We start from the raw sequence: 130,865 nt of genomic DNA on the forward strand, positions 1-130,865 counted from the left end.
CATGCATGCTTCTCATTCCTTTTCGGTTTGACAACAGTTGGTCAACTATGCTCTGTCAGGCTCTGCCAGACCTGTTGCTAGGTCCTGGTAGGCCCTGACTTCTGTCCCCAAGGGAGTCACAGTGGAACACAGACCCTCCAAGCAGCCCTGCACGGCAAATGCCCTACAGGCAGAATGAAAGACAGATTTCCCTCCTTCTTCTCACTCTAGCAGCAGAGGCCAGACCTCAGGCCTTGACCTCAAGGCCAGACTTCCCGGAACACAGAAAGACCTCACCCATCATCAAGGGGCAGGAGAAGTGTGCGCCACTGGTCTGCACTCAGCACAGGCCTTCCCGTGCTACAAAGGAGGATGCTGTAGCAATTCTCAGAAGGAAGCAGCCAGCAGCTGGCCCTGAGCCCTGGCAGTCAGTCACCAAGACTCCGAGGTGGCATCTTTTTGGCAGGTCCCTGTTGCTCAAGGGCTGTGTGGCAAAAGGTCCAGTTTCTAGGATGTTCTGGCCTACCTGTGCAAAGATAGGGTGAGTCCAGGCCTTCAGCACTGACACCATCAGTGAGCCACCTCCATGGACCCTCCTGGGGGTCTCTGCATCCCTGTTTCACAGCTGGGGCTGGAGGCTCAGTCAGGGAAGGGCTTGGCCTGAATGCAGTTTTAGTCCCACAGAAACCAAGGTCAGGCTGGCTCAGCTTGATGTGAACATCCATGTTTCTTTCCACTCAACTGTCCAGGGTTCTCAGGGCATGGATATCAAAGGAAAGTAGACTCAAAGTGACATTTCCCCCGAGCCTCAGAAACAGCCAATGCATAGGCTGTTAGGTGGACTGACAGGAAAACACGATGGGGTCAGCAGCAGCTCCCTCCCCGCCTGCTCAGAGTGGACTCAGGCCAGGTAAGATCATGAGCAGGCACCGGCAGCACCCAGTAGGCGTTCCTAAAGGTCCTGGGCTTCACCAACTGCACACTTGTGAAAATGCACCTGCAGTCGAGGACAGGAAGCTGGAGGCAGTTCCTGAACTGTACAAACCATCACAGAAAGTGCCTACTTGGCTTGGTCTTGCCACAGGGGTCGCTCCCAGGCACAGTCCACATCCCCTCCTCTCTAGAGCCCAGCTCTCAGAAGACACTCAACCACAATGAAAACTAACCTGCTGCACTGGGAACATGAATGCAGTTTCACCTGTCTCTCTTGGGACATTCTTTACAAAGACAAAACGCAATGTACATTTGCATTAGCATAAAAAATAACAAAACAAAGCCTCTCAGGGAGGTGGCAGTGAACCCAAGTTTCAGAAGTGCTTGTTGCAATAGAGGCAGCTTCTTACAGGTAAAGGAGTAATGGGGGGCTGCTTCCCAGCAGCTAGTCCATGCTCCAGTTCTAGGAAAGCTGACCTGTTTGGGACTCCCTCCACAGAAGACTTCCACACCTCAGCCACTCTAGTTTGCATTCAAATAACGAGGAGTTGCAGACCCAGCCAGGCAGGCTGTAGCTGAAGTCACACTTCAGAGGAAACACACATATCTGCTCTGTGGCTCCCAGGCCACTTGCCATGTGGCAAGGTTACCATGGTGTCAGCAGAGCCCCTGGATATCCACAGTGGCCAAGCAGGCTGGCTCTACTGGGTTCTTCTCCACTACTGGAGAGAAGCCAGGCCAGCAGGCAGGCCCTTGGCAAGGGCACTAAATGAGGAGTTCAAAGGCCTGAGTTCAAGACTGGTTAGGCAGAGGCTCACTGGCTGTGTGACGGTGGGCAAGTCGCCTTGACTCTCTGGCTTAAGAGTTTGGGCACTAAAATAAGAATAATTTTGTGCTTCTAGGTTGTCCCCCCCGCCACCCCAATGGAATGAGCATTGAACTAAAATTATGGAAAATCAATCTCTTTGGGTTCACTCTAGGACTATTTAATAAGTGCCAGATACCTGTATGACTGGATTCTATGGCCATCCATTTAATTATGCCAGGAGGCATGGATGAAGAAAAATCACCCCTAGAATTTGAACCTCAAGAACTGAAAGGAATAAAACCAATAATCCAATTAATAAATAGGCAGATGAATTACACAGACATTTCTTAAAAGAAAAAGTACAAATGGCTAACAAATACATGAAAAAATGTTCAACATCCTTAGCAATCAGGGAAATGCAAACTACACTGAGATTTCACCTCACTCTGGTCAGAATGGCAGCCTTCAAGAAAACAAGCAATCATAAATGCTGGAGAGCACGTAGGGGGAAAGCAACACTCATACATTATTGGTGGGACTGCAAATCAGCACAATTGCTTTGGAAAGCACTACAGAGGTTCCTGAAAGACTAGGAAAGGACCCCCATATGACCCAGCTATGCCACTCTTTGGTATTTATCCAAAAGATCAAGAGTCAGCACACTATAGCAATATGTGCATTCTACCACTTATAGAAGTGAGAGTTGCAGAGCCAAGTTATGGAACCAACCTAGTGTCTGTCAGCAAACAAATGGATGAAGAAAATGTGGTATATACAAGCAATTGAGTTTATTCAGCCCTAATGAATGAAATTCTGTCATTTGAGGTAAATGAATGGAACTAGAAACCATCTTACTAAGTGAAATAAGCCAGACTCAGAAAGTCAAGGGACTTTCTAGAAGCTAGAGAGAAAGGAATAAAAAAGGGATCTCATGAAAATAAAGGGAGACCAAGAGAAAAGAGAAAGGGGATCAAGAGGGAAGGAGGAGTTCTGAAGAACATCTGCCAAATTACGCTATGTCCCTTTATGAACACGCCATTAATGAATCCTGCTATGAGTATAATTATAAACACTGACTTAAAACATAATGATAGAAGAGAGACGGTAGAGGGATCAGGAAGAGGGAGGAGGGGAGGAAAAGGGAAAGTACAGGGAGCGAGAGGGATCAGATTGCTGTGAGCATGTACAGACATGGTTTCATGAGTCCCACTGTCATGTATAATGATAATGCACCAATAAAAATAATGTAAAAAGAAATGGCATCATACATTTGTAATGATACTTGGATATGAAAGAATAAAAGGGGGAGAACTGAGAGGGGTGGAAGTCTTTGGCTCTTCCACCTCCAGTTTTTCCCCAGTGAGAGCAAATGTGTGTCTTCTCACGCACCAACTCTGACTGATCTGGAGTGGTTGCTAAGGAAGATGCTGAGGCTGGGGGTGTAGCTCGGTGGTAGAGCGCTTGTCCAGAAAGAACACGGCTCTAGAGTTGATACCAACACTGCAGAAAAGAAAAAAAAAGAGGTCCAGACTTCGTCTAGGCTCAAAGGGAAAAACAGTATCATGATTGATTAATGTCTGCCATGAATACAGGTTATAAAAGGGGTTTATATTTCAATTCAGCCACATGTTTTAATTTAATCACATATTTTAATTTGGAAAGAGAATGGAAAAGCAGGCTCAGCAAAACTCCAGAAGAATGGGAATAGAACCAAAGGTATTCATTCAGCAATTGTGTTAGCTCGCCAAGTGCTAGGCACGGAAATAACTCCAAGTCACAGAATGTGATGGTTTCTGTGAGTCTGAGAGTGTCAGGAAAGGCTTTCCAGGTGAAATGACCACTAAGCTAATCCTTAAGCATATGTGGAACCCAGTCAGGTAAAAGGCAAGTGGTGACTAAGTGCACCAGACAGAAGGACTGACATGGCGAGAGCTCTGGCGACAACAGCACAGTGCCATTGTGAGGCATTAGGCAGCCACTGAGGCTTCTAGGCAGGGAGTGACAAGACCAAATGGCATCTACGTCTCCCCGCCTCTGTCCTCCAAGTGTTAACGCTCTACAACGGCTGCATAATTGACCTAAAAAATGAGAAAGCTTGCCTCACGGAAGTCAGTCTTGCAAACTGATCAGTTAGGTGAGATCCGATTACTGGGTCAAGATAGAAGATGGACAAATGGTTAGCCTCTATGAATGTAGTAAAACTTGTACAACTCAAGAGATTCACCAGAGATACGGAGGAAGGACAAACCCAAGATAACAATGCTCTAAATGAGAGAAGCAGAAGGTTGATCTGCAGCCCACACCCACTGAAGCAGAAAGAATTAGTACTCATCAAGCCCAGGCAATTGTGTCGTAAACTGTACCTGGCAAAGACTGAAGTAATGTGGCTGCTCTAACAGGTTAAAAGCCTTCACATTCTTGGACCCAGAAATTTCACTTCTACAAGTGAGAAATAGGGCTGGGGCTGGGGCTCAGTGGAAGAGCACTTGCCTAGCACATGTGAGGCACTGGGTTTGATCCTCAGCACACATAAAAATAAATAAATATACATAAAGGGATTGTGTCCACCTGCATATATAAAAGATGAGAAACACCCAAAAAATGTGGAAAAAGGAAAAAAAAAACACCTTATTTCAGAAGGTTATGAGCGGATTAACAAATCAATAAATGACATCATTTGTTTGTGCTCAGTTTTCCTTCAATTAACAGATATGCCTTGCATAATTGAATACTTTCAAAAATGGTTTTTGAGCCCTCTGCCATTTTACTTCTGTATCTAAAGCAATAGTTCTCAATCCAGGGGGGATTCTGGCTCCGTCAAGATAGCTTTTGGTAGTCACAACTTCAGGCAGAGGTCTGGAAGGCTGCTCAACAATCTCACAATGAACTTAACAACCCCCCTCCACCACAAAGAATAATCTGACCCCAAAGTCGGCAGGGACATCATGGAGACACCCCGATGGGAAGAGACCAAATTGCAAGTGTTTTTTCAGACCCCTGGCATCCACCGTTCCAGACCCGCTCCCAATCAAGAGAGATATGGGCCACTCAAATCATTCAAGTGGCCAGATGCTCCCTGGATCTAGACAAAGCCCTGCATTAGGGTTGACAGCAGATCTTTAAAAAAAACAAAAACAAAAAACACTGAGCCCTGGCTAAAAGCCACTAGGGGAAGAACCCTCCTAAAAACCTGTGTCTTAAACCCACAGGAGGAAGTTGTTCCCCAGAAGCAGCATAATGGTTCAAAGTGGATTAGCACCGTTTCTTCTTCAAGAGCACCAAGAATTATCCTGGGTGACAGTGAACAGCTCTGGGGGGCACAGTGCCTTGTGGTGGTTAACGCTTTGTGGGCAAACCCCACTGACGCTTTTGTCTAATGATGCTTCTGTCCATAGCTGTGACACCCCGCAGCAGAATCAGAGCAAAGACCAACAGCCCTTTGAGACCAGGGAAAGGGAGGCAGAGATGCTCCTCTGTCCTGGCTCCAGCTGCCACCTGCACCATTCCTTCCAAACTAACCAGATAATTGTAATCCAAAAAAAGGTGCCCAAAAAGCAGAACCCACCCTGTGCAACCTTGTTGAAGAAAAGGGAGGAACAGGATGCCGAGCAACCTGGGTCTCTCCACCTCACCATTGCTGACATTTAGGGCTGGATCATTCCTTGTGGTGGGAACTGTTCTGTGCACTGTAGGAGGTTTTAACAGTGCCCCTGGAGCACCCCATAGCATCCAGTAACATCCCTGAGTTATGACAAACAAAATGTTTCCAGGCCTTGCCAGATGTCCCTAAGGGCAAAATCACCCTCAAATCTGGCTTAAACAGATTCTGAATCCTCCAGGGTAAGCTAGCTCTGACCTGCAAATATTCAGAGAACCAAAGAGGAAACAAACAAAACACAACTGTCACAAAAATAAACAAACTCCCTCAATGCTAAAACCAGTTAGATCCCAGGCCCCTGCCTGGAGATGCAGTGTTACCTCAAGCAGAGATACAGATAATAAGAACGTTTCGACCATACAACAGTCTTGACTGAGCACCTATTATGTACCAGGCAATGTCCTGGGCACCGGGCACCAGCAGTGGATGTAAAAGACCCTGCTCAAGTGCTTACCCAGATCAGAATGCAAATAAACCAGGCAAGTGCACTGGCTCCAACATTGATTAATTACCTGCTGTGGGAAGGAACCAAAATTACTTCCAGGAACTTATCGATAGCGATCACTCCTCACACAAGCAAACATGTATCTGGCACTTATGGCCTCTGTGCTTTAACACACACCCTTACTTACTCCTCATGGCTAACCTAGAAGATCCGCATCCTCATTTCACAGATGGGGGACACTGAGGCTCGAGAGGTTAGGAGGAAACCTGGGATACAAATTGGCATAACTACAACCACCCCTATGGGAAGTACCACCCATGATAAGCCCTGATCACCCACAGGGAAAGGTAAGAGGCTGCCCTGGGTGCCAAATCTCTCCAGTCCAAATCAGTCTGAAGGTTTTGCCTGCTTGTGGATTTCAGATGGACTCTGCCCCGGAGGCTGGTATCTTCCTGTCAAGCTACCGAGTGAAGCAGCAGGGCAGGGCACTGGGAGAGTTCCCATGGAAGAGAAGAAAGCAGAGGCTCAGGTTGCACCCTTTACTGGGAACGAAAGGCAAAAGGCAGAAGCATGATGCTATTGGCTGCTAGTTTCCCATTTCCATCCAGGCCTGAACTGGGGGAAGGGAAGGAAGGAATGAGGGTCTGCATCTGGCTTAGGGACCACTTTCTCAGTGTTCCCATGACCACCTTCATCATGATATAAGGAAGAGGTTCTTCCCCTTTAGAGCCCAAAATGAGGAAGGGATTTGTACCAAGCACCCTGAGTCTGACATTACTGTCCCAGCCCTGTCCTGAGTGGAGGAAAAACTTTAGGTGCTTTCCCCTAGAAAAAGCCCGAGAGTTTTGAAACTCCATCTTCAAATTTCCCTCTCCCTGCCCTGCCCCACCTTTGGAGGTGGGGTGGAGGGTCTCTGATCTGGCATGGGGGGATTCTGAGGAATTCCAACTTCACAGGTCCCAGGAGGGGGAGGCTGGAAGAGAAGGCTTATTCGTTTTAAAGGGAGGGCTTCGGAACCATTCTAAAAGGGAAGAAATATGGGGCGAGAGACAAGGACTTTGGGGCTGAAAGAGTAGGATGTTTGGGGGCAGATGGAGGAGGGGGCCTACATAACAGAGACGCCAGAGTAAGGGGTACTTGGGAACGACAGTCGGTTGAGGAGCTCGAGTGAAGGACTGGCATGCATTTGAGGGACAGGGAAGAATGTCGGCCGTCTGTGGGGATGGAGGGCTTGGGGGTGTGTGGGATGAGATGGAGGCTGTGACATGTTAGGAGAGATGATTTGGGAGTAGTCTGGGGGTCGGGGGAAGAATCTGGGATGCTTGGAAGGAAAGGGATGGAGGAAGTAGGAAACAGGACTCGGGGTGTCTAGGGGAGGGGTGGTTTGGGGATGCTCGGGGGAAGGATTCGGGTGCGTCTGGAACAGGGCTGCCGACCAGCTCCCACCTTCCCCCCAGCTCACCGAAGAAGGGCGGCAGGTGGGACACCGCCTCCAGGAAGGGCCCGGTCTCTATCTGCTTGTCCGCCGGCAGCGGCTTCAGCAGGTGCTCCGCCAGCAGCGCCATTTCGGGGTCGAGGCCCGCGGTGATGCCCCAGCCGGCGCCGCGGGCGTCCACGCCGCCCCCCGGGCCGCCGCCGTCAGCGCCGGGGCCGTCACTGCCGCCTGCCGCAGGCTCCGGGGACGCCAGCGTCGCCACTTCCGCCCGCGCCGCGCCCTCGTAGCCGAGCGCTCAGCGCCGCCCGCCGGCCGAGCGCCTAAGCGGCCGGGCGCGCCGCCCCGCCCCTCCCACCAACGCCCAATCCGCGCCCGCCGCCGCTCCCGCCCGTCCAATCAGCGCCCGCCTCCGAGGAACTCCGCGCCTCCATTGGCCGGGGGGCGAGGCGGCATGGAAGCGCGCGACTCGTGGGTCCTGGTCCGCCCAGGTGAGCCACTCCCAGGTGAGACCTTCCCAGGTGTGCCTCCCGCTAGGCCCCTCAATCCCCGCGGGCCGGCTCGGGCCGGGTCCTCGCTCGCAATCCACCCACTTTCCAGGCCACATTCCAACCCACAACTAGCGCCCCTCAGGACCTCCTGCTTCTCCCAAAATAGAGCCCGTTCTCCAAACAGTGGCTGATGACCTTGTTGGCTGCTGCTGGGGTTATATGGTTCTTTTAGTTATAATCAGCGGATACCCTTGACTGCTGGATTTTTCACCTTCAATGACTTTATACCTGTTGGACGATGCTAAAGTCACAAGCCACCTCGGCCCCTTCCCGACAGATTCCTGTTTCCCCAAATCCGGAGTTCAGTCTGATCTCAAAAGTCTGATGTTACCTATTGGACTCAGCCTAGTTTATAACCCAACTCCACCAGCACCTAACTAGGTGCTTTTCCCCAAAAAATTAACATTGATCATCCAAAAGCCCAGGGTTTATGCTTCTTAGAACCCGGGTCAGAAATTATCTCAACCACAATCCACTAAGATGTGCATGTCCTAAGACTCAATGCACATCTTATCCAAGAATCCAACACACAGTTGTTGGATGAATTTATTCATTCCAGAATAAATATCATTGCAGCCCCAACTATGTGTACGATAGAGCAAAATCCCAGCTGGCATTCTAGTTGGGACACGATACAATTCAACATGCAAATAAATAAGACAATTTCAGACACCCATGAGTACAAGTGAAGAAAATAAAACAGAGTGGAATACCAATGACTAAAGACTACAGGCTAGGATGGGATGTAGGGCTTTAAGGGCAGTAGCTCTGAAGAGGTGACATTTGAGCTGAGACTTGAAGGAGAAGTAGGAAGTAGCCAGGCCAAACACCAGGATGACAAAAGATCTTGGTGTGTACAATGGATCAGAGAAGTCAGGGGAAGGAAGAGGAGAGGAGTAAGCAAGAAATGAGTAAGTGATAGGAGCTGAGGTCAGGGAGGTGCATAGGGGCTCAGGAGTGGTGAAGAGTTTGCATGTTATGATAAGGGCCACAAGAAATCACTAGTGCCAGAAAAAATATCTGTCAAACCTTATTAAATATTTTTAATTTTGTCGTTGGGGGGCGGGGGCAGATGAGAGAAGAGATTGTTCCAAACCATGGGTATGACCCAGGTAGGCGAGACGAAACCATCATCATCTCTTGCACATAACTCAGGCCTCCACATGTCCCATCAAGTCAGATCTTCCATTGATAGGAGCCCAAGCCACCAACTTTGGCTTGTTCCCACCCCACCCCAACTTCACCACATTGGGCATCCTGTGATACTATCTCCTCAAAGCCTCATCAGCCTGCCCAGCACCCCAACTCAGTGCCAGAACCCCACCCATCTTTCAGACGCCTCCATCAATTCCACAGGGACATTACAACCTACGTAGGGACCTCTGGCATCCGACAACATCCTGATTTCTCAACTTCTCCATCCAGCCAAGCCATTGAGAAATGATGGCCAATACAAGAAGCATCTTGACGTAGGCCATGGGCCTGATGTAGTGAGATAGTTTCTTGCTCTGAGTTAGTGGTGTAGTTTGGAAGTTTAGCCATTTCCCTATTTATCCACCCAACACTTTTTCTTTTTCTTTTTTTTGGTGGGGGGGGTACCGGGAATTGAACTCAAGGGCTGAGCCACATCCCCAGCCCTATTTTGTATTTCATTTAGAGACAGGGTCTCACTGAGTTGCTTAGTGCCTCGCTGTTGCTGAGGCTGGCTTTGAACTCTGGATCCTCCTGTCTCAGCCTCCCGAGCTGCTGGGTTTACAGGCGCGTGCCACCGCACCCAGCTCCAACACGTTTTAAGTGCCTGCTCTGGAATGGAGTTTTGCCTTCCCATACTTATTCCAGATATTGTGCTAGTACCAGGGACCATGCTGTTAACATAAATGGATGCTGTGGACTGGGTTGTGACACACTAAGGATAAGGGGACTTTGGAGAAGTGAAGGTCCCACAACCCATATAAAAGGAACTATTAGACTATTCACTCTACCAGTCATCATCTTGGGTTGTTAGCTTTTGAAATTCCTCAAGTCTGAAACCTAGATTTGTAGGTAAAAATCACATTGATTTTTTTAAATGTTGGCAACAAAATCGAAACTTAAAAAAAACGCTAAGTAAGCCACATAAAACAATTATTTCCTTTTTCTTTTGCCATAATCTCAAGCTTGCAGGAAAGTTGTGAGTACCATATAAATAACTTTATCTCCTTGAACCAGGTTGTATACCAACACCACCATATGCATTTCCTTCAAACAAGGACACTCTCTTGCAGTGTTACAACCTGTCTATCAATGTGGGAAATTAACACTGATATGTTAGTACCATCTAATCTTCAGGCCTTATTCAAAGTTTGCCATTTGTCCCAATAGTGTCCTTTATAGCATACAACCCAATTCAGGATCACATGTTACTGCAGTTGTCCCATCTCTTGAGTCCCCTTCACATCTGGAACCTTCTTCAGTCTTTCCTAGACTCCAGTGACCTTGACACTTTTGAACAGGACAGGGCAATTAGTCTGTATAATGTCTTTTAGTTTGGACTTGTCTGATGTTTCCTCATAATTAGATTCAGGTTGTGTATCTTAGGTGAGCTGCAGACTGTGGATTCTGTGCCTCACAGAATAGCACAGGAGGGAGGGTGTGTCTTTCCTGCATCATAAAAGAAGACACATAATCTCAATATTGAAGATCTTATATTGGCCACTTGAATAAGGTGGTGTCTTCCATATTTCTCCACTCTAAAACTGTCCTCTTTCTTTTCTTTTTTAAAACTGGGGATTGAACTCAGGGATGCTTTACCACTGGGCCACATCCCAGTCCTTTTAATTTTTATTTTGAGATAGGGTCTCACTAAGTTTCCAGGCTGGCCTCGAGCTTGTGATCCTCCTGCCTCAGCCTCCTCAGTCACTGGGATGATAGGTGTGTACCACTGTACCAGGCAAGCTACTCTCTTCCTTTGTGAAATCAGTAAGTATTTCATAGGGAGGTACTGTGAGATTTGCTAAGTATTTTGTCCTTTATGAATCTTTACATTCATTTATTTATGTTGGTATAGACTTATGATTCCAGGATCATAATTCATTACTGATATGATTATTTGAGTGCTCAAATTATACCAGGTTGGGCTGTGAAAATCCCTTCAGGCTGGCTTCTGAGTCCATTCAACATGTCCCCATAAGTTCTTAAGTACTTCCTTATTCTCTGGCACAAGGTATCCAACCTCGTGATTTTCCCCCCAATAAACCTGAAAGCAGTCGATTGCTCCAACAAGGCCTGGCTCCTTTCAGTGGCACATGGCATTTAGAACCAAGATTTACGTGTGCTTATTGGTGCTGGGATATTGTTGCTCCTGTTCCTTTCAGTGGTCAGAGTTACACACACAACACACACCACGCAGCGCGCGCGCACGTGTGCACATGCACATTTAATCTCTATTTATCTGTATTTGTCTCTGTGGTCATCCATCCACATCAAAACCGTGTTTTTTCACTCTGATAGATCCGTGTTCCAATCCAACTCCACAGGGTAATTCTGGTTTTTCTCCCTTTCCCTTGTTGTCGATCCCTCTCCAACAGTGAGAACTCAGCGTTCTCATTGTTCCTCATATGTTCAATTATTGACCAACCCTGATGTAACAATTTCCTATCATTGCTGCTGCCCTACTCCCCCAACAAGGATCCCTTTAAGCCCCAGGGAAGCCCTGACGCTGGGTGGGCTCCTGCCGCCCAGCCTCCTGCCGCCCACCTTTTCTCAATCAGTCTCTGAACTCTCTTTGGATCAGCATTACCCCTTTCTCCACTCTCATTGCCGATGCTTACCTTTCTTGGACCCACATACTAGCTTTGGTTTGAACTGCTTCTATTAAGAGGAGAGAAAGGGAAATGGGGGTGGGGAGGAAAGAGCCACATACCTTTTAGCAAGTTGGCTTTAGCCACAGCTATCAGTTCCTACCATCCGGCTTACTGGAATAGGATGGCCATTCACCCTCTGAAACAAAGAAAACAGAGGATTAAATTAAAAACAAACAAAACAAAACACTATAAAGTGTTCTGGGGAAGGTACCACCAGACATCGAGGAGACCCTTCATCTTGCTGGATTATTGGGCCATGATACTTCTCCATGAATTGCAAACTCCCTCTCAAGTTGATGGCAGGACCAGCTGGACCCGTGAAGCTCATTCCAGGAGTGAGTTATTCAACCTACAAAGTTGCATCACTTTCCCAAGCCAGCTCCACCCAGCATTAATAGCCTCTTCCCAAACTGAATCATCAAATCCTGTCTCTCCCCAGCAGCATCTGGTGGGATGGATGCAGTAGGCCAAGTTCAAGTTCACAATCTATTTGACATTTCATCCTAAAGCCGAGCCTCTCTGTGTGCAGTATAGTAGTAATAACAGCAGCAGGCAACAGTTATAAATAGTTACTCTGTTAAAGTCCAACACGTCATTTTCTACCATGTGGTCTTGAGCAAGTCATTTCCTGTGTATTTCCTATGGCTGCTGTAACAATGATTACCACTTAGTCAAAAACAACCAACATTTATTATCTCACAGTTCTTGGGGTCAAAAGTTCAAAATCAGTATCACTGGGACAAAATCAAGGTGTACTAGACCACCCTCTCTTAGAGGAGTCTGGAGAAGAATGTTCCATTCCCTCCTCTGACGTCTAGTGGCTGTAGGTGTCCCTTGGCTTGCAGCTACCTCGCTCCCATCTCTGCCTCCATCTTTCCTCAGTTCTCTTCTTGTGTACATCTGAAGTCTCCCTCTCTCCTCTGTCATAAGGACTCTTGTGATGGTGTGTTAGACCAGCTTTCTGTCATTATGACAATAACAGAGATAATCGATTTATAAAGAGAAAAGTTTAGCCAGGCCTGGTGGCACACACATGTATTCCCAGATACTTGGGAGGTGGAGGCAGGAGGCTCCTAAATTCAAGGCCAGGTGGGGTCATTTAGTGAGACCCTGTCTCAAAATGAAATCTAAAAAGGGTTGTGGACATAGCACGGGGTTGAGGTAGATAGCTTGCCTAGTACATGCAAGGCCCCGGGTTCAATTCTCAGTACTGCAAAAAACAGAGAGAAAGAGAAAAGGTTTGTTTGGGCTTATAATCTTGGAGGTCCAGTCCAGTGATTGCTTGTTCCTGTTGCTTTGGGCCCGTGGTGGTGCATCATGGTGAGAACGAAGCCCGGACACTTGCATGGTCTTGCCACTTACTTCATGGCCAGAAGTGAAAGAGAGAGGGAGAAAAGGAACCAGGGTCCCAAAATTCCTTTCAAGGACTGGCCTCAGTGACTGGAGACCTCCTACTAGACCCCCACCTCCAAAAGGCTCCACCACCTCCCAATAGTGCTACAGGCTGGGGACCAAGCCTTTAAGCACACGGGCCATTGGGGGACATTCCAGATCAACTGTAGCAGATGGCAGTTAGGGCCACCCAGGTAATCCAGGACCATCTCTCTGTATCAAGATCCTTAACTGAAGTCACAACTTGCACCAAGGCCTCTTTTGCAAATAAGGTGACATTTAGAGGTTCCATCGATTTGGAGCTGATGCCTTCGGGAGCTATTCATCAGCCTGCAGCACTTCCTTCTGTGAGCCTCAGTTGGTCACCTGTAAGATGCCGATGGTACTCAGAGTGAGGGACGCTTTCATGGGTAAATCAGGCAGTTGGCACACCGGCAGCCAGGCAGCCCTGGATGAATGGTGTGGTTATTATGAATCGATTTCTTGAGTTATTTCTACCCCGGACTGGCAATGGCGGGGATAATTGATTCCAGTGATATCACCTCTCTGACTGCCAGGTTTTCAGCAGATTAAATGTGCAAATGGGCTTTGTTGAGCCAACTCCTCTGGGTGTGAAGAGCCACTGTGCCAAGCCGCCTGGCTGTTCTGCGGGCCCGTCTGCCGCCTCTCCCTAATTAACACCAAGGCGACACCAGCCAACAGGGCTTGCTGCCATCCTGGGAAGCAGTGCGACACACCACGGCCAAATATTTGAACATTTTTTTTTTTCAGTTTCTAGATGAAAATAGTATTTTGGTCACTTAAAAGGCACAGGGTAGGGGAGAAGGGGACATGCCACCTCCTCCTCGTACCTGCCTGGGCAGTCCTAGGGATTATTACATTGCTTCATCCTGGTGGGCGGGCCAGGGTGAGGTGTCCGAGCTGTAACCAGGTGTACCTCTCATGGGGAACTTCTTTCTACTGTCTAATGCCCTTGTGGCTCTTGTCTGACCTGTGTCCAGTTTATTGTTTGCCCAGGTTATTCCGACTGTGTCCTGTTTGTATCTCCTAGATAGCTGCTCTCTAGGACAGCCCTGCCTGGGAGGACAGGCATGTTTGGTTGTGCCTCCAGATAAGACACAGAGGGGACAGTGCAACCAAACACATGAAAAAGTAGAAGCAGCTTTTGTTAGTTAAGGGTGCCAGAGAGGAGTGGGCATCAGGACCCATAGGGCAATGGGAAGGTGCGCCCCAGGATCTCTGTGCTTAATCAGTGAGGTCAGAGAAAGAACCAGAGGGAACCTGGGGGTCACCACTTGTACTGGAGCCCAGGGCTTTCTGAGGGCAGTTCTAATCGGTGGGTTTAGAGCAAGCAGACGTGCCTTCCAAGAGGTCACACCAGAGAGGTGGGGACTTTGGCATTATCTGTGCAGCCTGTGCCGGAGAAGGGGTCTGCGGGGCTAGACAAGTAGATTGTATCCGGCTGTCCCTAGGGAACCGGGCACCAGGAGGTGGTGGTATCAAGCAAAGACTGGAGTTGGCCACCTGGAGGGATCGGCAGGAGGAGGAGAGCCGGAAACTGTGCCAAGAGTGACCAAGTGCGAGAGTCCCACTTAGATTCCCAGTGGAGGCCTAGCAACAAAATAAGAATCCAAAAAGTGCGCAGGCCTGCCCGGAGACGGGGACGCACACGCACACTCCGCACCGCGTCCGCCGCCTGAATCCGTCCAGGCTGCGAGGTGAAGCTGGGGAGGAGGAGATGGAGGCCGGGCCGCTGGGGCCGGTGCGCGCCCGGGTGAACTCGCGCGAGCCCTCCAGGTCTTCTGCAACCGCAGCCCGCGCGTCGTGCCGCCTGGGTGGCTCAACTTCGATGGCGAGCCGCAGCCCTACCCGACGGTGCCACCGGGCAGGGGCCGCCGCATCCACAGCTCCGAGGTCACCTGCGGTTCTTCAGAGATGCGGGTGCATCCGATGGGCTGCTGGTTAACCAATCTGAACCGCTCGCGCTCTCTCTCAATGTGGACCATTTTTTGCCAACGCCGCTCTGCCAGTGTGTACCCTGAAAGAGCGATTCCCGCAGGTTGTCCGAAGCCTCGTCGAGCCCGAGAACTACAGGAGACTGGACACCCGCAGGTCCCTCCTTGAAGATCTGGAAGACCACCCGAATGTGCCGAAGGACCCGGAGCGGTGAACACAGGAGCGCATTGAAAAACCAATGATTGGAAGAGGAGGCTGAAGAATTTAATTGAAGTTAGCTTGCCTGCATCTCCGCTTTTGATCTCACTGGGGAGGCTTGATCTAGTTACAGGACTGGTCTCTTACTCTGGGTTTCAAAATATCTCATCCTGGGAGTAAAATAAGCTCCCATTGCCTAAAAGCTCAATGATTGACTTCACGAGGCGCCCCGATGCTTAGGGGTGCATGTTCAGCAAGTGTACTTAATACCAGATCTTTCGAGAAGTACTCACCAGGAGAAAATACTTGCATTTTTTGCTATGGCTGAGGCTGGCTTGGAACCCAAGATCCTCCTGCCTTAGCCTCCTCAGCTGCTGGGATTATGGGTGTGCGCCACCGCGCGCGGACCAATGCCCTTTAAATGTCACCTAATCTTAGTCCCCTCTTTCAACTTCCAACAAATAAATGGACTTTTGTTTTTTTTGCATGTTGTAGTAGTTTTCATTCAGTGGCATACCTCTAATGTTTAATTTTGTGTTGAGATGTGGGTGAGGAAACAAACGTGAAGGGGGAGGTTCCCCGTGCAGCTGTGGGCGGAGCCGAGTGGGACCTAGTGGAGTGAAGGAAGTCCCCTGGTGCGCCAGTAGCTCAGGGTTGGTTTGTTGTATTCTTTTAAACCTGTCTTTGTGTCAAAATGAGATTCACATTCCCCTCCTGAAAACACACAGGTTGAGTACTGTATTTTTTGTGTTGTCCAAGGAAGAGTGAAAACCTGTAGCATGAGTGATATATGTTTTTCATTTAGAATCCTGTGAATGTACCAAATGTATTTACTTGTTCTTGAATCCACAGCACTTCCCCCTGATGAAATGGTGTATGTCACTCAAGAATTACACTTTGAGAGGGTTCCGCGACATTGTGAAGGGAATTGATTGCCACTGAGTTGTATACTTAAAAGTGATTAAAGGTGAATTGTGTGGTGTGTGTGTGTGTGTGTGTGTGTGTGTGTGTGTGTGTGTGTGTTTTAGCCAAGAAAAATCATTTTAAAAGAATTACACTTTGAGTATTACTGTTCTAGAAAAGTTTACCAATGCGAATGCTTCCTGGTGATTCAAAAATGATTTAAACAGGTTTGGGGCATGGTGGTGCACACCTGTAATTCTAGCCACTGAGGAGGCTGAGGCTGGAGGATTGCAATTTCAAGGTGAGCCTCAGCATCTTGGTGAGACTCTGTCTCAAGGTAAATAATATAAAGGGCTGGGGATGTGGCTCAGTGGTAAATGACCCTGCGTTCAATCCCCAGTAATCCCCACAAAAGATTGAGCAATAAGATCCTTTATTTTAGCATAAAAAGGAATACCAAGCTCTGGGCTGAGGGCCTTTGGGGTGAGTTAACTCTGACATCACTTCAAGTGCTGAATTCTTCCTCTTTCTGCTCTGCAAACAGCTACGCCAGATGGCGTCCTCCTGGTGAAATGGCAGCTGTAGCAGGACCATAGGTCTCCCGCAGATGTGACAACATCCAGCTCAAACATCTCCTCAGCAGATGTCCCCTCTGACATCCCTGAGTGGAAACCCACTCCAAGCCCACACCCATCCTGTCACTCAGAAGGGCGCATGGGTCTACCACAGCCAGCTTAGACAAATCAGGATTTACCCTTGAACCGTGTAGAGAAGGGCAGACGCCCCGCCCCAACTGGGGTGCAGCTAGGGCAGGGAGGTCGATGGAACTGCTATTAGCTAAGCAGCAGGGTGAGCAAGTAACTCATGATTTCCAGGCTCCTTTCTTTAGCAGGCAGTTATCACGCCAGCAGCTGTCATGACCACGTGCAGCTCCTGTGCCTGGCACTGCGCTAAGACAGCTGTTAACTAATGAGTATTGTTATCCCCATTTTGTAGATGAGGAAGCTGAAGTTCAGTGCTCGGAAACAATCTGGAGCTAATCAGACACTCCTTTCTTCCCATATAGCTGACCTCAAAAAATAATGTGTACACCAAGAAATGTTAGATTATATCACTCATTTTAATAATAAACATATTTCAGCAGATGGAGGCAGGTGGAGTTACATGTAGGCTCCACATAGAAGGTTCTGGAATGGAATTCCATGTCTAGCCTCTTCCTATGCAGACAGAAGCAAACCTGTTAGAACCAATTCTGATGAGCTCATCCGACTTCCAGCTGAAGTGTCGCCTGGGCAGTACTGGGCACAGACCTGAAGATCTCCAGGTTTTCCTGCACAGTTGCTTTCAGGGTGACGTTTCCACGTCGGGGAGGGGAGGGGCAGAGTGCTGTGGGCTGGGAACCTGTGACCTGTTCCCTGAGAGCTTTCTCTGCCCCTTGTCACTCTGGATGCCATAGGGAGCATGTGAGCCAGCATTCGGGTGAGAAACACAATACATCGGAGAGACCCGAACCCGAAGGGAGCCACGACCCAGCTGGAATAGTGACCTCCAAAGCCGTCTGCCTCCTGATCCCCAGAACGCACACCCATGTTGCCTTACGTGACCGAAGGGACTTTGCAGATATGACAAATGTTAAGAACCTTGAGATGCGGGGGGGGGAAGCCGGAATGATCTCAGTGGGTACGGAAATCCTTGAAAGCGGAGAAGTGTTCCCAGCGGTGTTCAAAGGAGCCCTGCTACTGAAGAAGAGCCAGGGGACACGTCCCTTCCTACTTGAAGATAAAGTGGCCACACCCTGAGCCACAGAGGAGTCAGGAAAGGCTGGGCCTCTTTTCTCTTGGATCCTTCAGCAAAGAATGCAGCTCTGCCAACTCCTTGATCTCATTAAGTTGCCCAAGGCTGGCCTTGAACTTGAGATCCTCCTGCCTCAGCTTCCTGAGCAGCTGGGATGACAGGCTGTGCCACCTCACCCAGCTTGCTGGTCTTTTACTTCTAAAAACAAAACAAGGGGCTGGAGTTGTGGCTCAGTGGCAGAGTGCTTATGTAGCATGCATAAGGCACTGGGTTCAATTCTCAGCACCCCATATAAATAAATGAATAAAATAAAGGTCTATCAACGTCTTTAAAAAAAAAAAAATAAAAACAAAACAAAAAACAAAAACTGCACAAGTAACAGTGACCATGTAAAACTAAACACCCAGAGAGAAATAAAAACAAAAATCACCCCTAATCCTGCTTCTGTCGCTACCCACTCTTCAGCAAGTGTCCTCTTATACTTTTTCCATAGGAGATCTACATTTATCATTATTTTGGTTATTATTATTATCATCAAAACACGAAGCCGAGGTTCTGAGAGGCAGCCCTAGGGCCAGTCCTTGAGCCCAGTTGCTTCTGCATCTTGGTCTTCAGGGAAGGCAGAGCCAGGCGGTGCCCTGGGGTGAAGAGATAAGCAGGTGGCAGATGTTGAAATGCTAACACCCAACATACAAGAACACGCCTTGGCAGTGCCACCTGCTAATTAAGTGAGGCCTCCAGTGCTGTCACATTTCAGCTGATGGAGGGCCACTTCCATGTCATTACCTCCTTCCCCTCTTTTCCCTCCCCTGGTAGGACAGTCGGAGTAGCCTCTGCCAGCCGTCTATGGGCCGTAGTCATATTTAATATTGCTGACCTCCTTAGATGGTCCAGCTCCTTCACATCTGCAGGACTCTTTTAAGAGGTTTCGAATTTGAAGTTTAAGTTTGAATTCTGAAGAGTCGCAAGTTGCAAGACACACAAACTCCCGGGGAAAACTGACTGACGAGGGAGTCACGAGCTCCGCTGGTTGGGTGTTAATCTTGCCTTTCATGGTCCTTGCTGTGTGAACTGAAGAGAGTTGCTTCACCTCTCAGAGCCTCAGTGTCTTCATCTATAAAATGGGGGCAGGAACTTCTGCCTCCCAAGTAGGAGGGAGGCTTAAACAAGGTAATATACCTAAAAGCATCCTGCGCAGTGTAGGTAGTAGTCAAGATATCCTAGTTCCTGTTCTTTCTTTTGAATCACTTTAATACATTTCCTTTTTTATTTTGGAGAAGGGGGAAAGGAGCTCAAAGATGGGGATCTACTCATTTTTCCATTCTCGACACATACTTTTTGAGTGCCTATTATGTACCACACATCGGAGATACAGAAGGGAGTAATGGAGAGGGCCCAAACTCTGGAAACAGAGGAGCTGGGTTCAAATCCTGACTCGGTGACCTTTCAGCTGTGGTTCTCAGACAAGTGATGGCTCCTCGCTGAGGCTCAGTTGAGGCTAAAATGGGTACAATAGAATATCTCACAGTATGTGTGTGAGGAACAAAGGAAAAGGTACTTGTAAAGGTACTCACAAGCTTCAGGCTGCAGCAATATAATCTTGAGGCTGTGGGGTGGCCAGTGAGGATGTCCACCCAGCAGAAGAGGTCCAGAAGACCATGACCTGGAGCCTTCAGGGTCAGCCTGCTTGGGAATGGCTGCCCTCTGTCAGGCCAATCAAGCCCTAGGCCCTTGAGTTCCACTTAGGGGAGCTTACCCTGTCCTTTAAGCAATTGTACAGATGAGGAAACTGAGTTCCTGAGAGGGGAGGGGATTGGCCCAAGAGACACAAAATCAGGACCTGAAGCCAGGTCTCCCCTGATCCCATTCACCTATTTCTGAAGTTCCTGCCCTACTCCCCGGGGTCTGGCAACAGATGCATGTTGTGCTCCTTCCTGGGCAGATCACAGTGGGCATCTGCCTCCTCTGTGCATTGGGAATACAACATGTGAGAATGACCATGTGCTTGGCCAAGGGGCAGGGCAACCTTGAGGATTCTTGTGCACAGAGCAGGGCAGCTCCTGAGGAAATCTTTGCCAACTAGAGGGAGGTGTGACCGGGGCTCCTGTTTGTGTGCCCGTTAGTCTGATCCTGTGAGTGCTCCGCTTTAATCTTCGCTTACTCCTCCCGGGGCTACCCAGAAAGCAGCAAGATTGCTATTCTCATCCCAGAGACAGGGAAGCTGAGGATAGAGAGAATGAGGACTGTCCAAGACCATACGACTAGCAAGGTGTGAGTTGGAACCTGGGCATTCTGACTGTGAGGCCCTGATGTTAAATAGGGTGTTATACTTCCTCTAGGAAAAACAGAAATGAATAAAGGAATGGAGGATGAGGGCAAGAAGAAAAAAGAAAATGAGAAACTGAAAGAAAAAGGAAAGTGAATATTTTTCTTCTTATTTTTTGGTGTTGGGGATTGAACTCAGGACCTTGAGCATGATAAGCCCGTGTTCTACCACTGAGCTACACCCCCAGCCCTACTTTCTTTCTTTTTAATGGAATAGTTGCTACCTAAAATAACCCATGGGAGTTATAAAACAAAGGAAGCATATGAATAGAATGAAAACTCCCGAACCTACCACCAGTCTAAGGCTACAATAGAAAGTTACCAATAACTTGTAACTTTTAGGCTGGCAGTTCTTCATTCTAGTTGCATATTGAATACACCTGGGGAACTCTGAACAACACCGACATCCTCAGAGAGCCTGATGGGATTTGCTCGGGCGTTTGGATTTTTAAAAAAGGCATGTGGATTTTTAGACGCTCCCTGGGCAGCCATATTTAAGGACCACTGTCAAACTTACTTTTTTTCAGTACTGGGGACTGAATCCAGGGCTGCTCTACCACTGAGCTACACCTTCTGCCCTTTTTATTTTTTATTTTGAGACAGGGGAGTCTCTAAACTGTGGAGGCTGGCCTTGAACTTGTGATCCTCTTGCCTCAGCCTCACTGGTCGCTGGGAGGTGTACTGACGTGCCCCACCACACCTAGCATTGAGGACCGCTGCCATATTCTCCTCTGCTATCTTGTCACCTTGAATTCTGCATGCTCCCCTTCACTTTCATCCCACCCAGGTATACACTACGCTGGATTTTGTGAAATGAGACCGGCTTGGAGGACTAACGAGGTTTGCTGTTTATCTCCCGCCCACCACGAAGAGGCGCCAGAAGAAAAACCCAGAGTCTCCTTTTTCTTCGCGCGTCCAATACCGCGCGGAGGTGGCTTGGCCCTCGTGGCGTTCCGTTGTCCAGTCCGTTACCCAGGCAACGAGCCGGGAAACGGCCGGCATTGCTGCAGCGCGGGCTGGGAAGGAAGCCTCGGAACTGGCCGGGCCTCGTCGGGGCATGTGGGAGCTCGGGCCGGGTGACTCTTCGGAAACTTTGGGGCACAGGAAAACGTGAGTCGGGAGGCTGGGCTGGTCCCGGGGAGCCCGCTTTAGGGCCGGGGCCCGCAGGACCCTCCGCGGGCGGCCCCGCGCGGGCGGGAACCAGGGCGGGAATCTGGACGCGAGCCCCGGGTGCCTGGAGGCCGGTCCTCACTGCTGCTGGCGCGCTGGGCCTGACGCTTTGCTCTGTAACTCCTTTTGTTAGATATGGATGTTGGAGGCGCAGAGAGGGATGCGGCTTGTTAAGGGGAGCAGCCCGGCTTGGTGGCCTGGAATCTTAAGCTTTTGACTCCTGGTGCAAAGGTTTATCCGCAGGCGGCTTTACAGGACAAAGAAAAAAGTATGTGAAACCTGCCCCCGTCTCGGGACAGGCCACACGCGGGTAGCCTGCAGGCCACCTTTGACCCATAAGCGAAGATTATGTGCCCCTAACACCTGGAGGACGTGAATCTAGGCCTCCGCACAATTCGCCCCTTCCTGTCCAAGCTCTGCGTAGACCCTGCATGTGAGGACAGCTCTTGGGTCAGGAGGAATGGTGACTAGAGACTACCCTTTGCTTTTAAGGCTCCAGCATTGGTGCCAGGCAACTGGATTCCTCCATGCATCTCGGTTTCTTCCTCTGTCCCACTTAGTACCCCAAAATACTCGCAGGTGCCACACCCAGGTCGGCTCTTCCTGGGCTCTACCAGAGCTGAGGCACGCTGGTCCCTGTGCAGCTGGCTCATTTTCTTGCCATTGCTGTTCCCCACAGATGGCGCTCCCCACGCTGCCCTCCTACTGGTGCAGCCGGAGGCTTCTGGGTCAGCAGGCAGCACGACAGCGACAAAGAGAGCAAGAAGCCCGGCTTCGGCAGCAGTGGGACCAGAACAGCCATTACTTCCGGATGTCTGACATCTGCAGCTCTAAACAGGCGGAATGGAGCTCCGAAGCCTCCTACCTGCGGAGGTAATCGTTCCTGTGACTGAAGTTGGATGGAGATGGGGGTGGCACTTAATGGTCAGGGGATGTAACCTGAAGGGCCAGGGGAGTATGGTTTGATGGCATGTTCTCTTGAGGTTTGCCAGACAGCATGGATTGATTACCCATGTGGTAATGTTTTTCAAGCTGGAAACTGGGAAAAAAAAGATTGGCAGTGAGGTAATGCAATTGCACTGAAAAAGATAAGATGATCTAGAAATGGATATGGTAGAATCTGGAATTCTCCTTGTAACCCACATCCCCAGAGAGAACCATAGTCAACAGTCTGATACATATCTTTCCATATTTTTTCCCCTTTTGTGTTTAAGTACATACACAGACACACAGCCCATTTTTATAGAATACATGTAAAAACATGGAGGTTGAAAGCATAGGATTTAGAGTCAGACCTCAGAAAGCCACTGTGTCATCTTTGCATGAGTGTGCTTCAGTTTCCTCATCAGCATTTTATTTAGTTATTTGGAGACAGGATCTTACTAATTTGCCCAGGCTGGCCTCAAATTTGAGATCCTCCTGCTTCAACTTTCCAAGCGGCTAGGATTATAGGTGTATTCCTCCATGCCTGGCTAGTTATCATTAAAGTAAGATCCAAACCAAACCTACTTCGTAGGACTCAAGTGATAAGTGATATAAAACTAACCATGTGTATAATACCGGGAACATAGTAATTAATCAAAAAATTAGCTACTACTACTACCACATGGCCATGACGTTTCCTTTTTGCAAAAACAAAACTTTCTGATATGCATGCTGTCCTGTGAGCTACTCTCTTCCCCTTGGCTGGGAACACCTCCTGTGTCATGGCTGTGTGTGCCTCAGTCTCTCATCCCATGGTGGAGCAGAGCATGCCACCTGTGGCTGTAGCACAACTGATGTGGCATGGGCTCCTTACCCAGCATGCACGCCTACCAGCAAGAGAGGATGAAGGAGGAGAAGAGGAAGAGTCTGGAAGCTCGTCGGGAGAGACTCAGGCAGCTTATGCTGGAGGAACAGGACCTGTTGGCCAGGGAACTGCAGGAGCTGAGGCTGAGCATGAACTTGCGGGAACGAAGAATCCGGGAGCAGCATGGGAGTCTGAAATCTGCCCGAGAGGAGCAAAGGAAACTGGTAACTGTCATCGCCTTTAGGAGGCTGCACGATAGGAGCATTCCCACCTCTCGGTGTAGTGACACGGGGTCACTCCTGGGAGCTCCAGAGCCAGCCTGGAAGAGTGCTTCCTCAGCCCTTGTGCAGGCCCTTAAATGTTGACAGCTGATGCCGTTTCCTTATTCCAGTTCTGGGTTCCACAAAGGTCTGGGATGGGCGTATTTTATCTTCCAAAGCAGCTGTGGACTGGTGAGCCACAGTCTGTCTCTAGCCTGTGGGAGCATCAGATTCTGGCCCCCTTCATCACCGTCATCAGTGTCCTCTGTCATTGCCATCCCCTCTGCTTAGGGACCTGGCTCCCAGCGCTGCGGGTGCAAGGCGGGTGGATTTGAATGATGGGTGCCGTAACAACATACAAGTGGGGCGACATCTTGGTCGGAGCCGACTTTCACTATGTGTCATTTGAAATGTGAATGGATTTGAAAAGCGTCATCAGGCTTCCCCTTTTGTGTTCTCTTAATAGATCGCCGAACAGCTTTTGTATGAACACTGGAAAAAGAACAACCCAAAACTTCGAGAGGTAATCCATTGATTTCTCTGAGTAGATACAATCATGATTCCAGATTTTTCAATTTTTTTACCATGCATCTTTTGCTGGGTTGAAACAGGGAATGTCCAGCTACCTAAAAGGAGCACCAGGCAGAAAACCTGGTGCAGATAAGCAGTTTACTCCATACTCCATAGTTTTTTTTTTTTTTTTTTTTTTTTTTTTCCTGCGGTGCTGGGGATCGAACCCAGGGCATGCAAGGCAAGTGCTCTACCGACTGAGCTATCTCCCCAGCCCCACTCTGTAGTTTTAACACGCATTTATTAAGCACTGCTGGGTGATCTGCTGCTTGGGGTGTGGTCCTTGCTCTTAAGGAGCTTGCCAACCAGTGGGGGAACCATTGGGCAGCTTGTTCAGTGCAGGCTGCAGGGAACTGGGCAGGTGGGTGTGGACTGCCCCCAGTTCAGGGGTTGAGGTGTCATCCTAGAGGAGTTAGTGGGGGGAGGGTTCCAACTCGACAGTAGAGATGTGAGGCAAGGACCTTCCAGTAGAGGTGATGGCCGGACTCAGGCCTGAGTCATGAGAACAGGGAGTCCAGGGAGCTTTAGGAGGCTGGGACATCACGTGAGGAGGGGGAGCCCCAAGAGATGAGGCTGGAGAGGCAGACAGAGCCAGGCCTTGGAAGGCATTGTGTACCTTCCCCTGGAGGCCCTGGGGGACAGCCAGCCTGCTTTGCCAAGGCAGTAACCTGGAGGCGGGCCAGAGGAGGTAGTGTCAGTGAAGGGGCCGTGGCAGCAGCCCAGCTGGGAGATGGCATGAGACAGGTGGGTCAGTCTGCAGGACCGGATCTCAGGGAGAAGGGGTGGTGTCTTGGCTTGGTGGCATCATCCAGCTGAGACTGACTGAAGGAAGTTAATCCCAGTGATAAACTATATCATTCATTTACTTCAACCTAATGGTTTTGTACACATTTGGTCCTGTTTCCTCATTTGTAGTTACACTAGCAGTTGTCAGTTGCAAAGTGATGGAGCATCTAAGTGCTTTTGAGTATTGTGTGGTCAGCATTAACCTGTAGGAGGACTTCTCTCCCTGGCCATCTGTCAGCTTGGGTGGGTGATCAGAGTCATTTACTTGGAAAAGTTATTGGCAACATTCAAGTTAATCACAAATGTTCACAATGTTGGTGGGGGGAAAATTTAAATATTATAAATAATTTTCCAAACAAAAGCTTTTGGCCAGAGTATCACAATTCCTTTTCTAATCCAGAAGATTCTGTAAGCCCATATCTCCTACTGATAATCCTAGACTTGCTGGAAGTGCTTGTTACATCATTTGACATCAGGAGCGCATGTTTTCACCGCTACTTCTTTGCAGAGGAAGTTTTGGGGGAGCCAAGCTCACGGTTGGCTCCTAAGGTCTGTCCCTGTCCAGCTGTCTCTCAGGAAAATTTAGCCACCAACCAGTGGTGGCTTTTGAAATTGTATTTCCACTTCAGCGTTTGCTGGCTTGCTTCCTTCTCTGTCCTACTGACAAAAGTTTCTGTTACTTTGTTCCGATGCTGGAGTTTGGTTTAGAAGCACCTGGTCCTTTGGGTTTCTACTTGACTAGCATTCAGCCTTTTTCAGAGTCACCTTGCACCCTCTACTGAGCCACTCCAGGCCTCATAGACGGAAGTCATGATCATGTTCCAGTGGGTATCATTGAAGGTAGCACAAATGTTCCCAGCTGTGGTATGTGCCACATGAGCCAATGAAGAAAGTAATATTGTCCCCTTCTTGTCTTCAGATTGAGTTGGAACTTCACAAGAAGCATGTGATAAACTCTTGGGAAACGCAGAAAGAAGAAAAAAAACAGGTATGTATGTGACTCTGGAAATAGTCACTTATGTGGCGATTGAGACTGTCTTCATATCTCTGGATTTCTTTCCTCTTTTTGATTATTTTTGGGTTTTTTGGCGGGGGGGGGGGGATTACTGGGAATTTTACCCGGGGGCATTTAACCACTGAGCCACATCCCCAGCCCTTTTTCATATTTTATTTAGAAATAGGGCCTCACTAAGTTGCTGAGGCTGGCTTTGAACTTACAATCCTCCTGCCTCAGCCTCCCTAGCCCCTGGGATTACAGGTGTGCGCCACCTCACCCAGCTATCTTCCATGTTGTTGACTCCAGTCAGGGTGCAGTCTCCCTCTCAGGTCACATCACAGGTTACAACTGAATGTCTGCTCTTACACATCCTAGGATCTTAGGCGGTCATTTGGGACATGGTAAGGCCACGTGATCAGGACCAATGGGTGGTAGGTGGCACATGTGTCTTTAAAGACATTTTTTATTGCTGTTGCTGGAGTTTGTTTTGATAAAATTTACATGGTACAGCCCCAAGGGGCTGGGTCTTTGCTGACTGAAGGTCACAAATGTTGACTCTCAGGTTCACATGGCTTCTTACAGCAAGAAGCCACCAAAGAGCAAGAGAAGAGACGATACGAAAATGAATACGAAACAGCTCGAAGGGAAGCGATGGAGCGGATGAAAGCCGAAGAGGAGCGAAGGCATCTGGAGGACAAGCTGCAGGCCGAGGCGCTGCTGCAGCAGATGGAGGAGCTGAAGCTGAAGGAGATGGAGGTGAGTGCGTCTCCTGGCTCCAGGGGCCTCTGCACTGCTTGTGAGCCTACAGTGGGCCTGTGAACCTGCCTCGCGAGATGGCTCGGGTGGCGACTCCAGGCAGCGCCCCCACAGGTGGTTCTCCCTCCCGTGCACTCCCATCCGTGGTTCTCCATGATGAGGTCGCCTGCCTAGATTCTAGAACATTAACCATCCAGAGATAATGCCTGTCCTCTTGGGGGTGTGTAGCAATCTGAGATTCTCAGAATGTGGATTTTCCATTGTACTTTGCAGACGAGACTTTGTTGGATGATCTAGCACCCATCTTTCCACTGGTAGGCTTTGAGTTTCAGGGATTTGTGGTCCAGGACACTGACCTTTCTTTTTCGGTAATGGGGATTAAACTCAGGGCCTTGTGCTTATGAGGCAAGCACTCTACCAGCTAAGCTATCTCCCCAGCCCAGGAGGCTGACTTTTGAAGATACTGTGCTTAGATTCCCTGCGAGGGCTGGATCTTCCCATTCAGACGCAGGGAGGCCCCACCTCCTTTGACCTCCTGTCCTCTTCGTTTTCCCTGCCTGAATGTTTTAATAACTAGATTCCTAGTGCCCACCATGAATTCTGGATGCCAGAGCAGAGCCTGAGTGGCTGGATGTGGCTCAGTGGTAAAGTGTGCCTGGTCAATTCTCAATACCAAAAATAAAAATATAAATAAATAAATAATTATATTTCAGTAAAATGTACTTAAAACAACAGCATCAAAAAATTCAAGGTCTCCGCTCCTGGCCTCCCACGGCTGCTGTGTCAGGTGGGAAGACAGCTGTTAAGGTACAGAGAGTGTGAACCAGCACAGGAAGTTCAAGGGGCCAGGGAAGACCCTCACAGGAAGTGACTCAGTTGAGATGGAACCAACGAACAAGTTAAGCTGAGAAAAGGGGCTTAGCCTCCGAGAAGGAGGGATGGGGAGCAGCAGGGCAGCCGCCATGCTTGTGTAGTTCCTGCCAGAAATGGAGATGAGGACTTGGGGAAGACCTGCCTGCCATGACTTCCCTGGGTTTACCCTTAACACTGCAGGCAACCAAACTGAAGAAGGAGCAGGAGAATCTTTTGAAGCAGCGGTGGGAGCTGGAGAGACTGGAGGAAGAGAGGAAGCAGATGGCAGCCTTCCGGCGGAAGGCAGAGCTGGGGTGTGTGTGGGGAAGTCCCACTCTGTCCAGGGGGCAGATTGCATGGGGTCCCTGGAGCCCATCCTCCCCATCCGCTAGAGACTGTCGCCTGGAGGAGCAGTTGTCTCTTCTCCATTTAATTCTTTGCAAGGTCCTAAAGGCAGCCCGTGGTTTGCTCCATTTCAGGCGTTTTTTGAGACATCAGTATAATGCACAGCTCAATAGACGCACCCAGCAGATCAAAGAGGAACTGGTGAGTCTGAATGGGCGTCTTGGCATTTTTTCCATCTTCTTTTGAAAAAATGTTTTCCACTGCTCAGTAGACACTTGCATTCTCATAAGAATTTTTAAAAAAAGGGCTGGGGAGTGGGGAGATTCTGGTCAAGGGTATGTACTTCCGGTTTAGTTTTTTTTTCCTTTCTGCAGTACTGGGGGTTGAACCCAGCGGTGCTCTACCATTGAGCTATAGCCCCAGTCCTTTATTTATTTATTTTTTTTGGAGACAGGGTTTTGCCCAGACTGGTTTCAAATGTGATCCTCCTGCCTCAGCCTCCCAAGTCTCCTGAGATTAGGTGCGTGTGCCAGCATGCCTGACTCTACTTATAAAATAAGTCTGGGGATCTAATGTACAGTTTGGGAATTAGAGCTAATAATACTGTGGTATGTATTTGAAATGTGAGGGCCAGTGAGTAGCTCAGAGGTAGGGCACATGTTGACATGCATGAAGCCCTACATTCAGTTCCTAGGACCACCAAGAAAAAAAATTTGCTAAGAAAGTAGCCTTCTCACCAGAGGAAAAGGTAATTGTGAGGTTAGGTGTGTTAATTAGCTTATTGTAGTAATTATTTAACAACATACATATGTATCAAAACAAATTGTATTTCAAGGACTGTGCTTGGTGGCACACACCTGTAATCCCAGCTACTCAGGAGGCTGAGGCAGGAGGCTCACAAGTTTGAGACCAGCCGCAACAACTTAGGGAGCCCTATCTCCAAATGGAAAATTAAAAAGGGTTGGGGATGTGGCTCAGTGGTAAAGTGTGCCTGGTCAATTCTCAATACCAAAAATAAAAATATAAATAAATAAATAATTATATTTCAGTAAAATGTACTTAAAACAACAGCATCAAAAATTCAAGCAGCGTAAAGACTCCTCCTTGCTCTTCCCCTCCCCTGAGACGTCTGTTTTGGAGCATATTTGTCTAGATATATTTACGTGCACACACCTATAAAGAGGTGGGTGTTTTTTCCTTTGGCTCTTTTGCAGCAATTGAAGCTGCAGCCTTTAGCAGTTTCCATAGTACTTACTATCAGCATGTGTAGATGGAGCTTGGCTTTTTCTTGAGCTGCTCAGTGTTGCCGTTGGGTTCTTTACCAAGCCCCCTCATGAGCAGGGCGTAAACCCTTGCTCTGGGCCCGCCTGCCCACTCTGGCCGATTGTTGGACGCAGGCCCCTGTGGCCCTGGCGCTCTTCATCCCCATTCGCATCTCCTGCGCGGCTTCCCTTTGCTGGGTCTGGTCCTTCCTGGCTCTTCCCTCCCACACTAATGCTGCGGGAGTGATGCAGCCACACTTCTTGGTGTTCCTGTCCCTGTTGTCTAATTTTAAAAGTAGAATTGCTGCCAAACTCTGTTCTGAAAAGCTGTGACGTCATACGTCCGAGGCTTGTCGTGGCCCAGGGTGGCGGGGAGGGTCTCTCCCTTAGGCAGCAGTCCCACTTCTGAGAACATGAACTGCAGTGGCAGATGCACAAAGTATGGGCGCAGGGCTCTGCAGCTCTGAGGTAAGAGCAGAACCAGGAAGGACCCGCAGGCCCTGGGAGGATGACCTGTTGTGCACAGCTGCTCAGGGAGCCACGCAGGATCTGAGCCATCCCTGCCTGAGCATCCCTGACCTCTTCTGGAAACAGCCCACCGTCGTCCCTCCTCCATCTTGAGAATGTGGAGGTCCAGGCTGCTCATGGCAGCCTGTGCAAAGGGGCGGGTGGGTGGCTCCCCTGTAGGGCAGAGCTCACGTGGCTGCACGGGGCTCTGGCCGGCCGCCCATCGGCTGCACCCTGCTTCCTAGGAGGCAGACAAGCGGATCCTGCAGGCACTCCTGGAAGAGGAGGATGCGGCCCAGCGCGTGCACCTGGCCAGGCGGGAGCAGGCCTTGGCGGACGTTGCCTGGATGAAGCAGGTCATCGAAGAGCAGCTGCAGCTGGAGAGGGCACGTGAGGCAGAGCTGCAGGCGCTGTTGAGGTGAGAGGTGGTGCCTGCCAGGGTTTGATGCTCCTGCTCTCTGCTCTGGTACCTTGAAATGTCCCTTAGGTCACCAAAGAGGCCACCTTTGTTTGCTTGTTTTTAATTTTTTTTAGTTATAGATGGACACAATGCCTTTCTTTATTTTATGTGGTGCTGAGGATCCAATCCAATGCCTCACAAGTGCTAGGCAAGCGCTACCACTGAGCTACAGCCCAGCCCCGCCACCTCTGCGCCATGTGTGTGACTGGGGATGAACCCCGGTGCTGTACCGCCGAGCTGCACTCCTGGCCCTTTTCACTTTTTATTTTGCAATGCGCTTGTTAAGTTGCCCAGGCTGGCCTCCAACTTGTGATGCTCCCGCTTCTGCCTCCTGAATTGCTGGCATTTCAGGGGTGTGTGCGCCATTGTGCGCCTGCCTCCCCCTTCTTCACTGAAACATTTGCCCATGTTAACTTGGCCATTCTCAGGGAGCGTGTCTTTGCTAAGGGACTTGACATGTGGACATGTTTTTTCTTGAGCTTTTCAAGGTGGAAATTACTATGATTTAGAGCAATGATGTGTTCATTTTAAATCTTAGCAACTTGAAAGGAAATTTTTACAAATTATGGAAAAGTGGAATGCTTCTTGGGTCTATCAAAATGGGCCTGTGGCTTGTGTGTGTGTATGTATGTATAATGCATAATATGTGCTACATGTGTGTCATTTATGTAGATGTATGTACATATATACATGTGAATACACCTGTACACACACCTGTCTTGAGATGAGGTCTTGCTGTGTTGCCTAGATTCGTTTCTAACTACTGGGTTCAAGCAGTCCTCCTTTTTCAGCCTCCCAATAGCTGGGACTATAGGTGTACACTCACATACCTGGCTTTGAAGCCTAAAAATTAAGCTAGTAAATTGAAATATTTAATAATATGCAACCTACATTGAGCACTTCCTGGGTGCCAGATGCTGTGCTAGGTGCTTTATAGTCCTCCTGTTATTGGATCCTAACATCTAGCTAAGTTGTAAGTGTATGGGACACAGAGACTAGAGGAGGTCATTTGCCTGCCTCAGGATGAGCCAGCCGTGACCCCAGGTGGAGTGTCCAGGGCTTGGGCAAAGTGGTGCTGTCCCCATCTCTGTGTCCTGATGATTTGTTCATCTGTTCAGTGGCTGCAGTGCAGGTTGGCACTAGTGCTTTCTGTAAGGACGTGCGGTATAGAAAGGAGACTTAAAGCCAGGCGCACTGGAGCACAGCTGAATTCCCAGCTCCTGGGGAGGTTGAGGCAGGAGGATCACAAATTCAAGCAACTTTCGAGGCCCTGTCTCAGAAAGGATTGGGGATATAGCTCAGTGATAAATAAAGAAAAATAAAAAGGTCCTCTAAGATACGCATTCTAATAGTTCTTCCTGTGAGTCTGTCCTCACTTGTAGTCCTTCAGGAGCTTGTGAGGATGAGTTCACTTGAAAGTTGGCCCCGCAGGCGAGGTGTGCTTTGTGGCCCTGTCTGTCCTCTCCTTCACCCCTGCATCAGCACTGGTGTGAAGCTTCTGTCGTCCGCTTGTGTTTGCCCAGGGAGGAGGCCAAAGAGATGTGGGAAAAGAGGGAAGCAGAGTGGGCCCGAGAGCGGAGCGCGCGGGACAGACTGATGAACGAGGTAATCCCAGGCGTGAGGGGCGCCGCCGGCCGCCGGTCCTGGCAGATGTCTGGAGTAGGCGTCATGTAATGCTCCTGCCACAGGGAACAGTCTCTGGTTATTTTAAGTGGCCTTTAAAAATCATTGTAAAAGTAATACAAGCTTATGAGAAATCCAGAAGGACAGAAAAGCAAGAGTGAGAAGTCTGGGCAGAGCCCCAGCTCCCAGCCACAGCAGCCTGACCACTCTACGCTTCTGTTTCTGTGCACGGCGTCTTTCAGACAGACTTTTTTTTTTAACTACTGTGCAATTTGATTTCCAGCTTTTTCTTTTTTGTACTGGGGTTTGAACTCAGGGGCACTTGACCCCTGAGCCACATCCCCAGCCCTATTTTGCCTTTTATTTAGAGACAGGGTCTCACCGAGTTGCTGAGCACCTCACTGTTGCTGAGGCTGGCTTTGAACTCGTGATCCTCCTGCCTCAGCCTCCCGAGCTGCTGGAATTATAGGTGTGCACCACTGCGCTGGCTGATGTCCAGCATGTTGACACACTAGCCCATCTTGGTAAACACCATGTTCGTGGTGTCACCATGAGTTTCCATGGTTGGCTTTTCCATCCCCTCTTGTGGGCGGTCTGACTGCAGGAAGGGCTCCACTGACTCCTTTGAATGTCTTTGGCACCAAGCTGCCCCTCCATAATGTGCAGCCTGCATAGGGTGTTGGGAGAGAGTGGGAAATGCCCCCTGTACCTGGCAAACACGGCCAGGATGGGTCGGACTGACTCGTGGGCTGGGCTGCCTCCTGCTGTGTACAGGCCTGAGTCTGAGGATCAGCCTGTGCAGGGCTTGAGGACAGGTGTGTAGGTCCGAATCCTCCTTTTCCTCTCCTGAGCTAGGTTCTGACGGGGAGGCAACAGCAGATACAAGAAAAGATTGAACAAAACCGACGGGCACAAGAGGAATCCCTAAGACACAGGGAGCAGCTCATTCAGAATCTCGAGGAGGCAAGGGAGTCGGCTCGCCGTGCCAAAGAGGAGAGTGAAGAACTGAAGTCAGCCAGGAAGCAGGAGTTGGCAGCCCAGGTGGGGCCGAGTTTGAGGGCATGGCAGCCTCTGCGAGGGAGACAGGAGCCTGGAGACAGCAGGCCCTGCCCGGGTGCTGACATCCCTGGGATGGAATTTAGAGACCCTGGACTCAGTCCCTTGCCCGCTCACTGAGAGCGAGTGCCGTGCGTCCTGTTCAGTTCCAGCAGGAGCCTGGCAGTCTGTGGTTCAGACTCCACTCCAGGTCCTCATCTCTGGTGGGTGCCAGGTGACCTCCCTGTTTCTTTATGCCGTGTGCATCTGGAAGCAGCTGGTTTAATGGCTACAGGTCTCTGCTCAGCACTGATGTGTGACACAGAACGTTCTCCCGAACGCATGGCCACATGCAGCACTTTTTACCAGGTCCATGGCACCACACGACGGCTCTTTCCAGCCCCCTAAGTCCCACTCCCTTTTACTGGCATTTGCCATCACCGTCCTTTGGCTCTGATCTGCAGTGGGTGGACCACAGGCCTCTCCCACTCAGGCAGGGGAGACCCATGGGCCTTTCCTCCAATGACTTTGTTCTTGGTGTCCAGGTGGCAGAGCGCCAGCTGCAGGCATGGGAAGCGGACCAGCAGGCAGAGGAGGAAGAGGAGGGGGCCAGGCAGGCAGAGCAGCTCTCGGACGCTCTGTTGCAGCAGGAGGCGAAGATCATGGCTGAGCAGGGCTACCGGCCCAAGGTAGGAGCTCCGGATGATGGCCCCGAGCCCTGGGCTTGGCCCTGCTCTGCCCCGTCCCTGGGTCTTCCTATCTCTCCTTGTTTGTTTCTTGACTGGCTGGTTGGCAGACTGGTGGTCTGTTTCAGCCCTTGGTTGGGCCTCCAGCAGTCCTCCAGCATCAGGAGTTTGCTTTGGCTCCTGATGCTACAGCCCAACAGGGTCTTAACTGGGAGCCGTGTGCTTGTCCACCCTGTTTGAGGACAAAACACAAGTCTAAAGAGCTGTGGCCACAGCTGGTGAGAGGTGGCAGTGTGGCCAAGTTGCACTTGCTCAGTGGAGCCAGGTGACCAAGAGCCGCTTGCTGGCCTCTTCCCTCTGGCTGATCCTCTCCCCTCCCTCCCGTGCATCTTTCTTTCCCATCTCTTGCGGTACTTGAGTGACTCCTGTGGAGGGCACCCCGAGAAGCACCTGCTTTGTGGGAGCTAAGGGAGGGCACTGCCCACCTTTACGAGGGCCACCCAGGCCCCTGGTGCTCTAAGGTGCACCGCCCTGGACACGTGCTGTAAAGGAAGAAGGCTGTCTGCTTCATGGGCAAACTAGAACTGAGTGTGACAGAGTTGGAGCAGGCCCTAGGTTAGCGCCCTGGTCTGCAGAGAGCTCGGAGGTGCAGGAAGGAGCGTGGGTCAGTGAGGACTAGGGTTCCACAGAGCCCAGGAATGGGAACACGTTGCTTAGGGTAAGTTAAAAAGGGCCCTCTTTAAGGGTTAGTGCCAGGCTTTTTCAGATGTAAACAAAAACCAGCTCTTGATTAAAATGAAGCTAATACCTGTTTTCCAGTGACTGCCGATCTGATCAGTCTCATGCCGGCTTTCTTTCCTCAGCCTTATGGACATCCCAGAATTGCTTGGGACTAACTTCGCTGGTACCATAAGCACGGAGAAGAGTGGTGCCGAGTTCATTGACTCGCAGCTGCCAGACAGTGTCACGGTATTTGGCCCTGCTCAGTGGCAGGGCACCACCGGGCAGTTCAGCTCTGCATGTTCAGGTGCATGATCAAGGGCAGCTGGAGGACCTGGCAGCTCACAGGGCGTGGATGTGCAGAACCTGGTGAGAGGCTCTCTCCTGCCTTTCTCTTCCAAGAGGTCTCTTACAGCTCATGTTTACAATACTCTTGTAACATATTCATAAATAGTTTAAGATTCCAGATCAATACTAAGAGACACAAGTTGTATTTTCATGACAGGCAATGTGGTTTCTTGTCTCACCCTTGTCAGCCTCCAGTGAAGCCTACCCAGAGACAGGGAAGGCTTTCTTTTTTTCTTTGTTTGCAATGCTGGGGATGGAACCAGGGCACTGCACGTGCTAGGCACGCACTCCGCCAATGGCTACATCTCCAACCTCATATTTTAATTTCGTAAATGGTTGTTTTATTGAAAACAAACTTGCAGGGCTTGGTGCAGTTTATAAGGTTTATTAATTTAGTGTCCCAAAGGAGCACTTCTTTTATATTTGGGAAGAAAAGAACTATGAATAGTTAGGACCTTTCAACAGTCTGATGGTCTCTGAACGCTTTCTGGAAAGGTGGTGAGAAATGAGTCTTTCCTGCTTCAGGAAGCGTTTAGTTAGAATTTCTGCAGAGCATTGTACACAGGGCAGTGATCACAACAGGAATGTCGCTGAGCCTCAAAAAGGACCCCAAAAGGTCACCTGACTGACTAGTCTTTTAAAGGCAGGACCCTGACCCTCAGGGCTGCTGGGGTCTTGGGAAGGTTTTAGTTTCTTGCAGCCTTCTGGGATTTTTGTTCCCAGAGGAAGGGGCTGAACCTGAAGAAACCAACCAGACAGGGAACCATGTATCAGCCCCACGTGTCCCCACTGTCATATCAATGTGACATCGTTGCAGATTTGCCTCTGTAAACAGCTGCAGTTCCTTGCAGTAATAACCATATTTTTATGACTGATATTTATCCACACTCTTCTTCTGAGGTTTTAGTTTTCATGGCATTTATTCAAGTTGCCGTATCTCAGTAAATTATAGCTACATATAGGGTATTTTTCTATGGTTATCAAAAACCAGAGTTTATTGAAATATTTTTGAGGGCCTGAGTTGTAGCTCAGTGGTAGAGCACTTGCCTAGCACATGTGAGGCATTCGGTTTGATTCTCAGCACTGCATATTAATTAATTAACTAATTAATTAACTAATGTTAATTAATTAACATATTAATTAATTAATTAAAGGTCCATTGACAACTAAAAAAAAATTTAAATATTTTCGAGTCTCAGGGCTGCATTACCTTTTTCTTCCATTATGTTGTAAAAACAATTTGAGCTGCAGACCGCATCCTGAGTCTGTTTCGTTTTCTAGTCTTGGAGTTCTCCAGACTAGAACGTGCATGCACTGCACCGCTTGCGTCTTGCTTGCTCATCTTTGTTCCCCTTCCAGATGCTCATTAATTGTGAAATGAAGCACTACTTTGACAGCATCCCTTCCAGGCTTTGTCACTGTTGCTCTTATTTATTGAGCACTGTTGCTGCAGTGGGGGTTGCTGGTGATGGCTTTTTACAGATTTAACCCACATCTCCTACAGGTTTGGATATTTTCTGTGACTGATCATTTTATAGGTCATGTTCATTTTTCTTGTCAGAGTGGTGCGTTCTCCCCTTATTTCCTTGGGAATTACAGAAAATTACGAGCAATCATACGCTCAGTTCCAGTACAGAACTGATAAGGACAGGATACCTGGCAAACAGGTGTTCAGATATTTGCTGAATAAATTTTTATTTTTGAAGCCTGGAAGTAATCTTCCTCATTATCATTAAAATTCTGGCACACTGGTTCTTCCTAATATATTTAAATATTTCCTCACTAAAGTGGACTGAAATATTTATTTTGTAAATTGGACTTCCCACTGTCATCTCCTGTGCTCTTATGGCACACGTGTTTTGATTGTGATTATAGCTATCTGTAGTCAGGTGCCACCTGGTGACAGGGATGCAATTTCACTGCTGGCCAAGAGCACTCACCCATACTAAGATGGCAGAGTGCTACACGCCTCGGCTCCTGCGTTGCCTGGAGTATGCATTCTATTGACTGAAACATCATTATGTGATGCAAGACTGTATATTGGTTTTATTGTTTCAAAGTACCTTTTTCTACTTAAAATCAATGATATTCTAGGACTGAGGATGTAGCTCAATGGTGGAGTGCTTACCTCTCATACCGGAGGCCTTGGCTTTGATCCCTAACACTGCTAAATAAAGAAAGAAAGAAGTAAAGACTTTTAGGTTATTTTTCAAATTCTGCTGAAGGTTGATTCCTTTTATACAGGTGGTGCTGAGGCCATTAGTGATATGAAACAATTCTTGCAGCACTTTTCAAACAGTGGCCTTTTGCTCTGCTCCTCATTCAGCACATTCTCTCTGGGGATGGTTGAGTGCTAGGTCTGGGCAGGTTACAAAGCTGAGCAAGAACGCTGACAGACGCTGGAATGGGACACAGGGATGAGCAGACATCGCTGGCAGGCAGAGAGCCAGCTGCAACTCATGGGGCCGAGGAGATCATTTGTGCAATAAGTATACCCAGTACCATCAAATTCTCAATGGATAGAGTGAATTTTTACCACCTGGGTTTTTAGGTAGTTGTCAGTGAAAACTGTATTTAGAAAATATAGAGCATCATTTTATTTTTTTTTTAAGCAAGTGCTGGGGTTGAACCTAGGGCCTCACACATGCTAAGCTAGTACCCCACTACTGAGCTGCACTCAGCCCAGGGCATCATCTTGAAGACCATTGTAATGCCTGTAAAACCAGGGCATCGGCACTTGCCAGTGATCTCGACTAATTCAGCCATGAAGCCACAGGGAGTCTGACATTGCAGTGTCTTCATTTTAGAGAGGAATCCACTTTATGACCTGATGTTTTCATCAACCTCGAAAAGTGTACCTACTTCAAAGGATACATGCATGCGATTTTTTTAAACATGTAGCTGCAGTTTTTACATTTCACTTCTATATGTAGTCAATTGAGTAAATACACTTTCTTTATTCTCTCTTTTTTCTATTAAAAACTTTCTGGGCTGAGGTTGTGGCTCAGCGGTAGAGCACTTGCCTAGCACATGTGTGGCACAGGGTTTGATCCTCAGCACCACATTAGAAAATTAAAATTATGTTAGTTGTAACTTAAAAAATATTAAAAAGGTTTTTAATATTAAAAAAAAAAAAAAAAACTTTTCTAAACCTTTGCACATAATTTCTAGTGCCGGGTGATCTTGAGAGCTAGGAATGAACCTCTTCCAACATTATAGCGGTTCTGGAAATGAAGAGTCTTGATTTCGGATGTAAGACTGCCTTCATGTTGCTTTAGTAATTTTTCCTCATCTTATTATGATTAGCCCAGCTCCAAGACTCCAGCTCCGGTTTGTTTATTTTTCCTAAACAACAGTCCTCCTTTTCTGTATAGAAACATTCATCGTGGAATAGGGTTGGCAAGAGATGGCCTGAGCTGTGTGGCACTGTGGGTCATGCTGCTGACTCGGGGCCTCTGGGATAAACGGAGCACCTAAGTGGCTGCCCACTGACTCTGGTTTCCAGTTCACACAGATGTTTCTTGATCCTTCTGGTCGTTGATACAAGTGGGGTCCTTTTGCAGTTATCTGAACCTCTGTCACTTGTAATCCAAGGAGTGACAGCCTTTTAGCCCCAGGCCTCCTCACCTCCTAGCCCTTCCAGGTGATGCGAGGCAGCCCCTGGCTTTAGCACCTCTCCAGGTCAGTAAACTCCTGCAGCACCACCAACTGGCACTGCCTGCTGTGTCCCAGGCGTGCCTCCACTCACAGCACTCATCATGAGCCCAGACTCCCACTACTAGAACCCGCACCCGGGGCCCTTCTCCCCTGTATTCTCAGATAAGTAACACTGTCCTGCCAGCTGCACAAGCCATAGACCTAGGGCTCCGAGTTATGCTCCTGACCTGGAGTCTGAGTCCATCTTCGCTCCCTCTAGTCACCGTCTTCTGTGGCTACCACTGACTTCTCTTTACCCCATCTCTTCTTCATTCTGCAATCAGAGATCTTTTACAAACATACCTGAAATGAAAGTTGTTCACCTTCTTCAGGGCCCTCCCATGATACTTACAGCCAGTACCCAATCCTACAAGGCCCACAGGGACTGGCTGTCCAGAGGCCTGTGTGGAGCCACACCCAAGAAACAGGAGAAACAGACTGGTACAAAGACGTTGCTCACGGCATTGGTTTGGGTTGCAGACCCGATGTCCCAGAGAGGACGCTGTCCGGGTTTGGGATGCTGTGCACACCTTAAAACGGGACAGAAAGTTTCCACATCCAAGATCTGGAGGCATGTTCCTGCTGGGCTAGGTTAAAAAGCTGTTCAAAGGTAGTATTTGCATAATTCCAGTTATACGGAAACAGTGCTAACGTGGTTATTTCTCACAGTATAAATGGAATTTTTCTATATTTGGGATGCTTTTCTGTATTTTTCCAGAGAACATCTATAGCTTTTGAACTCAGGGGAAATGTTATTTTTTAAAATAAAGTGGGGCCTGGGGCGGTAGCCCAGGAGTAGACCACTTGCCTGGCATGCATAAGGTCCCGGGTCCCCTCTGCAGCGCACATGGAGGCACGTATGAGTGTGCACACACACACAGACACACACACACAGATCTAAGGCCTGTGGTTGTACCGGTGTTGATTATTTTGTGTTACAGTCAGATAAGAGGATGCCATTGTGGGAAACTGAGTGAGAGCACAGGGTCCTATTTTTTCAAAGTGCAGGGAAGGTTTCTTAAGGCACAAAGAGCACCAAGTATCATGGGAAAGATTGGTAAATTTGACTATGTTGAAAAGGTTTGGGCTGGGGTCATGGCTCAGTGGTAGAGTGCTTGCTTAGCTTGCATGAGGCCCTGGGTTCGATCCTCAGCACCACATAAAAATAAAATAAAGAATTTGTGTTCACCTACAACTAATACATACATAAATTAATAAAGTAGAACCTAAGAGGAAGAAAACTGACCTCAGAGTAGGAAGGATATTTGTAACACAGAAAGCCACAAAAGAGTTTGTGAGGGCTGGGGATGTAGCTCAGTTGGTAGAGTGTTTGCCTCGCAAGCACAAGGCCCTGGGTTCAATCCCCAGTACTGCAAAAAAAAAAAAAAAAAGAATATGTGAAATGTTTAGAACATTTAAAAACTCCTATGAGTAGTCTTTTTCATTAAAGAACCTAATGGAAGAGTGGGTGTACACCCCAACAGGTACTTTACCAAAGAGGAAATCCAGAGGTCATAAACACGGAAAGCAGGCAACCCTGTATCAACCGAGAATGCAGGTTAAGCCTGCAGCAAGGGCCCAGGGTGCAGCACTGGCCGAGCTTGCACACGGTCCCGGGTTCAATCCCCAGAACTGCAACAAAACAAAACTGCAAGGAGACACACCAGTGAACCCACTGTGTTAGCAAAACAAAAGTGGCCGACGACACCAGTGCTGCTGAAGATGAAGATCGTCGGGGATTCTAAGTTCTGCTGGGCCAACATTTTGAAAAGCTGTGAAAACTGCCACAGCTCTGGAGATGCACGTACCCTAACCCCGAGGCCCAGTGCACACCCTGCAGAAATGTGTGCACATCCACCGAGAGGTTTCCCCACAGGTTTGCTCCTCAGAGTCACAGAACTGGTGTTCTCATTCAGTGAACTGGTGTCCTGGCTGAATGTCCCAACACTGGGGCAGAGAGAATCTACCCCAGGGATGGTCCACTTACATTTGAAAAACAGGCAGAACTCCACTTGTACTTGGGGATGCACACAACGGTTTCACCCAGCTGCACAGAAGTCCAGGGGAAGGAGGGCCCATGGGTCTTCTGTTTCCTTACCTGGTAGTGGGCACACTGGCCACTCCCTAATTCTGCAGACACGTCCGACGATCAGTAAGGGATGTGTAAGCATGTGAGCCAAAGAGAAGCTGGGGAAAGGACAACCTGTGGCCCCTCCACCTGGGTTCCATCCTGAGGCCCACATGTAGCAGCCTAGAGACCCCTCTCTGGGCCCAGTTCTTCATCTGTGAATTGATGGAGATGTGAGGATGTGAGGAAGATCCCTACTACTCCTGCCAAGAGGATGTTTCCCTGCAGGAAGTGGTGGAGTTGATCGTGTCTGCTGTTGGACTTGGGCAGGACGTTCACTGTCTTAATCAGAGGCAGGTCAGACTCCAGCTACACACCTCATTCTCCAGTACTGAGTCAGAGGCTCCCTCTACTCTGGGGATAGTGTCCTGGAGGAAGTCCTCCTGCTTCCGGCAGCAGGCACAGGGCTGCTCCATCAGTCACTGCTATGGAAATCTGTGAGGTCCTTTAATCATTCCTACCCTTGAACTGGGCAACCCCCACAGAAAGATCAGGGTCTAACTGAACAATGATTACCAAATATCTGGATTCAAAACAAACAGAAAAGACAAGAAATATTTGTGTAAAAATAGAAAAAACAGACCTGACCACCCAAGCTTATTCCTTTAAGCCTCCTTCTAAAGCAAGTGGAGACACCGCAGCCAGCAACAATCTCCCCAGGGGACGCGGGGTCAGAGACTGGCATCTTAGTTTGGTTAAGCAATGTGGAGGAGATAGGAACCACAGTCTCTGCTCCATCCCTCCTTCCCGCTGTACCTCTGCCTACGTTCCTCACCCCTCTTCTGGTTCCAGGAGGTCTGCCATCCTCATCCGGGACTCCACTTGTGCCTGTAGAGCCCTGAGGTTCAGAGCACAGGCTCTGAGTTCTCACCTCCATTACCACCTGGCTCTCATGGCTGAGCTTCAGCTTCCTCACCTGCAAACTACCAAATAGGTCCTGGGTAAGGGCTGGCTTGAAGAGGGGAATAGATAGCACAACAATCCAAGGGGAGAGAGGCCATTGTGAGGTCTGACAGGTGCGCGCTGCAAGACCGAGTTAGATTTAAAACCTCCCCGTCTGTGAGGTGTTGTGGGCCAGCGACGGGGCTTACAGGACCATGCCTAGAGAAGAGGCCAAGGCCAGGTGAGTGGTAATTATCTGGGCTTCCAAATGGGAAGGGTAGTGGCAAGCAGGCCAAGGTGGGGCTGAGAGACCCAGAGGGGAAGGTGTTGGGAACCAGGGAGGAGAGGGATTTTAGAGGAAGAGGCACCAGGGTCCTTGGAGAGAAGCTGCATTTGGGAGAGAAATGGGGCCAGTTTGGGGACCCAGGCAGCTAGGAATGTGGTGTGCCCAGTAGGGGCCTGGGGCAGAGAGGGAAGTTGCAGGGGGCGAGATGAGATTCCACGGTGGCTCTTATCTCCAGTGGCCCTTCCTTTGCAGACCTAGTTTGTGGTTTGGTCCGTGCACCTGTAAAGCAGCTGGCCAGCCTGTATCTGGGCTAAAGGGTGGCTCTGGCTTCTGGCTGAGGAGCCAAAACTTGGCAGCAGTGGGGACCCTCAAGAGAGTAACTCCTGGACAATCTCATGCACCCTGCCTGCTGGGTAGCAAGCAGGTCCCTCCTTGATGGTCACCAGGCTGTCTCATGGATGCAGGATACTTCTGTCAGTGTCTTGAGCAGGTGGACAGAGGAGTTTGGTCTATACTTGTGGTTGGCCACTTGATTCTGGAGATGTCCAGGTGCCAGCAATTCAGGGATGTGGCCTCTTGCTGGAGGGTCGCCAGGATTTGGACTCAAGCTGACAGGGCCTCTCGGCCTCGGGAGGGTTAGAAATGCCTGTTCCCAGGCCCAGACTGGGAGGCGGGGCTAGGGATCCTTCACTGGGAGGCCCACCCTCCTGGGGAGCCCCGCCCCTGCGGTTCTGGGCCCTCAAAGTGAAGAGCTCCACCTCTCTCAGACTGCTTCCTTGGCAGAGGTGCCCACGATGGTAGGTCCTTCCTCCTTTGGTCTAGAAGGAGAGTTCCAAGTCACCTGTTCAGAGGACAACTGTGGGTGGCTTGGATGAACCCAGGTGCAAGTATATGCTAGATGTAAGGTATACCAGTCCCCATATGAACCTACACATGGCCTTTCTCTGAAAATGAAAGCACACTGGTGGCCTTAAGAGACGAACTAATTCCACCATCTATCACCTGTTAGGAAAAGGAGAGGGCATCCATGCTGGGCTGGCTTTGGTGGACCTAAAAGTTAGAAATTTTGAGGAGGAAATACATCATGAAAGATTCTTGGAACTAGGACCCCCCGCCCCATCCATAGACAGAAGTTCATTTAGGAAAACCAATACATATTCAAAGGGGAACAGGGAGAGTCTCAAAAAGAGGACTTTGGGGTGTAGCAAGGAACACATATTCAAGGGAGAATGGTCTCTCCAGAGGGAGAGACAGCCTGGAACTAGTATCTTGATGCCTGTAGTCCTGGCTACTCTGGAGGCTGAGGCAGGAGGATGATTTGAGCCAGGAGTTTGAGGCCAACTGAGCATCATAGCAAGACACTGTCTCAACAACCCCCACCCCACAACGAAAATGGAGCAAGGGAGAGACCAAGAAAACTAATGCAGGATATCTTTTACTTTTGTGGTACTGGGGATTGAACCTAGGGTCTCACGCATGTTAGGCAAGTGCAGTACCACTTAGCTACACCCCCAGCCCTTTTTATTTTGAGACAGGGTCTTGCTAAGTCACCCAGGCTAGCCTAGATCTTGTGATCCTCCTGCCTCGCCCTCATGAGTTGCTGGTATTATAGGTGTGTGTCACTGTGCCTGGCTAAAATTTCTTTTAAGAAAACTATTTGCTGGGTTGGGGTCATAGCTCAGTGGTAGAGCACTTGCCTGGCATGTGTGAGGCACTGGATTTAATTCTCAGCATCGCATATAAATAAATAAATAATAAAATAAAGGTCCATTGACAACTAAGAAAAACAAAAAAAGAAGGCTATTTGCTAATAAGAACAGAGGAAGAAAAATATGGTCATTATTGTAAAATTGATAGCGCCCCAAGGGACGGAGCAAAGTTAAACACTGTCATTAAAGATGGCATTATGTGAGAACTCTCCACACTTCTATGCATATCTGGAAATACCACCTAACTGGTGGGAAGCACAGTATGACCACAAAGACATTTACAGAGCCTGTTTATTGCATAACTAGCAGGCACAAATTCCCAACAGTTTTACAACGTGTGAAGAGTACAATAATTACAGGAATAGGAGGTACAGTAAAAATGAGAAGTAAGCACAGAGTCATGTCATGAGTGACAGAGAGAAAACACATTTGAATAAAAGGCATTTCATTCTTTTCCTATGCAGCATTTTCTTTGTAAGAATGAGGGTTAGCTTCGACCAGGACAAAGAGGAAAAGAAAATTCTACCCTTGGGAAGCTCATGGGTGCTGTCGAGGATAAAAACATGCTCGTTTCACTCTCAGTTCTGCAGCTGAAGTCGCTTGGGGAAATGGGTAGCAGCTCCCAAGTTGTGCGCTTCTAGTTCCAACTTCATGAAATGCTGTCCTTGATCTTTGGGCCCAATTTGTTCTTTGGCAAATAAGAACCATCTGCATTCTGAGCTGGAAGATGATTTCAGTGCAAGGCACTGCTTCCTTTTGCTCAGCACAAGTGCTTGTTCATAAAGTGCAACTCTGTCTTGTTGGCTTTTGGGAAGTGGGGTGCACATGCCTGGAGGGCGAGCTTAGAATACAGGGCGAAAACACTGCAAGATGCACACATGACTCGGGCAAGGCTATGGAATCCATGTGCAAAAAATGGCCAGAACAAGTGTGCAGACATGGTGCAGTTTGCCACAGGAACAGAGGACTCTGACACCAGGTCTCAGACAAGGGAACGTAACAAGAGGACGCCTTATGGCTCTCCTTATGGCCTGTCACTGCATCTGGAGACGGCTGTCTGAGGCCTGGCACTGTGGGCTCACTGAGCCCACTCTCCACGGGGTTCCCCACAGCTGGAAGTGCTTCGTTGTCCCCACAGTCCTCGACTCTGGGGCATAAAGAACTGCTGCAGGTCCGAGTGTTCAAGGGAAGTCACCACTTCACCTATTGCAGACGAATTTTCCCACAAGTCTTTTTGAAGACCTGACCTCCCTGGGAGCCAGACAGCAGCAGCAGGTGTTTGCAAGGAAGAGGTGGGAGAGCTGAGTCCATGAAGCACACACAGGGCATCAGATGGCACTGGAGCGGAGACAGGAGGGCCCCTTCTAGAAGGCTTCTCTGAGCATCCAGCACTTGTGGCACTTAGGGCTGTGCAGACAGTAAGTGAAAGAAGTCTTCTGGACTTCTTTTCCTGTGCTATTCACAGTGCAGCAAACCAAAAGTGTCCACACACCATGACGTAGCGAGCCCAAAAGCACCGCAGTGGCACTGCTTTCACGACAGCATAGGTCAAGTGGTAAAAGCGTTTGAGGTGGTTCTGTGAAAACAGCCTCGGTCAGCACACAAGGGGACTTGTACTATAATCACTGTGGCACAGAATGTACAGGTACAAAGAAGGCAGACAGCAACGTCAGAGGTGGGACCGATGCCTTCCAGGTCAGGCTCAGGCTCAGGCTCAGGCTGGGGAAAGCCAGGCGCTCGGCTTCAGGTTTACAGCCAGCCATGGGCAGAGGCTGAGCGCAGCCAAGAGCCCACAGCTCACCTGCACAGATCCTGCGAATGTCTGGACTGGCTGTCGACATTTCTAATTGGAAAAATGGCACTAAAAAATCCAGATTTCTGGTGCCTCTTGGGGCGGGGAGCTCTGGCAACCCCAGGCCACTTTTCTACTGGTGACAGTGCTGCAGGGGAGCTGCTGTCCCTGGCTGGGTGACCAGGGGTTCCCCACTGTCCCCCTTCAGGGCCTGCTGTACTCTGGCTTACTGCACTCACGTGTACTTCCTGTTTCATCAGGTCAGGTCGCTGAGCTACACCCACAGGAACTGCTGCTCAGAGCAGGGACAGGAACAGGCTTTTCAGTCACAGCATGTTCTACACTTCAACCTCTACTTCCCTAGCTTTGAGAGACCTGCAGTCAGCTGAAGCATGCTAAGGAAGTCCTTTTCTTTTTTCCTGTTTTTTGTGGTGCTGGGGATAAAACCCAGGGTCTTGAGCATGCTAGGCAAGTCCTCCACCACTAAGCCCCAGCCCAGCCCAGGAACTCTTGAGAAGTGTGGCTTAATTTCTAAGTACCAGTGAGGCAAAGGGGGAGACGCTAACTCAGGTGACTGTTCACCTTACCTTAGATGAGGTCTTGACAGAGGATGGGACATGTGAAGCAATCCATGTGAGGAAGCTGTCAGAAGTGACAGGAGAACCAAGGTTTGGATGAAAGGGATAATGCAATGTCAGTTTGTGGCAGTGACATCTGAATAGGTGGTATAAAGTTAGTTATGGCTTGTTAAACTGATGCTTCTCTTTGCCACACAATCTGAATGCACTGTGTGGCTTGGGGTAAGGCAGAGTACTTGATGATGGGAGACAGAATGGGTAGTGTTCCTTCCCTGAACTCAGCCAAATGGGACACGATGTGGAAGGTGCATGCTTTATCTGACTGTAGGGAGACTTCAGAATGGTGGTAAAATATAAAGAGGTTGAAAATAAAGATAAAACATTAAATAATAGAATATTTGGACATGATAAAACAGACGGGGCAATTCCTTGTTTCCTCCTATGAGAGGCTGTTAACACTAATTTTAGAATGTGGCAAAGTCCTTTCTCTACATACATGCTTGGAGATACCCCAAATTCAAGAGATTTTGAAGTAGGTTGGAAAATCCACTTATTGCACGATGCTTAATAGGGAAACAGTCGGTGTTCACTTTTTTTTTATCCACTCTCTCAAGAAAATGTTTTACTAAAAATCCCACTTATAATTTTACCGATAGGTAGGAAGTTTAAGAGATGAAAAAGTTTTGACAAACTTTGAACAATGAAACTACTTTTGGATGTGTATGACCATGATCTCAACAGTCACTGACAACACAATGGGACACCAGAAACTAAACAGGCAAAGAGGCACAAAATAAGGCAAGTGGGTTAAATTAATAGTTGAAAATTTGTTAGAAAACATGCAAAAATAATACTGAGTTTTCTTTTAAAAAGTTTTAAATTGTCATTAAATGTTTGTTTTTGTAAAAATCTGGAGTTCCATGTTTAAATTTGAATTGGACTTTAAAAAGTCTAGAAAATAGAAAGGACAGCCCTCCACTGTTCAGTTGTTGTTCTCTTTGGTGGTGATGGTGACCAACTGCTTGGCGGCCTTGGCGATGTCGTAGGCACACTGGATGACCTGCTGCGTGACCAGCTGGACGTCTGTGGGTGAACCTGAGTCCCCAGGGAGGGCCTTCTTGCACTCTGACTGGAGCCGGTAGGCACTGGATGTCAGCAAGCGAAGGGAAGTTCTCACCAGGTCAGATTTGGGTTTCTAAACAGAAAAACACAGCTGTTCACACGGACGGCACGCTGTGCGCCACCAGCAAGGAACAAACATGCCTGAAAGCCTCAAGCTGCTCCACATGGTCAGAGGTGCTTTGGTGTCCACTTCTTCAATAGGCTTCTCTAAACGCTGCAAACCTTGTGGAACCGCTCTGACGCCAAGGCAGAAGTGCATGTGGGGTGATTTCAGTAGAGTGGGCTATTTTGAGGTAGTTTTAAAAATATTAACCCATGCAGTGACAGATTTCAGATAAAATTTTATTCTGTTAATGATTTGCCTTGATGTGACTTGTATATCCTAGTCTTATTAAAATCAGTATTGGGGTAGAATGAAAATCATTCAAAACCCAATGAGACTGTTTACATGTTTAAAAATTCTACATGCTACAAAATGGTTAATATGATATAAAGTTCATGAAGAAATTTCTTGTAGTTCAATTAAAAGGATCTAAAGCAAGTGAGTAGAAAGGGACTTACTTTGGGGAATAATGCTGCCATTTCTGTAACAGCTACGTGTATCCTCTCTGAGCAGGGAACATAACTGCAAAATAGAAGAGGTGAGTCAAAGACTGTCAAAATGATCTGGAGGCAGACGCGTATCAGGGACCTGAAATGTTTCCATCTACATTCCTTTAATGAAGTGGGGACAGTGGCCCACCTGCTGTGCATCCTCCACAACAGAAGGCAGAAGGTTATAAAGGTTATAAAGTGGGGTCCCTGTCCTCTGGTGAAAGTTCAGTCAATCTGTAAAAACAATCTCCAGTTGTGAAATGCGGCAACATATACTGCTGGCCAAGAGAAGGCAAAAAATAGGATCAAAGCCTCAAGTCCATCATTGCATTCTTAAATGTTTCCTTGAATAATTTCCATGCCTAAATCTACAAAGATTAAAAATAAAGGACTGAGAAAAACTCCTTAAAATTACAATTAGAGCTTATACTTTAATATCCATGGGCCATTTAGCCAACGGACCCTTCTAACTTCCTTTCACTTAAATCCATCTGAATTGTTAGGGACATAAATCTTTACTTTGAATAAAGAGAAAACACCGAGGTCTGCCTCATATACTCATTCAGACACCTACTTTGTCATGAAGTCACCATGTGCTCGTCTGTGATAAAATGCTATTAGCACTGTCAGCACTTTCTCGTATTTTGATGAGCGCTAAGAAAACAGCACACACTGAATCCTATCCTCACCCTTTCTTCCATGCTGCCTGACCTCCTAGGGCTGGAGACTCATTTGACGTTCCCTGTGGCCTTCTAAGATTGGAATTTTATAACCGCAGAGAGGAAGACATGTCCTGGCCTCACAGAGGTAAGAGGAGTACTGATTTCAGACCTGGTGGCCACAGATTCTCACCGTTCCTTATGGCAAGCCTCTTTCCACTCATGAATAGTAATCTGACTTCTTGTGATGAGAAAGGAAAGAATTAAGCCTGCTTTTATCAGGATTCTTTTTAGTATTCTGACAAGCAACAGATGAGGCCAATTTCCTGCATCTCAAAAAATGTTCAGTTTGCATGGTGAGTGTGTACAGTAGCCTACCACTGTAGTATGCAGAAGGCCAAAACCAACTGTGGGGAGCTCAGCAGCAGGGGCACGAGCTCAGCACGAACAGGACCTAGGTTTAATCCCAGCACCAAAGAAAAAAGAAGCAAAACCAAATTGATGAGGTTAAGTGGCTATTCTTGGGACAACACTGCCATCAAGTCTGGGCTTTGTGTCTCCAAGGACTAACTCACAGTGCTGGATGGATGCTGGACGTGAGCAAAGTACTTTGGGAGCAATTTTTAGTATGTGAAGAGACACTGCCACCCATGGGTATGTTTTGGCCTAACGAGAACCCATGAAGTTGGGTTTTGAATAAAGATGATCATAAGCAATCTCTACTTCTCCTCTGTAAGACATTTAGTATCAAAACTATTTTAATTAAGACTGCCTACACTGGGCACGATGGTGCATGCCTGTAATCTCAATGGTTTAAGGAGGCTGAGGTAGGAGGATCCTGAATTCAAAGCAAACCTCAGCAACTTAGCAAGACCCTAATCAACTCAGCAAGACCTAGCTCTAAATAAAGTATTTTAAAAAGGGCTGTGGATGTGGCTCAGTGGTTAATGCCCCCAAGTTCAATCTCCATACCAAACAAACAAATAAAAACCCCCAAATACTATTTTAATTAAGCCAAGAGAAGAATGGTTTATATTATTTAAAAATGCCTTCAAATGGAAAATCCTTATTTTTTTTCCTTCTGGAACTGGTATTGAACTGTGGGGCACTTTACCCCTGAGCCACATCCCCAGCCATTTTTTACATTTTTTATTTCGAGACAGGGTCTCATAAGTTGGTTAAGGCCTCACGCAGTTGCTGAGACTGGCTTAAACTTGCAAACCTCTAGCCCAGCCTCCCGAGTCACTAGGATTACAGGTGTGTGCCACCATACCCTTTTACTTTTACTTTGGTGAGCAATTAGAACCATATATGATGTACTAACAAAAATGCCAATGAATATGGAGTTAACTAGCAAATGTGAAGGGACAACAGCCTACCTGGTCCTACAGAAAGAGCCATGTCCACAGCAATCATTTGTGTCATTCATGAATGTTCCCAATAATATCCCCACAGCTAAGAACCATGCCTAAGAGTTTTATGCTCTACTGGTTAGGGCTTAATTTTGAGAAACACAATTCATCCTTGGACATCCCTGACGAGCCACACACATGAAAAGGGGCAGAGACGCATGAGATGGTACTTCTCCTGTGTCTGAGGGAGTTTATGTTTGCAAGGTCAGACTGGTTTCTTTCAAAAAGAAAATAAAAAAACACTCTGTGCATCATCAGTTGTAATCCCTGAGTATATGCACACATGTGTGTGTGAAAGACAGAAGAGGAGCAGAAAGGGGAGTGGGACTTGTAGGCCCAGGAGACAGGAACAGGCTGCAGGAAGGCAGGGTCTGAGGGGAGTTTGCTGGGCCCAGGGAACCAGGCCTCAAAGTGGTATAAGGCCTACAGGACTCCTTGAGATGAGGTGAGCAACAGATTGACAAAAGGAGAAAACCATCAAGAAAGGACTGGGTTTCATTAGTACAGCACCAGACTACAAATGAAAGCATCTTGGATATATAAGTAGCCAGAAACTCTAATAGAACACTGACCGTTTATAAAGTGTAAACTCTTTAGACCAATTCCAGTGTAAACCCAAAGCATAAGCTAATGATTAAAATCTCTGCATCATTTTCTCATGGTCCTAAAATAAAAGAGATCAGATCATGAAATGTGTTGAACGGATCTGTACATCTTAACAAAGAGAACCAAGCCCCGTATTGCAATCTCTGAAGCCAGAAATGGCCTCAGGGCAGATATTTATATTTTTGACAACTGCTAAAGAGAGCAAAATGATGTAAGCACATTTTTAGTTAGAAATACCAGCACAGCATTTCTGAATTGGAGGAAATGAAAAGTGGAGCACACTGATAAATGGGGGTTGAGGGGACTGGGGACAGAGTCATTCGTGTGTCATGATTACTTTAAACACTGTCAAGACTGTGCTGCGGAAAGCTGCAGGACACTCCACTCTATGGAATAAGAGCTACTCAGTGCCAAGGCTGTGGCCCTAAGGGGCTGTGTGCTTGTAACACGGAAGTGTCAAGCACCTGGGAAAGCAGGAAGACAGACAACTACACGATTCTGCAAAAGGAGCTGAGGAACTGTGCAGGCTCCTCTTTTTCTCTGGGAGTTTCAAGCTGTCCATCCATAAAGAACAGCTCCCATCTTTCAATAAACACACACTACTCCTCTCTTCTCCAGGGGGAAATAGTGCTACTGGGAGAAGTGTGAGCTGCACAGAAAAGGAAAAAGAGAAGGGGGAGGTGGCACAGCAGTGTCAGGGGCCCAGGGAAGAGTCACAGGCAGGCTGCATCTTTATGAGGAAGCAGAGGAAGGGGCGGTGCTGTTCCTTGCAGGGGTCAGGAGGACTTCCCTGCAGTGCTCGGCTTTGCTGACCATTAGACTGTTCTTGGGATTAAAGAAATTCTGCTCTTCTCTCAAACCTGATGGGTTGCTGTTATACAATTTTTGATGAGTGTTCTAATCCAGCCTGCTGAGGGAAACTAGGACATTATGCACAACAGTTCCTAACTACCAAAATTCTCAGAGAACAAAAGGATCAGTTACTAAGTAGAAGCCAATCCCTTCCTTCTGGAAAGAAATGACTGCAGGCTGTGCTTCTGTTCCCAGGAAGCAGAGTCTTCCTTCACGGGCAGAAAATCTTAGAAGCTACTCACATGCATATGCACGGGAACACACAGGAAGACAGATAGAGAAGATATCAGGTCCCTCCCAGGATACTGCCCGCCGGGGGTAACTTTTTCTGTTCCGTTTTCAACCACCTTGAAGTCAGCAGGTCAGAAACCATCCCCGCTCAGGGCATCCCTTTGGGAGCATGCGCAGGACTCCGGCCCACTCACCTGTCGTGTTTATTTTCCTGGGCTGCTCGTAGGAGCTCCTGTATGTTTTTGGTGATCTGTTCAGTCCTCCGGATAACATCCTCGGTGCTGGGGAGCGTGGGGCTGGGGGCAGTGTGGGGCTCTGTTGGGTCTGGCACTGAGCACTCGCCTGGCCACACCATGCTCCTTTGCCTTCCCTTTCGGCTTGACCTGCGAACAGTAAGGAAGTGGCTAACTGGGACAGGTGCATATTGCTGCTTCAGTTTCTAGGAACCACTCTTCTGCATCAGCTGAACACATACACAGGCTGACTTGTGGTTTCCTTATCCTGTTCGAAGCAGCAGGGAAGGCTCTGCTTCACCCACGGGTAGCGCTAGCCTAGAGGCCATTTCCTTCTGCCCTCCGGCTGGAAGTCAGAACCCAGTAGACAGGGTGAGGCGGGGGAAGGAGGGAATGGCGGCAGTGGGGAGGGGGTGGCATTAGAACCTCTGCCGAGGTACAGTGAAGAACCAGCCTAGTGTCCACTTAACACTGAAGTGAAGTACTGACTGTAAGCACAGACACCCAGACACGCCCAACCAGCTGGTAAAAGGGCAAAAAGCCCCTGTGGCAATAATGTGGATCAAGACATGTAGACTGTGAATCTGCGCCTGAATATTTTAAGACCTAGGTTTGAAAACAGGGACAAGGGATGCAGATGGCCAAGGCCTGTCAGGTCACTGATCCTTGAGTGCCCCCCGCACTCTTTCCATAGATATACCCCGTCTCGTCTGGCTCCGTGTCATTGGGAGTGTTGTCATAGTCACTCTCAGGGGTGCTGTTCTGCTTCTCCAGCCTGGAAGCCTACAGGAAAGAACAGGAGACCCCCATTAGTGCAGAACACAGGGCACTTCAGAGTCTTCCCAGGGAAGTAATTACCGTGAGGCTACATGGCCTTCACACCCAGACCTCATCTGGGACAGGAGCCAACCCTTTACTGAAATTTAGTAAAAATGAACAGTGGATTCAGAAATAATTTCTTTCCTTCTTTGCACCATTTTCTTCTTAGTTCAGTGGCTACTCCACAAACAGCTCCACAAACTAAACTGACGCAGTCAGGTAAGACTGTCTCATTTTGTTCTCAAGGTGGAAGAAACTCACAACAGAACAAGATGCAGTCAATAAGCAAACATGCCAGCACTTATGGATCACAGACCTTCAGTGCTGGAAGTTGTCTGCAGGTTATCTTATGGTTTAACACCAGAAGAGAAAATGAAGGGCCAAAAATATGGCTGACCGACCCAAGGACAAGAGGCTCTAGAAAAAAAAAGGACCCAGAGCCCAGGCCCCTGTATCCTGCTACAGGTATTTCCAACATTCCATGCCTGGGGCTCGGGTGACTGCTGCTGCTCAAAACCTCTGGCTCTCCAAGGTTGCCTTCAAAGATGGTTTTTATGAGCCACCTGAGAAAACTGGCATTATTAGTTTATAGCCATATGTTGTTTGTGAACCAAAATGGATATCCCAGTTGACTTTTGGTTTTAAACCACTTTTGTTTCTAAAAGTACCTGCCCTTTAAAATATAGAGACTTGGTATACTGTAGAGATTAAAAAATGGAACGTAGATTTAAAGGAGGAATTTTGAAAATGTTCTAAGAAAATAACAGCACCACTAAATACAGTGCATCCCAGGGTAACGAAATGTGAAGGGGCCTGGATCACATGCCTTTGAAGGGGACCATGTTAGTTATAGGATGTTGAATGAAAACTATTTTCCCGTGGAATGCATTTATTCATAAAATTTAAGAATTTCTTTATCTAACAGAAATTGATGCAAGCTGATTCAAACCTTAAACTGATTACCTTGCAAAATGCAAGTATAAGCTATTTCCAAATCTATCTCCTGAATTTCATCCAAGTTAATCAAAACATATGACTGAGAAATTTTATATTGATGCTGCAATAAAATGTGACTATAAGCTTTGGTTAAATACATGCAGGCTTGTACCTTCATCTAAAGAATAACTACTTTAGAGTAAGTCAAGCCAGGCACAGTAATGCACGCTTACAATTCCAGCTAAGCAGGAGGCCCAGATAGCAGGATCACAAGTTTAAGGCCCTCCTGGGCAACGTAGTAAGACCCCATCTTGAAATTAAAAAAAAAAAAAGGCTGGAGATGTAGCTCAGTGGTAGAGTTCTTGCCTAACATGTATGAGGCCTTGGATTCAATCCCCAGTATAGGAATGAAAAAAAAAAAAAAAAAGAAAGAAAAGAAAAAGAAAAAGAGTAAATTGGTTCATAGAAGTCTAAATAAGGTCTAATAATTTGCTCATTACTAATAGTTCTGTTTGGCCCTCTGAAGGCCTTGTGGGTACTGGCCAGTCCCAGGGTGAGGGTCCCTCCTCAGTCACACCACATTTTGCTTCCTGTCCCTACGGTCTCCCTCTTTTTCTCTCCCAGACAAGTGTTCTCTGCTGAGATCTTACAATTTCCGCAAGATGCTCTACGTGGTCCCTACCCACTCTAATAGAAGATACTTGCTTTGGGCTCCTGAAGTTTACCATAAACTTTTACTCTAGTCACTCAAATTCATTTAGCAAAAAATTAAAAGCATATAAGCCACATAAGGAGTCTATAAAACTAAGTTTTATAAAATCTGCTAGAAGTTTTAAGATCCCTTTGTTTATATCTCCTACTGGTAAGTAGTCCTGCTTCACCTGTAGTACATTTTGATCTGGTTTTAAGAAATGCGTCAGAGGAGCTGGGTGTGGTGACGCACGCCTGTAATCCCAGTGGCTCAGGAGGCTGAGGCAGGAGGATTGAAAGTTCAAAGCCAGACTCAGCAAAAGCAAGGACCTAAGCAACTCAGTGAGACCCTGTCTCTAAATAAAATACAAAATAGGGCTTGGGATGTGGCTCAGTGGGGTCAAGTGCCCCTGAATTCAATCCCCGGTACCTGCCCCCTGCCAAAAAACAAACAAACAACCCCCGCCCCCAAAACCCAAAAACCAGAAATGAATCAGTGAATTACTGGTTACCAGAAGTTGGGATGGAAGACAAAAGGTAGGCACCATATCCAGTGCAGGGAAGAGTGACACCAGGGTCTTCCAGACGTGAACTCAGAAAACCAAAAAACTCTCCAAACTCTTCTTGCCTTTGCAGGGAACGTCTGACTAATCTTTAAATTTATTTTCATTTAGTGTGTGTGTATACAAACACAAAACTGGTAAAAACTTCAAAAGTTACACTTAAAATAATTATACTGGAAAGTTCATCCAGAGCTGCTCTAGTGAAAAAAATTAAACTCAGAAAATTCCACTTTTTATAACGGATCATTTTGACTTCCTTGATGTAAATTTGATAGTTACAGATCTAATGCTTTACCCACAATGATCAAAAGTATAAAGTTTCTTTTAAACATTATAGAGGAGTAACAATTCACAAACCCACCCAAAGTACTCAGGTAATGTTCCTCAAGTATAGAAACAATTACCTGGGAAGTCAGTTACTTACGCATTAAGTCCTTCATCGTTGTCAACAAAAGCAAACAGGTTTCAATGTAGCCAGCATTTAATTTTATGAGAATTATTGTGAACATGCAGAGCCAAGAGCCATTGGTTAAAAGTGTTGCTCTCTCAAAGCTGTTAATAGAAAAGTTACCTTATAGCTGGTGCTGGTTCAGTTTATTTAATAGATTTGCAGTTTTCTCTGAATATAGACATGTCATAAATATCTAAACCCAGGATGAAGTCATCATGAACAACTAAGGTGATCAGTTTAAAAGACTTCACTGTTAATTTTGTATAAAACTGTCTCTCAGTAAGCAGTCTTTGCAATGATTTTTGAAGCTACCAAAAAAAAAAAAAACCCACAAAACTTTTTTTAAACCCACAAAATTTCATAGTGGACAGAAGAGGTTTACTTGACTCACTGACACAATTTCAAATGAGATATTTCATTCCTATTTGGCTGTCCTTTAGTTTTACTAGAACAACAACATTACAAATAAATTTTAGGACTGCTTGGAAGACTGTGTGATGTATCAAGAATTCTTTTTAATAGATAACTTCAAAAGTGCAATAATGAATTTCAAAAGGGCCTAAGCTAGTTCCATGCCACTGACAGTGGACAGAGGATTCTCCGTGGTTCCTGGTTCTGGGGACTGGACGAAGGCTCAGTGTGAATTCCCCCTGGTCTGTAAAGGTGGTCCCCGGCTCACTGCCGCCTTCCTTCCTTTCACCTTTGCTATAATATCCTTTATTGAAAAAAAGCCTGAGATAGAATCTGAATACAGGTCTTCAAACTTGGGCTGTTTGCATGGCTTCCCCAGCATGGAGAGGACATGCTGCAGTCATATCCTCAGTGCATGATAAAAAAAAAAAAAAAAAAAAAAAAAAAATTTTTTTAAATGACAGTGCCTTTGGAAACAGGGACTATGTTGCTTATAACTGACTTACCAAAAGGCTGGGTATAAAGAGATGCTTAATACCTGTTGCCTGGCTATACTAAAAGGAGCTTACCTGGATCATGTGTTGCTCTCGGGAATATAAATTACACACCAGCAGGCTGGGTCTGACTAACCAACGCAGGTGAACGGCTAGCTCTCTGCTAACAGCTACCTGTATCCTCCATCAATGAATGCTAAGTGTTATAATTCTGATTTAGGATGCAGAGTCTGTAAAACCTTGGTTTGGAAAGTATGGTGCTGACATAAAATATGTCAGCAGTTTAAAGTTTTCATGCCAGTCCAAATGGAACAGTTTTAATCTGTTAAGAGCAGCTCTGAATAAATTGGACAGATGTGCCCTATTACAATATTTAACCAGCAGCCAGCTAATTTTGTAATTATTTTAAAAAGACAGTATGCTCAGAATAAATGCTATAGGGTGATTTGCGAACTGTTAAACACAATGTGAAAATGAGCAATGTGGAGTTAGATAAGGGGGAGGCCGCCTTTCCACAGCATACGTGCGTGTGCGTGTATGCACGAGTGTGCGTGCCCGCTGCACTTTGGGAAACCAGGACGGAAGCCAGCACCACCTCATGCAGGACAGAGGGCAGTTAGCAGGGGACAGGGACAGGAGGGCCAGCGCCCAAGCACAAAGCGCCCAGGAGCACTGTCCCTCCTCCAGAGCAGACCATTCAGAGTGTACTTAACCCTTCGGGTGCTTTCGTCCCTCGACCAGGAAAGTGTGGAGGGGAAGGAAGGCAGAGATGAAGAGGAGGTCACAAGCGCACTCCTCCCGATCTGGAAGGGGAAAGAGAAACACACTCGGGAAAACACAAAACAAACACGAGCCCGGCCACCTACCCTGGCTTCAGGAAGAGAATCCAGAAGGCAGCATCCCATGTCGGGGGAGTCCTGAACTCTCAGTGACAGCCCAAGACCCGGCCCCAGGGGCCTGGAATCCCCGGGAAATCACTCTGAATTTAAAAGACTCCTTTTTTCCATATGGGAAAAGAAGACCTAGTAGATGGGTCACGTTTGCTAACAGTGATTTCCAATGAAGAGTCTAAACTGAACTCGTTTTTTCAATCAGGACTAATATGAGAGACTGTGTGCAAGATTACACATGGTACACGCCACCACTCTAACCTGCAGCACTGCAATTACAGAACTTCTGCAATAATATCACTTCCCTACATTCTCAACTCTTCTAAATACAAAGTACACTGTAAAAGCTAACAAAGGTTGCTCTTCCCGATTTTTTTTAGTCATACAAAAATAAGTTTAACAGCATTCCTTTACACTAAATGTATCAAATCAATTGCCTTCGAGTTTTAACCCAAACAACTTCAAACTGAAATAATGGACTCAATTACTTGTAACAACATTGCAGTTTTACCACTGTGCAATTTAACACAATTAAACTAGGGTTTAATATACTAGATTGTATCCTTTGCTTTGCATTTACTCTGAGAATTTGGAACTCATAAACAATTTGAAGAAATTATAACTCAATGTTCAAAATGGTAAACATTAGACTCTGAAGAAGCAATGTGTAACGTTTGAAATGTCTGTAACTTTTTTTAAATACAGAATTTTTTTGTGTGTGTGTGGCAATTCTGGGGATTAATCCAAGGTCCTCACACATGCCAGGCAAACACTCTACCACTGAGTCACATCCCCAGGCCCCAAACTTAGATTTTTTAAAAATAAATTTATCCAAAACACATATTTGAAAACCTCAGAACACAATACTTATCTCATTGCAAAATGAGATTGTTAGAACGCTGGTATAGAATAGTCTACATCAGTTTTAAGCACAACAGTTTTAAGGTGGATGTAGAGTTCTAACAATTCATTCTGAAGAGAAGACAAGGCCACACTTCCTGCGGGAAGGGGAGGAGGAGGATGCAAAGGCTCACAGCATGGGTGCTGGGAGCCTGGGAGCCTGTGTCAGGCTGCAGAGCCTGGGTCTTCTAGACTTGGCTGGTGTACTGGCCACAAGTGCCACCTGCTCATGAGGGAGGAGCCAAAAGGTATCTTTTCTCCTAAGGGCTCCAGGGCCTAAAGAGGCACAACCCTGTCTACCTCAAAGAGGACACTTCTGCTAGTAACCTTTACCATTTGCTTTTGTTTTTGCAAATGGGGAAGGAAGGAAGCTTTACACAAAATGTTCCATCAGGAAATGGCTGGGAAATATATCAGGGAAATGAGGAGGAAAGGGGACTGGGAATTGAGCAAGAGCCAGAATCTCCAGCTTGACCAGAAAACATTCAGCCCACGGCCTGTGTGCTGTCGGAACACCACAAACACCCGTGAACACATTAACACAGCAAAAACAAGGCCGACTCTCAGAGCCCAGGTTGGCAAAGCAGACGCACAGGGATCTTGGGTTCAGAAGGAGGGAGAGAGCAGTCGGGCTACATAGTGAGCAGTGGAAGCACCAGGAGTGTTACTTACGTGCGCAGGGAAGGGCTGGAGTCTCGTCCTGCTCTCCTCAGGGTGGTTTGCTTCTCCCATTGGGAGATATGGTTTCTGACCTGATCCCGTCTCGTACATGGACATGGGCCTACTGCCCCGGGCAGATGGACGTCGCTTTAAGGAAGAGTGGCTGGAAGTCTCTGGGTACTCAGAACCAGTTTGCACCTGGTACACATTGGTTGTGGCCTGTTTCCTGAGGTTCGAGTTTTCACTCTGAAGTGTTTGAAGCTGAAAAAAATGTTTGGCAGTGGGACTGTGTTTTCCATAGCAAGCAGACAAAGCAAACACCAAGTAAACCAACACAACTACCAGCTTTACACAATAAGAACAAAAAGGCCCAGCTGGGTTCAAAGTCAAAGGCAACTACAAACAAGGACTTCTTCCAAATTGAGTGAAATGCAATCAACTTACTTCATCATGCAGCCAATTGGATGGTTTAATTTCTGAATGTGGGGAAGTTGCAGTCTGGGCTTTTTTAAAACTAAACATCTAACTAGTTAAAATTTGTTACAGCAGGCTGAGAAATGTTCACAGGCAAGCTGTATTTTGAATTTTTTTAAGGCTGGTTCAGGCAAGAGCTTGAGACCATTAGTAGTACATCACTGAGGTAACTTGCTGTTCAAGTGAGCCCTGAGCAATTTGCAAATGCCAAAAATGACAGCAGACACCATGGAAGCAGCACAAAGGTAACTAGAGTTGCTCTGCAAAGCGAGGAAGACAGCAAGGCTCAGCTGATGGAGAATCAGATCAGCTACTGCTTTCCAAGGAGCCAACAAGAAAGATTAGGATCAGTAAATTGGTATTATATCAGACTCTTGATATTCCAAACAATTCAGCACTTTTTTAGAAAAGTAAGAGGGAATTGGATCATGGTTAAGTTTGCCACGTTAACACATCACAAAGAAAACCGAAAACCTAGGGGACCCTCAGTGTCTTCACATGAAGGACTGCTCCACGCGGCACACTCGCTGCCTCTTGGTGACCGTCATCATCTGGCTGGGGCTGGAGTACCTGGCCTCCCTCCTTTGACTTTGTTGCCCAACAAACACGAGATTTGTGGGGCTGGCTTTGAACACACTAAGCTGCCTGGCACCAACCCATTCTAGTCAGACACTGTCACTGGAGACCTTGAATGCTCTCTTTGCTCCTCACACACAGGCTGCTTCATGGTTATGGGATCAGCAAGGAACCCTGGGGCTCTTTAGTATCTGGCAGTTTAAACACAAATAACTGTGGCCATCCTGCACAAGGTCCTTCCCCTCCGGTGTGCCTTCATCCTCCACGACACTTTATAAGCAGGGTGTGGTATGAATTCAGCTGTCTACCCTTTGACAGAGACTGTAAAATTTGACCAAATTCCCTTCCAGTGCCAGGGTTAAAGTCCATAAGCAACTGTGTCTGCATCAGAAGATCCTTACTCTTCTGATAGCAACCCATGCAGAGCTAGGAGTTACTTTCAATTTCTACTTAGAAAGCATCCATCTGGGAAAAACACATCAACAGTGGCTGCTCCTCTTCATTTATTAGCATCCTTTCCAAGCAACTGTTAAATGTGGAAGAGCAAATAAAAATCACGCTACTTTGTCAACTCAATAAAGAAAAAATTTTCGCCCAGATTTAAAATCAAATAGATTCCACACCTTGGTATTAGTAATGCCAAACCTCTGTGATAACGTGGCTTCCTGCCACAGGAGGGCCATTCCTTCTCAGTCTCCTTGAAGCGCAAGCCATGGAGTGACAGACTGCTTCTACACCACAAAGGCTTGAGGGTCTAACTTGTACTTGTAATCTGCTTTCCAACCAGAGACAGCTGCAAAGTGACAAGCAGCCATGTAGGGAAATCCCTACATTCCAGGACACACATAGGCGTGAGGTGCCTGTCAAAACTATTTATTGAGGAACCTGTGACCTAAGTGAAATGGTCAAGGTTCCAAAGAATGAGGAACATAAGTGACCCATGTCCCAAACATGACTTCCAGTGTTTGCCTGTGTGAAAAGCCTCTGTTAAGAGTTTCCAGACAAGGCCTTGAAATCAGAAAATTTATCTAACACTGTTCAAGCCTGTGAAACATCCAGCCTAGATTTTGCTGGAATGTGTTCTGAGATGAACACAAGTTTCTGGTTTTAATTTTAAAAATTTTAGTGCTTTGTATTTACAGAGATGTCCTTGGATAACTTTTAATGAAGTTTATCTTAGTAAGAACCAGGCTATGTTTTTGTTTGGAATAAGTATGGCAGGAAATAAAAAGTTACAGATAATTAACTAGTTTCAGAAATTAAAAGCATTTCTAAGAATTGAAGAGATAATCAGTGAGCAATAGCAAGTAATTCCACTCTGCATTTCTTAAAGAAGCTCAAGACATTTGCTCTCACAGATAACAAAGTTATCTTTGGTGAGTTCAACATATACTAAAGGAACATTATAGAATGAAAAAAAAAGGTGATGCTTGGAAGACTGAATTATAATGGTAATGTTAGGAATGTTTTAGAAAAAATAATCTCAAGAAAATTATTAGTCTGATTAATGGGACAAACTATAACCTAATAAACAAATCTTATTTCAGAAAGGGCAAGATGTGCAAGTCCTGCATGTTACGGCCAAGGGGCTCTTGGTCAGTCTCAGTCACAGCTGCTTGGCAGCTGGCACTGGGTTGGGAGGTGCAGAACAGGGTCTGTGTGTTTAAAGGAAACTGATCTGCAGAGGTTCTCACTCCCTGCACGGTAGCTATCAGAGCCACTGATTTCAAAAGTTCTCAAAAAATGTCCCAAACCCTGATCAAACCCCAGAGAAGGTGCACAGCTTACTTCCCTAGCGAGGACTGAGTCCTAGGCTTTCCATTAGGAAGCAGCACTGAAAAGCACAGGCCAAAATGAAATGCACCTTGTGACCAGGTCTTGAAGATGAATCTGAAACATTATTCCTTGATGACAGTAAAAAGACACAGATAATAGTCTGCTTTGTTTCTGTTTATGGGAAGCATAAAAATCTCATTTTTGAAGAGAAATGGATGACATGAGCAATACCCAGGAAGTCTTGGGCAAAATGGAACTTTCCCTTTCCTTCTCTTGGCCTTCTCATAAAGAATCACACAGGTGATTCCTCTTCACTGTATGCTTTAGAGATTAGTGTATTCATGCAGTTTTGATTCTCTCAAAAGGTAATGAATGAGAAAATTCTGAACTGATGGCATCATGTCTTTCTAGTACACAGTTCTTCTCAGTACGATGGAGTGTGTGTTCTCTTATTTCATGAGAAGCTACTCTGAGATGGGCCCTCCTCTGGGTTCTGAGGACACCATAAGTAAGTGGTAAGTACTGGTGACAAATAAGGTAGGGACCTGGGGGAGGACTGCCAGGCTGGGGGTGGGTAAGGACTCAGGAACAGGGAGAGCATCCCGCAAGGTGTGGGCTGGGACTAACATGCAGATAAACACACACCTCTGTCCAGGACTTTGGCCTGCTCCATCTCCACGGTGTGATTACTCTTGAGGACCAGCAATAGAAAGAACCACACCCATGCAGAGGCATCCAGATTCCCAAGAAGCACAGACTAGGTATTAGGTTTCTCCTACTTGGGGAATTTACTCTGGATATACTCCTAATTAGAGCTATTTCATTTCAAATATCCAAACACATCCTGCTTCCAAAATGACAGCTTGGCCCCATGATTTCTAGGTCTGTTACAGTAACTGTTTTCCTTCCCTCTGATCACAAGCATGGTGCCTAGGATTCTTCCTTATACTATGGGATTAAAGAGTCAACCGTCCTGGCATTTATTGACATGTTACCTTTTTCTGCATAATTCTCAGCTCGTCACTCAAGTTGTTATTCACCTTCATTAGCTGTTGTATCTTGGCCTCAGAAACCACTAGAGCGTTTTTGACCTCCATAAATTCCTGTACAGTGATTGGTCCATCTGATAAATCTGAATCTAGGCTCTAAAAATAAATTGGGGAAAATGTTCACAATCTGAGATGATGATAACATTAAAGACTAACAGCTAAAGAATGTCCAATTCTGGGCATGCCAGCTGAATTTCAAAATTAAACCAAATCAAGGCTTGTGAGATAAATGTAAAATTGAAACATAAAAGTAGGGTCACTATAATTAATACTTAAAAAATTTTCAAGTCAGTACTTTCTAATGGAGCAGTCAAATCTGCTGACATTGTCTGAGGAGGTTTGTCCTGTCTTGCATGTTTTTCTTGCTCAGTCATTTCCTTTTTTATCCATTCTTTCATTAATTCATTCATTCCAACATTTTTTATTGAACATTAAGCAATTCCTAGGGGCTTGGGATGTATCAGAAAAGAAAACAAGACAAAGATTCCTGCTTCCATGGTGTTTATATCCCAGCCACATGACAGAGGGAAAAATAAAAATAAGCAAATATACAGTATGATTGAAGGTGATTAGTGCTGTGGAAACAGACAAATGGAGCAGGGCAGGGGCTGCAGGAGCTGAAGAAGGGGTGCAGGTGGGCTGCACATTAGGGAGCTGAGGTAGCCTTTGGATAGAGCCTGAGCAGTGAGGGAATCAGTCAGATGGTGTCTGGAGGAGGCGCTTCCAGCTGACAGCAGAGCTCAGCTAGAGGAAGCAGGTGTGGGAGGCGGAGGGGTAGGAACTGGCTGGTCAACAGAGAGCCCATCCAGGAGGGTCCCATGGTGGCCTTGGCTTTCACTGAGGGAACCAGCAGCTTTTGGACAGTGTGGGCAGAGGTGTCCCCTCCATCTGCCAATGGCACAATTCTCAGTCGTGTAAGACGGGAGAGTCCAGACACATCTTCTGTAAGTCTATCTTCCCAGACCCTTCTGTCTACTTTCCTGTTCATGCGTTCTCTGTGCCTGCAGACCATCTGAGGGCCAGTCCTGGGGATTCCCCATGGGTGGTCCACTAAGATCCTGGGGCCCTCTCCTGCAGCTCACACCCTGGTGCCTCAGTATCTCCCATTGGGATCCTCCTAGCTGAGGCATCTCACATCAGCCCATCTAGACTTCTTCAGGAGCATCCTAGCTGGGTTCTCTCCCTCTGCCCTCTGACATTTGCCCTCCTCCATGCCTAACGTCCCCCAGGCTCTGAAGTGCCCTCTAGGCCTTGGCTCCCAGGCTGGTGTCACATTTCTCCTGTAGCAGCTCTGAGTCCCACTCCTTTGGACTGTCTCTTCTCATGCCCAGAGACCTGAGCTTCACTTTCTCTTTGCTCGGCCATGCTGTCCTGCCTCCCTCGTGTGCACCCTCGAAGGCCCATCCTGAGAGCAGCCACGTACCAAGCCTTCTCAGTGCTCCTCAGTTCCGGGATCTCACCTCTTGCTCCTGCTTGGCCTAACACTGTTGCTCTCTCATTTTACTACAGCGATCACTCCTCCCAGGCAGCACCATCCTCTTGGGAAAGGAACTAGGCCTTGTTTGGGAGATTTATGATCCCGAGAAGGCACTTGGTAAACCGTCCCTTCTCACAAGCTTCACGAAGTCATGACAGTGGCAAGGCCCTCAACACTTGGCTCAGGGAGGAAGGACTCCATTCTACAGCCATTTACCTTTGTCACCTTTCCTTGGCCTGAGCTAGGAGTGAACCTGACTTTGAAAAAGCTCTACAGCACCTCTGGCAGGGCTAGCCCTCGCCTGACAATGTAGGCAATTCTGCAGGAGGAAGATGTTGTTTAAAGAAACCTATCCGCCCTTCTGTACCAGGTGTGTCCTCTCACCTTCTGCCGGTTTGCCTTGCTTGCTGTGGTTTCCAGATCTGTGTCTTCATCGGATGCTACACTGTCATAGTCTGGCTGGTCGTTGTCTTGACTCTCAATACTGTGCTGGTTATTGAGTGTTTTCAGTATGAGCTCCACATTGTCTGTCAAGAGAAGCAAACAATTTACTTCAGGCTCAACACATCTTTTCCCTTCCAAAAAAAATTTACTGGAATGACTTTTTGGTTTAGTCATTTAAAGGTCTGAAAGAAAATAACAAATAGTAATGTTATGTTCACATCAACAGTGGGATAGCAGAGAAAATGATCCACCTTATGGGCAGATGTATGGAGGGACTCAAGCAACCATCTGATCCAGCTGCCCAAAGTGGGCAATTAAGGAGATGGCTTAGGAAGGAGCTGCCTGGAATGAGGGGTGGATTCCCAGGTATGTATACACATGGTGTTGCCCCAGATCATAAAGCCGTAAGATAACATAATATGATTTGATTACACTTGTAACATGTTCACAAGGTAATGTCAAGTCAAAACTGAAAGTAAACTGTTAAACTGGAACCTAGAAACTAGGTGCTCAAGAACACTGGCAGTTAGTCACCTGAATCCGAGGAAGGAACAGGGAGGGAATGGATCCAGTGGACACGCATGTATGCATTATTAGGAGTGTCAATTCCATGGGGAGGGGCGGGGATGATTTAGAGGCTTTGACACATTTTGAATAAAAAATTTCATTTCACAGACTACCCAAGTCTTTCCCGTTTCCCTGAGGTGCCTCAAGCTCACCTGGGACTTCTAATGTTGTTTTCCAGATATCCTGATGGTGCTATCTGGGTGATGAATTACAGTTTGTTAAGAGGACTACGTTCAATTTTAATTTTGTTTAAAAACGCATGAATATATGTGATTACAGAAGTAATAAAGATTAAACATAGGAGCCAGGTGTGGCGGTGTACCCTATAATCCCAGCAACTTAGGAGGCTGATACAGGAAGATCAGAAATTCAAGGCTAGCCACAGCAACTTAGGGAGGCCCTAAGCAACTTAGTGAGACTCTGTCTCAAAGTAAATAAATAAAGTTAGCTAGTAAAGGGAACTGCTGGGGATGTAGCTGTGTTAAAGCACCCCTGGGTTCAATCCCCCAGTACAAAAGAAAAAAGAAAAAAAAAAAAAGAAAGATTCAATATAGAGAATTGGAAACCAGTGAGCAAGGAAGACAGAAATTACCTATGGTCAATGTTATGTGCTGATTTCTTTCTTTCTTGTCTTTTCTTTACATGTACACACAGACAATTATTGTTAGTTTCAGTAGTTATGTTCTAAAAAGCTGCTGGGACTACTGAGTGAGCCAATACCAAAACACAGCTCCCAGGAGAAATACAGGGTTAGGCTCCTGTGAGCCTCTGGGCACATTCTCACCAACTGATCAACACACAGTCTTGTTTTGTGTGTTTTTCTTTTTAAAGACACCTTATTTAATACACATGGTTGAGTCATTAACGTCGAATCTCTGACCATCAGCACTATAAGTCATTCAAGAACAATATTCGTTGAACATACATTTTATCTGTAAGGCACATCTCAGCTTCTTCTTTTTTTCAGTTTTTTCTGGAGATAGAAACCAGGGTCTCATACGTGGCAGGCAAGTGCTTCACCTCAGAGCTACATTCCCAGCCCCAAGCACCGAAGCCTCCTTGCCCTTAGAACACTAGATAGCACCCTTGGCATGCTTAGGGCTACTTTTTTTTGATACTAGGGATTGAAACCAGAGGGTGCCTAACCACTGAACCACATCCCCAGCCATTTTTATTTTTTTGAGACAGGGTCTCAGTAAGTTGCTTAGAGCCTCGCTAAGTTGCTGAGGCTGGCTTTGAACTCATGATCTTCCTGTCTTAGCCTCCATAGCTGCTGGGATTATAGGCACCTGGCACTTAGGGCTACTTTTAAAAGGCAAAATCATCAGCAAGAAGCACAACAGTGTGAAAACTATGGCAGGAAACAGGAGGCAAGGATGCCTTGCTCCACGTCAGTCAGGAGTGTACATTAGGTGCCTGCAAGTTTTTGGCACTCAGCATACATTTGAGAATGACCTCAAAAGTACATCAAGTATTGAATTTGGGGGTTACAGATAAAGATGAATTTGCAACTATGGAGTCTGCAGATGAAGATCAAGTGTGTGCACATATTAACATGTGGTACACACTTGTATATATGTATGTATATAAATGTTTTCCTTACAAAATTGGGATTATAGTAACCTTTAAAATTTATTTCTTTATTCCATATTCTCTAGAAAAAAAGATGTTTGTATACCACTTAAATATGTAACTAGTCACTCCTCTACTAATGATTGCTTAGTCTAGTTTTTGGTGTCATACATAACATGCCTGTAACATTTCTGATTATTTCCCTTCAATTAAGTGGAGGCACTTTTTCAGACTTCGAATTTAAGCAACCCTTGGCACCGCACCTTCCCCAAAATGAAAACACCTTCCAGAACTTCTTTATTCCTGGCTGACCTGATACAATCAAATGCTTGAATAAGCAAGAGGAAAGAACACACTGTTGTCAGGTAACGATTCCTATCTTGTGGGAAAAGTGATACTTACTAGAAACTTAATTTTTATGGTACATTACTTTATGTTTAAATGCCTTAAATAAAAAAGTATAATTTCTATAATGACAACAATAACAGTCACACAGTAATGGGCTGGAGAGGAAGCAGTTCTTAAGCACAGAGACAATCCCTGGGCTACTGAGCAAGACCCAACAGGGCACTTCTGATACGGATGCTCAGAGTCCCCTTCACAGTTTTGAGCCACAGACTTCTCACTGCAGACATTTAAAACTGACAGGAACAAAGTTTAATTATTTAGAACTCAGTTTTGGAGATAAGCAGTAGTAGATGAGATGCAATTTCAATTAGAAGAATTTCATTTCTTATGTCCTTAGTAAGATTTAAGTGGAACTTTTGGGTTAATTTCAGGGTGCCTTTTTATTGGTAATGTAAATAACTCCAAAAGAAAAAAAATCATACCTAAGATAAATCTGAAATGGTTAATAATTTCAAATACTGTTAATTCCCCAGGACTGAACTTCTCATCACAATGTATTACCAATAAAACTTATAAGACTGCAACCTATCATGTCAATGACTACTTTTACAATGTAAAATTCAGCACTTGTGTCTTAGAAGGCCCCAAAAGCACACAGTTAGAGGTAAGACGCTTACCTTTTGAACCAGAGAGAGGACTGCCCTGCTGTCTCCTCTTGGCGTCACTGAGAATGTCGATGACCAGTGTGGCAAACTCATGGGCATTAAACCGAGCTAATTTCTGTCTACCCTAAGGGTGAGAAGATAATTGGAAATATTCTCACTGTAAAAATACAGACACCAACAGTTTGCCCTAACTAGTTAGACTACTGAGAAGTTTCTGCAAAGATATTCCAGCCCAATCAAAGTATAATCAGTCACAGCTATAATCAAATCAAAACATTATTTTCCATGAGACGAGGTTAAGACCATTTATATCAAAAACTCTTAACATTTAAATTCTCCCAATCTGTATTTGTTTTTGTGAACAAGAATACAATGGATTTAGCTGGGGATCCAGCTCAGTAGTACAGCACTTGCTTAGCATGCCCGAAGCCCTGGGTTTAGTCCCCAGCACCACTTGCCTGCCTACCTATCTAAATAAATAAAATGGTTCTACTTAATGTTTTTCTTCCATTAATGATTTACTTTTGAATTAGACACAGTAGTGGAAAATTAGTTTGAATGAAAATTTCTAAATTTCAAGATAAAGCTGTAGTCCAGATGTGGGGACTCCGTCTTTATTTATAGCCTAGCTAATAATAAAAAACTGAAGCACTTTCCTTGTTTACTCACTGCTTCTCTTGGAAGCTGAGATGATTTTTAATGCACTACTTTTATATATAGTGCTTTGATAAAAATCACTGTATAAATATATTTTAATTTTATTACAACATTTTCCCAAAGAAGAACTCCTCTGTAAAAGGATATGCTTAATTTTGAGGCTTCTCAAAAACTGGTTAACAAACTGCTTATATCTAAAATCTACAGCAATCTGAAATTTCATCTGTAGCACAACAAAGCCCATCACATTGCCAATTCAGAGTATCCTTCCTTATATATTTGGCTAATTTGCCTCTCGCCTACTTGCTTCAATTACAGTGCTTCACAAGCCATTTCTACTTCTTCTGTGAATTGTTTTGTATTCTTTCCTCGTTGACTATTTACATCTATTGCTTTTCTTTCTTTTGTCCAGGGCTGCTCTGCCACTGAGCTATATTCCCAGCTCTTTTTGAGACAGGGTCTTGCTAAGTTGCTGAGGTTGGCTTTGAACTTGTGATCCTCCTGCCTCAGCCTCTGGAATTGCTGGGATTGCAGAAGTGCACCACAGCACCCAGCTCTTATCGCATTCCTTATCACTTTGTGAATTTTTTTATGCATATAAAGGACATTAAATTATAATCACTCAAAACACTTAAGATACTCATCCTGGAAATATCAAACACCATGACATCAGCCATTCCCCAAATAATACCACTAGTTATTTTTCAAACTGAGCTACTTGCCTGGTTTCGTGTTGATGAGTACTCGGGATTGACCGGAAGAAAGGGGACGACGGTTGTCTCGGTTACCAAGGTGCTGTGGTTTTGCGTGGCAAGCCAGACTAGCCAGAGGAAAGAGCCAGAGACAGAATCTGGTCACACCTGGGGTGCCACTGCTCTGCTGGGAGGCACGGCTCACGCATTACTAGGGAGACTTGGGGAAGCACACTCTGAAGCCAACACACGCAAAGGTACACGTCGACACACGAGTTACCAGGACGGTAGAAATTGGGCAAGTGAAACACAGGCTGGCAGCTGTCACCGCCCACTGACAACAGAAGCTTAGCAGATAAAGGCACATGTTAAGTCACCTGCATCAGTCTCTCGCCTGTCAACTTCATCGTACACATCCATGGCAAGTTCTTCAAACAAATGATTACTTAGCTGAAAGTAAAAAATATCAGGAACACAAGGGACAACGATTAACACCAGGAGGACAAGAGGGGACTGTGACTTATTCACCCTTTTATCTCCAATGCCCTATTCAAAGCCAGTACCCAGAACCCTGCACAGACAACACTGCACCACCGTGCAGATGCCCTAGAAGGTCTGCCTCCACAGCGGCCTCACTCTCTGTGACACAAGGCAGAGTGCTGCTATGAGGAGGGCAGAGGCGGCTGAGCTGCACACTGAGGTGGATTCAGTCCCTCCTCTCCCTGGGACAGCATTTGTCAGCTCTCCAAAATGTAAGGGCTCCTAACCCCTGAGAGGTGAGAGGTGGAAACAGGCCCTTTGACAGGATCAACTGCTCCACGGCACAAAAGCAGGCAGCAGACCTGGGGAGGCCTCTTCACTATCTTGCTGGCAGCAGGCCTTGAACCCCAGCACAGAGGGTCCCTAACAAAGCATGACCTGACTCATCAGTAATCTGAGCTGTTGTCAGCTCACAACACAATCACCACAGGCTGAGGTGCCGAACTGGCAAAGTCAGGGACAGGGACAGGGGGACAATCAAGGTCTTTCAACTGAGATGAGGTTAGACCCCTGGCAGGTGGCACTGGCTCTCTCCATACTTTCTACTTCATGAAACTCACTCTGGCACTGGTGACTCTGCCTCCCTGCTCTGTGAGGGCAGATGCTCAGTCTGCTAAATTGCCAGCTGTGTTCCTCACATCCTAAAACAGACCTGGCACTCGGCAGGGGCTCAAGGATCAGCCACTCTCTACCCGATTAGAAGGTCTTTGTGCAGCAATTTAAAACGCCTCCCACAGAGACTTCTAGGGAGGAGTAAGTGAAATGTCTGTAATATATTGTTGAGTGAAAAAAGCAGGATACAAAACTGTGACACACATTAAATAAGAACTGAAAGAAGCACAGCAAGACGCTGAGCCCGAGTCCACTTAGAGTACAGTGACCGAGGATGATTCCCCCTGCTCTATTCTCAATACCTCTAGTGTGCTCCATTACATCTGAGTTAAAAATAAACCCTGAAAGCTTATTGCTGGATAAGACAATGAAGGGTCAGGAGCTTGGACTTGCTTGATTAATACCCAGTTTCTTCTGCTAGAGGACTACAAGCATGATCGTTGTGGTTACCACTAACATGACAGCACTGGTCAACGCTGACTGAGGGCACACATTCCAGGCACTGTGCTAACAGCATCCTACATAATACTTAGACACCTCCATGTGGACAGAGTTTACTATTGTCCCATTACACAAACAAAGAAACTGAGGCATGGAAGTCAGTGGTTTCCTAAAGTCAAAAGCTATTCAGTGCTAGACCTGAGATTCAGGTTTAAGTCTCTCAAAATGTTAACATTTACTAAGTCAGGAAATATACTGGTCTTTGATTTTCACTAGGGAGGGAGGAATGAATAGGGGAAGGAAAGAAAGAAGAGAGGAAGACAGGAAAATGAAGGAAGGGAAGAAGGAAGGGGAGAGAAGGAAGAAATAAGGAGAGAGGGAGGAGAGGAGAGAGGAACAAATGGCAACCTGGCCCTGGCAAGAGCAGCCCCTGTGGAGGAGCCAGCAGGTGAGAGAAGCAGCTGACCTTCCTGAGCAGCTGGGATCTGCAGCTCTGCTGCAGCACCACCTCCCTCTTCTCGGGGGGACACCAAGGCGCTGGGAGACTCAGGCACTTTGCCTTACAGAGAAGTGAACCTGACCCATCCGACTCACAGCACAAGTTCATGAGACCTGTGCTATGTTCCATCCAAGGTATTTATTTAAGGCCTGTGCATGCAGGATATTGGACATAACTTTAGCTTTCATGCACCTTCTAGCCTGGCAAATGCAAGAAAGTCAAAGGGAATCTGGGGTTTATCTAGCTTTAAATTAGTTTGAATGAAAAATTTGCTTATATATCATGAATAATTAAAAGGAAAGCACAAAATATTTTGTGCTGACTTCCAAGCATACATCTTAATACATGGTCTCTAATTTAAGAAAGGCAATAAAACAAACAGACACACAAAATCGTACATAGAGAACACAGAGACGCCAAACATTGCATAAAACACATTTATTTCATAATACAGTTAAGTACTAGTAAGGATAAGTTCATTTTCTGTAATATTCAATACTTAATATTATATTAGGTTCTAGGAAAGGACCTTATCTGAAAAGGGGAATGAAGAGAAAGTCACCAATGAGGGAAGCTGTGGTTTCAGAGTTGGGCTTTGGGAAGGCTGCTGCCTGCACTGTGAGGTGGTCAGACTCCAGCTCCTTGACCGAGAAAGGCAGGGAAGTTGCGCACAGCAGACACGCAGGCACAGAGGGTTCTCAGAGGAGGACGTGCGTGCAGCAGTTCTCTGTCTCAGAATGTGAAAACACACACACACACACACACAGGACTAGATGGAAGCAGGTCAAGGTCCCAAAGCTAAGCTGGAAGATGACCTTCAAGGTTATGAAAAGAAGCTCAGAATCTGATTCAGAGAGCAATGAGAAGAGGTCAAGAGTGTAATCTGGGGTTAAAATGGCTGGGGGGCTTCTCTTGAGGAGACTGGACCAGGGGAAATGGTTCCCAGAGAAATCAGTTTCCAGGGCCCCTGACCATGGCTGGGTGGGCCAGCTGCAAACACACAAGGATCACAGTGAGGCTGTGACCTGGGGGCCTCCACAAGCTGCCAGTACACACGTGTCTGGACCACCAGCTTGTGAAAGCAGGAATCTGAAAAGCTCTGGTGGACGGCACAGGATGGGCAAGAGAGTCATAGCCGAACTCCCCGCCATGCCAGCACCAGCTTTTATCATTACCTGGCATCCTGCACAGCTAGAAACAAGCTTCAGGAAGGGCACCCACTTCTCATTCACAGAGAACTAGGCAACTTTCACAAGGAGAAACAACTTCCTAATGTCACAGGCCCTGTGACATTTAACATGTTTACTTTTAACATGACAGCAAAATGGGAACATGTGCAGCAAAGCCTATGAATTAGATACACCAAATAACGCTTTCAATCTTCATTGCTACATACTCAATGGTCTGCTTCTAATTTGTCACCTGAAAGTATGAAACAAAGTAATCTGATACAACAGGTAACTTGGACCGAGAACAGGCACTGGCAGGACACACTGATTCCCAAACTGGGGTTCACAGTAAAGAGATACTCACAGACTGAAGTTTCTTCTTAGCAGCTTTTGCCAATTCAGACAAATCCAGGCTGCTAAGAAAATGTACAAAACTAATAAGCAAATAAACAGAACCATATTTTTGAGCTCTATAGAAGATTAAGATACCCAAAGGATAAAAACTTAAGTTACAGTTCATGGACACACTGTCTGAGTCAACCATCCTATGGCCCAAAAGTCAGTGAGGAAACTGAAACAATATGGTCAGAGTGACTCATTTCAGAAGTACAGCAGTCATATAATATATGACAAAGAGAAAATCACCCACCAACTAAATGATGAAAGCCTCTGTCAGGTTAATCTCTAGGTCCTTATTATGTGAGGAGTCACGATTATTATTATTATTATTATTATTATTATTTTTGGTACTAGGGATTGAACCTGGGGGGCAACTTAACCACTGAGCCACATTCCCAGCCCTTTTTATTTTTATTTTGAGACAGGGTCGCACACAGTTGCTTAGGGCCTGGCTAAGTTGCTCAGGCTGGCCTCAAACTTTCAATTCTCCTGCCCCAATGTCCTGTGTCACTGGGGTTAGAGGCATGCAACACCACGCCCAGCTATAATATTTGAAGTATTAAAAAAAAAAAAAAGAAGAAGAAAGAAAAGGCAAGATAGAAAAAATACAAAAAGGGAAAATACAAAAAAACAGAATGGCAAGATTACATATGAAATAGCAGTTAATCATTTCATAAACTCTTGACAACATCTGTGCAAAAGTAACTGGCTAAATAGAGTTTAGCCAGGTTTGTCCCTGTAAGCAACCTATTTATCCCATCTTACAAATCAGGGGTTGGCAAATTATGGCCTTCTTTTTGCTCAGCCCATGAGTTAAGACTGGGTTTTTATATTTTTAAATGATTGGGGGATTAAACAAAAAGGAAAAGTAACATTTCATAAGATATGAAAATTATATGAAATTCAAATTCCAGGGTCCAGAAAAGAATTTTTATTGGAACACACATGGCCATTCATTTAGTGTCCCCAGATGTTTTCAACTAAAATGGCAGAGTTGAGGGGTTGCCACAGAAGCTGCAAGGTCCATAAAGCCTAAATCATTATCTGGCCCTTGATAATCAAGTTTGCTGACCCCAGTTATAGGAAAAGAATATAATCTCTTATGGTACAGAAATGTTTTGGGAATATGATCTGTTGAACAATGTATGATCACAACTGGCTAAAACAGTGACAATATCACTGACTCCAATTTCCTCATCAGTAAATTTGTTACTTGTGCTCTTTCAAACTTAAGTTTGATATGGTGGTTTACTTACAGCCGTCTTATTTCCAAATTGTATAGCCATAAAAGAGAAAAATGTATGGGCTTTGTTAAACACAAAGAGTATAATATATTTAAACACTATACAACCAAGGAAATACTGGGGGCAGATAAAATTGATTGATATTTTGAGGGTCTTACCTGTCTGCCATTTGAGGTATTATAAAGTGCTGTCCATTTTTGTGATCTGAAACAGAAACCAAAGTTGTGTTCATATAACTATGGAAGGATCTATAAAGGAATACTACCATTATTTTCTCAATGTGAGTTTCACCATCAGCATTTTTTCATAATTATGAATAATGTGAGGAAAAGAAGTTGCTGGGTTGGCTACAAATTCCTGAGGACATGGGTGGGATCAAGGACCATATCCTCATTTTCCTCGGTAGGCAGGCAGGTCTGGACACCCAGCAAAAAAACATGCTCACTGCAAACCTTAGGGCTAGTTCACACCTGGGGCGAGTGATGACCCTGAGCTGGGGAGGAAAGCTGAGGGAGTGGAAGCAGCTCACACAGGCTTCGATCAGCTCACTGGGTGAGACCTAGCACTTCACTGAGCTTTGGTGGCTTCTTCAAATTAATCAATTAACTGAAGATGGGGCTGGGGCAGGTGGTCTTTGCAAAGTCAGAAATTTTATCTCCCAGGATATTGACAGACTTGGTCCTATTCCAGCTTTGGAGGACACTGGTCCACATTCCAACAAATACAGCTGTTATAAACATCTACACAGGCTTTTGTGTAAGCATGTTGTATTTCTCTTGGGTAGATACCTAGGAAGGGGCTGCTAGGTTATACGGTAAATGTATGTTTAACAGCGTGAGAAGCCACTGGACTTCTGCTCAGAGGTGCTCTTTTATTGTGTGTGTGGTGAGGGGGATTGAATCCAGGGCCACTCTACTACTGAGCTACATCCCCAGCCCTTTTTAAAATTCGATTAATTTGGGCCAGGTACTCACTAAGATACCCAGGCTGATCTTGAACTTGTGATCATCCTGCCTCAGTCTCCTGAGTTGCTGGGACTGCAGGCATATGCCACCACACCTGGTTAGCTCTATCATTTTGCATTCCAAACAGCAACCTACGAGACTTACAGTTATGCTATTGTCAGTTTAAGGTTTATTTTATTTTTAAAATTTTAGTCATTCTAATAAGTATGCTTTGGGATCACACTGTGTTTTTTTTTTTTTTTTTATTGTAAACAAATGGGATACATGTTGTTTCTCTGTTTGTACATGGCGTAAAGGCATACCATTTGTGTAATCATAAATTTACATAGAGCAATGTTGTTTGATTCATTCTGTTATTTTTTTCCCTTCCCCCCACCCCTCCCACCCCTCTTTACCCTCTATACAGTAGTTCCTTCCTCCATACTTGCCCCCCTCCCTAACCCTAACTCTAACCCTTCCCTCCCCCCCATTATGTGTCAACCTCCACTTATTAGCGATATCATTCGTCCTTTGGCTTTTTGAGATTGGCTTATCTCACTTAGCATGATATTCTCCAATTTCATCCATTTGCCTGCAAATGTCATAATTTTATCATTCTTTATGGCTGAGTAATATTCCATAGTATATATATACCACAGTTTCTTTATCCACTCATCAATTGAAGGGCATCTAGGTTGGTTCCACAGTCTGGCTATTGTGAATTGAGCAGCTATGAACATTGATGTGGCTGTATTTCTGTAGTATGCAGATTTTAAGTCCTTTGGGTATAGGCCAAGGAGTGGGATAGCTGGGTCAAATGGTGGTTCCATTCCAAGTTTTCTAAGGAATCTCCACACTGCTTTCCATAGTGGCTGCACTAATTTGCAGCCCCACCAGCAGTGTATGAGTGTACCTTTCTCCCCACATCCTCGCCAACACCTGTTGTTGCTCGTATTCTTGATAATCGCCATTCTAATTGGGGTGAGATGGAACCTTAGGGTGGTTTTGATTTGCATTACACTGTGGTTTTAATTTGCATTTCCCTAATGGCTAATGATGCTAAGCTTGTCTTCATATGCTCATTTTTTTTTGCCACCTATTCCATTATGATCAATGATTATACTTCATAGAATTTTAAATCTTTTAGATTTGCTAAGGTTTATTTTATGACCTAGGATATGGTTTCCCTTCTTAAATGTTCAATGTGTACTTGGGAAGTACGGATATTCTGATGTTGGATAGAGAATTCTAAGAATGTCAATTAGATTGAGTTGGTCTTTCATTTGGTTTAGTTCTATATCCTTACTGATTTTCTGCCCACTCATTCTTCTTATTGCTAAGAGGAGTGTTAAGTCTCTAACAATATTGTGGATCTGCCCTTTTCTTTCAGTTCTGTTGAGGTCTGCTTCACGTAACTGGAAGCTCTGTTGCTGGTTATGTACACATTTAGACTTATGTCTTGGTGTGTGACACTGTGCATCCTTTATGTTCCTCTATCTCTCTCTGCTAATTTTCCTTGCTCTGAGGTCTACTTTTCTGCTATGAATACATTCTCTCTAGCTTTCTTTTACTTAGGGTTTGTATGGAATGTCTTTGTACACCTTTTGGCATTTAACTTACCTTCATCATTATATTTAGAGCGGGTTTCTTGTACACAGTATATAGTTCAATCTTTTTCTTTAATTGGAATTTTTAGAATATAAACGTTTAATGTAATTATTGATATATCTGGTTTTAGGCCTGTCATTTTATTATTTATTTTGCTTGATTCTCAGATTTGTTTTCCCCTTTTTTCTCTTTTCTTTTTTAGATTTTTTTGAGATGGTGGGTGGGTCTTGCTATGTGCGTTGTCCAAACTAGTCTTGAACTTCTAGGCTTAAGCAATGCTCCCAGCTCATCCATGTAGCTGAGGCTCTAATAGCCATATGCCACCATGCCTGGCTTGAGTATTGTCGATCAAAATACCTTTGATTATCTGAATAATTTGTAACATTCCATCTTAATTTATCTCTATAGTTTTTGACAACTCTTCTAAGTGGCTGTGCTAGGGATTAGAATACATTTACTTAATGTCTTATATATTTTTCACAAGTTACTAAGAAATAATATTTTACCACTTTAAGTACAATACAGAAATATTACCATATCTCTTTATTCTGTCCCCTTCCTTGCAGCTTTCACATGCCTGATACTGACATGCTGTAAACCCACCTGGTGACCACTTCTGCTTTCAACTCTCACGTGTACCTTATAGAACCATAAGGGGAAACAATCAATTTTATCACCCCAGTACTTATTTCTGCTGTTCTTTTTCATTCCTGAAGTTCCAAGATGCTCTTTGGTATCATTTCCACCCAAAAATATTCTCTAGAATTTCTCTTAGAATAATGAATTCTTAGTTTACTTCATCTTAGAATGTCTTTATTTTGGTTTCAAAAGGTTATTTGCACTGGATATGGAATTCTGGATCGACAGTGCTTTTCTTTTTCTTTTTGGTACTGAGGACTGAACCCAGGGGTGCTGAACCATTGAGCTGCATCCCCAGTCCTTTTTATTTTTGAGAAAGGGTCTCACTATGTTGCTAAAGCCAGCCTTAAACTTGTGATCCTTCTGCCTCAGCCTCCCAAGTTGCTGGGATTACAGGTGGGCACTATCGCATGCTGCAATAGTTCCTTTCTTTCAGTGTTTTAATAGTATTGGATTTCCTTCTCATCTTCATGGTTTCTGATGAGAATCAGGATGATGCTCAAAAAATTTGGTGTTGCGGGACAATTTGAATTAGGGATACTTAATTGTGAAATATAAGCAAATATTCACAAATCGAAAAGCCTCCAAAATAAAAAAAACATTTCTGTCCTAGGCACATTGGATGAGGGATGCTCAACCTTTAGAATGTGTTGGATTTTTTTTCCTGGCTGCTATCAAGATGCTTCCTTTAAATCTTAGCTTTCAACAGTTTGGTTCTCATGTTCCAAACGTGGATTTCTTTGAGTTCATCATCTTTGGGGTTTGCTGAAGTTCTTGAACCTTTAAGTTTGTCTTTGACAAATTTAGAGTTTTTGGCCAATATTCCATCAAACATTTTTTTTTTTTTTTTTTTAAATGCAACATACAAACTTTATTTAACAAAAGTAACAGGTAATGTCAAACAGGCACTTATATTAAGAGAAAAACTGACTAGAAGAAATTTTATCTTAAACACCTTACAATAACCTACTTGCAGTTGCATTTAACTGAGCTCTGTTGCTGTGAAGAATACAGCTCATGCACAGGTATGGATGAATGATTTGTACATTTTTCAAGTATTCACTGAATACTACCTTATATACACATATACATTAAATTTGCGAAAGATTTAATTGATGATCCCAGATATACTTCATTTTTGTTGCTCTTTTGGAAGAGGTCGTCTAAAGAGAAGAATATGGGGTTCTGGCTCATGAATCATGTAATGAACCCAGCCTAGACTCTGTTGGACACCAAGTCTCCTCCATTCCTCTTCAGACATTAGATGAGTTTTGGGTACTTGTTTGGAAAGTTCTCTGGGTAACATGACATGCCGGTACTCATAGTGCTCGTCGAAGTACTTGTCTGAGTAGTAGATCTGCTTGTGGGCCATACTGCCGGCGCACAACAGAGCGGAAACCGAAGACTGCAAGAACAAGCGAAGCGGAACGCCCGTCCGTTTCTACCCAGGGCAACGACTCGACTAACTCCTCCATCAAACATTTTTTTGAACAACACTCTTTCTCCTCTCTTTCTAGGAGTCCAATGGTACCCACGTCAGATCTTCTAGTATTTTTTTATGTCTCTGTTCAGGTTTTTTTTCCTTCCCACTCCTTTTTCTGTTGCTCAAATTGGATAATTTCTAGTGACCTATTTCAAGTTTGCTGACTTGTTTTTCATATCTCTCAGGTGCTATTTAGCCTACTCAGTGATTTTAAAATTCTAGAATTTTGTATTCTTCAGTTCTAACATTCTTATTTGGTTCTTCTCTGTACCTTCTATTTCCCTGAGACTGAGACTGTTTCTGTTTCTTTCAAGAATGCTTATTTTTACTTTTTTAGAGCATGGTCTTATTAGCTGCTTTAAAATCTGATAATTTCAATATCTATGTCACCTTGGGGTTGATTTCTATTGAATGCTCTCCTGAGATCTGGTTCTTCATCTATTGAGTCACTACACACGGTGTCTGGACATTTTGAATATTATGTTGTGAGGCTCTGGGCCTTCTTTAAACTCTATGGAGAGTGTAAATATTTTGTTTTAGCAGGCAGAGCAGATTGGGTTCTGCCTGCTAGTCAGGGTGAGCGAATGGGGGGAAAAACAAGAGCAATCCACACTACCTCATGCCTCTGATCAGACAATTTAGGCAACTGTGTAGCCACAGACTTGCTCTTGGGATGGAAGCTAACAGAAAAAGAAAGAAGGAAAAAACCCCAGGGGAATCCCCTGCTCTCTGTCTTGCAGGGCCCCATTCACTGCTCCTAGGACTCGAGAGGGCTTCTTTGCCCTCGTTATGCAGTTTCAGGTCTCAGGTTGCCACTCGACTCCTATCAGAAGTACAATAAACAGGACCCTTGATACTGGCTTGATGGTACTTCAGGTTCCCTAATTCACCACTTGGATTTACTCTTCAGAGTCCTCAGAGAGCTACCTTGAGCATTTGGCCCAGGGTTTTTAGTGCCATTCATCAGGAGACAGGATGGGTGTGCCTACTCATCTTACTCGGCAGTGAAACTGCACCAGGGGCTCTTAACTCTACTGCACAAACAGGGTGGAGAACCACCATGTACATGTATGTGGACATTATGATCAGGGGTGGCAAACTTTGTCCAGTGTTGAACAGTAAATATTTTAAGCTTTGTGGTCATGTCTTACAACAATTCAATTGATTCAACTCTGCCACTATTGTGTGAAAGCGGCCACACACACGACGTTAAGTGAGGTGGTCTGGCTAGTTTGCAATTAAACTTTAATAAAACAGGTGACAGGCTGGATTTGGTTCACAGACCATGGTTTGCTGATCCCTGCTCCCTATCACAAATAAGATGACTAGATAAAGGTGAAATCACTTTTGGACTTTTTTGTATCTTTAGCAGAATTCTTCAAATAAGTACAAAAGCTGTTCCTTTGCTCTTCCATTGCTAGTTTCATGACATTCAAGAACTACAGAGCACATTCAACACTGGCATGATTATGCTCTGATTCTTGAAACAGCCACTTCTCCAGATCTAAAACAAAAGTTTTAAAAACTAAAAGTTCAAGGAGATTTGACTAACTTTGTGTCTTCTACATAGAGCTGAGAATTTGACCATCATCTTTTCATATAAAAACCCTTATTCACAGTTTTTTCAAGGATATGTTAAAACAGAGGAGGTCATAAAAATAGTGTCCTGTCTTGTTTTTCCAGAACCTTCCAGGGTGGAGGTGTGTGAGGCTGTTATCCTTTCACTCACCAGGTTTCCTGCCACAGAGATAGAAGGCCAGTCTGTCGGTCAGCTCGTACTGTATTTCCACAAGGCGTTCTGCCAGCTCGTGGTGCCCTCCTTGCCTACCAAAAAGAAAACAAAGTACCATTGATATCGCTCACGATTCACTGGCTAGAGAGCAGGAAAGCACAAAGATGTCCCCTGAGACACCTGAGCAGCTTAGCAAACATGACTTTTTAGAATAATTGACCTTTTCTGTGTGAGGTAGATTGTTAAGACCTACTTTGAGTCCCACTTTTATAAATTGTTTTCACCATCTGAACCACTCATTTCCTTTATTAATGCACAAAACAGAATACTTAATGAGAAATTCAAAGACTTATGAGAGGTATAAAGAGTAACTTCGTGTAATGAAGTGAGAAAATAAAATTAATACATGGTTAAGGGTAGAGGTTCCAAAAAATTGACTAGAGTGTTTCCAGAAACAGAATGTCCAGACCTCGCCCCTGGAAACTCCGAATCATAAGGCTGGGATGGGCCTAAGCATCAATATTTTGAAGAAGGCCCTTCCTTCAGATGATTCTGGGCAGCCAGTCTGCCTCTGGATGAGTCTACAAACCACTTACAGAGCTTTAATTTAGGGAGAGACACACTGACCAAATGCAGAGCTCATATCTGAGCTACTTTCGTATCTTCTTCAATTTCCATAATAGAAAATGTTTGCCTTTCTTCATTCATGAAATAAATATTGAAGCCGATTGGAATCCTTTTGGTAACAACACTTATAAGTAAATTATTAGATTGAAAGACTATTACATGCAAGGTTTGTATGATGAAATTCCAAGTAAATGATAAAGTATTTACTGCAGGCTCACTTACTCTTTAAAGGTCAAATCTAGTTTCAGTTAGTTTCTTTTCCTATTATTCAAGACACTACAAAATACCCTCTTACTTACCATTTTTAACATATGCATTTTTGTTTTGTTCTTTTTAGATATACATGACTGTAGAGTGTACTTTGACATATTATATATACATGGAATGTAACTTATTCTAATTCAGATGCCATTCTTGTGGTTGTATGGGGGATGTGGAGTTTCACTGGTCATGTATTCATATACGAACACAAAAAAGTTATGCCCCATTCATTCTACTGTCTTTCCTATTCCCTTCCTCACTCCCTTCCCTTCATTTCCCTTTGTCTAATTCAATGACCTTCTATTCCCCCACCCACGTTATTGTGCTAGCTAGCATCTGCATATCAGAGAGAACACTTGGTCTTTGATTTTTTGGGGGATTGACTGATTTCACTTAGCATGATGGTCTCCAGATCCATTCATTTGCCAGCAAATGCCATAATTTCATTCTTCTTTATGACAGAGTAATATTCCATTGTATATACCACATTTTCTTATCCATTCATCTGTTGAAGGGCACCTAACATACATGTGTTTCTTTCTCATTTTTTTTTTGTGGTGCTGGGGATTTGAACCCAGGGCCTTGTGCTTGCGAGGCAAGCACTCTACCAACTGAGCTATATCCCCAGCCCTCTTTCTCATTTTTGAAAATCTGTGGAATCACAAAACACTCTATAACTGATGGTATGTGATAATTTAACTGGCAGAACTTTTTTCTTTTGTGGTGCCATAAGAAATAATGATGCACTGTATAGTCAATGTAGTCTCAGGTCTGATGAAATACTGTATTGCTGTATTGTCATTCCCACATATTCATGGATCCCTTCAGTAGGGTCTCCTGCCATGCTGCATGTGCCTGTCTCCCCACTTTCAAATCTCGATTCTGCCTTTCACTTACCTGGAACACTGCAGCTCCTCATTTGCATGCCCCAATACAACCCAGTCTTCAAAACCAACTAAAGCAATTTCCTAGTCTTTTAGGCCGCAATGAAGAAAACTTACATATGCTTTTTAAGACCTATTGTCCATTTTGCCAATGAATCACGTTTTATCTTGCCTCAATGAACTCTTTTAGACCCTTATAAATCATCTCTTCCAAGAGACAGTAAATTCTAGGAGGACAGAGGTTAGTTGATTCACCATTTTATCCTCTATGCAGCAGAGAGAGCATGGTGCTTTGAGTTAATAAAAGAAATTTGGAAAAAGAAGGAAAGATGATTGATCTTCTATCATTTAAATGATATTCAAAATGGATTACTTATTTTCCAGCATTTAAAGTTTTTGAATAAAGAAAAATTACAAGGATTTTACAGTGAGCACTCAGATGTTCATGACCTAAAACTTACAACTAACATTTTACTACACTTTTTAAATTATATATCTATCCATAGATTCGCTTTTAAGTTCAAGCAATTACTAAGAATATTAAAAAACTGAGACAGCTCTGGTGGTACCTCAGCTACTTGGGAGGCTGAGGCAGAAGGATCCTAAGTTTGAGGTCAGTCTCAACTTAACAAGATCCTATATTAAAATGAAATAGAAAAAGGGTTGGGGGATATAGCTCAGTGACAGTGACCCTGGATTTAATCCCTAGTACTGCGAAATAAAACAAAAAGTAGGCCTATAATTCATGATACCTGATTTGCACTAACTATGTCTCAAACAGCAGGCATGATAAAGGATCAAGTTAAAGATTGGAAGCAAAACATACAGGTTTTATGATTCTATGCTTCCCCGACTAAGCTTGTACGTGTTTGAAATATTTTCATCTGCAAAATAATAGAATGCAAATCTTGTTTTCAGTACTGGGGATTGAACTCAGGGGCACTTGACCACTAAGCCACATCCCCAGCCCTATTTTGTATTTTATTTAGAGACAGGGTCTCACTGAGTTCCTTAGTGCCTCGCTTTTGCTGAGGCTGGCTTTGAACTTGAGATCTTCCTGCCTCAGCTTCCCCAGATGCTGGGAATACAGGTGTGCATCACTGCGCCTGGCTAGAATGTAAATCTTTAAAGGGGCTAAACATTAATCATCTACATCTTAGCTACCAAGCAAGGAATAATACCCAACACAGAGAAGTGGCAAGAATCTCAGTTTCCTACCTTGCATAATCAACAGGAGTTTTCCCACTAGAATCTTGCGTGCCTGGGTCTGCTCCATATACTGCCAATAATTCAGCCTGTAAAATCTGCCCTGCTTTGGAGGCGACATGGAGTGGTGTATTTCCTTTTTCCTAAGAGTAATTAATAAAAAGTTGTTAGGAAAGCAAATTAGACAAACTGAAGGTTACTTGAATATAACTCAGTTTCAATTTAATATCTGAAGCAATTCGTGATTTCTTACAGGATGAAAGAAGTTGGCTTGGGCTCCTAAAGATAACAGTCTCAGACAGGTTTCAAGATTCCCAGTTCTCACACTTGAATGGAGTTGCTGAAAAACACACAGACAAAGAAAGAATTTTTAAAAGCACCAGGAATAATGTAGTAGAGCAGCTGGCATACTATTTTAACATATGATGCATTAATAACACATAATCTTTATTTGGCTTAGTATGGTGGATGGAACAGTCTTTCCTTTGCTGGTCACAACCACTTCTGGGTTGTAGGGTGGATCAGGCTGACCTGCCCAAATGCAGGACTCTTTCAATCAAGTGGCAAAATCAGAACCTGAGTGAGAGACAATATGAGGAGGTTGGTTGCATGTGGCTCTGAAGTCTGAGGGACCTGAATTTCAAGTTCTAGCCCTTTCGACCTGTATGATTTTGAGAAAGTTCTTTAAGTAAGCTGACCCTCAGTTTCCTCATCTCTAACATGGTGATAGCAGTCAGGTGTGGTACTGCATGCCTGTAATTCCAGAGGCTTGGGAGGCTGAGGAAGGAGGACTGAGGGTTTCAAGTCAGCCTTAGCAACTTAGTGAGGCTGTAAGAAACCAAGTGAGAACCTGCTTCTAAATAAAAAATAAAATGGGCTGGGGATGTGGCTTAGTGGTTAAGCACCCTTGGGTTCAATCCCTGGTACTCTCCCTCCACAAGAAAAAGAAATAAAAAAGGTGATAATAATGCTACCTATTGACAAGGTAAGGATCCAATGATAAAGTGCTTAGCACTGAACCCAGCATACAGAAAATGCTTAATAATAAATAATAATGATTAACTGATGTCATTGTCATTGACCTAGCACATTGACTTCTACACTGTGCAAACTACAGGATTCTGCCTTACACTGTGCCCTCTCCACACACTATTCCTGGCCATACATAGTGATTTCCTGAAGTGTGTCAGGGTGGGAAACAGGCCTGTGGCATGCCAAATTCTGTGCTATTGCAGAAAAGTTCTTAAACAGTAAGAAGATGAGCTGACTTCCTTAAAGTCTCCAAGATTCAATAACCCTCATCATAGCTATGGAACAATATATTCTTGCACTCCATTAAATACGTATGTTTTTTTTTTTTGAAAATTTGGTTAAAAGAAAATAAAACTGAGTCTTATTAACTAGTGGAAGTAAAATTTACATTTCTATGCAAAATTTAATATTTTGAACTGTGATTGCCCATGCTCCATGTTAGTGAGCATTTGTCAAAAAGTGTTCTGAAAGTAAAGATGTGCATTTCTTATGATATCCCTCAAAAACGTGCTAAAGCCACATAAAGAAAATCATCCACTCATTTCACAAGTATAATAAAACATTCTGTGTACGACAGCTTTGAGTCACAACCTACTTTCTGAAGCTCCTTCTTACTGCGCAACCTGGAAACCTGAAGGAGTTAGCCCTTTCTTTACTATGTTTTTCTAGTACTTATTAGAAACAACGGTTCAAAGATTTTTCAGTCCTTCTACAAACAAATTTTGAGATGGCTCCTATTTCAAAAGTAAACAAAAATTTATCAAAAAACAATCTAAAAATGATGCTGAAAAAACACAGCTTTCTATGTACTTATTTCTCCTCTGCCCTTGTACCCCCATTACAAAAAATGGCTTCCATTTGAATTAAGATTATAGATGAAGCCAGGCATGGGGCATGCCTATAAACTCAGTAGCTCTAGAGGTGGGAGGATCACAAGTTCAAAGTCAGCCTCAGCAACTTAGCAAGGCCCTAAGCAACTTACAGAGACCCTAATCGGTCTGGAGATGTGGCCCTGGATTTAATCCCCAGTACCAAAAAAAAAAAAAAAAAAAAAAAAAAAGATTAGAGATGAAACTGACTATAAAAAAAAAAGCTGTTACTGATTTACTGATTATTTACTGTACAAAAATGAGTTTTTTTCTTTTTTCCCTTTTGACACCTTCCCACCCCAAATAAAAAAATATGCTATCTTATCCAGATCTTTTAGGGACTTTAAAAAGGTATGACCCACCTTACTAAGATCTTTGGCAGTCACACTGTCGTCATCCCGGCAGGGCAAGCGGTGGACAAACGCTAACATCTGATACTTGGCTCTGATGAATTCCGCTTTATTGGGACTGGTTCAAAAACAAAAAAGAAAACAGTTCACTTGCAGTTCAGATACAACATTCCCCATTCTTTGTACTGTAAAAAGAAGAGGAAGTGGCCCACATCCCCCACTAAGTGAACAATGCTGAAATAAGTTTCAGCAGCAAGACCTGAAGTCTGAAAACATACATTAGTCATTGTAATGACTAGAACTGCAGAATACCTGCTTTTTATAGCCGTTCTCTTCTCTGTGTAATTTTCTGGATTGACTACAACCCTGGGAGGAAGTGGCGTTTAGTGTCACCTTATAGGTAACTGGTGCCGAGAGTCTAGATTTCTGGTCTGATTGCCTCTTGCTTGAGTACCTAGGTTTAAATCTGATCATATCTACAACCTTCAAGTTGAGGTCTCCAGTTGGAGAAATCATTAACTCCTGTCCAGTAACCATGCAAAAAAGATGGTCCCCACCTGCCTCATTCTGAGTTTCCACCAGCAGAGAGCCTACGCGCAACTGGGGTAACCACCTCCTGCACTGCCCTGGTGGAGGCTGATCAAAAATAGCTGTACTCCTTTTAGTGGGCCCCATTTGTTATGAAGAAGTAGAAGTATTTATAAACATTCCACTCACTGTACTTTATCCTGTGGATTAGCTTTACGTCTTCCACTCATAATAGAGGCAGGGTCCAGTAAAGAATGCTCCCATATAGAATTTGCACCATTGTTATATAAGGTTTCAACCATCTAAAATCAAGCAGTATAAAATCATATTTTAATTTTACACAAATATTAGAAGAGAATCAGTGACAAGTGGGAAACAAAGCCCCACTACGTATACTAAGATTGTTTGGGTTATTACTCATGTCATTGTTTTCTGATTTTAGAATGAGAAAGATGAGCCTGTATTCAGGATCAGCTTTGACCAGTATGGCAGTTAAAACTTTAAATGGATTTGATTGTGCTACAGTCATATATTGAAGAAGAGGAACATTTTAGAGCAGTGTTTCCCAAGGCTGAACAAATACTATTTCACCCAGGTATTAGAAGCTACACTAGTTGTTTTTAATTTTATACATTTTTCTTTAAATCCACTCATTTTCAAAACATTAACATTGTTATGATGTGCTCATTACAGTTTTCTTATATATGTTAACACAACTATTATAATAAATACGTGAGTATTATCTATACCTGTCTTGAGTATCACTCATGGCTATGTTTCATATTTTGGGAATTACTGCTTTAAGATCAACCCCGGCATTTTAATTAAACTGCTCATTTCTGAACTTAATTCAAATTCTATAATAGAGTCTGGCTTCGTAAACACAGACCTGAGAGCAGCATACAACCCCTTTCACATGAGAATAGGCTACTTGAGACTTCTAAGCAAAAATTATTAATAATCTACATCTCTCAATTTCATTTCAAAGCAAACACCTAAATGTTCCCATCTGCTTTTTATATTCATGGAGATATCACAGATCCAACCTGCTTGTTTGCGCTTCTTGGTTCATGCAGGCAAGTTTAAGGGACAAGCTATGCAGCTGCCACAGACTTAGTGATGTGTACTCAAGACAAATGGAGGCAAAATGCACACTTAAACCTGAGTTCCAGGAGAACCTTAAGAATGTGTACCCCAAATAAAAGTACAAGTAACATGATATCAGACCCCAAATAAAACAAAGAGCCCACTTAACACTTAATGGAAGCATGAAATGAAAGCACATTAACTTAATTTGGTTCTTCTAGTAATGAGAGATTCAAAAAAAGGAAATCAGATACTTTAGAAATTTTTAATGAATCCCAGTCATTCTATCAAAGCAGAAAAAAAATGTTCTAAAAATATTAGCAGGTACTCAGGATTAGGTACAGTAATGAAAAGTTTTTCAGGCAGCAGCTTTTGAAAACATTAATTATGGGATGTTTAAAAGATGGGTTATTTAAAAACAATTTCGGGGGACAATCTAGAAAGTCAGCAGTGAAAAAATTACTAGGAAATTTTAATTTCTATGTATACATAATTGAGATTTTGGAACAAGATTTATGTTAGGAGTAGAAAAAATCTTAAATGATAACTTCAATATGGGATAATACTTATACTATAAATTGATGGGCATGAAAACTCTATTTGATTATGATCCACTTTATAAGATTTAAGAAGAATACTAGTAAAGGTCTGCATTGTGGCACAAGCCTGCAATTCCAGCTACTTGGGCTGGTGAGGTAGAAAGACCGAACGTTCCAGAGTAGCCTGGGTAACTTGGCAAAATCCCCAAGAAAAAAAACAAGAAAAAAAAAATTAATGTATATAAATATATTTATAAATATGTATGTGTGTGTATATATATGTGTATATATATTTACAATATGTATTTATATACATATATATTTATAGACATATATATGTATATAAATATATTTATAAATATATGTGTGTGTGTGTGTGTGTATATATATATATATATATATATTTTTTTTTTTTTTTTTTTTTTAGTAGAGAAACTTTAGTTGCTAAAACATAAATTACAAACTGGGTTCTTCTTACCCCTTACCTGAAGCAGTGTTGGAGGCCATGGTGTGTGTTTCAGATGCCTTACTTGGGAAATATGACGCCCTAGACTTCGATGCACACTGCAACACTCATCACATATGAAAGTTCCCCTATTTACCGATGCCCAGGAAGGATCTGGAAAGACAATGAAATCTCAGTGGCAAGAATACCTGCTAGCTGCTATATGACAGAATGGCAAAAGATATCTGAAGTTTGGTTTTTCAGAAAAACAAGACTTTTTTGTTGTTTTAGTATGCTTGTCAACATATCTAGCTGGTAATCACGTCAAATCACACTACCTACCCTGGCTGATGAAGCACAATGCTAACTGACACCAACAGCCCATAATAAGTAGTTGTCTTCTTTCTGGTTCAGGGCTACAATCTGTAACTCTAATGTGGATCTACCATCTCAGCTGGATGCTCTTTCATTCAACATAGGAGAAGCAAATTGAGAGAGTACAGATGAATCTCCACAAACAGCAAGATAATATAATTTTGACAGTGAATTATCCACACAGCAGTACCTGAAGTAAATGAAATGTCTGCTGCACTAATGCATGCTACAAATCAACATGTCTACAGGCTAATGGAAAGCTGTGAATGAGAGAACTATAGAATTACTGGGTTGCTAGGGTTCTGAGGATAGGTGAATCTGGCCTCCTCCGGTAGAAAAATGTTCTATAGTATCCATTAGTTGTTTTAAACAAACAACTGTGTCCAACCTTGCAAGTGATCTGAAAGACAAGAAGCCGCTTCACAGAGGCAAAGACGTAAAATAAAAATAAGTAACGTTTTTGATGTATTAATATTTTTTTTCTTTGAAATTCCAAGGAGCTTCGTTAGACATCCTTTCAAACAAGAAACAATACACACTTAGTAAGCAGGATGGATCTGGGTAAGTAAATGGAACACTTAAAACCCCCAAATAAAGACAAATCTCTACATTTCAAAAGACTCACAAAGACTGACAATAGATGCCACTCAAGTTGTGTGGTCTTAGGGCTATATTTTTAAAGCCTTCAATGTCCTTAAAAACTCTAAAATGCATATACATCATCCTTACCATTTTTAATAGTTTATTCAAATCCTTTCAGACCATATAATGAAAAGTTATGGGATTCCAATCAAAGACAAACCCTGGGAACCAGAGAGTGTGGTAGAGGAGGGCTGGCTGCGAAGGCAAGCCATTCATGGCTTGAACCCCAGTTCTGTCACTTCTTGCACAATGATCTCAGGCAAGTTGTTTGAGTATCCTCACCATGGGTGAAGTGGGAATAATAACATCTCCAGGGTGTTGGCATAAAAAGTAAAGTAGCTCTCCTATGGTAAGTATTCAGAAATGCTAGCTGTTCTATCTTTTCTAAATTATTCTCTAATTATCAAGCAATATTTTAAAGAACCCACTGAAATTCACAATCACAAAAAAGTTTTTGATTGGAAATACTTGTACCATTGAATGTTGCACATGGACACTGTACCAGTCAGTAGAAATTTCAGAGGTTTTTAGGTAACTTAAGACTATGATATATTTAAAATGAAACAGATTCATTTAAAAACAATATTTAAGAAGACACGATTGCCAGGAGCATTGGCACACATGCCTGGAATCCCACTGATCCAGGGGATTGAGGTGGGAGGATCACAAGTTCAAAGCCAGTCTCAATAACTTGGTGAGGCCTGAGCAACTTAGCAAGACCCTATCTCAAAATAAAAATGAAAAGGGTTAAGGATGGTTAAGTATCCCTGGGGTCAATCCTTGGTACCAAGAAAAAAAAGATGATCATAATTAAATGTTCACCATGAAAGAAAAAAAAAAAAAAGTAAAACACAGCAATTTAGAGAAATGCAGCTCTGTAAGTACTACTATGACATTCTAAAGAGCAAAGATGAGAAACATTAAGATGAAGGACCCCTAAAAAGACACATCACAACACTGCTACTAACGACACAACAGGCTGGGTGCAGAGCTTCGGTTGTCACATATCATTCAGAGGATTCACAGTATTCTTGGAGGAAATTAAACAGGAATAAGACAACGCAGAAAAATTAAAATTGAATTTGCAGGAATGAGGTTGGGTAACACTCTTCCAGTTTATCTGGATGCCAGGGCTTAATTTAGGCTCCATGGACAGTATAAATGGACTTTGAAAATGTCTGTGTTCTCCCCCAGATCTTGTGTAAATTCTGTGTGAAGGAGTAAGTATAGGTACATTTTCGCAGAAAGAAGGCCTTAGTGCTCAGTAGAATATCAAAGGGGTCCCTAACCCTACAGATAATTCTCATCAGGGCATGTACAAAAGGAAGCATAAATTCCTAGCTGTTCAAGTTCACAGAACACTTCAAGGTAACCTCATTACATTCAAAACAGGAAGGAAGTGACTCAAGTCTCTGTAGGTCTGGTATTCAAGACAACTAAAAGGATACAATGGAAGAGAAAATGTTTCAAAATGCACAAAACCTGCAAAAATACAAGATAGCATTTAGAGTGGCTACATATAATGAGTGCCCCATATAATCAATTCATCAGGATCGGAGCAATACAATGTATCTCAAGAGGAAGTCTGAAGCCAGACACATGTGAATCAAACACATCACAGAAAACTCAACTGTAAAAACAGCAAAAGAAGGAAGTGGAACAAATTAACATTTTGAGAGAAAATGACAGTCTGTATAAACTTGGTGTGTAAAATACCTCTTCTTAAACTCTGCCATCCCCTTCCTATCTTCGAAGGAAATTGGTAACACCACCTGCACTACCCAGCTCATGAAATAACCATATAAGGTTGAGTTATCACAATACTATTTAAAGTCAGTCTTTACTTCCAAGTGACAAGATGAAGACTGGAACAATGCAAAGCCATTGGTGTTTAGTGATTCATTTAAGATTGCTAATTAGACACTGTGGATTCAAAAGAAAAAAAAAAATCATCTGGCATTTCAATTATTTCAAACTCAAAGCTCCTAAGTCCAAGGACCAAAACCAACATATAATAATCAATTGAGTTCCAATTACTAAAACAGATCTGATTTTAAAATCTGAATAGTATGTGAGGGGAGAACGGTTTTGGCCTTTCAGTGTTCATATATGCTTATATTACCAGTGACTCTGTGTGTGTATGTTTGCTAGATTGCAAAAAAAGTACCATTCAGAAATTCAACTCTTAGCTTTAGAGGAGTGCAAGGGTTCTGAACTGAGTAACAGAAAAGAAAGGAAAAACAAAACAAAACCAACCAACCAAACAAACAAAAAACAGAACCCAGCAGCAGCAGCTTAGATAAAAGGATTCTTAGAATAACCATTGAATCTTCCTAAACACAGAGCATAGTACTCCGGTTATTCTCATCGGAAAAATGAGGAAAACAAGCCTTGGACAAGTGAAGTCACCAGTCCAAGGTCATTGAGAGGCAAAATCCAGCGTGAACCAAGGCCCCTGGGATCTCCAAACTTGAGACTTGCAGTGAGTCCGAAGTGCTGGAGTGTCTGCAAGACCCCGACCTGCAGATTCCTCCCGTGGAGTGGCTGCCGGGATGTCCGGGCCGGAGACGTCATCCACCCAGACCCTCTGGCAAGTCTCCAAGAGCCGAGCGGGGAGTGTCGCCCACCCCGGGCCAGGCCCGCGTGCGGGGCGGGGGTCTGGAGAGGCTGACACCTGCAGCCTCCGGGGGCCGCAGCCGGGAGGCCGCTCGCATTACTTCTGTAACCGGGTCTTCCTGCGGATTGCCCAAACCCCTTCCTGTTGGGGGAGCGGCCGCGAACCCCGCCGCCTCCCTGGCGGGACGGGGACGAGGAGGCGAAGGGGAAGGAAGGACCGCAGGGACCGGAGGGCGGCGGCCCCCCGCCCGCCGGGCTGACAGGCCCCGGGCAGGTCTCGCCCCACGGCCACACCGGGGCCCCGCTCGCTACGACCCCCGCCGCCGGGTGCGGCGTTCCGCCTCGGGAACTCGCCGGCCTCGAGGGGGCGGCTCCGGGGCAGGGGTCCCGGCCAGGAAAGCAAAGGGGAGCGGGCCCGGCCGGTGCGACTCACCCGGCCCGCTGCAGTCAGCGCACAAGTCGCTGCTCCGGAGCCTCTTCGACATGACTCCCACCTCCACCTGCCGGGAACCAGGGGCCCGGGAACCGCGAAGGCAGCGGCGGCGGCGCTTCCGCTCTAACGGGTCTCCTCAGGAGCGCTGGCGACGGCGCCTCTCCCCTCAGCGCCTCGCAGCCGCGGCGCAGCACGCAAGCGCGGGGAGGTGCTGTCTGCAGGTCATGTGACCGGAAAGGGCAGGCTTCCTTGTCGCCATCTTGAGTAAGGGCAGGTACCTGCCCCAGCATCCTCTGTCCTGTTTCTAAATTCTCTTGCATTTGGGCCATCCTTTCTGGAAAAGATTCTTTTCATCTCAGCACTGATTAATACCAGACGAACCAGCAAAATCTTCTGATCAGAACTCTGTATCCACGACCCTCCCTGAGTTAAATCAGGTTCAATCATGCATTCCTGTAGTCAAGAAATATGTATATTCCAGGCACTGGAGAAAAGATGGTAAGCAAAGAAGAGAGCATTTTTGGTCCTGATGGAGCTTATGTTCTACTAAGGGTAGCTGTACCAAAACAAAACAAAACAAAACAAAAAACCAAAACAAACAAAAAAAAGTAAAATAAGGATACATTAGACAAAATTTTCCTCAGGCTACCATTTTAATCTTATTTTAAAAATGTAGATAATGTGTTGTCCACCTGTAGTCCACAATTTGTTTTTGTATGGCCTATCATCTCAGATTTTTTTTTTTTTTTACATTTAAAAAACAGAAGAAAAAGAAGGAGAGAGCCAGGCGTGATGGTACTTGCCTGTAATCCTAGCGAATCAGGAGAGGCTGAGACAGGAGGATCACAAGCTAGAGGCCAGCTTGGGCAACTTAGTAAGACCCTGCTTTGGGTGTAGCTAGGTGGGAGAGTGTCCTTGGATTCAAGTCCCAGTAGGAGAGAGAGAGAGGGATGGGGGAGAGAGAGAAAGAATGAGAATGAACAGCAAAGAAGAATATGCAGCAAAATGTGTATGTAACCAGCAAAACTAAATATTTACTAACTAGCTACAGAAATGGATTAAGTTATGGGAAAATGTGATAAGCCTGCTCCATAATAAGCCTTCAATAAACAGTAGCTACTACTGTTTTTTTTTTTTAATTTGTGCTCCTGCAGCTTTTAATATTACTGTTATTTTCTAATTACTACTTTTCTTCATAAACTTGGAATTTGAAAATAAGAATAGCTAGTGTAGAGTAATTTACAGGATGGTGTGAGACAAACACAATGAAGTGAAGTTAATCAGAATAAAGGAAAAAAAGGTGTGACCCTAACAATAATGAATGTTTATTGTTATGTGGTAGATGTAAACATAACTGTGATCTCCATGGAGCAAATGTTGGGTGCCTATTGTGGGCCAGGTATTATTTTGATTTTAGGTACTCTGGTAAGCAAAACAGATGTGCTTGCAGTCTTTGTGGAATTTTCAGACTGAGATAGGAGAAATGTTCAATAAACATGGGATGTTGACGAGAAAAAGATCAAATTTCACAAGACTTCTAAAAGAACAAGACCTGGAACAGGCCTGAGAAGCACTGGTGGGTGTTAAGTCCATCTCTTCATTGTGATAGATGTGTAATGTGGAAATCAATACATAATTCCTACACATCCCAGTTAGAGCTTCTGGTGTCATCCTGACGCTTGTGCATCCTGCTTTGGTTCAACAACTTACAGAATCTTCTGGGCTTCCCTCCATACGTGTGGAGAATGGATTAGACCAGGATTCTTGAACAGCTGCTGCAGGCATCTGAAAAGCTGTGTGCACATAAGCAGAGAAGGCAGAGGGAATGTTTTCAGAATGCATTGAATAACTTTGCCTAGTTATGTGATCTAGTTGTAGACAGGTGGGCAGACAGAGTGACTGGTTCTTCATTGAGTTAAGGAGACACACATAGTGCCTGAAGTTGGAACCCAAAGCATGAGCATTCTATTTATAGGTGGTGCTCAGATCCAGGTATTATATTAGTCTTTTCAATAATAACCCCAAATCTAAATGGTTAGCTTAAAAATGACACTCAAAAGCCAGGTACAGTGGTACATGCCTTTAATTCCAGGGAATGTAGCTCAGTGGTAGAGCATGTCTGGATCCAATCCATAGTGTGTGTGTGTGTCTGAAGGTGGAATAAACCACCACTATAGGTAGCTTTAAGTCATAACCCAGTTTGGAAATTGGAGAGAACCGTGGTTCTCAACTGGAGGCCATTTTTCTTTCCCAGAGGATTTTTGGCAACATCTGGAGACATGCTTTGGGGAGTGCTATTGGCATTTAGTAGGTAGAAAAGCCAGGGATGCTGCTTCGTATCCTACAAAGGATCTTATAACTTCCACACAAAGATTTATCCAGTTCAAAATGTTCCAAGGTTAGGAAATCCTGTGATAGACTTACACCCTTATAATGCAAACATCTCAACAACCTCTCTAGGGTTTATAATGCCTCCTAAAATTATTTGGTGTTGCCCACTTGCAAAATGGCTTCTGACCAATCATAGAAGGATCTGCCCTGGTCCAAAAAGGCTGCAAGGGAGTCAGTAGCCACAATGGTTTGGTCCAGGCTCCTGTCGTCACCCCCTGACTGCAGAGCCAATGGAAGAGGCCTAGTTGTGGACTGAACCACCGCAGGTCGCCGGAGCAGGGGGAGAGAGGCTGCTGACGGAGAGATAGAGTTTCTCACGCTGAGATCTTGGGCCAAAGAAGAGAACCGCTGCAGCTCTACGCTGTGTGTGTCATTAGGTTTCGTGGTGTGAACTTGGAGGTGGGTGGTACTGGGCGGGCCTCGGACCCGTTGCCTGGCCTCGGCCCCTCCCGCCGCGGCGCGCGGTGGTACGGCCTTCGCACTTCCCTGTTTGGGGCAGTTCGGCCCGCAGAAGTCGGTTCGGGAGCTGTCAGCGCGGGCGCGAGCGCGGCGGGGCGCGGGGTGGGCGCGGCCGACCCGGTCCCCGACCCGGCCCGCGACCCCCAAACCTCACGCGCCCCACACCCGGCCCGCTAGGCCTCGCAGCCGCCCACCGCGCCCCTTGCCGGATCGCTCGCTCACTCCTCTCGTCCTCTCCGCTAGCCGGCCGCCGGGCGGGCGGCAGAGACCCCGCCGGGACCGAGGCTTCTGGCTGGCGGGCGGCCAGACCCCGGCCGCGGCCTCCTCGCCATGTCCTCGACCAGCGACGCCAGCAGTCACTTCCCCCTGCACCTCCTGGTCTGGAACAACGACTACCGGCAGCTGGAGAAGGAGCTGCGGGGCCAGGTGAGCTGTGGGGCGGAGGGATTTGGGGGGGTCGTTTGGTCTTCCAGAACCCATTTCCAGCCCGCTGCCTCCAGGACCTCCCAGACCCCTTCAGCTCTGCAGTCCTGGGACAGTAATAATAACAGTGATAAGTGTCCAGTGCTTTCTGTAACGCCAGGCCAGGCCCTGGGATTTTTGGGTGTCATCCCTTTTAACCTTCCCCAAAACGCTAGGAGGTAGGCACTTTTATTATTTCATTCGATAGAGAAGGAAACTGAGGCTCTCAGAGGTTGCTTGCTTTGCGTGAGGTTACCCCCAACCCCGCTCCAATTAATATCCATGTCGGGATTTTAACTCAGGTGGCCAGCTCCAGAATGCATCGCCTTTACCGTTGCTAAACTCTGTTGCCTCAAAGACAGAAGAACAACACACACACCCTTACCCCCACCCACCCTTGTGAAGAAGGGCTTGGTTGGTTTTAGAGTCCAGGCTGTAACTTGCCCTGTGACCTTGGGCAAGGCATTTTCGTTCTGAGGCCCACAGTCATTTATCCATAGAATGAGGATGTTGGTAGTGATGTAGGCAAACCCAGTACTTGACAGTATTGATAGTTCTTGGGAGGGGTCTGGGAATCAGCATTTAACAAGCTCCCCAGAAAGGCTGATACATTTTAAACTTTGAGAATCCCTGGTGTTCCGGCTCCTTAAAATCCCTTCTTGTTCTAAAGTGCTTTCATTCTTTTTTATTTATTGCCATCTATTTACGATTGAGGTTCTCAATTGGAGGTGATTTTGCCCTGGGGGGACATTTGGGAATGTAAAGAGGCATTTTTGCTTGTAGGTGAGGAGTGGGTGCTACTGGCATCTAGTGGGCAGAGGCTGCCCTACATCCTACAATGCACAAGGCAGCCACCCACAAGAGAACTATCTGGCTCCAAATGTCAATTGTGTCTTAGTTGAGAAATCTTGCTTTAAAGGATCCCAACAATCCTAGGAAGTTCTGGTATCTTCAAGTTACAAACCAGCAAATTTAGTAAATAGAAAAAGGATTTGTAATTACTCTTGCAATCTGGTGTTCTTCTTGGTTTCATTCATTTTATTCAGCAAATTTAAAGACCTAATTTTTGGATGCCTCAAAATTGACCCTAGAATTGTCGAGAAATTTTAGAAGAAAAGGAGCATTGGTTCTCTTTTGGATGGCAGGAATTGAGGAGGATCAACCTTACCATGTTTGAACAGTTACCATTAAGTGTGTACTTGCAATCTTCTATATTTAAGTTGATTGAGCATCTACTGGAATTCAAAAGTTGCTCTTTTTTCATTAAAAAAAAACTCCATCTGGGCGCAGCGGCACATGCCTATAATCTCACCTACTGGGAAGCCTGAAGCAGAAAGATTACAAGTTTGAGGCCATTCTGGATATTTTAGAGAGACTTTGCCTCAAAATAAGAAACAAAAAGGTCTAGGATATAACTCAGTGGTAGCATCTCTGGCTCATTCCCCAGTACCAAAAAGTAAAAAATAAAAATAAAAGATAAAGAACTCCAGACAGAACAAAGTTTTGTAACAGTCATTATTCTTAATTAAATGATACAGTAGCTATTTAAGAGTTAAGGAGATATGACACATGTTCCCAGACAAAGTGATTCACCATTAGGTATCCCAGTATACCTGATGACTTAATACCCTATTACTAGCTGTGGCTCAAAGGTAGTCTGTACCATTTTACTTTTAGCTCTAAGTCTCGCGAGGATCATTTTAAAAATGACCAGTTCTGATTTTTAAGGGTCTGCTTTTTGCATCTGCACTTTTCAGTATTGTGACTGCCCAACTTATGTAATGCTGAGAGAAAGTACAAAGAAAATCACAGAATTAAAATCCTATCACAAATAAAAATTCTGTTTCATAAAAAGAGTCATCATTATTAACCACACACTTTCAATTCCAGTTTCCGAAAACAGCAGGCTCTCTACTCTTTGGAGGTGAAGTGAAGTTTAAATTTTTTAAGACTAACAAGTCTTGGTTTATAATCTTTTTTTTTTTTTTTTTAAGTGGTACTGGGGATTGAACCCGGTGGGACTCTACCAATGAACTACACCTCCAACCCTCTTTATTATTATTTTATTGAGGTGGGCTTGCCAAGTTGCCAAGGCTGGCCTCGAATCTGTGATTCTCTTGCTCCAGCCTCCTGAGTAGCTTGGATTCCAGGCATGCGCCATGCACCTAACTCTGGTTTATTATTTAAAGTGTATCATAGTTATCTCTTTCCCCTGCAAACTATGATAAAAGTGTCCATTGAAAGTTCTCTGCCTTTTACCTTGAAAAATAATCGGACATTCATGATTAAAACTTGGGTATTAAAATCTTGCAGCAGACTTTCCCCAAGTAAACTTTGGGTCCTCAATGCCCTTGACTGTTAAGGAGGTCAGGAAGAATATTCATACTTGCTAATTCTTTGGTCTTGACTCTGTTCTCAGTAATCACTGTGCACTGTTTCATAGTAGCCCAGCTTCTTTTGGGAGTAGACAGTTGACATGTATTCATAAAGCGGTCTTGACTGGGAGAGTTGACTGTCAGTATAATCCAACTTCAGTCTTGAAACTTGGCCATTGAAAGGACAGTCACACAGCTCCTCTCCATGCTTGGTTCAATGCTCTGCTGTCACCATCTTGAAATCCTTAACTATTTTGAATAAGGGATGCCTTGCATTTTTGTTTTTACTGGGCCCTGCAAATTATATAACTGGCTTAGGGTCAAGAAGTTGAATATCAATATCATTAAACTACATTAAAATATATGACAGCAAATATTTTGTTGCCCTCCTTTTTGTCTAAAGTCTATTGATTATGAAACCACCTGCCTCTGTGACCTGGAGGCAATGGGGTTTAATGGCCAGTATGAATGCTGATTAAGTCGTGAGCTGGGCGTGTTACCTTTACTGACTCATTTCATCACCTGTGCAGATGGGGACCTTGAATGCCTACTGTTTCCCAAGTGTTGTGTTGAGGTGTTTTATGTGTAATCTTCTATTAATTCTCACACCAGCTTTCTGGATGGGTGCTACTATGATTCCCACGTTACAGACGAGGCAAACCGATGAAGAGAACTTAGTCACTGCTTAACTGGTATCTGAATTAGGGTTTGAAATCCAGAAAGGCAGACTGTCCAAATCCTGGAAATTTTTTGGTGGGGGAGGGATACTGGAGATTGAACTCAGGGGCACTTGACCACTGAGCCAATCCCCAGCCTTGTTTTGTATTTTATTTAGAGACAGGGTCTCACTGAGTTTGCTTAGTGCCTCACTTTTGCTGAGGCTGACTTTGAACTCGAGAACCTCCTGCCTCAGCCTCTTGAGCCACAGGGATTACAGGCGTGCGCCACTGTGCTGGGCCAAAATCCTGTATTCTTCACCCCTCAGCTCTTTCAGTAAATCTGGAGAATAAGGAAGATAACGGATTTGAAAGTGCAGGCACATAGTGAATGGGAACAGTACCATTTGGAGTAGCTACCACTGTTTTTATTATAATCGTCATTTATAAACCTAGGAATTTAGCTTCTTTTATGTGTGTTCTAATTTTTTTTCTGCAAGGAATATGTATTGGTCGCATAATTAATCACCTCAGCAATAAAACCTGCTGTTTTTCTTAATGTTTTGTTTGCCAGCAACTTTCTGCCATCTACTTCATTCCCACCGTCACACTAGGGAGATGTGAAGCAGGCACACTGGTAACTGGAAGGGTTTTATTTTGTTTCAGGAACTTCTGCAGCACAGAAAGCGTCAGTTTATCCAGATGAAGAGGATGAGCACGTTTCAGCCACAACGGCACAGCGTTGCTAGTAGCTGGGTGGATGTCACTTTGCCACTATGCAATTGTTTCAGGCCTCCAGTGCTTGCCCAGCAGAGGCACTTAGCAAAGTGCCTCTTAACCCATCAGCTCTTTAATGTTCAGTGGGGCCTCGGAATTGGTTGCTGAGGTTGAAATTGTTTTGTGTTCTGGTTATGTCTTTTAGCTAGAGCATTCTGTTAAACTCCTGTGGCCTTCTTCCCCATGCTGGGGGAATGCGGGAACATTTATGGGGACAAACGCAGAGGTGAGTTCATGCATCAGACAGTGTAGGGAAACTCTGGAACCACATAGGGTGAGGTTGGCAGAGGAGGCCTGACTTTAGACTCCACATACCCTCCTTGGACACCAGCAGGCAAAAATATAACATCCAGGCAGGAGGAAGAGAATGTTCCAGGCAGCAGCAATACCTGAACCCAACAGGGAACCACCTTGAGGCTCTCACTGCAGCCTGTGGCAGGTCAGATGAGGCCACTGGGCACGTATTCAAGTCAGTGCCAGTGGTGAACCACCCCCGATGAAGTGCCTAGAGGCATACTCCGCAGAAACTGGCCTGTGGATCCCTTTCCCGCTGACCTGAGGCGGGAGGTGGGGCTGGGACTATCTGAGTTAAAGAGGAGTGAGGGAGGTGACCCTGTTGAGGGAAAGGAAGGCTCCTGAGCTTCTGGCCAGAAGTCCCCAGAGGTGAGAGTTCATGAGGAGCCTCGAGATGGCTAGGTAGGATATGGCGGGGCTGGTACTCGCCTGAAGCTGGTGGGGAAGCTGGAAGTGAGGCCGTATCTGGCTTTGAAGCCTATTCTCAAAACTTTGTCATTTACGGCCAGTGGAGGACAGTGGTGTGGGAAAGAAGGCTTTTGAGCAAGAAAAGTAGATGGGTATCAGTTAGCAAGCAGGAAGGAGATGTGTAGACATCTCACTCCTTGACTTAAACTTTTCAGATGCTCGTAGTTAAAAGGGGGTCGGCCGAAGGTACAAAATGAACGACCTAAGCATTCAGCTTTGAAAGTGAAATTCCACTTCAATTCTGAAAGCCTGTGGCTCTCTGAACTAAGATCATTAGTTGATGATACTAAGCCCCACTACTGTGATGAAATTTGAAACAAATCTCTCTTAATAAGAGAGTGACAGTTAATATGAAACTCCATAGTGTGGGCGTATGCTAATAAGAGCTAACTCTGCCTAGTGTGCACTGTAGCATCAAGCAGGTGCCAGGTCAAGGCCTTTCCATTTCATAAGCTAGCAGACTGAAGCGCAAGAGAAATTAAGCAATTAGGCAAGCAGCAAAACAGTATCTAGATACTAGGTAATTTTATGTATTACCTATAAATACACTTTTCTTCTAGCATCTTTGTTGAGATACTATTCACTTATCATTAACAAGCTACCCTTTTGAAGTGTTCTATTTAGTGATTTTAGTATGTTCACTGAGTTATGCAATCATAACCACTGTTAATTCTGGAACATTTCCTTCACCTCAAAAGAAGTCTCATTGCCCATTTCTTGCCAGCCTTTTAGCCCCAGGTAACTGCTAATCTTTCTGTCTTTGTAGAGTTGCCCATTTTAGACATATTGTATAAATAAAATCAGGTTATATAAGGCCTTTTGTGTCTGGTTTCTTTCCCTTAGCTGATGTGTTTTGGAGGTTTTTCCATGTTATGGCCTGTATCAATTCTTCATTCCTTTTTATGACTGAATAATAATCCATTGTATGGATTTTTTTTGTTACTTGGCCGTTTGATTGTGTCCACTTTTAGTTATTATGAATAATTCTGTTGTGCACGTTTCTTTTATAAGTTTTTCTATGGTATATGTTTTCATTTCTCTTGTGTATATATGTTGGAAAGGAATTCCTGGATCATATGGTCACTAAGTAGCTGCACTATTTTACATTCCCATCAGCAGGGTTCAAGGGTTCCATTTTCTCTACATCCTTGTCAACACTTATTATTGTCTGTCTTTTAGGTTTTAACCATCCTAGTGGGTGTGAAATTGTATCTCATTGTGGTTTTTATTTGTATTTCCCTAATGATTTGTGATGTTGAGGATCTTTTCATGTTCTTATTGTCTACTTGTATGTTATTTTCAGAGAAGTTCTATTCAAATTCATTGCCCATTTTTAATTGAGTTATTTGACTTTTTATTGTTGAATTGTAAGAGCTCTTCATATATTCTGAATGGTAGACTCTGATCAATATAGTATGTGCAAATATTTCTCCCATTCTGTGGGTTACCTTTTTGCTTTCTTTGTGTTATCATTTGAAGGATAAAAGTTTTTAATTTGGTGAAGTCCAGTTTATCTACATTTCCTTTTGGTACTGATCTGTGCTTTGGTGTCACAGCTAGAGACTTTGCCTAGCCTGTGGTCATGAAGGTGTACTGTGTTTTCTTCTGAAAGATTTAAAAAAAAATCATTTTAGCTTTCACATTTGGATTTTAAGTTCCATTTTTGAGGCCAATTTTCATGTATAAAATAAGAAACATCATTCTTTTGCATGTAAATATCCAGTTTGTTAAAGCACCATTTGTTGAAAGGACTGCTTTTTTCCCCAGTGAATTATTTTGGCACCCTTGTTGAAAATTGATTGACCATAAATATGTGGGTTTATTTTAGAACTCTAAATTGTACTCCATTGAGAAAATGTCTATCCTTATGCTAGTACCACACTGTCTTTATTGCTGTAACTTTGCATAATAACTTTTGAATTTGGGAAATATAAATCCTTGAAATTTGCTTTTCTTTTATGATGAATATTCTAGGTTCCTTGTGTTTCCATATAAATTTCAGGATCAACTTGTTGATTTCAGTAAAAAGCCAACTGGGATTTTGATAGGAATTGCATTGAACTATGCCTAGTTTGGAGAGTATTGCATCTTAATGATAAAGATTTCTGAACCATGAACATAGGGTGCTTTTACATTTGTCTCAGTTCTTCTCAGCAATGCTTTATGATATTCAGCTTCATTTTTTCTTTATTTCTAAGTGTTTTTCTTTTGATGATATCATAAAGTTATCATAATTATTTGTCTTAATTTCGTTCTTGAGTTCATTACTAGTATAGAAATACAATTGATTTTTGTATGTTGATCTATATTCTGCAATCTTGCTTAATTCATTTTTTTATTGGATTCCTTTGGATTTTCTGTGTATAAAATTTTGTAATCTATGAATAGAAATATTTCTTTTAAATCTAGATGCTTTTTATTTCTTTTCTTACCTAATTGCCCCTGATTAGGACCCTCTAATACAATATTAAATAGAAGTGGTGAATGAGGATATCCTTGTCTTGTTCCTTATTTTAGAGGGAAGCATCCAGTCTTTTATTCCTTCAAGCATGATGTTTTCTGTGGGTTTTTATAGGTGCTCTTTGAGGAATCTGCCTTGAGTTGTGCTTTTTTTTTTTTTTTTTTTAAATAGGGCTATTGAACTTTGTCAATACTTTTCTGTTTGTATCTGTTGACAATCATGTGGTTTTCGTTTTATTTTATTGACAGACAGGAATATGGTAATAATTATCAGATGTTAAACCAATCTTGCATTTATAAGATAAATGTCCCTTGGTTATAGTGGTATGATGTTAACCTTTTTATATGCTTCCTGGAATGTTATTGAAAAATTTTGCATCTGTGTTCATGAGAGATTGATAAATTTGTCATCAGGATAATACTGGGCTCATATAATAAAGTTGGAAAGTTTCCCTGCCTCTTCTGTATCTTCAAAGAGTTTGTGAATAATTGGTATTAATTTTAAAATGTTTGATATAATTCAACAGTGAAGTCATGTAGGACTATTTGTGGGGGGTGTTGTTGTTTTAATCTCATTATAAATATATTTGAATTTCTATTTCTTCTTGAGTCAGTTTGCTAATTTGTGTCTATATAGAATTTTGTCTTTTTTATCTAAGTTATCAACTTGTTGGCATACAGTTGTTCATAGTATTCCTCTGTAATCTTTTTTATTTATGTAGAGTTGATAATAATATTCCTTCTTTCATTCCTATGTTTAGTAAAGTGAATGTTCTTTTTTTTTGGTCAATCTAACTCAATATTTGTCAATTTTGTTGATATTTTCAAGAACAAACTTTGTTGTTTTTTTCTATTGTTTTTCTGCCTATTTCTCTAATCTTTATTAACCTGTTGTTTTAATTTAAAAAAAATTTTTTTAACAATAATGAAGAAGTGAACTCAGGCTAGTGCTGTACCAGGGAGCTACATTCTCAGCATCTTCTCTGCCTCCCACCCGTTTTGTTGTTGTTGTTGTTGTTGTTGTTGTTGTTGTGTGTTGTTTCACCAGGGATTGAACCCAGGGGCACTTAACCACTTAGCCACATTCCTAGCACTTTTTCATTTTTTATTTTGAGGCAGAATCTCACTAAGTTGCTTAGGGCCACACTAAGTTGCTGAGGCTGGCCTTGAACTTGTTATCTTCCTGCCTCAGCCTTGTGATTGCTGGGATTATAGGCCTGCATCATTGTGCCCAGCTTTTTTTTTTTTTTTTTTTTTTTTCTTAAATTCGAGACAGGGGAGACCAGCCTGAAACTTGCAATCTTCCTCTCTTAGCCTCCCAAATATCTGGGTGTTACAGGTGCAGATCATGCTCAGCTTCATACAGTTTTTAAATCACATTGTCACCATAATATATTATGAAATTTCTTCCCTGCCCTTCTCATTTCGAATGAGACAGGCACAGGAGGCTCTGAAGAATTATAATCAGCCATACAAAGCTCTTTGGCATATACATTTTCTCCCTGTTGACCAAAGTAGAACAAAGTTAACAATTTAATTTGGGATTTATTTGTATATCATATCTTAGAGTTATCCAGGAGTTTGAGTGTTAATTCTTAGTCTGAGCCTTACTTTCCTTCTGGAATGTGAATTGCAGTAAGTACAATTTCTTCTTTCATGTGATAAATATTGTTAAGTCGCTCCTATGTGGCAGGCAGTGTGCCAAACCTAGCACCTTTCATTTGGATTGAATTTGAATTCTGGTTTATGTAATAGACGTGTAGGAAGGTAATGACTTTGCTGATTATTTCTTTCTTGCTAAACTTCAACTGTGTTCATAGTTCATAAGTTCATAGTCTTGTTACTTTTAAGAAAACAATTATTTAATGCAACTTAGAGTGTAGAGTGGCAGAAGCTAAGAAATATAATGCTTGGACTCTCCCTTTAAAATTCCTCAATCTCTTTGGTGTGATAGACAAGCCATCCTTTAGGAAAAGTTAAGAGAATGATGAGACAGTGGTATGGAACATTCTCCAGAAGGCATGATGGAACAGTTATATCCTCTTTTTCCAGGGTTCACTTTCCACTTACCCCATGGTCTACCACACTCTGAAACTATTTAATGGAAAATTCCAGAAATAAACTATTCATATGTTTTATTTTTATTTTTTCATGTTTTAAATTGCATGCCATTCTGAGTAGCAGAATGAACCTTACACCATTCCACTCTGTGATGGTGATGTGAATCATTGTGTTGTTCAGTGTATCCACAATGTATATGCTACCTGCCCGTTAGTCATTTAAATAACCACTTTGTTACCAGGTCCACTATTGGAGAGGGGTTTATAGTACTTGTGTTCAAGTAACCCTTGCTTTACTTAATAATGCCCCATAGCACAATGAGAGTATTAATGTTGGCAACTCAGATATACCAAAGAAAAGCTCTAAAGTGCTTCTTGTAAGTCTAGAGGTAAATTATTTTTTAAAAAATTTGATTTAAATTATTATTTTTTGTGGTGCTGGGGATTGAACCCAGGGCCTTGTGCATGTGAGGCAAGCACTCCACCAACTGAGCTATATCCCCAGCCCTTATTTTTAAAATTTGTTCTAATTGGTTATACATGGAAAATTCTTTGTTGTTTGTTTTGTGCAAGGATGAAAATTCTTTATTTTATTATATATATATGTATGTATGTAGGAAAAAAACATGAGCTGAGTATTGTCCTCGGTTTTCGAGTCCACTGGGGTCTTAGAAATGTCCCCCATCTGCAAGGGGGGCTGTTGTATTTCAGCACCTGGGAGGACACTGAAGTCTGGGATTTGTCTAGCAGGTCCCGTGTTCAGCTCGCAGAATGTTTTCAGCTGCTTCTGTTATTCCTCAACAATAGTTCTTCACTGCACAATAGCCATGATAAATTTTAGCAAAATTGGGAGGTTCAAGAGTTGTTGGTTGTGGTTATTTACCCATAGTTCCATTTCACCTCCCTTCCGAAGTGGCACGTGGTATATACATCTTTGGAGACTGCAGTTAGTGCCTGTACAACAACTAGCATCTCAAATCAAGATAAAGCACATTTCCTAAGAAGTGTTATGGTGTTTCAAAAGGTTTTACATTCCGAAAGTCCCACGGCAGTTCATTGTGTCCTTGGAAGAACTTTTGGAGCCCTGTTTTGCAGGCGGTGCTCAGTCACTGAGACTCACACCAGAGAAGCTGCTGCTTGGCTCTGGAGAGCGGATGTGTTTCTGAAAGGAGGGCCAGTAGCTGAGCAGGAATGGAGATGAGGCCACTCGTGTGTGTCTGTCACAGGGAAGAAACCCGCCAGTTGATGGAGCACACACGTGTGTGTCCACACACCTCCCTGGTGGGTCACCCTCCTTGTCAGGTGCTGCTGGTGTGGTGTGCTACTTCAGGGCACTTAGAACTCAGTATACAGTCATGAGAGAGGTGTTTTGGTGCAAATCCAGCAACACAATGTAATTTTATTCTGACCGGAATTATCTTCTGTACTTTCAGTTTTGATTAAAGTCCTGCACTTCCTGTTCTAGACCTGAATGCTGATGTGCTTCAGAAATCCCCCACGTTCCATGTCACAGGTTGCTTGCATTTCATGAAAGTCCCTAACCTTTTTTTAGGCTTAATCGGAGTTCTGTTAAGAGCTTAGGGTTGGGTTTGATGATCTGAGGCCTATAGTCATTCTTATTTTTTAAGCACTAAACTTTATAGAGAATGAAACTCATTGCTTAAAATTTTTTTTAATTAAAAAGGGAACTAGAACTTTTATCTTTATTTATAGTCCTCAAATTCACATTTCAACTGTGCTCACATGCAAACAAACCTTTTTACATATTTCCATCATTATGTATAAATACTATTTTCTGCTTTTTATACTTAATATAGCTCTCATTTTCATATTCTTATATATCCAATTGTGTACTTCACAGAATGTGGAGGCTGTGGATCCCCGAGGCCGAACATTATTACACCTTGCGGTTTCTTTGGGCCATTTGGAATCTGCTCGAGTCTTGCTCCGGCATAAAGCAGATGTGACCAAAGAAAATGGCCAGGGATGGACAGGCAAGTATACTTGTAAAATAATTTAAAGTCACTTATTTCAGTTTCTCTTTCTGAAAAAAACTAGTCTCAATCATGATTTTCCTTTGAGTCAGCTGTATCTCTCTTGGGAGAGATGGGGGATGGGAGCAGATGGGAGTCAGAGGATGCTGGTTGGCTGGTCTGTAGCACAGAGTCACTCAGGATAGAGGGCGACTCCTCTTCCAGTGACAACCCTCATGCAAATCTTTCCCACTGTACATGAGTGTAGAGGTCAGTTTTACTCTTGCAGTATGGTGGGAAAAAGCAAAAAGAAATTGCTAGAAATAGGCATTTTGGTAAAAATCCTGTCATTTCAGTGTGTGCAAGCTCTCTTACTATTAGTCAGAGTAGTTTTCTGTTAACTGAGCAAAAGTACTTGTAAGTGCAAGTCCTCTTGCCAGCTTTACACGTAACCACAGTTAAAGCTAGCTTTCGGGAAACAGTCAGGACTTCAGAACCAATGTCAAGAACTTGGGAAGCGAAAAGTAGGAGAGGTTTGACCAGCAGGCTAAGGGTGCTCTGCCTGCTTCTCTTTTCTTTAGTGATGAGCTAGCCATCAGAAGTCATGGTCATCTCTCTGTTGGACTGCAGCCTCACTCCCTCTTTGAAGCAAATATTGGTCGTTGAGTCATATTGATACTCCGTTGGTGGGCTTTGGGATTTGTCAGAAAGTATGAGGATACTCAGTGATTAAATTTCACTCTCGTTTCCCAGTTTTACATGAGGCTGTGAGCACTGGTGACCCTGAGATGGTGTATACAGTTCTTCAACATCGAGACTACCACAACACGTCCATGGCCCTTGAGGGAGTTCCTGAGCTGCTACATAAAATTCTTGAGGTATCCATAAAACCAGCCATGCCAAACATGGTGCTACATGCTGGTGCAATCGTGGGACACAGTTTGACATTCTTACGTGCCTTCCTGAAGAGTTTCATGAATAGTGAATATGATATTTTGACTGCCTGTCCACCTTGTTGAAGTGTGGGAGCTTCTAGGTCATGGGGGTCACCTTTTTTAAGTGCTATTTTCAAATTATAGCCTAAAGAAAATGGACGTCAGACACAATTTGTTTAGGTGCCTGTTTTCTTAAAAGCAGCAGCACCCTGTGCAGAGGTGAGCATCAGTTACCACGCAAGCGTTTTCAGGCTTGCTAAGGCCTGGAGGTCTGTGTGCCACTTCTCTTTGCCACCCTGGTCACTTCTAGACATTAGTATTTTGCAGCCTCTAATCTATTGCCTCAATTGATTTACAGTTAGTGGCTTTTGGGCAGTTTATCTGTCTTATGAATCAAAGTGTAAAAGCTCTCTGACTCTCAGGTCTATCTTAAAAAATGTTCCTTCTAGGCTCCTGGGTTGTTTTGGATGATGGTTGCCATTCTTCAGATAATATTTGTTATTTGAAAGAACCATCTTATCAGTCAACCATGTGCTGTATTCCCAGGGCAGTAGGAGGCAAGAAAGGAGCAGTGGGTTCAGTTGTCAACATTGTTTATTTTCAACTTAAGCACAGAGTCGAGTTCTCTCAAACATCTCCTAAGATGTCTGCTAGTCAAATCAGCACATTTCTTGAGAAAATTAATAGCTCCATTGAAAAAAGGAAAAACTTCGTTATAAGTCAGTCATCGTTCACTATTTAAGCTCTCTCTAAACATTTTTTTCATTGATGTGTAAGCCAAGTCATGACCAAGATATTCATTTTCCATGTACTACAAAGAAACTTCCCGTAAAGTACGTAATAGTTGTATGCATTGTTTTAAAAACAGATGGTTCTTTAGGAGTGTGCAGGGGTCACGAGGATTTGTTTTTATCTAATGTACTGCAGGAGGAACTAAAAGCATCATTTGCTCATTTGACAAAGACAGAAAGTGACTTATTTAACATGGGATCTTCCTTCATTTAAGAAATTCACTGTAAAGGATTTCTTTTTTCACCTGTGTTGACTCGTGGCAGGGGACTGCACGTAGTTACAGTGTCTGCTTAAGGTTACAGAGCCCACAAATGCCTCGTGTGCTTAGCGGCATCAGAGGCTGCAGTTGATCCGTCCTTTAACAGTGTCTCCTTAGTAACGCGTCATCCTTGCTTATCCGCTCTTGGAGGTCGTCTTTGCCCAACATTGGAGTCCTGGCTGGTTTTACCATTCCAGGGTAGATTTCTAGCCTTCCTGCCCTGTGTGTCTGTAAAAACTACAGCAAAACCTGGACTTGTAAGGCACAAATAAACAAAATACCTGGAATCCCTCGTATTTTTCTTCTTGAATGATAACTGTTGGATTTCCTAAGTAGCTCTTTAAGAACCTTCTGCAAAAATTGGTGGTAGATAAGAAAAGACCCCTAAACAAGACTGCTCTGATGGTGTGAAACTTCAAAAAGCCTAATTCTAAAAGTTTAGGAGAAAATTGGGGCAAAGTCTTCTGTTACCTGGAGGGAACATCTACTTCCCATGGAAGTGATGTCTAGCAGTTCTTAAGCCCATCTTTCTATAATTCTTGGGAACCTGACTGAACCCCCCAAATCAGATTTGACTTTTATTCTCTTCCAACCCCATTGCTGTTAACATTCTTAACTGTATAGATATATTTTATATCAAGGTAAAATATAATGGCTTGAATGTAAAATTTCAGTGGGTTTGTACTTCGTTTCTTAGTTTCTCCATTCCCTCTGAATTTTTCAAAAGCCATATTAACCTTGCAGTGTTTGTGTTTAGTGAATAGTGCCAAATGTCATCTATTTGAACCTTTGTCTGTCCTTCAGGCTCCAGATTTCTATGTGCAGATGAAATGGGAATTCACCAGCTGGGGTGAGTGGCTGTGGGCTTATAATTTATTTCCATTTCCAAATTTACAGTGCCTGTATATAGGTTCATTTTTCCTTTGTAACAATTACGTACATTTTTTAAAAAAAATCAGATCTAGGAAATGCATACAGAGAAATAAGGAACAGCAGTCACCTTTAGCCCCATTTTGTTCCTTCCAGTCTTTATCCCCAAGCATTGGACTTTTGTCCCCAAACATGTACACAGATGGTATATGGACATTTGCTTCTCCTTTCATTTATCTATCTTGTTAGTTATTTTTCTTTTATTTTCTTTCTTTTTGTTTAGTGAAGGTAGAGCCTCACTATCCTGCCTAGGCTGGCCTTGAACTCCTGGGCTCAAGCAATCCTCCTACCTCACCCTCCCTGGTAGTTGGATGACAGGCATGTGCTACTAAGCCAAGTTATTAATTTTTTTTTGGTACTGGGAATTGAACTCAGGGGCACTCCCAGCCCTGTTTTGTATTTTATTTAGAGACAGGGTCTCACTGAGTTGCTTAGTGTCTCCGCCATTGCTGAAGCTGGCTTTGAACTCACAATCCTCCTGCCTCAACCTCCCAAGCAACTGGGATTATAGGTGTGCCACTGCGCCTGGCTCTTACAAGTTTTTATTTAAGTTTTTAACATTTATTTATTTTATTTATTTATTTTGTGGCATGTAGCACTTTGTTAGTGAGGGTAATCACCTTAGTCTAGGCAGAGAGAAGGCAGGGATGGACAGGACTAGCATCCATGTAAGGGGATTTTCCCGAAAATTGGTGGTTCAACATGCAGGTTTAGAGGAGGCATGGTTGTGGATGAGCACCCCACAGAAAGCAGCAGGCCTCTGCCAAGTCAATAGGAGACACCCTAGGCCTGGCAGGGTCCCTGAGACAGCACAGCTTCAATGTCAGACTGGATGTTGATGGTCCAAATTCTGCAGCTGTATCTGCACACTGGCGCAATGGCAGGAGCCCTCCGAACTACTCAAAGTTCCAGGCATTGTCATTGTGGTACACCAGAGACCAGATGACGAACCGGGGTCGGTCCTGAGTGCAGAGGAGTCATTGCTTGGCACCTGTAGGGCCTTCCGCAGGAGTGTGGAGGTTGGATGCACCTGGTGCCATTGGCCTCGCATTTCTCCAAGAGGGTGGTTGAGCCAGAACCCATCACTGGGTTGGATATACTTGAGGGAATTCAGAATCTTTTTGCATTTGGTTCTCGTGGTGCCCAAACTGGTTGCATGCATAGGAAGCCAAGCAAGACTGTCCCCAGGGTCCAGTTACCCCTGCAGCTCACTCATCTCAGTGTGGCCCAGACCCAGTGTCTCAGAGGTGCCCTGGAAGCATGGGCAGCAAGAGGACTGAGAGAGTGTCTGTGGGAACTAGGCTGCTGCTGCCCCGAGCTGAGCAGCGCACATGGCACGGGCGTCAGGAATTGAGGGGAGAAGGTGATCAGAGCAGCCATCTTATTCGTTTTTAACATGTCACTGTGAAATGCTAAGATTCTAGTAAGTAGACTTACCATGATTTACTCATTTCCATATGTGGTTCGGCTTGATTCTTTCAAACTTATTCTAGGAAAGACGATGAGGAAAATATCGGAATAGTGTGTGTTTTACCAAATGGATATATTTCTCTGAGGTATTAGATAAGGCAATTGACTGTATGTTTTCATTGATGTTCTATTTTTTTCTTCTTGTCTGTCCATTAACAATATGGACAGGGTTTCATCTATTTTTGTTTCCAGATTTATTTTTCAGGCAAGAAATTCTTTTCTAATGAAACATATAAGTGAAGTAAAAAGTATAGAAGAGGATGGGATCGTTCTGAGAAATTAGGGGTTCTTTTCTCATTCACTCTGATTAAAGGTTTTGTTGAAGAGTGATACACTTTAGATATTTGATATTTTGAATGGTGGATATGTCATCATGGAAGGCCGCAGCCTTGTGGCAAGAGTAGCTCATGTGTGAGAGAGACCAGATGGACATACTTGAAAGCCCTGGTGAGGGGTCCTTAAGTGGGGTTCACTTTAGAATTGAGAATACTCTTGGGAAATTTGTTTAGAGTTTTCTCAGCAATGGAACAGAAGGTCCATTTTTATTTAGTTTTAATTTAATTTTTTTTTTCTGTTTTGGGTATTGGGATTGAACTCAGGGCCTTGTGCTTGCTAACCACATGCTCTTCTATTGAGCTGCACCCCCACACCTCCATATTTATTTACTTATTTATATGGCACTGGAGATTTAACCTAGAGGCACTTTACCATGGAGCTGCATCTCCAGCCCCAACACCCCCCTCCTTTTTTTTTTAAATTTTGAGACAGGGTCTCACTAAGTTTCTGAGGGCCTTAATAAATTGCCATAACTGACCTTGAACTTGCAATCCTCTTGTCTACCATAATGTCCCAAGTCACCGGGATTATAGATGTGCATTACTGTGCCTGGCCCATTTTAATTTATTTTTAAATTTTAATTTTTAATTTTTTTGGATTAAACCCAGAAGAACTTAACCACTGCGTCATATCCCCAGCCTTTTTATTTTTTGTTTTGAAACAGGGTCTTGCCAAATTGCTTAGGGCCTCACCAAGTTGCTGAGGCTGGCTTTGAACTTGTGATCCTCTTGCCTCAGCCTTCTGAGTTGCTGGGATTACAGGCATGTGCCATCATGTCCAGCCTCTTTTATTTTTAAAGGTGGCTTCCTATATGATAAGTGGGGTGCGGGGGCAAGAAATCTAGTTCTATTTAGCGATCACAATCTTGCCACTCCTCTCCTTTTATTAAAGTTATAATCCTGAATTCTTGGCCTGGGTGTTCTGCTTGGCCCTTAGTTTTTCTCAGTAGTATGCTTCTCTCCTCCAGTGCCTTTGGTTTCCAGAATATGCCCGAATGATGTCTGTCGAATTTGGAAAAGTGGTGCCAAACTGCGTGTTGATATCACATTGCTGGGATTTGAAAACATGAGCTGGATAAGAGGGAGGCGTAGTTTTATATTTAAGGGAGAAGGTGAGTGATTCCATTGTAATCATCACTGCGCAAACTGAATCGCAGTGATTTCTCACCATCAAAATGTGTTCATGTCCTGTTCCTTATCCGTCTGATCCTACCTGGGACATGTGTTATTCTTATTAAGTATTCAACTCTCCATCCCTCTTAGTTCTTGTCTGGCTAGTTCTCTTGCACGTGTGATTTGCCATGTACCAGTTAACTCTTGTGACCTGTGGGACAGCTCAAGGCTTTGACTGCAAGCCTTCTGTCTTGAGTCTCTTTATATTCCCTCCATAATGAGGCCTGATCCTTCTAATAGAGGGTCACCCAATATGATACAAAAATAGTTTGTGTTAATTCTGTAATCATGTATTTTTGTAAAGGTCACAGACAAAATGTGTTCCTAATAAAAAATGCAAAGTATTTAAAAATTTATGTCTTTGGGGAAGATGACCTGGAGACCCCTATGAGTTGTGGAAAGCAGGCCAGATAATCCCTGTGTCAGTAGGTGATTTAGGTTTTATCAGGTAACATCTGGGAGGAAAAAGTGAACAATGATACCTTGTACCTACAAGAGGCCCTTGTTTGTGCCTCTTCATTGCCTTCTCTTACTCACGTCCTTGTTTCTGTTAACAGACAATTGGGCAGAGTTGATGGAAGTCAACCACGATGACAAAGTGGTCACCTCTGAACATTTTGATCTTTCCCAAGAAATGGAGCGCTCACTCTGGACTTGATGAAGCCAAAAAGCAGGGAAGTTGAGAGGCGGCTCACAAGCCCAGTCATTAACACCAGCCTCGATACTAAAAACATTGCTTTTGAAAGGTATGAATTTAGACTCCAGATTTTAATGTCTAATCGCTGTGCTGCCATCTTTAGTGACATGTATGTGTTAATTGGAAATTATGGACAGATTGGGATTGTTTTTCTAATATGACATAATAATACTAGTGGGTTTTAGGATCAATTGCTAACCAAATAGAAACAGTAGCTGATGTCCTACATTGCCTATCATTTTTATAGTTTAACATTGGTGAAGTCTTGGGAAAATGTCTTCCTGTTCTATTATGGGCCCTATCTAGTGGATGTCAGTTGGATCTTATTTTTTATTTTTTTTTGTGATTTTTAGATCCACAACACTCCTTAAAGTGTGGAACTCTGGGTTTTGGGAAGCTAGAATTGATCCAGTATTGAATTTTGTCGTACTGATTTTAGCCAGTCAGATTTACACACACCATATAGTTAAGTATAGTTCTTTTTCCTATGTGTGAGGCCTAATAGTTTAGAGCAAGAGTCTGGGAGCGATTCAGTTCTGTTCCAGATTCTGTGGAAAAAAATTCTCCAGATAGGCCTGTGTCTTGATTAATCCAGATGAGAACACCTTTCCTGTCATCCACATCTGGGTCACACAGAGGGCACGGACGGCCTTTAAATGTAGAGGAGGTAGAAGCTGTCAGTGTCTTTACCATGAAACACACAGAACCGAGGGAGCCCACAAGAGCCCTTAGCGTTTGCCTAGGATGTCACATCCAGCTCTCTGCAAACCAAAGTAGCATAACCTGAGCTTAAATGGACACTATTATCCTGGATTTAGGTGTTATTTCTCTTCATGAATATGTTTACTGTCCTCTTTTAAATTTTTTCTTTTCTTCATTTCCAAAAAAAAAAAAAAATGGGTAATAAAACCAAGAGATTTCTATTTAGTCAAATAATTTCTAATTTAGATTGGGCTGTGGAATTAGGGTATCAATAGCAGAAAGAAAAACCAGAATGTGCAACCTGTGTGGTGTCGAGCAACTCTTCTGCTTTAAATCCTCTCACCAGCCTCCTGGTACCAGCCTCACCAGTTGATAGCTGTTGTCCTCCTGGGACAGTAGGGTTTAGGGACTGGTGTGCCCGCGTGTGGCTCTGCAGATATGAAGAGCACCTTCAGTTTAAGGTTGTTTGTGACCTCAGATTATAGAAGAGACTGTCCTCACCACCATAGCCCCTGAGAAGAGATAAGAGTGGGAAAGATTGAGTGCCTCCAGCAGAGTTACTAAATAACCTGTGACTTTGGGCACGTAGCCTGATCTTTCTGCTTTTCTATTTCCTTAGCTGAAAGAAGAAAATGAATGAGTCTCGAGATGAAGTCTGTAAAGTCTGTGACTAAGAGACATTTCTTCTAATGTAGTTTATCCGTGGAGTTGCTAGAGTCAACAAGAAGTGTAATTTATGAAGGGAGTGTGGCAATTACTGGCTTTACCCCCGCTGAGTGCAGATGAGAAATAGTGCATTCCATTTGTACTGAGGAGGAAGGCACATTATGTGTTAGCATGGTCAGAGGGTTGTCAAACCTTTCAAACTAATTCTCCCTTCACAACTGGCAGTGGGCTGCTGAGTGAGAATTTCCGGAAGATAACTGCTTTTTTATGGTGATCAGTGAACTTACTGTGCATCAAGCAAGGATTTGAGCCACTCTTGAGTGTGACGTTTGCTGATACAAAAGTCTACTTCTAACTCGAGTTGCGAGTGTTCGTTGATTGAATGTGGAAGGCTTGGCTCTCTCCCATTTTGTGATAGTCACTTTCCTCCATTTCTTTCTTCTAGTCAGTTACTCAAAGCTTGATGCTTGAAGAATTTTTGGTCTGCAGTGGTACTCTGGTTGTCCTTCAGATTTTCTCTTCTCTGAAAGATTATGCTCTTCCCACCTCAAATAAACCATTCCCTGCACCTTCAGAACTTTCCTCCAGATTGTGTAGTGATCACCATATACAGTGCCTGCCAAGTGGCCTTTGGTGTGGTGTTCTCAGGGGAGACACAAGAGGTGGAAAGGGCACAAGGGGGAGGCAGGGTTCTGTCCTCTTCAGATGCCTGAGCATGCAGTCAGCCAAGGGCCAAGGAGGTATTAGAATCTTGGTTTTTAAGTCAGGGCACAGCCACGGAGTTTGCTGACTAAACTGCTGTCGGAGTGGGGAAGCAGAGGGAGTAGAAGCCAGGATGGCCCAGAGGAGATGTGGATGCCTGAGCTTGTGGGTCCTCCAGGGCACAGCAGGGCTCCATCTTCTCAGCCTACGTGAAGGATGAGGTGGAGCAGAGGGTGTCACCCTCTGTCCCTCTGATGACTTGTGCCAGGAAACAGTGATTTCCCTCCTCAGGCATCAAGTGACAATGAAAAGATGACAAACCGAGGGTTGGATTAGTTAACTGATTTTTAATTATTGATGGCTAGACAGTGACTGTGGTTTATTAGTCAGGTATGGCCACTGTCCCTTGCCCCTGTGACAGGTCCTTTGTTTCTGAAGTGTAAGTCAGAGATAGCTAGCACTTGGGATAATCCCGTAGGATTCCTGTCCATCCCTGCATGGGTCATTTTGCACTAATTGTAGACAGCAGGGGATATTAAAGCCCAGGCCCCTCTTCTATGATGGGCTAAAATACACATTTACATCTCATTACGTTCCATCCAGGCAAATTTCATTTACCAAATCTCATTAGAAGGAAAGCAAACTGAAAACACAAAATGTAAATACCTGCATATGTTCTTTGTGACTGTTCCCTGAGCTTCCTGCATGATGTCCCGCTTCACTCAGGGGTCAGAGAAGGCAAGCTTTTTCCCTGCACAGGGCCAAGTAGAGCTAGGATGTGATGTCCTAGACAAACGGCAGGGCTGTTCAGGGATTCCCTCTGAATGGTAGCATTTCCCAGGCAAAGCTGCTTTGAAGAAGAATTAGAACCCCTTTGCTGTTCCTGGTTCCTAAACACCCTTTTTCCAGGAGTACAGAATTGAATAACTGGATTTCTGGGCGTATAACCAATGCAGCTGCCACTGGAATGCTGGGCTACTTTAAAAGAAATTCCATAGACTGGAACCAACAGCTGGGCTGCAAAACCATTTTTAACATCCTTTCCCCCTGTTGTATGAGGCCCGAGAAAATGTGTGATACACAAGCCAGTTTACAGGCTTTAATGGCTTCTCCAGGCAGCTCGCCACAGTGATGAGCTCCTGCCCATCATGTTCTTCCTAAGAGCAGCATGCTCCGCGTTTCCCCATGTTAAGAATTCCTTGATGGAGCCGTGGCTGCTTATGGACACAGGACCTCTGATGTTCATGCTCATGGTTAAGATGACCCAGATAAACACTCTGACCTAGATATCTCCTTGTGGCCAGCCCTTGGATGCTGGTCATCTCCACTCACTTCTTTAGGACAGCTGTCCGATAAATGTCACCACCTTTGTCTTCTATGCTGGCAGTTTTTGTAAAGAAGCCAAGAACGGAGTCTGTCTACGCCTGGAGTGAGGCAAATTGATTAATAACTGTGGGAGGGGGATGGGGTGTTTAAGCCATCTGTCATCCTTTTGTGGACAATAGGACCATGATTTCCAAGTGTCCTTCACTAACTTAAGCTGGGGGAAAAACTAAAGGCTGCAGGGATAAATCTGAATGGCATATTGTACATGTAGAAATTTGTGGTGTTCACTTTTTATCAGAACTAAATCCGGATTCTGGGGCTGGAGGACAGATAAAGCAGAAGTTGTTAATGGTTACGAAGCAAAGGTAAAAGGAAACTCTTAAAATAAGATTTAATATAGCTATTTAGCTTCTATGCAAATGAGGAGTCTGTTCAGATTTTTTTCATGCATCTGGGCCATGAAGGTCCTCTGGGGAATACGTACTGTTTAATGTGTCTTTCACTTGGATGTTTGTTTTATTGACTTTCAGAAAAAGGGATAGCATGTTCTGAGGAGGTCTGTAGCTATGCCAAAGAGAAATAATGTTGTAGAAAAATGAGTATAGGTACCAGTTGTCCCAGTGGGAAGGACAAGCTTAAAATAAAAAAAAGAAAAAGGATTAGATTTCACATGCTTTTTCATTTTTTTAAATAAGCTGAGTGTTTTTTTTTAAAGTCTTATGATAGCTTTTGTGAATCTGTATTACTTGCTTTTTTTTTTTTTAACTTATTTCTTTAGCTGATTCTAAGCCTCTCTTTTTTAAAATATCAGCCTAATTGTAACAAAAGGCTCACAGCCCATTTGCATGACATCAGTGAATTTAAAACTTGGTAATGGCGGAGACGTTTGTCTGTTGAGTCATCTGGCGTTTCGTCAGTTGGAAGGCTGTTTGCTGGCCTTCCCTTAGTTTTGCAGTATAGAGGGACTGGTGGCTTGTGGGGTGGTGCCAGGTGCTGCAGGGTCCTCTGCTGGCCTCTGAGTGAGCAAAGAAAGCTTATGTCATGCTCAGCAAGCTGCACTTAGAAATAGTCGTTCTCGTGCTGAGTGTATTTTCTGTAGCTTTCAGTGTTGGGAATCCACACATGGCATCTACAGTTAATTGGCTGTTAACTGTTATATTTGATTTTCCAGACCACCATATTCCTAGTCACCGCTGGTCACAGCATTTCCCCTGGCAGTTATAAAAGAGATACGTGTATATATTTTGGTCAGTAGACAGAATGCCTTTTCAGGAGTGACTTGCTGGTTTTCCCTGACTCTCACAGGTCTAGAGAACCTGTGTTCTTTCCTTTTCCTTCTGCCCACCAGATGGCTAAGTCAGTACTGTCAGATCACCATGGATCAGTGGGAGTTCAGGAGTCAGGTTTGGGGCCTTAGTACAGTAGGATCCCAGCTGGGAATCCTAGTTGCAGGACATTTGAGACTGTTGAGCAACAAAAAGGGCAGGTAGGAAGATGCAGCCTGTCACCATTAACTCCTCGGTGTTAAACTGTCAAATATGGGAAAGTATCTGCTGATGCATTTATAAGTTGATAGTTAGGTATTTTCTCTGAAGGTTCCTAATGATTGTTAACCATTTATCATTTTTATTTTGCTAGATTTTTTTTTTTTTTTGCTTCAGCATTCTTGCTCTTGCTGTGCTTATTTTTTGAGATTTGATTCCCTGTGTCACTATTTTCTTTTGTACACATCTCTCAAGGTCTACACAGTAAACAATGTGAATGTGATAACCAAAATACGCACAGAACATCTGACTGAGGAGGAAAAGAAGAGGTACAAAGGTAATCGCCGCTACCTCCCTCCCACCTCTTTTGATTTCTGCTGCTTCTTTTTTCCCTGTATTTTTCAATCTAGAGAGAGCCTTTGTTTGTTCTGTTAAGTTTGCAGTAATGTGATCTGGACGTGCTAATCCTAAGCCTAACTTCTTTTTTATGAAAATTTCCTGAGACTGACTCATTCTTGGAGTGTTTCCCCATAGTTGGCTCAGCTGTAATTAAAGCCATTCATGAGGGTTTGTTTATGTGTTATGATGAACAATTGTGATATTCAGCCAAGAAAAGTAGATAAGGATGTTGGAGGATAGTATCATGGGAATAAGTAATTTAGCCTGAACTATTGCGATGAAAGATTTGAGTGGAACTTGGGCTCTGAGCCACATAGTTGCCAATATGTTGTTGCCACATCCTGACTCTGTCAGCTCTGTGGCTTTGTGAAGTCACACATCCTCCATGCCTCAGTTTCCTTGGTCGTGAAATGGAGGTGATTTCATTCACTCATCCTTTTTCAGTTATTGAGACGATTAGATATGCAAACCTGTAGCGCTTGCAGCATGTGCTAAGTATGTGGTCACTGTTAACCACCAGCACCATCATGACTGTGCTCATTGCTCCGGTTTGACAGGAATCTGAGGCCCAGACCACATGGAAGTGAGTGGCCAAGGTGGGATTAGAATCCAAATCTGGCTCACTCTTAAATCAAGACTCTTGCCACTATTCTGCTGAATTCTTATGGATGTTCCTCTAGTTTAGCGATCCTAATAAAAAATGTACTGTAAAGGGTATGGATGATTTGATCAGCCTATCAATGGATTTCCTAATGTAGGTAGCTTGAATCTAAAACTTGAAAATATTATGAGGAACTTTTTCTATAGTCACAGTCAGATGTAATAATAGACATTAAACATTCCCTCCCTCTACAGCGGACAGGAACCCACTGGAATCTCTGCTGGGAACTGTGGAACACCAGTTTGGTGCTCAAGGGGTAAGTTGAAGCCACATGCTTTCAGCTCAGTTGACTGAAAAGAATCAATTTATGTATGCTTACGATGGCATTTACTGCATCCCGATTAGGCCTCTCTATTTAGAAACATTAGAGAACTCCCAAGTTGGAATTTGAAATCTTTTGGATGAGAATTAGATGAGCAATCTTTGAAAATAAAGATTTTGGAGGAGGGGTAAGAGGTAGAAATCAGGTGTGTTTCTCTCTCTCTCTCTCTCTCTCTCTCGTCCATTATAAACTAGGGTCTTTTCTATAAACACACTTAAAAAGGATTTGGGACTATATTGTAACAGAGCACCTTAACAAATATTTTCTGATTTTATCCTATAGTTGGTACAATTTTTTTTTTCTTTCCAGTTTTAAAGCTTGAGAATGATAGAACTAGCACTTAAATTCCAAGTGTTTCATGTCTCACACACTTTCAGATATTTCTGTCTCCTCTATTTTCTTTCTACAACCAGGAGGTAAAAATGCAAAGGAGAGTAGAAAACATTTTAGACTTGCCATGATAAGACCTTTGTCGACTTTCTTGTTCCATGCAGTAACTTAATTTCAAAAAGTTAATGACTGGAACCTCCTGATCTATAGTTGGTTAACGTGTCCACCTCGTTACCCAGTACACTAGGCTTCCACCTGTATCATTTGGCACTTCTGACTCTCCTGAGTTCTGACCCAGCAGGACCTTACCACAGAGTGTGCCACTGCAAACAACCCCACAGCCATCACGCCTGAAGAGTACTTCAGTGAAGACTTTGATCTGAAAGACAGGGACATCGGGAGGCCAAAGGAGCTGACGATTAGAACACAAAAGTAAGAGTGATTTGGTTGCTACTTTTAACTTACGGATTGTCTCAGAGATGCTGTTTATGGCGTTAGGTCTCATTCCTGTGCTCCTCTTCTTTCAAGAGAATTTTTAAATTACTTTGTCTGATGAAAACTAGTACTAGATTGTCCCTTTTCCAAATGAGTATAGAGAGATGTAAGAATTTTTCTGCTGGGTGCAGTGGTGCACACTGTAAGCCTAGCTACTTGGAAGGCTAAGGCAGAAGGATCGTAAGTTTGAGGTCAACCTAGGAAATGTAGAGATTCTTGCCAAAGTAAAAAAAAAGGGCTGAAGATGTAGCTCAGTGGTAAAGTGCTTCTGGGTTCCATCCCCAGTACAAAAAAGAACAAGAGAAAAGAGAAAAAGAATTCTTTTTTCTTATTTCTTACTCTGAACAAATCTTGGTCAACCAAGTGAAATGATTTCCAGCAGCTATCAAATTCTTCATGCTTGCTCTCAGTTACAACTGCTCCATGGGTAGGTTGTAATGTAGGCTGTTTTCCCCATTGCCAGATTCCAGGGTGATCTGAATCCCCCCATGGGTCCAGTCCCTCAGTAGTGCTGAATGAGGAGGTAGGGGGAGGAACGTGGAGCAGGAGGCTGGTATTGTCTGGCCTACTGCATGGCAGTAACGTACTCTCCCCTGTGGTGGAGACGGGCGGCCTCAGTATGTCTTTGGTGGAATCCTGCAGGTTTAAAGCGACGCTGTGGATGTGCGAAGAGTTTCCCCTCTCCCTGGTGGAGCAGGTCATTCCCATCATTGACCTGATGGCTCGAACTAGTGCTCATTTTGCAAGACTGAGAGATTTCATCAAGCTGGAATTCCCACCTGGATTTCCTGTCAAAATAGGTATCAGTAAATAAGACTCAGGAACGCGTGTAGGTTCTCCCCATTTTTGTGGGTGACAGAATGTGCTTCACAGAATCAGAGCACATTTGGTACGGGGTAGTCCACAATAAATAACGCAGGGGTCCAGATTATTGTCTGGTTTGATTTGATTGAAAGAAGTGTCTTGATTCTGAGTTCATTTTACATATCAAAATTAGGAGCTCTCCAGTCATCAGTTCAATTTATAGATGGTGCTGACAGATTAAAATGGCATGAAAAATGGATATATTCATTGTTTTAATGTCAAAAATAAGTGAAACTTCAAATTAGATAATTACTTAAGACAATTGACACCAAGATCAATATAATTTAGGGCCTGAACTAGTAGTGCATAATGTTTTATATAATCCCTATTATTTGTGAGGAATTTTAATATTCCTGACACCTGAATTCTGGTCAGTCACTTAATCACTACTGTCTTTGAGGAGAAAATACTTACCTCTCTGAATCAGAATCTGTTTTCCCTGTATGTTGTTAGGAAGATTCAGTGAAATCATAATGTTAAGAAGTGTTTGATATAGTACCAGTTAGTAAGCACACAGTAAAGGATTACTTTTAGTATTTTCAATACGTTATTTACAAAAATTTTTATTTTATTAGAAATTCCCTTGTTTCACGTCTTAAATGCACGGATTACTTTTGGAAATGTTAATGGCTGTAGCACTGCTGAAGAAACTCAAAATGAAGGGACGCAGGCTGATTCAGGTAAGAAAACAAAGTTGAGTTTCTGATTAGAAGTAGTTTATATATTTAGTCATTGAACTATTCAGTTTGAAATGGGGGTATCTTATGAAGTAGATCTCTGTGGGATAAGAGAGAATTTTAGATTTAGTTTAGATTAAATAAAAAAACAACTTGTAGAATATATATGATCCCACTTCTATTAAAAAGACAGTATGTTCTTAAAAATTAGCTTTATTCAGAGTAATGTCCATACAGTCAAATACTCCATTTAAAGCGTGACGGCTCAGTGGATTTGGATGAATGTGCATCTGGGCACCATTACAGTCAACACAGAGAGCATTCTAGATTTATTTCCTCATGTTTCTGTGCCGTCAATCCAATTCATATTTGGGATGCTATTGTAAATGGATCTGTTTTCTTAATATTTCAGTTATATAGAAATTGATTTTTAAATGTTGACCTGGTATTGTGTAATATCACTGATTTTACTTGACGTCTGGTAGTTTTTTTGTAGATTCCTTAGAATTTCTCACATACACAATCATTTGTCTGTGAATACATACAATTTTAATTCTTCCCTTCCATTCCTTAAGCCTTTTATTTTCTTCTTCTTGCTTTATCAGACTGGCTAGGACATCCAGTTCAATGTTGAATAAGAGTGGTAAGAATGGACATCCTTGCCTTGTCCCTGACTTTAGTGGAGCAAGGGTTGTTTCATTATTAAGTATATTAGTTGTAGGTTTTTTTTAGATATCCTTGAGTAGGTTAAGGAAATTCTTCATTTGTATTCTTAGTTTGTTGACTATTGTTTTTGTTTTGTTGTTGTTTTGAGGTGTTGGGGATCAAGCCCATTGTTGAGGGTTTTTGCCATCACTACTAATTTTTATTAAATGCTTTTTCTCCAACTTTGAGATGGTCATAAGATTTTTCTCCTTTTAGTCTACCAGTATGATGAATTAAACTATAGCATTTTAGTGTACGTAAATTAAAATTTCAAATAAAAATTCTGAACAATAATATACAATTTTATACACCACACAGCAATAAAGTTGGGTAGTATTAGGTGTGTTCATGAGGTTGTGAAGCAAAGGAACATTCATCCGTTCTTGGCAGGAATTGTAAATTGGAATAATTTATTGAAAAGTAAAACACTTGGCATTAATTAGTTAATTCAGATGTTACACCCTGTGATCTAGCTATTTTAAGGTGTGTACCCCAGAGAAACTCATTCACATAGGCATCTGGAGACCCCAAGTAATGACTAACAGAATTGTTCACAATAGCAAAAATTCAAAAATTGCCCAGATATCACAAATAAAATATAGTAGTAAAAATAAAAATTTATAGCCAAGTGTAGCAAAACTGATAAATCTTAAAAATGAAATGAAATGAAATAAATGAATGAAAAATAAAACCAGTTTGAATAATTCTATATGATTCCATTTATGTCAAGGTGAAAATGGGCTACACAAACCTCTCAGATTATGCACATGAAGTCAGACACTTTAGAAGAGCGAGGTAGTGAAAACCGCAGTGGGGGAAGGGGACATTAGAGGGATGCATACCTGGGATATGCATGGGCAGTTTTCTGTGTCTTAGGCTAGGTGAAGGAGACACAGGCATTTGTATTATTGTTATTATTTTTATTTTAAGTGTTCAGATAGTTCATATACTCCCTTTTATATGTTCACCATATTCATATTTAAGGAGGAAAAACACATTAGTGTGACTACATGTCTGTGTACACACAAACACCACCCATGTAGACATACATACAGCACAGTCCTCAAAGGATGCTTTCTTCATTCATGAAATAAATATTGAAGCCGATTGGAATCCTTTTGGTAACAACACTTATAAGTAAATTATTAGATTGAAAGACTATTACATGCAAGGTTTGTTGATGAAATTCCAAGTAAATGATAAAGTATTTACTGCAGGCTCACTTACTCTTTAAAGGTCAAATCTAGTTTCAGTTAGTTTCTTTTCCTATTATTCAAGACACTACAAAATACCCTCTTACTTACCATTTTTAACATATGCATTTTTGTTTTGTTCTTTTTAGATATACATGACTGTAGAGTGTACTTTGACATATTATATATACATGGAATGTAACTTATTCTAATTCAGATGCCATTCTTGTGGTTGTATGGGGGATGTGGAGTTTCACTGGTCATGTATTCATATACGAACACAAAAAAGTTATGCCCCATTCATTCTACTGTCTTTCCTATTCCCTTCCTCACTCCTTCCCTTCATTTCCCTTTGTCTAATTCAATGACCTTCTATTCCCCCACCCACGTTATTGTGCTAGCTAGCATCTGCATATCAGAGAGAACACTTGGTCTTTGATTTTTTGGGGGATTGACTGATTTCACTTAGCATGATGGTCTCCAGATCCATTCATTTGCCAGCAAATGCCATAATTTCATTCTTCTTTATGACAGAGTAATATTCCATTGTATATACCACATTTTCTTATCCATTCATCTGTTGAAGGGCACCTAACATACATGTGTTTCTTTCTCATTTTTTTTTTGGTGCTGGGGATTTGAACCCAGGGCCTTGTGCTTGCGAGGCAAGCACTCTACCAACTGAGCTATATCCCCAGCCCTCTTTCTCATTTTTGAAAATCTGTGGAATCACAAAACACTCTATAACTGATGGTATGTGATAATTTAACTGGCAGAACTTTTTTCTTTTGTGGTGCCATAAGAATAATGATGCACTGTATAGTCAATGTAGTCTCAGGTCTGATGAAATACTGTATTGCTGTATTGTCATTCCCACATATTCATGGATCCCTTCAGTAGGGTCTCCTGCCATGCTGCATGTGCCTGTCTCCCCACTTTCAAATCTCGATTCTGCCTTTCACTTACCTGGAACACTGCAGCTCCTCATTTGCATGCCCCAATACAACCCAGTCTTCAAAACCAACTAAAGCAATTTCCTAGTCTTTTAGGCCGCAATGAAGAAAACTTACATATGCTTTTTAAGACCTATTGTCCATTTTGCCAATGAATCACGTTTTATCTTGCCTCAATGAACTCTTTTAGACCCTTATAAATCATCTCTTCCAAGAGACAGTAAATTCTAGGAGGACAGAGGTTAGTTGATTCACCATTTTATCCTCTATGCAGCAGAGAGAGCATGGTGCTTTGAGTTAAAAAAATTTGGAAAAAGAAGGAAAGATGATTGATCTTCTATCATTTAAATGATATTCAAAATGGATTACTTATTTTCCAGCATTTAAAGTTTTTGAATAAAGAAAATTACAAGGATTTTACAGTGAGCACTCAGATGTTCATGACCTAAAACTTACAACTAACATTTTACTACACTTTTTAAATTATATATCTATCCATAGATTCGCTTTTAAGTTCAAGCAATTACTAAGAATATTAAAAAACTGAGACAGCTCTGGTGGTACCTCAGCTACTTGGGAGGCTGAGGCAGAAGGATCCTAAGTTTGAGGTCAGTCTCAACTTAACAAGATCCTATATTAAAATGAAATAGAAAAAGGGTTGGGGGATATAGCTCAGTGACAGTGACCCTGGATTTAATCCCTAGTACTGCGAAATAAAACAAAAAGTAGGCCTATAATTCATGATACCTGATTTGCACTAACTATGTCTCAAACAGCAGGCATGATAAAGGATCAAGTTAAAGATTGGAAGCAAAACATACAGGTTTTATGATTCTATGCTTCCCCGACTAAGCTTGTACGTGTTTGAAATATTTTCATCTGCAAAATAATGAATGCAAATCTTGTTTTCAGTACTGGGGATTGAACTCAGGGCACTTGACCACTAAGCCACATCCCCAGCCCTATTTTGTATTTTATTTAGAGACAGGTCTCACTGAGTTCCTTAGTGCCTCGCTTTTGCTGAGGCTGGCTTTGAACTTGAGATCTTCCTGCCTCAGCTTCCCCAGATGCTGGGAATACAGGTGTGCATCACTGCGCCTGGCTAGAATGTAAATCTTTAAAGGGGCTAAACATTAATCATCTACATCTTAGCTACCAAGCAAGGAATAATACCCAACACAGAGAAGTGGCAAGAATCTCAGTTTCCTACCTTGCATAATCAACAGGAGTTTTCCCACTAGAATCTTGCGTGCCTGGGTCTGCTCCATATACTGCCAATAATTCAGCCTGTAAAATCTGCCCTGCTTTGGAGGCGACATGGAGTGGTGTATTTCCTTTTTCCTAAGAGTAATTAATAAAAAGTTGTTAGGAAAGCAAATTAGACAAACTGAAGGTTACTTGAATATAACTCAGTTTCAATTTAATATCTGAAGCAATTCGTGATTTCTACAGGATGAAAGAAGTTGGCTTGGGCTCCTAAAGATAACAGTCTCAGACAGGTTTCAAGATTCCCAGTTCTCACACTTGAATGGAGTTGCTGAAAAACACACAGACAAAGAAAGAATTTTTAAAAGCACCAGGAATAATGTAGTAGAGCAGCTGGCATACTATTTTAACATATGATGCATTAATAACACATAATCTTTATTTGGCTTAGTATGGTGGATGGAACAGTCTTTCCTTTGCTGGTCACAACCACTTCTGGGTTGTAGGGTGGATCAGGCTGACCTGCCCAAATGCAGGACTCTTTCAATCAAGTGGCAAAATCAGAACCTGAGTGAGAGACAATATGAGGAGGTTGGTTGCATGTGGCTCTGAAGTCTGAGGGACCTGAATTTCAAGTTCTAGCCCTTTCGACCTGTATGATTTTGAGAAAGTTCTTTAAGTAAGCTGACCCTCAGTTTCCTCATCTCTAACATGGTGATAGCAGTCAGGTGTGGTACTGCATGCCTGTAATTCCAGAGGCTTGGGAGGCTGAGGAAGGAGGACTGAGGGTTTCAAGTCAGCCTTAGCAACTTAGTGAGGCTGTAAGAAACCAAGTGAGAACCTGCTTCTAAATAAAAAATAAAATGGGCTGGGGATGTGGCTTAGTGGTTAAGCACCCTTGGGTTCAATCCCTGGTACTCTCCCTCCACAAGAAAAAGAATAAAAAAGGTGATAATAATGCTACCTATTGACAAGGTAAGGATCCAATGATAAAGTGCTTAGCACTGAACCCAGCATACAGAAAATGCTTAATAATAAATAATAATGATTAACTGATGTCATTGTCATTGACCTAGCACATTGACTTCTACACTGTGCAAACTACAGGATTCTGCCTTACACTGTGCCCTCTCCACACACTATTCCTGGCCATACATAGTGATTTCCTGAAGTGTGTCAGGGTGGGAAACAGGCCTGTGGCATGCCAAATTCTGTGCTATTGCAGAAAAGTTCTTAAACAGTAAGAAGATGAGCTGACTTCCTTAAAGTCTCCAAGATTCAATAACCCTCATCATAGCTATGGAACAATATATTCTTGCACTCCATTAAATACGTATGTTTTTTTTTTTTGAAAATTTGGTTAAAAGAAAATAAAACTGAGTCTTATTAACTAGTGGAAGTAAAATTTACATTTCTATGCAAAATTTATATTTTGAACTGTGATTGCCCATGCTCCATGTTAGTGAGCATTTGTCAAAAAGTGTTCTGAAAGTAAAGATGTGCATTTCTTATGATATCCCTCAAAAACGTGCTAAAGCCACATAAAGAAATCATCCACTCATTTCACAAGTATAATAAAACATTCTGTGTACGACAGCTTTGAGTCACAACCTACTTTCTGAAGCTCCTTCTTACTGCGCAACCTGGAAACCTGAAGGAGTTAGCCCTTTCTTTACTATGTTTTTCTAGTACTTATTAGAAACAACGGTTCAAAGATTTTTCAGTCCTTCTACAAACAAATTTTGAGATGGCTCCTATTTCAAAAGTAAACAAAATTTATCAAAAAACAATCTAAAAATGATGCTGAAAAAACACAGCTTTCTATGTACTTATTTCTCCTCTGCCCTTGTACCCCCATTACAAAAAATGGCTTCCATTTGAATTAAGATTATAGATGAAGCCAGGCATGGGGCATGCCTATAAACTCAGTAGCTCTAGAGGTGGGAGGATCACAAGTTCAAAGTCAGCCTCAGCAACTTAGCAAGGCCCTAAGCAACTTACAGAGACCCTAATCGGTCTGGAGATGTGGCCCTGGATTTAATCCCCAGTACCAAAAAAAAAAAAAAAAAAAAAAAAAGATTAGAGATGAAACTGACTATAAAAAAAAAAGCTGTTACTGATTTACTGATTATTTACTGTACAAAAATGAGTTTTTTTCTTTTTTCCCTTTTGACACCTTCCCACCCCAAATAAAAAAATATGCTATCTTATCCAGATCTTTTAGGGACTTTAAAAAGGTATGACCCACCTTACTAAGATCTTTGGCAGTCACACTGTCGTCATCCCGGCAGGGCAAGCGGTGGACAAACGCTAACATCTGATACTTGGCTCTGATGAATTCCGCTTTATTGGGACTGGTTCAAAAACAAAAAAGAAAACAGTTCACTTGCAGTTCAGATACAACATTCCCCATTCTTTGTACTGTAAAAAGAAGAGGAAGTGGCCCACATCCCCCACTAAGTGAACAATGCTGAAATAAGTTTCAGCAGCAAGACCTGAAGTCTGAAAACATACATTAGTCATTGTAATGACTAGAACTGCAGAATACCTGCTTTTTATAGCCGTTCTCTTCTCTGTGTAATTTTCTGGATTGACTACAACCCTGGGAGGAAGTGGCGTTTAGTGTCACCTTATAGGTAACTGGTGCCGAGAGTCTAGATTTCTGGTCTGATTGCCTCTTGCTTGAGTACCTAGGTTTAAATCTGATCATATCTACAACCTTCAAGTTGAGGTCTCCAGTTGGAGAAATCATTAACTCCTGTCCAGTAACCATGCAAAAAAGATGGTCCCCACCTGCCTCATTCTGAGTTTCCACCAGCAGAGAGCCTACGCGCAACTGGGGTAACCACCTCCTGCACTGCCCTGGTGGAGGCTGATCAAAATAGCTGTACTCCTTTTAGTGGGCCCCATTTGTTATGAAGAAGTAGAAGTATTTATAAACATTCCACTCACTGTACTTTATCCTGTGGATTAGCTTTACGTCTTCCACTCATAATAGAGGCAGGGTCCAGTAAAGAATGCTCCCATATAGAATTTGCACCATTGTTATATAAGGTTTCAACCATCTAAAATCAAGCAGTATAAAATCATATTTTAATTTTACACAAATATTAGAAGAGAATCAGTGACAAGTGGGAAACAAAGCCCCACTACGTATACTAAGATTGTTTGGGTTATTACTCATGTCATTGTTTTCTGATTTTAGAATGAGAAAGATGAGCCTGTATTCAGGATCAGCTTTGACCAGTATGGCAGTTAAAACTTTAAATGGATTTGATTGTGCTACAGTCATATATTGAAGAAGAGGAACATTTTAGAGCAGTGTTTCCCAAGGCTGAACAAATACTATTTCACCCAGGTATTAGAAGCTACACTAGTTGTTTTTAATTTTATACATTTTTCTTTAAATCCACTCATTTTCAAAACATTAACATTGTTATGATGTGCTCATTACAGTTTTCTTATATGTTAACACAACTATTATAATAAATACGTGAGTATTATCTATACCTGTCTTGAGTATCACTCATGGCTATGTTTCATATTTTGGGAATTACTGCTTTAAGATCAACCCCGGCATTTTAATTAAACTGCTCATTTCTGAACTTAATTCAAATTCTATAATAGAGTCTGGCTTCGTAAACACAGACCTGAGAGCAGCATACAACCCCTTTCACATGAGAATAGGCTACTTGAGACTTCTAAGCAAAAATTATTAATAATCTACATCTCTCAATTTCATTTCAAAGCAAACACCTAAATGTTCCCATCTGCTTTTTATATTCATGGAGATATCACAGATCCAAACCTGCTTGTTTGCGCTTCTTGGTTCATGCAGGCAAGTTTAAGGGACAAGCTATGCAGCTGCCACAGACTTAGTGATGTGTACTCAAGACAAATGGAGGCAAAATGCACACTTAAACCTGAGTTCCAGGAGAACCTTAAGAATGTGTACCCCAAATAAAAGTACAAGTAACATGATATCAGACCCCAAATAAAACAAAGAGCCCACTTAACACTTAATGGAAGCATGAAATGAAAGCACATTAACTTAATTTGGTTCTTCTAGTAATGAGAGATTCAAAAAAGGAAATCAGATACTTTAGAAATTTTTAATGAATCCCAGTCATTCTATCAAAGCAGAAAAAAAATGTTCTAAAAATATTAGCAGGTACTCAGGATTAGGTACAGTAATGAAAAGTTTTTCAGGCAGCAGCTTTTGAAAACATTAATTATGGGATGTTTAAAAGATGGGTTATTTAAAAACAATTTCGGGGGACAATCTAGAAAGTCAGCAGTGAAAAAATTACTAGGAAATTTTAATTTCTATGTATACATAATTGAGATTTTGGAACAAGATTTATGTTAGGATAGAAAAATCTTAAATGATAACTTCAATATGGGATAATACTTATACTATAAATTGATGGGCATGAAAACTCTATTTGATTATGATCCACTTTATAAGATTTAAGAAGAATACTAGTAAAGGTCTGCATTGTGGCACAAGCCTGCAATTCCAGCTACTTGGGCTGGTGAGGTAGAAAGACCGAACGTTCCAGAGTAGCCTGGGTAACTTGGCAAAATCCCCAAGAAAAAAACAAGAAAAAAAAAATTAATGTATATAATATATTTATAAATAGTATGTGTGTGTATATATGTGTATATATATTTACAATATGTATTTATATACATATATATTTATAGACATATATAGTATATAATATTTTATATATTGTGTGTGTGTGTGTTAATAATATATCTATATATTTTTTTTTTTTTTTTTTTAGAGAAACTTTAGTTGCTAAAACATAAATTACAAACTGGGTTCTTCTTACCCCTTACCTGAAGCAGTGTTGGAGGCCATGGTGTGTGTTTCAGATGCCTTACTTGGGAAATATGACGCCCTAGACTTCGATGCACACTGCAACACTCATCACATATGAAAGTTCCCCTATTTACCGATGCCCAGGAAGGATCTGGAAAGACAATGAAATCTCAGTGGCAAGAATACCTGCTAGCTGCTATATGACAGAATGGCAAAAGATATCTGAAGTTTGGTTTTTCAGAAAAACAAGACTTTTTTGTTGTTTTAGTATGCTTGTCAACATATCTAGCTGGTAATCACGTCAAATCACACTACCTACCCTGGCTGATGAAGCACAATGCTAACTGACACCAACAGCCCATAATAAGTAGTTGTCTTCTTTCTGGTTCAGGGCTACAATCTGTAACTCTAATGTGGATCTACCATCTCAGCTGGATGCTCTTTCATTCAACATAGGAGAAGCAAATTGAGAGAGTACAGATGAATCTCCACAAACAGCAAGATAATATAATTTTGACAGTGAATTATCCACACAGCAGTACCTGAAGTAAATGAAATGTCTGCTGCACTAATGCATGCTACAAATCAACATGTCTACAGGCTAATGGAAAGCTGTGAATGAGAGAACTATAGAATTACTGGGTTGCTAGGGTTCTGAGGATAGGTGAATCTGGCCTCCTCCGGTAGAAAAATGTTCTATAGTATCCATTAGTTGTTTTAAACAAACAACTGTGTCCAACCTTGCAAGTGATCTGAAAGACAAGAAGCCGCTTCACAGAGGCAAAGACGTAAAATAAAAATAAGTAACGTTTTTGATGTATTAATATTTTTTTTCTTTGAAATTCCAAGGAGCTTCGTTAGACATCCTTTCAAACAAGAAACAATACACACTTAGTAAGCAGGATGGATC

At 43.7% G+C, this 130,865-nt stretch overlaps 5 protein-coding genes and 1 pseudogene across 10 annotated transcripts in view; 2 read left to right on the forward strand and 4 right to left on the reverse strand.

The window, feature by feature from the left end:
- Nucleotides 1-7,570, reverse strand: part of LOC306668232 (glycolipid transfer protein-like) — an 18,745-nt pseudogene extending 11,175 nt beyond the window's left edge. The window contains exon 1 of the transcript XR_013766745.1: nt 7,286-7,570. The product of XR_013766745.1 is annotated as a glycolipid transfer protein-like (transcript). The remainder of the gene's footprint in view (nt 1-7,285) is intronic.
- Nucleotides 7,571-21,170: 13,600 nt separating this feature from the next.
- On the forward strand, nt 21,171-35,490 carry TCHP (trichoplein keratin filament binding). 2 transcript variants are annotated; one of them, XM_079150807.1, is made up of 14 exons: nt 21,172-21,326; nt 21,520-21,653; nt 22,066-22,259; nt 23,189-23,399; nt 23,902-23,958; nt 25,711-25,779; nt 26,371-26,544; nt 27,598-27,710; nt 27,876-27,942; nt 29,756-29,928; nt 31,494-31,575; nt 32,449-32,634; nt 33,174-33,317; nt 34,178-35,490. In XM_079150807.1, exons 3-14 carry the CDS (start codon nt 22,066-22,068, stop codon nt 34,208-34,210), a joined length of 1,503 nt encoding a protein of 500 aa, XP_079006933.1. In that variant the 5' UTR covers nt 21,172-21,326; nt 21,520-21,653; the 3' UTR covers nt 34,211-35,490. The 2 variants fall into 2 exon arrangements, with proteins under 2 accessions (XP_079006932.1, XP_079006933.1); XM_079150806.1 differs by lacking the exon at nt 21,520-21,653 and having other exon boundaries at nt 21,171-21,326.
- Nucleotides 35,491-46,435: 10,945 nt separating this feature from the next.
- On the reverse strand, nt 46,436-91,655 carry GIT2 (GIT ArfGAP 2; the record flags this gene model as incomplete). 4 transcript variants are annotated; one of them, XM_079151474.1, is made up of 20 exons in its annotated part: nt 91,477-91,655; nt 87,451-87,584; nt 85,530-85,642; nt 84,825-84,930; nt 82,815-82,901; nt 82,574-82,704; nt 79,581-79,675; nt 73,336-73,381; nt 71,899-71,950; nt 68,651-68,723; nt 68,304-68,401; nt 66,937-67,048; nt 63,713-63,855; nt 61,798-61,947; nt 57,989-58,237; nt 56,240-56,329; nt 51,863-51,945; nt 51,124-51,312; nt 47,137-47,200; nt 46,436-46,648 (listed from the first exon to the last, which is right to left on the reverse strand). In XM_079151474.1, exons 1-20 carry the CDS (start codon nt 91,526-91,528, stop codon nt 46,436-46,438), a joined length of 2,280 nt encoding a protein of 759 aa, XP_079007600.1. In that variant the 5' UTR covers nt 91,529-91,655. The 4 variants fall into 4 exon arrangements, with proteins under 4 accessions (XP_079007600.1, XP_079007602.1, XP_079007601.1 ...); XM_079151476.1 differs by lacking the exon at nt 61,798-61,947 and having other exon boundaries at nt 71,899-71,947; XM_079151475.1 differs by lacking the exon at nt 56,240-56,329.
- On the reverse strand, nt 77,210-77,832 carry LOC306668238 (cyclin-dependent kinases regulatory subunit 2). The gene has a single exon (XM_079151472.1). The coding sequence runs from the start codon at nt 77,738-77,740 to the stop codon at nt 77,501-77,503; it is 240 nt and encodes a 79-aa protein (XP_079007598.1). The 5' UTR covers nt 77,741-77,832; the 3' UTR covers nt 77,210-77,500.
- Nucleotides 91,656-94,365: 2,710 nt separating the features above from the next.
- On the forward strand, nt 94,366-121,472 carry LOC306668195 (ankyrin repeat domain-containing protein 13A-like). Its single transcript, XM_079151392.1, is given in 13 exon segments — nt 94,366-94,752; nt 105,740-105,872; nt 106,605-106,729; nt 108,642-108,687; nt 111,541-111,684; nt 112,303-112,386; nt 112,389-112,491; nt 116,137-116,203; nt 117,578-117,659; nt 118,577-118,638; nt 119,336-119,466; nt 120,172-120,329; nt 120,969-121,472. Coding segments are annotated over 13 exon segments (1,362 nt in total). The 5' UTR covers nt 94,366-94,656; the 3' UTR covers nt 121,100-121,472.
- Nucleotides 121,473-124,949: 3,477 nt separating this feature from the next.
- LOC306667930 (ARF GTPase-activating protein GIT2-like) overlaps nt 124,950-130,865 on the reverse strand; it is a 9,232-nt gene continuing 3,316 nt past the window's right edge. The window contains exons 2-6 of the mRNA XM_079150830.1: nt 129,973-130,106; nt 128,080-128,192; nt 127,376-127,481; nt 125,372-125,458; nt 124,950-125,262 (exon numbers count right to left, since the gene is read on the reverse strand). Coding sequence (XP_079006956.1) covers nt 125,128-125,262; nt 125,372-125,458; nt 127,376-127,481; nt 128,080-128,192; nt 129,973-130,106 — 575 coding nt within the window. The 3' untranslated portion in view covers nt 124,950-125,127. The remainder of the gene's footprint in view (nt 125,263-125,371; nt 125,459-127,375; nt 127,482-128,079; nt 128,193-129,972; nt 130,107-130,865) is intronic.

This window comes from Sciurus vulgaris, assembly GCF_902686455.1.
Source record: "Sciurus vulgaris genome assembly, chromosome: 8".
NCBI classification, from domain to species: domain Eukaryota; kingdom Metazoa; phylum Chordata; class Mammalia; order Rodentia; family Sciuridae; genus Sciurus; species Sciurus vulgaris.

Excerpts from the sequence above, each read along its gene's own strand:
- LOC306668238 (XM_079151472.1), bottom strand. The coding sequence starts at position 77,740 with ATGGCCCACAAGCAGATCTACTACTCAGACAAGTACTTCGACGAGCAC.
- TCHP (XM_079150806.1), top strand. The coding sequence starts at position 22,066 with ATGGCGCTCCCCACGCTGCCCTCCTACTGGTGCAGCCGGAGGCTTCTG. Across the intron at positions 25,780-26,370 it reads AGAAAGAAGAAAAAAAACAG|CAAGAAGCCACCAAAGAGCA; the intron begins GTATGTATGTGA and ends GGCTTCTTACAG. Across the intron at positions 27,943-29,755 it reads AGCAGATCAAAGAGGAACTG|GAGGCAGACAAGCGGATCCT; the intron begins GTGAGTCTGAAT and ends CCTGCTTCCTAG.